Here is a 144,179-nt window from a genome sequence, read left to right on the forward strand (position 1 = left end):
TCGAATGCAAAGCTGCAGTACTGGGGGGGGGGGGGGGGCGGGGGATGGGGCCCAGTAAAGTAAATGATTTTGCAATACAACACTGTAAGGGAAGAAGCCAGGTAAAGAATACAACACTTTAGGGGTTCTGTCTCAGGACATTACTAACTTAGATTAATATAAGGCAGGTTACTGGAAGCTGGGCTAGGAGGGGTAAAGTTACAGCACATTTCTCTTAGAAACAGCTTGCTCAAGTGAAATTTTTCTTGTCAGCAGTTACCTAGGAGACCTAGATAAGAGTCAGCAACAAAGTCTTCTTCTTGAGACATTGTTTCAGAAAGGGTCTTGATAACGCCCCTGAAATAATTTGTATATATTAAAAGAAAGGCAAGATGGAGTAGGGCTCCAAACTCTAAAGCAGCCATTTTACTTCAGTCAAGTGCCTCAGTTTACTTGCTCACTCAACACTTACTACCTATGGCTTCGGCCAGGACACTTCTTTGAACCTGTTTCCTCATCAGCAAGACGGATACAATTCGGGTTTGATGTGAGGATTTGAGAGGAAAGTATGTTTGGCACACAGCCCAATACTCAAATATTTGATGAATAAATGAAAAACACAACCGATACTCAATAAACGGTGATCATACATGACTTAGCGTTCCAAACTCCTAGTGAGCTACTGAACTGAAGACTCTTTCGCCTCCCTCCGCCCTCGGAGGCCTGATGCTCAGTCTGGAGTACGGCTCATATTTTCTCAGCCTCAACCAGTGCCAGGCCCATGGCCTGGAGAGAACGCTCTCGGTCTCTTCCTCTTGTCCGCCAGGAGTACATTGGTTTTGGAGCTATGCTTCGCCTCCTCTCTCTCCCTTTCCTCTTCTTAATGACACCACTCTACTATAGGGGAAGCTTCTCCTGCTGTTAGCGACCAGCGGAGATTCAGCACTTCGCTTTTCTCATCCTTTTTCTCTCTCAGTTTTCCGATTCTAATCTCTCATTTTTCCGGTTCTAGGCCTTGTTCAGCCGCCCCAGGACACTACCCTCCCGGTGGAGCCAACGCCACGTCTCTGAAATGACGCCAGGTCGGACCGCTACAGTTTTGACAATGGCTCGTTGCCTAAGAAACAGGGGAGGGGCTTGGGAAAGCGACGGACCTGCGCCGAGTTTGCGCAGGCGCTTGGGCCGTCACCTTCTACTATCGCGAGAATCGCCTCCCGGAAGTTCCACGTCAGTCAGCCTGCGGGTCCTCAGGTCGGTGGTTCTTTCTGAGCCTGAGTCGGCGGTAGCAAGCGAGGGCCTTCGGACCTGGACGGACCGAGCCATGGTAGGTCCAGGCCCCGCAACTGGAAGCGGGGCCCCGCCGGGTATAGCTGGCTCCTGGGACTCCGTGGCTGGGGCCCGCAGTAAGCAGCGGCCTGGGCTCCTGGTGCGGCCTTGCCAGGTCTCGATCAGGCGTGAGCCCTGAGAAGTTTGAGAAGGCTGTGGGGCCCAGGAATCCAAGGTGGTTTCTCGAGGCACTGCCTGTAAGTGAGGGATCTTTGACTTCCCTGGTGCTTGTCAGAGCCCCTTCGCTCTGCAGTGAGGTCCGTAGTCCAGGGACTCTAAGAGGCAGAAAATGTTGAACTGCGTAAGAAGGTGTGGTAAAGTTATTTCATTTTGCCCTTAAAACGATGACTGCTAACTTAGCGGAGAAGCTAAAAAAAGTAAAATGTTATGTGGAGTCAAAAGGGGAATTTTAAGCGCTTTAGGATCCCAGCTCTTAAATTTCTGGTGGGAAAAGAGTTGGGGAGGGGAGTTCATAAAACTGGCTAGTGTGCTTTTCTGCATTTGCAAATATAGTGGCTGGTAAGAATGGCAGTCACAACTACACTTTCTTTTTATCACCCTCACCCTAGAAAATGCCCTAAAATACCGGAAGACAAATGTCTTTTCAGAAAAATGTAAGAGTCAGTGTTTTATATTTAAACATTTTCCTGTCTTTGTACTTGTTAGAAAGCATAAGATCAATGATTTTAAGCCTGAAGACCTTAAGGATTAATTAATCCAAGTCCCTCATCTTGCATTAAACAAAAATCCCGTAAGTTTGCACAGCTAATTGCGGCGGAATTGGTACTAAAACGGGAGTTCTCGTCATCTTTTATGGATCATTAATCTCTTGGAGAAACTGATAAAAGTGATGGGTACTCCCAGAAAGGTGCATGGAAGAACATACACAGCTTTACATAGAATTGCATTGGGTACACGCTCTAGGAAACCCTATGGGGCAGTTCTACCCTGTCATTAAAAAAAAAAAAAAAAAAAAAAACCCATTGCTGTCGAGTCCAACCCTGTCATATAGGGGCGGAATTCACTTGATGGCACATAACGACAGCAACACACAGACCTACTTCCCATCCCCAGCCTCCTCTGTGGCCTTTCTTGTATCTCCAGGTTAAGAGGCCCTGAATGAGACCTCAGATCTCTTAATTATACGAACTCAAATCACTACAGCCTCTGGTTTGAGCTCTGCTATGCTTGCTGTAACATTTTCAGAAAAGGACCTTGGATCTGCCTAATTCCTTTTTTTTTTTTTTTTGCAATCTTTTAATTAAGAAAATGTATTTCTGTAATGAATTATCACCTCCTTTCATTTAACGAATTTATAATTTTTTGTATAAGTTGAAAAGTATAAATTCATTCATTTACCAGAGAGCATTTATTATGTGCTGTGTATTTCAGTAAAACTTGCCAGTTGTGAGATAGAGCTATAATGTTATATTGAGTGCTTACTATAAACTAGCCACTGTTCTAAGGGCTTGACTTTGAATTTAACTCACATAACACTAAGCAGGAGACAATAGAACTCTTTTTGTTATATATATGTTGAACCTGAGAGAGGTTAAGTAAACTTGCCCACTCTTGCACATGTAAAATGAGTTGTGGAACTAGAGTTTGAGTACAGGCAGCATGACTTTCTAGACTTGAGTTATACTACCTATCGTCAACCCCTCATATCCAAATATATGTGGTGCTATGGAGATTAAAAAAAAAAAATTTTTTTTTTTTTATGGAGATAAAGACACATATAAGAAGTGACCCTGTCCTCAAGGAGTACCTCCTGTAGTAAGCAAGAGACATGTACACAAATGTACTGTGAATGCTTGAAATCCTATAGGAAAAGAAAGGATACTTCTGGCTCAGGTCATCAGAAAGGTCTTATTAAGCTGAGTCCTAAATGCGTGCAGCTTTGGGAAGATGGAAATGGAGGGAGACATTTAGAGTCGAGGGTACAGTATAAGCAAGACCAGGATCCTTATCTAACGAACTGCTCAGCACTCTCCCCAAATACAATAGGCTACTTCCCTCCATACCCTGTAGAGATGTCTGTCCTTGCACCTCAGGTACTTTGTGACAGATTTTGTTTGTAGAAGTAATACAGTTAATAAAGTTGTAGAAGAAATGAATGGCCCAGCATATTCAGGGAACAGGAATATTGAGTAGTTAATTTGATTAGTGTAAAGTTCATTCAAGGGCATTGTGGGAGATAAGTCTTAAAAGGTAATTAAGAAAAAAAAGGTAGTTGGGAAATAGATTTTCAAGAGCCTTGTTTTTAGGTGCTGTCTAGTTGGTTCCAACTCATAGCCACCCTGTGTACAACAGAATGAAACATGGCCCTATCCTGTGCCATCCTCACCATCTTTGTTATGCTTGAGTCCATTGATGGAGCCGCTGTGTCAATCCATCTCATTGAGGATCTTTCTCTTTTTACTGACCCCCTACTAAGCATGATGTCCTTCTCCAGGGACAGGTCCCACATGTCCAAAGTGTATAAGACGAAATCTTGCCATCCTTGTTTCTAAAGAGCATTCTGGCTGTACTTCTTCCAAGACAGATTTGTTCGTTCTTTTGGCAGTCCACAGTATATTCAGTATTCTTCACCAGCACCATATTTCAAAGGTGTCAGTTCTTTGGTCTTCTTTATTCATTGTCCAGTTTTCACATGTGTATGAGACTTTTGAAAACACCCTGGTTTGGGGGCAGGGTGCATCTTAGTCCTTAAAGTGACATCTTTGCTTTTTAACACTTTAAAGAGATCTTTTGCAGGAGATTTGCCCAGTGCAATATGTCATTTGATTTCTTGACTGTTGCTTCCATGGGCATTGATTGTGGATCCAAGTAAAATGAAATCCTTGACTTCAATTTTTTCTCCATTTATCATAGCGTTGTTTATTGGTCCAGTTGTGAGGATTTTTGTTTTCTTTATGTTGAGATATAATCCATACTAAAGCCTGTGGTCTTTGATCTTCATCAGTAAGTACTTCAAGTCCTCTTTGCTTTCACCAGTCAAGCTTGTGTCATCTGCATATAGCAGGTTGTTAATGAGTCTTCGTCCAGTCCTGATGCCATGTTCTTCATATAGTCCAGCTTCTCAGATTATTTGCTCAGCATACAGATTGAATAAGTACGGTGAAAGGATACAAACTTGACTCGTACCTTTCCTGACTTTAAACCATGCGATATCCCCCAGTTCTATTGGAACGACTGCCTCTTGATCTATGTACAGGTTCCTCATGAGCACAGTTAAATGTTCTGGAATTCCCATTCCTTGCAGTGTTATCCATAATTTGTTGAATGCCTTAGCATAGTCAATAAAACAGGCGTAAACATCTTTCTGGTATTCTCTGCTTTCAGCCATGATCCAGCTGACATCAGCGGTGATATCACTTGTTCCATGCCTTTGTTTCTGTCAGTTCCCTGCCAGTGTACTGCTGCAACTGCTTTTGAATGATCTTCAGTAAAATTTTACTTGTGTGTGATACTAATGATATTGCTTGACAGTTTCCACATTCTGTTGAATCACCTTTCTTTGGAGTGGGCACAAATATAGGTCTCTTTCAGTTGTTTGGCCTGTCTTCCAAATTTCCTGGCATAGACAAGTGAGAACTTCCAGTGCTGCATCCATTTGTTGAAACATCTTAATTGATATTCGTCAATTCTTGGAGCCTTGTTTTTTGCTAGTGGTTTCAGTGCAGCCTGGACCTCTTCTTTCAGTACCAGTGGTTTTTGATCATATGCTCTCCTCTGCTCTGCTCTCCTCTCCTGAAATGGTACAGTGACTCTGATCATTCTTTTGATGCTTCCTGCATCGTTGAGTATTTTCCCCATAGAATCCTTCAGTATTGCAGCTCGAGGCTTGAATCTTTTCCTCAGTTCTTTCAGCTTGAGAAATGCTGAGCTTTCTTCCCTTTTGGTTTTCTATCTCCAGGTCTTTGCAAGTACCATTATAATATTTTACTTTCTCTCATCGAGCCACCCTTTGAAATCTTCTGTTCAGATCTTTTACTTCATCATTTCTTCCTTTTGCTTTAGCTACTCGATATTCAGGAGCAACTTTCAGAGTTTCTTCGGACATTCATTTTGATCTTTTCTTTCATTCCTGTCTCTTTAATGACCTTTTGCTTTCTTCATGTATGACGTCCTTGATGTCATTCTGCAACTTGTCTGATCTTTGGTCATTAGCGTTCAATGCATCAAATCTATTTTTTTTTTATAATTTTTATTGTGCTTTAAGTGAAAGTTTACAAATCAAGTCAGTCTCTCACACAAAAACCCATGTACACCTTGCTACACGCTCCCAGTTACTCTCCGCCTAATGAGACAGCCTACGCTCTCCCTCCACTCTCTCTGTGTCCATTTTGCCGCCTTCTAACCTCCTCCACCTTCCCATCTCCCCACCAGGCAGGAGATGCCAACATAGTCTCAAGTGTCCACCTGATCCAAGAAGCTCACTCCTCACCAGCATCCCTCCCCAACCCATTGTCCAGTCCAATCCATGTCCAAAGAGTTGGCTTCAGGAATGGTTTTTGTCCTGGGCCAACAGAAGGTCTGGGGGCCATGACCACCAGGGTCCTTCTAGTCTCTGTCAGACCATTAAGTCTGGTCTTATGAGAATTTGGGGTCTACATCCCACTGCTCTCCTTCTCCCTCAGGGCTTCTCCATTATGTTCCCTGTCAGGACAGTCATCGGTTGTAGCCAGGCACCATCTAGTTCTTCTGGTCTCAGGATGGTGTAGTCTCTGGTTCATGTGGTCCTTTCTGTCTCTTGGGCTCGTAATGGGCTTTTGCTTTGGTGTTGTTCATTCTCCTTTGATCCAGGTGGGTTGAGACCAATTGATGCATCTTAGATGGCTGCTTGCTAGCGTTTAAGACCCCAGATGCCATTCTTCAAAGTGGGATGCAGAATGTTTTCTTAATAGATTTTATTATGCCAATTGACTTAGATGTCCCCTGAAACCATGGTTCCCAAACCACTGCCCCTGCTACGCAGGCCTTCAAAGCATTCAGTTTATTCAGGAAACTTTTTTGCTTTTGGTTTAGTCCAATTGTGCTGACCTCCCCTGTATTGTGTGCTGTCTTCCCCTTCACCTAAAGTAGTTCTTATCTACTATCTAATTAGTGGATGCCCCTCTCCCACCCTCCCTCCCTCCCCCCTCTCGTAACCACAAAAGAATGTTTTCTTTTCAGTTTAAACTGTTTCTCAAGTTCTTATAATAGTGGTCTTATACAATATTTGTCCTTTTGCAACTGACTAATTTCACTCAGGATAATGCCTTCCAGGTTCCTCCATGTTATGAAATGTTTCACAGATTGCTCACTGTTCTTTATTGATGCGTAGTATTCCACTGTGTGAATATACCATAATTTATTTATCCATTCATCCGTTGACGGGCACCTTGGTTGCTTCCAAGTTTTTGCTATTGTAAACAGGGCTGCAATAAACATGGGTGTGCATAAATCTGTTTGTGTAAAGGCTCTTATTTCTCCAGGATATGTTCCAAGGAGTGGGATTGCTGGATTGTATGGTAGTTCTATTTCTAGGTTTGAAGGAAGTGCCAAATTGATTTGCAAAGTGGTTGTACCATTTGTCATTCCCACCAGCAGAGTAGAAGTGTTCCAATCTCTCCACAGCCTCTCCAATATTTATTACTTTGTGTTTTTTGGATTAATGGCAGCCTTGTTGGAGTGAGATGAAATCTCATTGTAGTTTTGATCTGCATTTCTCTAATGGCTACTGATGGTGAACATTTCCTCACATATGTGTTAAAACCCAATGCCCTCAAGTCGATTCCAACTCATATCTGTTAGCTACCCGAATGTCTTCTTTAGTGAAGTGTCTATTCATATCTTTTGCCCATTTTTTAATTGGGTTATTTGTCTTTTTGCAGTTGAGTTTTTACAGTATCATGTAGATTTTAGAGATTAGGCGCTGATCAGAAATATCATAGCTAAAAACTTTTTTCCAGTCTGTAGGTAGTCTTTTTACTCTTTTGGTGACGTCTTTGGATGAGCATAGGTGTTTGAATTTTAGGAGCTCCCAGTTATCTAGTTTTTCTTCTACATTCTTTATAATGTTTTGTATACTGTTTATGCCATGTATTAGGACTCCTATCATTGTCCCTATTTTTTCCTCCATGATCTTTATCGTTTTAGATTTTATATTTAGGTCTTTGATCCATTTTGAGCTTGTCTTTGGGCATGGAGTGAGGTATGTGTCTTGTTTCATTTTTTTGCAGATGGATATCCAGTTATGCCAGCATCATTTGTTAAAAAGACTGTCTTTTCCCCATTTAACTGTTTTGGAGCCTTTGTCAAATATCAACTGCTCATATGTGGATGGATTTATGTCTGGATTCTCAATTCTTTTCCATTGGTCCATGTATCTGTTGTTGTACCAGTACCAGGCTGTTTTGACTACTGTGGCGGTATAATAGGTTCTAAAATCAGGTAAAGTAAGGCCTCCTGCTTTGTTCCTTTTCAGTAATGCCTTATTTATCCAGGGCCTCTTTCCCTTCCATATGAAGTTGGTGATTTGTTTCTCCATCTCATTAAAAAATGTCGTTGGGATTTGGATCCGAATTTCATTAAACGTATGAATTGCTTTTGGTAGAATAGACAATTTTATAATGTTAAGTCTCCCTATCCACGAGCAAGGTGTGTTCTTCCACTTATGTAAGTCTCTTTTGGTTTCTTGGCAGAAGTGTAGTGTAGTTTTCCTTGTATAAGTCTTTTACATCTCTGGTAAGATTTATTCCTAAGTAGTTTATTCAGTTCGGGGGCTACTGTAAATGGCATTGATTTGGTGATTTCCTCTTTGATGTTCTTTTTGTTGGTGTAGAGGAATCCAACTGATTTTTGTATATTCATCTTGTATCCTGATACTCTGCTGAACTCTTCTATCAGTTTCAGTAGTTTTCTTGAGGATTCCTTAGGGTTTTCTGTGTATACCATCATGTCATCTGGAAATAGAGGTACTTTTACTTCTTCCTTGCCATTCTGGATGTCCTTTATTTCTTTATCTAGCCTAATTGCTCTGGCTAGGACTTCCAGCACAATGTTGAATAAGAGTGGTGATCAAGGGCATCCTTGTCTACTTCCCAGTCTCAGTGGGAATATTTTCAGGCTCTCGCCATTTAGGGTGATGTTGGCTGTTGGCTTTGTATAAATGCCCTTTATTATGTTGAGGAATTTTCCTTCTATTCCTATTTTGCTGAGAGTTTTTATCATGAATGAGTGTTGAACTTAGTCAAATGCCTTTTCTGCATCAATTCATAAAATCATGTGATTCTTGTCTTTTGTTTTATTTATGTGGTAGATTACATTAATTGTTTTTCTAATGTTGAACATCCCTGCATCCCACTTGGTCATGGTGAATTATTTTTTTGATATGTTGTTGAATTCTATTGGCTAGAATTTTGTTGAGGTTTTTGCATCTACATTCATGAGGGACATAGGTGTATAATTTTCTTTTCTTGTGGTGTCTGTACCTGGTTTTGGTATCAGAGATATGGTGGCTTCATAGAATGAGTTTGATAGTAGTCTGCCCTTTTCTATGCACTAAAATACCTTTAGTAGTAGTGGTGTTAACTCTGCTCTGTAAGTTTGGTAGAACTCTGCAGTGAAGCCATCCGGACCAGGGCTTTTTTTGTTGGCAGTTTTTTGTTTACCTTTTCAATCTCTTCTTTTGTTATATGTCTATTTAGTTGTTCTACTTCTGTTTGTGTTAGCTTAGGGTAGTGTATTTCTAGGAATTCATCCATTTCTTCTAGGTTTTCAAATTTGCTTGAGTATAGCTTTTTATAGGAATCTGATATGATTCTTTTAATTTCAGTTGGGTCTGTTGTAATATCGCCCCTCTCATTTCTTCATTTCTTATTCGGGTTATTTGCTTCCTCTCCTGTTTTTCTTTTGTCAGTTTGGCCAGTGGTTTATCAATTTTGTTGATTTTTTTTAAAAAAAAACAGCTTTTGGTCTTGTTAATTCTTTCAGTTGTTTTTCTGTTTTCTATTTCATTTAGTTCAGCTGTAATTTTTATTATTTGTTTTCTTCTGCTGCCTTGTGGGTTTCTTTTGTTGCTCTCTATTTGTTCAAGTTGTAGGGATAATTCTTTGATTTTGGCCCTTTCGTCTTTTTGGATGTGTGCATTTATTGATATAAATTGGCTTCTGAGCACCGCTTTTGCTGTGTCCCAAAGGTTCTGATAGGAAGTGTTTTCATTCTCAATGGATTCTCTGAATTTTGGTATTCCATCCTTACTGTCTTCTGTAATCCAGTCTTTTTTGAGCAGGGTATTGTTCAGTTTCCTAGTGTTTGGTTTCTTTTCCGTTATTGATTTCCACTTTTATGGCCTTATGGTCAGAGAAGATTCTTTGTAATATTTCAGTGTTTTGTATTCTGCTAAGACTTGCTTTATGACCTAATATGTGGTCTATTCTAGGGAATGTTCCATGTGCACTAGAAAAGAAAGTATGGTTGGTTGCTGTTGGGTGGAGTTTTCTGTATATGTCTACAAGATCAAGTTGGTTGATTGTGGCATTTAGACCTTCGTGTCTTTATTGAGGTTCTTTCTGGATGCCTTGTCATTCACCAAAAGTGGTGTGTGGAAGTCTCCTACTATTATTGTGGAGCTGTCTATCTCACTTTTCAATGCTGATAGAGTTTGTTTTATGTACCTTGCAGCCCTGTCATTGGGGGCATAAATATTTAATATGGTTATATCTTCTTGGTGTACGTTCCCTTTAATCATTGTATAGTGTCCTTCCTTATCCTTTCTGATGGATATAACTTTAAAGTCTATTTTGTCAGAAATTAATATTGCCACTCCTGCTCTTTTTTGATTGTTGTTTGCTTGATGTATTTTTTTCCATCCTTTGGGTTTTAGTTTGTTTGTGTCTCTAAGTCTAAGGTGTGTCTCTTGTAGGCAGCATATAGACGGATCATGTTTTTTAATCCATTCCGCCAGTTTCTGACTCTTTATTGGTGCATTTAGTCCATTTACATTCAGGTAATTATGGATAGGTATGAATTTAGTACCATGAATTTGATGTCTTTTTGTGTGTGTTGACAGTTTCTTTTTCCCACTTGATTTTATGTGCTGAGTAGATTTCTTTATATATTGACCTTTCCTCATATTTGTGGTTGTTGATTTTGTTTCTGCTGAGTCTGTACTTTTCCTTTGTATTTTATTTTGATGTGTAGGATAGTGTGTCTGCTTTGTGGTTACCTTATTATTTACCCCTATTTTTCTAAATTTAAAACTAACTTTTATTTCTTTTTATCACTGTATCTTCCTCTCCATATGGAAGGTGTATGATTACATTTTTTAGTCCCTCTTTATTATTTTAACATGGTCTTCTTTCATGTAATAACATCGCTGTTACCCTGTTTTGGGCTTTTTTTTTTTATAATCTTGCTTTGTTTTTTTTGGATTTCCCTGTCTGGGTTGACTTCTGGTTGCTCTGCCCAGTGTTCTAGTCTTGGATTGATACCTGATATTATTGATTTTCTAACCATAGAATTCCTTTTAGTATTTCTTATAGTTTTGTTTGGTTTTTACAAATTCCCTAAATTTGTGTTTATCTGGAAATGTCTTAATTTCACCTTCATATTTAAGAGACGGTTTTGCTGCATATATGATTTTTGGCAGGCAATTTTTTTCTTCGACTTTTTAAATATGTCATCCCATTGCCTTCTTGCCTGCATGCTTTCTGCCAAGTAGTCTGAGCTTATTCTTATTGGCTCTCCTTTGTAGGTGACTTTTCATTTATTCCTCGCTGCTCTTATAATTGTCTCTTTATCTTTGGTTTTGGCAAGTTTGATTATAATATGTCTTGGTGACTTTCTTTCAACATCTACCTTATGTGGAGTTCCATGAGCTTCTTGGATAGATATCTTCTCATCTTTCACAATATCAGGGAAGTTTTCTGCCAACAAATCTTCAGCAATTCTCTCTGTATTTTCTGTTGTCCCTCCCTGTTTTGGTACTCCAGTCACTCATAGGTTTTTTCTCTTGATAGAGTCCCACAGGATTCTTAAGGTTTCTTCATTTTTTAAAATTCTCTTATCTGATTTTTCTTCAAATATATTAATGCCAAGTGATTTATCTTTGAATTCAGAAATTTTAGCTTCTACTTGCTCAATTCTGCTCCTCTGACTTTCTATTGAGTTGTCTCATTCTTTAATTTTGTTGTTAATCTTTTGAATTTCTGATTGCCATCTGTCTATGGATTTTTCCAGCTTATTCAACTTTTCATTATGTTCCTGAATAATCTTTCTAATTTCTTCAGTTGCTTTACTTGTGTGTTCCTTGGCTTATTCTGCGTATTCCCTCATTTCCTTCTTGATGTCTTGAAGGGCTCTGTATATTAAACTTTTGTGTTCTACATCTGGTAATTCCAGGAATGTGCTTTCATCTAGAAGATCCCTGGATTCTTTGTTTTGAGAGCCTGTTGAGGGGATCATGGTCTGTTTCTTTATGTGACTTGATATTGACTGTTGTCTCCGAGCCATCCATAAGTTATTGTATTAGTTTATGCTTGCTTACTGTGTCGTAGCTTCTTGCTTTGTTTTGTTTTGGTATACCCCTATGGGTTGCTTGAGTGAGGTAGCTTAATTATTTTCGCCTTTGCGGCTTGGTGTCCTGTCCCCAGCTGGCTAGAGCTGCTATCAGGTATATCAGTTTAGGAGTCCATTCAGTTTTCTTGTATGAATTCAGCTTAGGTTTCCAGGTAGCTGATCATCAAGTGTGTGGTACAGGCTCTGTCCTACAGTCTTAGAGGGGCAGGGGTGGTTCGCTTATATACTGGTATCTGATTGCAGCAGGGGGTCACGCTCTGAACAAGGCAGGGGGCTGAGAACTGACCCCCAAGTGTCTTTGTGGAAAATGTATGTCTGTTCCCTAGAGCGTGCTAGTGGGTGGGTTCTGCAGAGGGACCATGGGCACCCAAAGTTTTTGGTTGTAAGGACAGGGAGATACCAGTTGTCTTTGGACTCCTGTCACGGGTGGCTGGGTGACCTGAGTGGAGCTACGTCCTTAAGGCTGTGGTGTGGGTAGGTGATGACCTTGTTTAATAGGGAAAGCAATGTCAAACATGAAACACCCACCTCTCCACCGCACAGCTGAAATAATTGGAGTTTGCCAACAAGGGCCTATTCTCCCAAAATAGGCCCACACAGGTCCATGCAGAAGGAAAAGGTGCTCAAGGTCCACAGATGGTTTATGCCTGGACAGGAGCCGCTTCTGTCATGAGCTCCCCCGGTTAAATGGAGATAGCAAATTATCTTTTCCCGCCAATTGCAAATTTTTTCCTTCCCCAAGTCCAGGAGGATGGCTCTAGGTGCTCATCAGGGTCTATCTCAGGCCCAGGGATTCAGCCGCTGAAGCCAGCTTGGGGTTTGGGGGGGTGGGAGGTGCGGTAAAATATATGCAAGTTCTTAGCATTTGTCGAGAGCGCTGTTCCCGTCAGGTTCCAGAGGTGAGAGTGGGCTGTGTGGCTGGCTGCTTCTCCCTGAGGAAACTGCGACCAAACGCTAGTACTAGCCCACCGCCGCTGCTCCAGGAATGGTGCCTGAGGGCTCCGCGCATTTCAGGTCAGGTAACTCCGCTCCACTTCTGAATGGTCTCTTCCTCCCCTGCCCCTCAGTTTGTTGTCTAAGCTTGCCTTTGATGCTCCAGGCTCCCAGCTTGTCATAAATATACTCGTTTTAATTGTTTTTTCAGGTCTTTGTTGTAAAGAGGGCTCTCCAGAAGTATCTGTCTATTCCACCTTCTTGGCTCCCGCGTCAAATCTAATCTTGAGATGGTCTCTGAATTCAGGTGGGATATACTCAAGGTTGTACTTTGCCTCTCGTGGACTTGTTCTAATTTTCTTCAACTTCAGCCTGAGCTTGCATATGAGGAATTGATGGTCTGTTCCACAGTCGGCCCTTGGCCTTGTTCTGACTAGTGATATTGATATGGAGCTTTTCCATCTTCTCTTTCCACATATGTAGTCTGTTTGATTCCTGTGTCTTCTGTCTGGCGAGGTCCTCATATATAGTCACCATTTATGTCATTGACAAAAGGTATTTGCAATGAAGAAGCCCTTGGTTTTGCAAAATTGTATCATGCACTCCCCAGCAGTGTTTCTATCACCAAGGTCATCTTTTCCAGCTACCGATTCTTCTTCTCTGTTTCCAACTTTTTCATTCCAATTGCCAGTAATTATGAATGCATCATGAGTGCGAGTTTGATCAATTTCAGACTGTGGAAGTTGGTGAAAATCTTCAATTTCTTCATCTTTGGCCTTAGCGGTTGGTGCGTAGATTTGAATAATATTGTATTAACTGTTCTTCCTTGTAGGCATATGGATATTATCCTGTCACTGACAATGTTTTACCTAGGATAGATCTTGAAAGGTTCCAGAGCCTTGCATATTAGGGAAAAGGGTTTGATTATTATTTGATTAATAGCAAAAAACCTTTGGGGGCTTTTGATCAAAGGGGCGTTAAAGTGTTTTTGGAAGGGCCGTCTGGTTTATGAGAAAGGTTGGTTAAATTGGTGGGAGATAAGAAATGGAGGGGGGATATTTAGAAGCTATTACAAATAGTTTGTCATCACAGGATAGAGATGTTAATTACTGAGAGTCCTATTAGTGTAGTGGCAGAATAATTGAGAAATGAAAGATAGTAGTAATTGTGAAAAAGGACCTGAAAACTGATTGATGGGTGCAAGGAAGAAGCAGGCATCAAATGTAATTTTTATCTCTAAGACCCAGTTGAAATGGACTATTCATGCCTGTAGCATGCCCTGACCTTTTCCACCCCAGAGTGGAAAACTGGAAGTCATCCTAAATTCAATGTTGGTAGTTTTTTGAGAATTAAGTTCAATGTTAAGCCCTTAGAACAGTGCCTGGCCTATAGTAAGCACTCACCTCTGACTGGAAGACACGCCCACCCCACCAAAAACAAAACTGATTCTTGCCCTCATAGAGCTTAGATGCTAGGCTGGGAAACAGACAATCGTTAGGGTGTTAATGACCCCCCCACTTGACTCAAATCTTACTGGAATACTACTTCCAGCCTGACTGATTTACTAATGTTACCAACTAAATTTCCTTTTGTTCCCTTTTGAACCATTATGACACTTTTTATCTCTTTTGGCTCTTTTCGCATTCTGCATTGTGTTGAAGTAACTTACATACTTTTCTCACCAGATTGTAAGCTCCTTAAGGACATACAATATTCGCTCACCTTTTATTCCCTAGAGCACCAAATATATTTGCTTTGCCTATTTTCAACATTTAATTTATGCCTATCCTTCAAGACCTGATTGAAATGCCTCCTCCGTGCATACATCCCTGTTTTCTCTTGGCCAGAAGTGATCCTTACCCACTTCGAACGCCTTTGTCACTTTTGTTTCGCTTAACTTGTGGTACTGACACATTTATTTTGTATTACATGCCTAATTTATACCTCCTTTTGGACAAATCTGCATTTTACTCATCTTTGTATTCCTCAGAGTGCCTGACAATGTCTTATACAAAGTAATCACTTAAATGTTGGGAGAAATACGATAGCAAGAGCCCATACCTGTGCCTTTAAAACTGGGATTTGTGCAATGGGAGTATGTAAAGTTTACGTATCTCTGGCCCACTTTCCTGGAGCATCACTTTTACTCAATAATAAGTCATTTAAAACGTTTTTATGGCAAAACATACACAGTATGTAAGTATTGGGTTTCCTCAGTTAGTTATTGCAGGAAAAGTGTTAAGATGTGCAGGCCTATGTGATAGACCCCACCATGGTTCTTGATACATAGTAGACACTTTGTTGACTATGAAGGAACCAGAAAAAAGGAGTTGGATTATAACTAATGGGGCAAAATTTAGAAATGGATGAAATAAAAGGTCCCATTTCCTTGGGAAGATGGTTTAAGGTAGAAAGTTTGAGAGGGAGAGGAAGGTACAGTAGTGGAAACATTTTTGAGGTGATTGAAAAGAAGAGACAGAACTCTGATCTTTCAAAGTAAGCAAAACCCCGTTGCCGTCGGGCCAATTCTGACTCATAGTGACCCCTACAGCACAGAGTAGAACTGCCCCATAGGGTTTCAAGGAGCACCTGGTGGATTTGTGCTGCTGTCCTTTTGGTTAGCAGCCGTAGCTATTAACCACTACGCCACCAGGGGTTCCTTTTAAAGTAAGGTAAGGGCTAAAAGCTATGAGTCGGAATCGACTCGACGGCATTGGATTTTTTTTTTTAAAGGGCTAAAAATAGTTACTGAAAGTGAGAGAGATGTGTATAGAAGTAACGACAAGGTTTGAAATAGTCAGAGACCCACACTTAATAGAGATCCAAAAAGATACGAACAAAGGACTTGTGAGGTGTTTGTTTTGTCTCCAGAAATTTTCTCTGCTAGCTTTTTGTTTTATGTTGAAAAAAACCTTAAATTTATGTAACCATTCATGGTCATCATGGAAGCTCACAAAACTAAAGAGTTGATAGAAATTCAACTTGCCAAATAAACTTGTAGATTGGGTTTAAGACCTCTTGAAATAGAAATATATTTTAAGTCAGCCTTTCACAACATACTTTCAAGAGAGAATTAAGTTCTGCTGCCCCAAAGCGTCATTGTATATAATGAATTAATTTTTCTGCTAAAACGGCCCCCATGGGAGAATTGAGAAAATAGTCACTAAAGTTATATTCTGTATTCTCTGGTTTCAATGAGGAATCTGGGTGATACAGGCTGTTTTAAACTATTACTGTTTTCTGACTCAGGAGAATATTTTAGTTTTGATTAAAATTGTTCCTAATTTTCATTAAGTTTGTTTCTGTAGCTTAATCTATTAAAATATTGCAAAAGTTCCTACATGACTTCAAAGGCTTTTATGATTGTAATCCTATTAATCATGTGCTTAATTGCCTTGCATTTACTAATATTTTGTCAAAATCAACCCACTTTTCTCTGAAGAACTTAATATTATGGCTTAGGGATACTAGTACTTCATGAGTAACACTTCTTAAGATTTTTTCTGATATAACATGATTGGCATAGGTACAAAATTGTGATGTATTAAATATTTTACATTTATTTGTTAGGTATATTATAAACCAGAGGTTTCCTAAAGTGTGGTCCCCAGGGTCCTTTCAGCTGATCCAGAAATTTATGACTATTTTTTTTTTGTTTTGGTACCTTTTTTTTTTTTTTTGTACTTTAGATGAAGGTTTATAGAACAAACTAGCTTCTCATTAAACAGTCCACGTATTGTTTTATGACATTGGTTAACAACCCCATGACATGTCAACGCTGTTCTTTCTCAACCTTGGGTTCCCTATTACCAGCTTTCCTGTCCCCTTCTGCCTTCTAGTCCTTGCCCCTGGGCTGGTGTGCCCCTTTAGTCTCATTTTGTTTTATGGGCCTGTCTAATCTTTGGCAGAAGGGTGAACCTTAGGAGTGACTTCAGTACTGAGCTAAAAGGGTGTCCAGGTGCCCTACTCTCTGGGTGTCTCCAGTCTCTGTCAGGCCAGTAAGTCTGGTCTTTTTTGTGAGTTAGAATTTTGTTCCACATTTTCCTCCAGCTCTGTCCAGGACCCTCTGTTGTGATGCCTGTCAGCAGTCAGTGGTGGTAGCCAGGCACCATCTAGTTATACTGGACTCAGTCTGGTGAAGGTTGTGATCTGGTGAAGGTTGTGATAGTCGTGATCTATTAGTCCTTTAGACTAATCTTTCCTTGGTATCTTTAGTTTTCTTCATTCTCCCTTGCACCTGAAGGGGTGAGACCAGTGGAGTATCTTAGATGGCTGCTTACAGTTTTTTAAGACCCTAGAAACTACTCACCAGAGTAGAATGTAGAACATTTTCTTTATAAAACTGTTATGCCTGTTGAGCTAAATGTTCCCCAAGGCTGTGGTTCCCACAGCCCTCAGCCCAGCAATTAGTCCCTCAGGGAGTTTGGATGTGTCTATGGAGCTTTCATGACTTTGCCTTGTACAAGTTGTGCTGGCTTCCCCAGTATTTTATACTGTCTTATTCTTCACCAAAGTTACCACTTATCTATTGTCTAGTCACTATTTTTCCATCCCCATCCCTTTTCCCTCATAACCATCAAAAATTGTTTCTTTTTGTGTGTAAACCTTTTCATGAGTTTTTATAATGGTGGTCTCATCTCATACAGTATTTGTCCTTTTGTGATTTTTTTTAATTGTGCTTTTAGCAAAAGCTTACAATTCAATTTCTCATACAAAAACTTACACATACATTGTTGTGTGACCCTAGTTGCTCTCCCTACAATATGACAGCCCACTCCTTTCCACCCTGTATTTCCTGTGTCCATTCAATCAGCTCCTGTCCCCCTCTGCTTTCTCATCTCGCCTCCAGACAGGAGCTGCCCACATAGTCTCGTGTCTACTAGAGCTAAGAAGCACGCTTCTCACTAGTATCATTTTACCAGTCTAATCTTTGTCTGAAGAGTTGGCTTTGAGAATGGCTTCAGTTTTGGGCTAACAGAGAGTCCAGGGACCATGACCGCTGGGGTCCATCCAGTCTCGGTCGGACCATTAAGTCTGGTCTGTTTACTAGAGTTTGAGGTCTGCATCCCACTGTTCTCCTGGTCCATCGGGGATTCTCTGTTGTGTTCCCTGTCAGGGCAGTCATCGGAGGTAGCCAGGCACCGTCTAGTTCTTCCCGTCTCAGACTAATGGAGTCTCTGGTTTATGTGGCCCTTTCTTTCTCTTGGGTTCATATTTTCCTTGTGTCTTTGGTGTTCTTTGTTCTCCTTTGCTCCAGGAGGATTGAGACCAATTGATGCATCTGAGATGGCCGCTTGCAAGCTTTTAAGACCTGTCCGTTTGTGATTGACATTTCACTCAGCATAATGCCCTCCATATTCATCCATGTTGTGAGATGCTTTGCGGATTCGTCATTGTTCTCTGTCGTTGCATAGTACTCCATTGTGTGTATGTACCATAGTTTGTTTATCCACTCATCTGTTGATGGGCATCTAGGTTGTTTCCATCTTTTTGCTATTGTGAACAATGCTGCAGTGAACATGGGTGTGCATATGCCTATTTGTGTGACGACTCTTATTTCTCTACAATATATTCCTAGGAGCAGGATTGCTGGATCGTAGTGTATTTCTATTTCCAGCTTTCTAAGGAAACGTCATATCGTTTTACAAAATGGTTGTATCATTGTGCATTTCCACCAGCAGTGCATAAGTGTTCCAATCTCCCCTCAGCCTCTCTAGCATTCATTATTTTCTGATTTTTTGATTTGTGCCAGTAATGCTGGGATGAGGTGGTATCTCATTGTGGTTTTGATTTGCATTTCTCTAATATCTAGTGATTGCAAGCATTTCCTCATGTGTCTGTTGGCTGCTTGAATGTCTTTGGTGAATTGTCTGTTCACTTCCGTTGCCCATTTATCAATTGGATTATTTGTCTTCTTGCTGTAGAGGTGTTGGATTTTCTGGTACATTTTAGAGATTAGACCTTTGTCGAATTTGTAATAGCCAAAAATTTTTTCACAGTCTGCAGGTACTCCTTTTAATCTTTCGGTGAAATCTTTTGATGAGCGTAAGAGTTTGATTTTTAGAAGATCCCAGTTACCTAGCTTATCTTCTGGTGTTTGTATGTTGTTAGTTATGGTTTGTGTCTGTTAATGCTGTGTATTAGGGCCTCTAGTGTTGATTCCATTTGTTCTTCTATGATCTTTATAATTTTGGGCTTTATATTTAGGTCTTTGATCCGTTTTGAATTAGTTTTTGTGTATGGTGTGAGGTATGGGTCCTGTTTCATTTTTTGCAGATGGACATTGAGTTTTGCCAGCACCATTTTTTAAAAAGACTGTCTTTTCCCCATTTGTTGGACTTTGGGCCCTTGCTGAAGGGTGGATGGATTTACATCTGGGTTCTCCGTTCTGTCAATGAATCTGTTGTTGTACCAGTACCAGGCTGTTTTGACTACCATTGACCTATGGCGGGTTCTGAGGTCAGACAGTGCGAGTCCTCCTACTTTATTTTTCTTCAGTAGTGCTTTATTTTCTGGGGCTTCTTCCTTTTCCATATAAAGTTAGTGATTAGTTTTTCCATCTCTCTAAAGAATGTTGTTGATGTTTAGATCAGGATTGCATTGTATTTGTTAATTGCTTTGGGTAGATTTGTCATTTTCACAGTGTTGTGTCTACCTGCCCACAAGCATGGTATGTTTTTCCATTTATGTGTGTCTCTTTTGGTTTCTTGAAGCAGTGTTTTGTAGTTTTCTTTGTATAGGTCTTTTACATCCCTGGTTAGATTTATTCCTAAGTATTATATTTTTTTAGGGGCTCTTATAAATGGTATTTTTTTTCCCCTGATTTCCTTTTCATTGTTCTCTTTATTGATGTATAGGAATCCAACTGAGTTGTGTACGTTTGTCTTGTATCCTGCTACTCTGCTGAATCTATTAATTCCAGTAGTTTACTTGTGGAGTCTTTTAGGTTTTCTGGGTATAATATCATCTCATCCACAAATAGGGAGAGTTTAACATCTTCATTACCAATTTGGATGCCCTTTATTTCTTTTTCTTGCCTTATTGTTCTAGCTAGAACTTCCAGCGCAATGTTAAATAGGAGTGGTGATAAAGGGCATCTTTGTCTTGTTCTTTTTCTCCAGGGAAATATTTTCAACTTCTCTGCGTATGTTGGCTGTTGGTTTTGTATAAATCCATTGCTGTCAAGTTGATTCCGATTCATAGCATCCCTATAGGACAGAATAAAACGGCCCCATAGAGTTTCCAAGGAGCACCTGGTAGATTCAAACTGCTTACCTTTTGGTTAGCAGCCGTAACTCTTAACCACTAGGCTGCCAGGGCTTCCTTGATTTTGTATAGATACCCTTTATTATGTTGAGGAATTTCCCTTCTATACCGATTTTATTGAGAATTTTTATCAGGAATGGGTGTTGGACTTTGTCAGATGCCTTTTCTGTGTTGATTGAGATGATCATGTGATTCTTATATTTATGTGGTGGGTTACATTGATTGATTTTCTAATGTTGAACCATCTTTGCATACCTGGCATGAATCCTACTTGCTCATGGTGTATTATTATTATTTTTTAATACAATGCTGAATTCTATTGGCTAGAATTTTGTTGAGAATTTTTGCATCTGTGTTCATGAGAGATATTGTTCTTTAACTTTCTTTTTTTTAGTGGTGTCTTTGCCTGGTTTTGGTACCAGGGTTATGCTGGCTTTGTAGAATGAATTTGGAAGTATCACTTCCTTTTCTACGTTCCGAAATAGTCTGAGTAGTACTGGTGTAAGCTCTTCTGTGAATGTTTGGTAGAATTCTCCATTGAAGCCATCTGCGCCAGGGCTTTTTTTGTTGGAAATTTTTTAAATTACCCTTTCAATCTCTTCTCTTCTTATGGGTCTGTTTAGATTTTGTAGCATGTTTCTAGAAATTTGTCCATTTCCTCTAGGTTTTCAAATTTATTGGAGTAAAGTTTTTCATAATACTCTGTTATAATCCTTTTTATTTCAGTTGGGTCTGTTGTAATGTCCCCCATTTCATTTCTTATTTGGATTATTTGTGTCCTCTTCTGTTTTTCTTTTGTCAGTTTAGCCAGAGGTTTGCTGAGTTTGTTGATCCTATCAAAGAACAACTTTTGGTTTTTTGATTCTTTCTATTGTTTTTCTATTCTCTATTTCATTTATTTCTGCTCTGATTTTTATTATTGCCTTTCTTCGAGTGGCTGTGGGCTTCTTTTGCTTTCTATTAATTTGAGTTGTGTAACTAATGTTTTGATTTTGTCCCTTTTTTGATGGGTGCATCTATTGCTATAAATTGACCTCTGAGCACCGCCTTTGCTGTGTCTCTAAGGTTTTGGTATGATGTGTTTTCATTCTCATTTGATTCTAGGAATTTTTTGATTCCATCTTTGATTTCTTCTATTACCCAGTAGTTTTTAAGCAGAGTGTCCTTCAGTTTCCATGTAATTGATTTTTTTTTCCCTTCTCTTCCTGTTGTTAATTTCTACTTTGATGGTGTTGTGGTAAAAAAAAAAAAAAAAAGAGAGAGAGAGAGAGAAGATACTTTGTAATTATTTGAGTGTTTTTGATTTTGTTCTGTGGCCTAAGATGTGGTCTCTTCTGGAGAATGTTCCATGTGTGTTGGAAAAGAATGTGTACTTTGCATCTGTTGGGTGGAGTATTCTGTGTGTATCCTTGAGGTCAAGTTGGCTGATTGTGTCCCTTAGATTTTCTGTATCTTTGTTGAATTTCTTTCTAGATGCTCTGTCCTTTACTGAGAGTGGTGTGTTGAAGTCTCCTACTGTCATCATGGAACTGTCCATTTCTTTTTTCAGTGCTGCTAGAGTTTGTTTTATGTATTTTGCAGCCCTGTCATTGGGTGCATAGATGTTTATTATGGTTATGTCTTCATGGTGGATTTTCCCTTTAATCATTACATAATGTCCTTCTTTGTCTTTTATGGTGGATTTTGTTTTAAAGTCTATTTTATCTGAGATTAGTATTGCCCCTCCTGCTCTTTTTTGGTAGCTGCTTGGTGTATTTTTTCCATCATTTGATTTTTAATAAATGTATTTCTTTATTTCTAAGGTGAGTCTCTTGTAGAGAGTATATCGACCGATCCTGGTTTTTTATCCATTCTGACACTCCCTCTCTCTTTATGGGTGCATTTAGGCTGTTTACGTTCAGTTTAATTATGGATAGGTGTGAGTTTAATTGCTGTCATTTTGTAGTGCTTTTTTTTCTGTGGTGGTGACGTTTTCTTTGTTCGTCTTACTCTCCTGTGCTGAATTCCTTTTGTTTGTGGATTTTTTTCCCTTTAACTGAGACTTTGTGTTTTTCTTCTTCATTTGAAGAGTAGGTTTGTTAACTTTCTTTGTGGTTATCTAAAAATTTACCCGTATCTTCCTGTGTTTGAACTGGTCTATTACTATTTGGTGTTGCCTTGTCTTCCTTTGCCTTAGAAAGTTCTGTACCTACACTGTTTATTCTCTTTTATTGTTCTGACGTTGTTGTCTTTTACAAATTAATCTCTCTGGTTCCCTGTTGTAAATTTTTTGGTTTTGAATGGTACTTGAGAGTTCATTTCCTAGGTTGGTATCTGGCTGGTGCCATCTTGAGTCCTAGATTCAGGCTGTGGTCTGATGTTGTTTGTCCTCAATCCAAAGACTCCCTTTAATAATTTTTGTAAGTTTGGTTTGGTTTTTACGTACTTCCTTAACTTCTGTTTATCTGGAAGTATCCTAATTTCACCATTATTTTTGAACAAGAGTTTTGCTGGATATATTATTCTTGGTTGACAATTCTTTTCTTTCAAGGTTTTATATACATGATCCCATTGCCTTCTTGCCTGCATGGCAAGGGAGCTTGCTGTTTGAGTGGAGAACCAAGGAACCAAGAAATAAAGAAAAACAAAAAGCAAAAAAGAAAAAGAGAACAAAATAGATAAATCAAAATCAAAAAAAAAAAAAATGCCTCCAGGGAGTCCACCAGTGACAAGGAAGTGGCTCCCAGGCCTCAGGGCACAGCCCACCTAGAAGGGGCAGAGATGGCAGACAGGACAGATATTCAGGAGACAGGAAAAAAGGAAGGCTGAGAGAGATAAGGAACTGGGAAATGATGAAAAACAAAAAGAAAAAAGGAAAGAAAAGAAGAAATAAAAAAAGGAAAGGCCCCTAAGGATCCCACTGGCATGGCTGTGCAGTCTGGGGAAATGCCTCCCAAGCTGTGCATTACAGCCCAGGTTTAAGGGGCAGAGATGGCACACAGCACCAGATAATCAGGAAACAGGAAGAGAAGGTAAGTAGAGATGAGGAAATGAAGAATGACAAAAAGGAGGAAAAAAAAAAAAAAAAAGCCCCCGGGAACCCACCGGTGTGGCTGCTCAGGCTGGGGAAATGGCTCCCAAGCTGCAGAGTATAGCCTGGCAAGAGATAGCACACAGCACCAGGTATTTAGTAGTCAGGAAAAGAAGTAAGTAGAGAGCGATGAAAAACTGAGAAATGAAGAAAGACAAAGAATAATGCCCCCAGGGATCCCACGTGCACGGCTGTATAGCCTGGGGAAGTGGCTACCAAGCCTTGTAGTACAGCCTGGCTAGAAGGGGCTCCCAAGCTGCGAAAAGAAAAAGAAAACAAAATAAAAAAGACCCTGGGGATCCCACCAGCATGGCGGCGCAGACTGGGGAAGCAGTTCCCTAGCTGAGTGGTGCTTCACAGCCTGTTAAGAAGAAGCAAAGATGGCACATGGAGCCAGATGTTCAAGAGAAAGGAAGGGGGGGAGGAGGTGAGAGGTAGGGAAGAAACCAAAAGAAGCTGAAAAAAGCAACACCGCCAACAAAGCAATAGCACTGAAGGAGCCGGCTGGTGTGGGCAGGGCAAATCCGAGTGGCATAGAGCCGGTGCCTCCCAGGCCTTGGTCACTCAGCCTGCTGGGAAGTGACAGAGGCTGAGCAGGGGGAGGAAGGGCGGGTGGTGGAAAAGCATATATCACTGGTTACTGGGTGCTCTGTCTCCTGCTGGGAGCTCCATGAAGCTGCTTTTTCAGTACTCCCAGCCCACCGGTCTCCAGAGGGTAATCAAAGATGACAAATCCGTGCTATGGTACCTGATAGGGGAACTCCTCTTGCATCTCTCTTCACTCTCTAGTCTCTGTCAGTTTCTTACTCCATTCGGTGCTTGGTTGAGTTCTTTATCTCTTCATTTGATGCTTAGGGTTCCAGGATTGACGTTTGTCTCTGTTTTACTTAGGTTTTCAGATCTTTGCTGTGGTGGGGCAGGATGGTGCTTCTGTGTATAGCACCATCGTTGTGCATGTTCTAAGACTATTAATAGTGGTATGCTTTTGGCCCTTTTCACTGTCTTGATATTTGCACCAGTGGTATAAAAGTAATGGACGGTAACACTGCTGGTGCCTTAGCCACAAGTTAAGGCTGTGGCACCAAATTGTGCTGAAAGTTATTATATTCTTCACTCTCACATAGTCAGTTAAAAGGTAAAAAAAAAAAAAAAGCCTGTTTTACTTAAGAATGTTCTTGAAGTAAAAAATTAATTTTTTTTTTATTGTGGTTTAGATGAAATTTTACAGAGCAAATTAGTTTCTTATTGAACAATAAATACACATATTGTTTTGTGACATTGGTTGCCAACCCCACAGCGTGTCAACACTCTCCCCTTCATGAGGCTGGGTTCCCCATTATCATCTTTCCTGTCCCCTCCTGCCTTCTTGTCCTGTCCCCTGTACTGGTGTGCCCATTTAGTCTCATTTTGTTTTATGGGCCTGTCTAATCTTTGGCTGAAGGGTGAACCTCAGGAGTGACTTCAGCACTGAGTTAAAAGGCTGTACTCTCCAGGTTTCTCTAGTCTCTGTGAGACCAGTAAGTCTGGTCCTTTTTTGTGAGTTAGAATTTCATTCTACATTTTTCTCCAGCTCTGTCCAGGCCCCTCTATTGTGATCCCTGTCAGAGCAGTCAGTGGTGGTAGCCAAGCACCAGCTAGTTGTGCTGGACTCAGTCCTTTGGATAATCTTTCCATTGTGTCTTTGGTTTTCATCATTCTCCCTTATTCCAGATGGTGGTGGAACCAGTGGAGTATCTTAGGTGGCCACTCACAAGCTTTTAAGACCCCTACTCATCAAAGTAGGATGTAGAACATTTTCTTTATAAAGTGTATTATGCCAGTTGGGAAACCCTGGTGACATAGTGGTTAAGAGCTACGGCTGCTAACCAAAAGGTCGGCAGTTCGAATCTACCAGGAGCTCCTTGGAAACCCTATGGGGTGGTTCTGCTCTGTCGTTTAGGGTCGCTACGAGTCGGAATCAACGCGATGGCAGTGGGTTTGGGTTTGGTAGAGCTAGATGTTCCCCAAAACCGTGGTTGCCAGCCCTCAACCCAGTAATTCAGTCCCACAGGGAGTTTGGTTCTGTCTATGAAGCTTCCATGACCTTGCCTTGGTCAAGTTGTGCTGGTTTCCCCGGTATTGTGTACTGTCTGACCCTTCACAAAAGTTACTACTTATCTATCATCTATTTAGTGTTTTTACCTCCCCATTCCCTTCCCTCTCTCATGGCCATCAAAAGATTGTTTCTTCTTGTGTATAAACCTTTTCATGAGTTTTTATAATAGTGGTCTCATACAGTATTTGTCCTTTTGTGATTGACTTATTTCACTAAGCATAATACCCTCCAAATTCATCCATGTTGTTAGATGTTTTGAAGATTGATCATTGTTCTTTATTGTTGCATGGTAAATTTTTTTTTTTTAATCTTTGATTTTTATTGTGGTAAAATATACATAACAAAACATTTACCAGTTCAACCATTTTTACATGTGTAATTCAGTGACATTGATTATGTTCTTCATGTTGTATAACCATTATTGCTACCCTTCTCCCCCCTCCCTCTCACCTCTGGTAACCACTAATATTCTTTGGTTTCTGTTTTTGTTTTTGTTTTTTTAGCTTCAAACAACAGAAATTTATTCTCTCGCAGCTTTGGAGGCCAGAAGACTTAAATAAGGGTGTTGGCAGGGCCGTACTCCCTCTGGAGGATCTTGTGGAGAATCCTTCCTTGCTTCCTCCTAGCTTTTCGTGCCATTCCTTCTCAGTACCCCATTCCAATCTTTGCTCTGCCTTTACATGGCCTTCACCTCTGTGTTTTCTCTTCTTTTTTTTTTTTTTTAATTTTTATTTTGAAAGTTTACAAACCAAGTCAGTCTCTCATACTAAAACTTATATACACCTTGCTTTGTACTCCTGGTTGCTCTTGCTCTAAATAGACAGCACACTTCTTCCCGCTACTCTGTATTTTCATGTCCATTTGGCCAGCTTCTGACCCTCTCTGCTCTCTCATCTGTTCTCCAGACTGGAGCTGCCCACGTAGTCTCACACGTCTACTTGATCCAAGAAGCTCACTCTTCACGAGTATCATTTTCTATCCCATAGCCCAGTCCAATCCCTGTGTGAAGAGTTGGCTTTAGGAATGGATCCTGTCTTGGGGTAACAGAAGGTATGGGGACCATGACCTCTGGGGTCCTTCTAGTCTCAGTCAGACCATTAAGTCTGGTCTTTTTAAGAGATAAAATTATTAATATAATTTAATTTCAACACTTAAGTTCATGTCCATTTAATATTCTGTCTACTTAAATGGGAAGTATGCATAAAGCACTTCTGAATACCAAATTATGATGATTGTCTCAGGGAGAAGCATTTGTACAATTTTGTAAGTTAAGAGCTTTATTTAAATGGACAACTGACAGATAAACTGTGGTAATTCAGACGTGGTTATTTGGCAAATATTTCCTCAAAGTGAAAAAATTTAGCTGGCCACTGACAGATTTGTTGCCAGTGATAAAATTGGAGCTTTCAAGTGAAATTTCTGTGGCTGTGAACCTGACACATTGCTAAAACTTAAAGACTTATCAATCGAGATCTCTGGTGATGTTAATGAATGTGACTTTCTAATGCAGTACAATGAAATATGTCAGTATTTGGAAGATCTGTATAACTTAGTGAACTAACATTTTCCATGTAATAGAAATATGCACAGGTAATGCATCATGTTTCAAAATGCATCATGTTATAAAAATCATGAAAGAGTGAAAGGTCCATATAAAGTACAGGATAGACCAATGGATTTTAATGCAACAAAGTATGAAAAGTTCATTGATACGGTTTCATATTGCACGTTATGCCATAACTTAGACTACCACTTTTTGAGTTTTGGTGTCGTATCAAAGAATTATCACAGTTACTCAAAAAGATTGTTAAAATATTCCTCTCTTTTCCAGCAAATTCTGTGTGAGGCCAGGTTTTCTTACCAAACCAAAACAATACATTACAGCAGTTTGAAGGCAGAAACAGATATGAGAAACCAACTGTCCTCTATTTAAAAACAAAAAAATACTAACTAGACAATAGATAAGTGGTAACTTTGGTGAAGGATAAGACAGTTTACAATACTGTGGCAGTCAGTACAGCTTAACCAAGGGAAAATCACAGAAGGGTAATAGACACATCCAAACTCCCCAAGGGACTGAATTACTGGGCTGCGGGCTGGGGATTATGGTCTCGGGATATCTGGCTCTGTTGGCATGACGTAGTTTATAAAGAAAATATTATACATCCTACTTTGGTAAGTACTGTTTGGGTTCTTAAAAGCCTGTGAGTGGCCATCTAAGACATGTCTCTGGTCCCACCCTATCTGGAGCAAGAGAGAATGAAGAAAATTAAAGACACAAGGGAAAGATTAGTTCAAAGGACTAAGGGACCACAAGTACCACAGCCTCCACCAGATTGAGTCCACAATAGATGGTGTCCCGCTACCACCACTGACTGCCATGACAGGCATCACAATAGGAGTCCCAGACAGAGCTGGAGAAAAATGTAAAACAAGATTCTAACTCACAGAAAAGGACCAGATTTACTGGTCTGGCAGAGACTGGAGAAACCCAGAGTGTATGGCCCCTGGATGTCTTTTTAAGTCAGTACTGAAGTAACTCTTGTGGTTCACTCTTCAGTCGCTGTGGTGGCACAGTGGTTAAGAGTTCAGCTGCTAACCAAAATGTCAGCAGTTTGAATCCACCAGCCGCACCTTGGAAACCCTATGGAGCAGTTCTACCCTGTCCTATAGGGTTGCTATGAGCTGAAATGGACTCGATGGCAATGGATTTATTTATTTATTTTTGGTATAAAACAAACAATAACACACATATTTCAACGATGTGTTATATACTAGACTAATGGGGCACACCAGTATGGGGCAAGGATGAGAAGGCAGGAGAGGACAGGAAAACTGCAGGAGTGAAAATGGGGAACCCAAGTAAAGAAGGGGAGAATGTTGACGTGTCGCAGGGTTGGCAGCCAGTGTCACAAAACAATATGTGTATTAATTGTTTAATGAGAAACTAATTTGCTTTTTAAACGTTCACCTAAAGAACGCTAAAAGTAAGTAAATGGCTTGAATATAAGAACATAGGAAGCAGTGGTTAAAGCACTCGGCTGCCAACTGAGGGATTGGCAGTTCGAACCTACCAGCCACTCTGCGGGAAAAGGATGTGGCAGTCTGTTTTCCTAAAGATTTACAGCCTTGGGAACTCTATGGGTCAGTTCCATTCTGTCCCGTAGGGTTGTTATGAAGTAGGATGGACTTGATGGCAGTGGGTTTTGATTTTTGAAATACTGTTCACTAAGTTCTACTGGAAATATGTTTTAAGGAAATTAATACTTCAGAAGATACGGATCTGCACTGATGCTTGGCTGGAAAAGTGTCTTCCTCTCCAATAAAACCTTGCAATAAATTAAACATCAACTTCATTGGGAACATCGTAATGTTGCTGGTTAGCAAAAAAAAATCACTATTTTTAACTAAATTTCTTTTGGAAATAGTTATTTTTCATAAATATGTTACTTAAGGTAACCTGTCATGGCTTTATTTTTTGTTATTTTCAAATGAATTTATAAATATTTTGAACTTTTCTCAGTTTATTTTTTAATATGGTCAGCATCAAAAAATATAACCCCTGTAAACAAAAGCTCTTTGGGATCCTTAAAATTTTTAAGAATGTAAGGGGACCCTGAGACCAAGAAGTTTGAGAGCTGCTGCTATAAGCCTTTGACGTTTTAATTATTCTCATTTTTTAAAATATATGCGTGAAGAAGTAATTGATTTAGACTTGAAACTGTGTCTACAACTTAGCAAAATTGAATTATTTTTGTAGACCTGTTAATGCACTTTTTACTGAGCATCTCAAACTTATTTATTTGGCTTAGCAATTTAATGTTCTGTTTGTTTCTCCTTAGCCTCTACGACTTGACATCAAGAGAAAGCTAACTGCTCGATCTGATCGAGTCAAGAGCGTGGATTTGCATCCTACAGAGCCATGGATGTTGGCAAGTCTTTACAATGGCAGTGTGTGTGTTTGGAATCATGAAACACAGGTGGGAACTTCTAAGAACTGTTAGAAATAAAATATTGTGTTAGATTGTTTACAGTAAAAGAAAAATAGTCAGAGTCCAGTAGCTGTACACAAGCTGCTTTCTCAAATTGGTGTAAGATATTTTAAATAAAGATGAATTCTAACAGAAACTGTTCTGAGCACTTTATATGTAATTAAATCATAGCAACTCTAATGTAGGTAGGTAGTATTAGCTCTTTTTGAAATTGAAACTGAGGCTGATAGAGGATCATTTGCTCTAGATAAAATATTTAATAATTAATTTTCTGTTTAGTGAATATTCTGATAATTTCAAAAGGAGATCTTTATATATTTTTCCCAAATGCTCTGCATATTGTTATGTAGATAAGTTTTATTCAGCCATATCAATCGAATTATATCAAATATTTGTGGTCAGCTTTTGATTATGTATATTGGAGTATCTGTCTTATAAATTATCTGCCTTATATCTTACCTCATTCTCTTTCACCTGAGTAAATAGTGTATCCTCAAATTAGTTTAATTCCTGTTTTCCATAGTCTTTATTGGCCATCTTTAATCTTTTTCTTTCAAAGTACAGAACATAGAAATAAGCACTCTACCATACAGTTAGGCAACACTTACACAATAATTATCCTCAAGTTGACTCTGACCCCTGTAGCCTCACTATGGGTCAGAGTCGACTTGGCGGCAATAGGTTTTTTAATCCTGAACATCCAGGGTTACATGCTTTAAGTCTAGCTAAAATTCACATTTGAGAAATTTAAGACGGGCAAATAGGATTAGAAACTAAGGTCAGGAGTAAACCTAAAAGCACCCTTAGATTTGTATACTCACTATAATGGAACAGTAAGGACTACACACTAAATCAAGACCTCAGCAGTGACATTTTACACACATTACCATTTTGTTCACCAGTAGATCACCAGTGTCTATAAGTACGTGCTCAATAATTATTCATTGAACTGATGAATAATAAGCATTCTATTTATCATCACTAGAAAGCTTTCAAGATTTGTCTTCCTCAATTTCAGATTTATAACTTGTGAATTCTTTTTGCCTTGATGCAGATAATATGCATACTGATGGACATTTTTTTGGTCTTAGTTCTCCATCCAAGTGTTAGATCCTTTCCGATTTTATACTTTCAGATATGTTGAGTGCCCTTCCCCCTTCTGCCCATTCTTCCAGGGTCTCCATCCACTCCATTTACTCATCTCTCAGCTCTTATCATTTCACTATTAAAAAAAAAAAACCAAAAAACCGTTGCCATGTAGTCGACTCTAACTCATACAACCTTATAGGACAGAGTAGAACTGCCCCACAGAGTTTCCAAGGAGGGCCTGGTGGATTCGAGCTGCTGACCTTTTGGTTAGCAACAATAGCACTTAACCACTATGCCACCACGGTTTCCTCATTTTACTATAGTATGTTCTAAAGCCTAGGTGTACTTCCCACGAGATTTCCCTAGGCTTCATCATACTTTTTATGGATTAAATTGTGTCCCCCAAAAATGTTTTTCAACTTGGATAGGCCATGATCCCCAGTATTGTGCGGTTGTCCACCATTTTGTGATTTTCCTATGTGTTTTAAATTCTAATCTCTGCCTGTGGTTAATGAGGCAAGATTAGGTTTTGTTAAAGAGAATTAGGGTAGGATGCAACACCCTTAATCAGGTCACAGGGGAATTTCCCTGGGGTGTGGCCTGCATCACCTTTTATCTTATAAGAGATAAAAGAATGAAGAACCAGGAGGGGAGCATGTCCTTTGGTCCTGGGGTCCCCATGCTGAGAATCTTCTAGATCAGGGGAAAATTGATGACAGGGACCTTCCCGCAGAGCTGACAGAAACAGAAAGCCTTCCCCTGGAGCTAGCACCCTGAATTCGGACTTCTAGCCTCCTAGACTGAGGGAAACCCTCTGCGGCAGTTCTCTTCTGTCCTGTCAGGTCGCTATGAGTCGGAATCGACTGGACAGCAACAGGTTTTGTTTTTGGTTTAGACTGAGATTCTTGTTAAAGCCATCCACTTGTGACATTTCTGTTGTAGCAACACTAGATAATTAAGATAATACTATACCTCTACTTTATCTGGGTCACCCTCTTTGCTTGCCTCCCTTTTTTCTTTTGCACTGTCTTTGCCCTCCCACTTGCCATCTGCTTCCCCTTTCATAAATCATCTTATTTGGTTTTTTAATTTTCTTCTTTCTTTCAAAACTGAAGGTTCTTTGAGGGCCGAAATTACACTAGTCTTATTCTCTGTTGTTCCTCCAGAGCGTGGCACACTACCTGGCACAGTGTCTGACTTACAGTAGATTCTCAATGTCTTTTTTGAATGATTGATTTGTCTTTGGTTCCCTCTGTTTTTTTTTTTTTCTTTAATTACCCCCAGTAGGAGTTACTTGCATTCACATATATTGAGAGCAAAATTCTTGAGTGAGTCCAAAAAAGGATGGTGGCGGGGGGCGGGGCGGGAGGGGGTGGTTTGGAAGTAAATTCAAAATACTTGAATTTCAAATAGAGAGATATTCGACTGTGTGGATCATAACAAACTGTGAGCATTGTGAAAAATGTGAATTCCACAACACTTAATTGTGCTCATAAGGAACCTGTGCATAGACCAAGAAGCAGTTGTTTGAACAGAACAGGGGTTACTGCATGATTTAAAGTCAGGAAAGTTGGCATTTCTCAAGCCGAAAAAACTGAAGAAAAAGTTAAAGCTTCAAGTAGCAATACTGAAAGATTCTATGGGGAAATATTGAATGATGCTGAAAGCATCAAAAGAAGATGGAAGGAATATACAGAATCACTGTACCAAAAAGAATTGGTCAATGTTTAGCCATTTCAGGAGGTAGCGTATGATCAAGAACTGATAGCACCGAAGGAACAAGTCCAAGGTGCGCTGAAGGCATTGGTGAAAAACAAGTCTCCAGGAACTGAGAGAACACCAATTGAGATGTTTCAACAAATGAATGCAGAGCTGAAGGTACTCACTTGTCTATGCCAGGAAGCTTAGAAGACAGCTACCTGGCCAACTGACTGGAAGAGATCCATGTTTATGCCTTTTCCAAAGAAAGGTGATCCAACAGAATGTGGAAATTATTGAACAATATCATTAATATCACACACAAGTAAAATTTTGCTGAAGATAATTAAAAAATGGTTGCAGTAGTAAATCGACAGGGAACTGACAGAAATTCAAGCCCGATTGGGACGCAGAACAAGGGATATCATTGCTGATGTCAAATGGACCTTGGCTAAAAGCAGAGAATACCAGAAAGATGTTTACCTGTGTTTTATTGACTATGCCAACGCATTCAACTGTGTGGGTCTGTGCTGCAATTAATTACTTTTATGTGGGGCCTTTCTAGAAATGGCCTTATAACTTCCACCCAGGTGATTGGATGGGACTGTATGATAGGGTAATTGTGCCTACCAAGGGGATTGGTTAGTTTTGCCTTAAAAGACAGCCAATTCCATAGCAGAGAGGAGGATCCTACCACCGCCAAGGAAGAACGGCCAGGATCCAGCATGTCCTTTGGGCCTGGGATACCTGTGCTGAGAAGCTCCTGGGAGCAGGAGACAGAGAGAGAGAGCTGAAACCCCAAAGATGGTAAAAAGTGAGTGGCAGGAGAGACCTGGCAGCTGGAGATGGTATGGTGGGCTTCCTGGCCCACAGAGAGAGACCTAGCACCAAGGAGAGGTGTGCCTGTGAGGACGGCTGGGAAGAGGCTGTCCTGATAGAAAAACTGTATCCTTGAGTGTTCCTGAGCCTAAATTGTAACCTGTTACTTCCCTAATAAACCCCATAATCATGAGTATGGTCTGTGAGTTCTCCGTGGCCATTACAATGAGTTATCGAACCCAGTAGAGAGTGCTGTGGTAGGAACGGTTAGGGTCAGAGTTGGTAAAGATGGTGGAGAGAGGAGGCATATCCGACCTCCGCCTCATAGGAACCCGCCTTGGGTTGTTGATCTTGGTTCTCCTTCCACCTTGTGAGGTTGTAGGAGATCAGACACTGCCCCAAGCCATTTTTACAGATTCATAACAAACCGTGAGTAACATTGTGAAGAATGTGAGTACCAGAATGCTTAATTGTGCTCATGTACATAGACCAAGAGGCAGTTGTTTGAACAGAACAAGGGGATACCACATGCGTTAAAGTCAGGAGAAGTGTGTGTTGCATCCTTTCACCATACTTACTCAGTCTATGTGCTGAGCAAATAATTTGAGAAGCTGGACTATATGAAGGAGAATGTGGCAACAGGACTGGAGGAGGACTCATTAACAACCTGTGGTATGCAGATGACAGAACCTTGCTTGCTGAAAGCAAAGAAGACTTGAAGCACTTACTGATGAAGATCAAAGACCATAGCCTTCAGTATGGATTATACTTCAACATAAAGAAAACAAATCCTCACTACTGGACCAATAGGCAACATCATGATAAACAGAAAATATTGAAGTTGTCAAGGATTTCATTTTACTTGGATCCACAATCAACAACCATAAAAGCAGCAGTCAAATCAAATGACATATTGCATTGGGCAAATCTGCAAAAGATCTCTTTAAAGTGTTAAAAAGCAAAGGTGTCACTTTAAGTACTAAGGTGCACCCTACCCAAGCCATTCTGTTTTCAGTAGCCTCATATGCATGTGAAAGCTGGACAATGAATAAGGAAGACCGAAGAAGAATTGGTGCTGGAGAAGAATATTGTATGTACCAGGGACTGCCAGAAGAATGTACAGATCTGTCTTGGAAGAAATACAGCCAGAATGCTCCTTAGAAGCAAAGATGATGAGACTTCATCAGGGTCATTGAGAAAGAGGAAGACCTTCACTGAGATGGGTTGACACAGTCTGCGACAACAGGCTCAAACATAGCAACAGTTGTGAGGATAGCACAGGACCTGGCATAGGGTCGTTCTGTTGTACATAGGGTCGCCATGAGTTCCAACTGACTGGACAGCACCTAACCAGGTGTTGAACCATGACTGCTTGTTCTACACCTGCCTTATTTTCACTGCCCAGCAGATCCCAGGGTTTGTTGGTTCTGCATGAGCTTTTGTGCATTTTTCTGCCATGTAGATTGCATGTTCTTTCTGGTACTTTCTGCCTTCAGTGTCTATGTCGTATTCATCTGGTTACAGTAATATAGCATGGACTAACATCCGCATTCATTCAGTCCTTATCTGAAGAAACTGAAGTCAGACTTGGGAAGCAAGAATAAGCTCAACAATTCTTGTGAACCAGTCCCTGTTCTTCCTTTTTTTTTTTTTTTTTTTAAGGCAAAAATGCACATGGTCATTTAAACAGTAAGATTGTGCTGTGTTCCCTTGCTATTTCATCATTGCTGTCTGGTACAAAAAGAAGGATTGTAAAATGATAGTTTGATTTCAGAATTTTATTTCATTTATTCGCTTATTTTCTTTTTATTGAACTTTTTTAGACAAAGGTTTACAGAACAAACTGGTTTTTCATCAAACAATTAGTATACACATTGTTGTATGACATTGGTTAACAACCCCACCACATGTCAAGGCTCCCTTCTCAACCCTGGGTTTCCTATTACCAGCTTTCCTTTTCCCTCCTGCCATCCAGTCCCTACCCCAGGACTGGTGCGCCCCTTTAGTCTCGTTTTGTTCCATGGCCCTGTTCAGTCTTTGGCTGAAGGGTGAACCTCAGGAGTGGCCTCATTACTGAGCTGAAAGGATGTCCGGGGACCGTACTCTCAGGGTTTCTCTAGCCTCTGTCAGGCCAGCAAGTCTGGTCTTTCTTTTTGAGTTAGAATTTTGTTCTATACTTTTCTCCAGCTCTGCCTAGGACCCTCTATTTTGATCCCTGTCAAAGCACTCAGTGGTGGTAGCCAGGCACCATCTCACTGTACTGGACTCAGTCTTGTGGAGGCCATGGTAGATGTGGTCCATTATTTCTTTGGTCTAATCTTCCCCTTGTGTCTTTAGTTTTCTTTATTATTCCTTGCTCCCGAAGAGATGAGACCAGTGGGGTATCTTAGATGGCTGCTTACAGGCTTTTAAGACCCTAGAGGCTACTCACCAAAGTAGAATGTAGAACATTTTCTTTATAAACTCTTTTATGTCAATTGAGCTACATGTTCCCTGAGACCATGATCCCCACCACCCCCAGCTCAACAATTCAGTCCCTCAGCAAGTTTTGATGTGTCTATGGAGCTACCATGGACTTGGCTGGTACAGGTTGGGCTGACTTCCCCAGTATTGTGTATTGTTTTCCCCTTCACCAAAGTTACCACTTACCTTTTATCTGTTAAGTGTTTTTCCATCTCCACCCCTCCCCTCCCTCCTAACCATCAAAGATTGTTTCTTTTTGTATGTAAACCTTTTCATGAGTTTTTACAGTAGTGGTCTCATACAGTGTTTGTTCTTTTGTGTTTGACTTATTTCACTCAGCATAATGTCCTGTGCTGAGTTCCTTTTGTTTGTGGATTTCTTTTTCATTTCTTTTGTTTTTGTAGATTTTGGTTTTATTCAGACTTTACGTTTTTCTTCTTTATTTTGATGAGTAGGTTTGTTAACTTTCTTTGTGGTTACCTTCAAATTTACCCTTATCTTCCTAGGTTTAAACCATTTATTATTACTTGGTATCACCTTGGCTTCCTCTCTGTCATAGATTGAATTGTGTCCCCCCCCCCAAAATATGTGTAAAGTTTCTTAGGCCATGATTTCCAGTATTTTGTGGTTGTCCTCCATTTTGTGACTGTAATTTTATGTTGAGAGGATTAGGGTTGGATTTTAACACCAGCGTTACTCAGGTCACCTCCCAATCCAAGGTAAAGGGAGTTTCCCTGTGGTATAGCCTGCACCACCTTTTATCTCAAGAGATGAAGGGGAAGCAAGCAGAGATTTGGCGACCTCATACCACCAAGAAAGCAGCACCAGGAACAGAGCACGTCCTTTGGGCCCGGGGTCCCTGTGCCTGAGAAGCTCCTAAAACGGGGGAAGTTTGAGGACAAGGAATCTTCCTTCAGAGCCGACAGAGAATGCTGTCCCTTGGAGCTGACACCCTGAATTTGGACTTTTAGCCTACTTTACTGTGAGGAAATACATTTCTCTTTGTTAAAGCCATCCACTTGTGGTATTTCTGTTATGGCAGCACTAGATAACTAAGACATACTCCATTACAGAGTTCTATACCTATACTGTTTAGTCCCTCTTTCATTGTTCTGACATTGTTGTCATTTACTGATTAACTTCTCTGGTTCCCTGTTGCAATTGTTTTGGTTTTGGGTAGTCCTTGAGAGTTCATTTCCTAGGTTGATATCTGGCTGGTACAATCTTGCGTCCTAGATTCAGGCTGTAGTCTGATGTTGGTTGCCTTCAGACTGAGGGACTCCCTTTAATAATTCTTGTAAGTTTTGTTTGGTTTTTACGTATTCCCTTAATTTCTGTTTATCTGAAAGTGTCCTAATTTCACCATCATATTTAAATGAAAAGTTTTGCAGGATATATTATTCCTGGTTGGCAATTGTTTTCTTTCAAGGTTTTATATATGTCATTCCATTGTCTTCTTGCCTGCATGGTTTCTGCCAAATAATCAGAGCTTAGTCTTATTGTTTCTCCCCTGTATGTGACTTTTGTTTTTTCTGAGCTGCTCACAGAATTGTCTTTGGTTTTAGCAAGTGTGATTATGCTGTGCCTTGGTGTTTTTCTTGTGGGGTCTATCCTGCATGGGGTTTGTTGAGCTTCTTGGATGGTCAGCTTTTTACCATTCATGATATTAGGGAAGTTTTCTGTCAGCAATTTTTCAATGATCCTCTCTGTGTTTTCTGTTTTCTTTCCCTGTACTGGAACTCTGATCACTCGAAAATTTTTGGTTCTGATTGTATCCCACATTATTCTCAGGGTTTCTTCATTTTTCTTCATTCTTTTTTCCAGTTTTTCTTCAAACAGAGTTGTAGCCAAGTGTTTGTCTTCAATTTTGCTGATTCTGTCTTTCATCATTTCAAACCTGCTCCTCAGCTCTTCTATGATGCTGTCTATTTTTGAAATCTTCTTTAACCTTTGGGTTTCTAATTTTTGTTTTTGTATGACTTCTGGTTGTGAATTTATTTTGGCATTTTTTTCCTGTGTTATTTTCCTGAATTGTTCCATTTCTTTGTATCTTCCATGAATTTATCTGCCTTTTCCATAAATTTGTCTATTTTTTCCTCATTTTTGTCTGCTTTTTGCTTCAACTCTTGGATTGCTCTGAATAATAGAGATTTGAATTCCCTGTCAGGTAGTTCTAGCGCCTTTTCTTCTAGTGGAAAGTCATCTGGTGTTTTATTTTGGACGCCCACTGGACCTATCCTGTCCTTTTTTTTATATGCTTTGATATTATCTGCTGTTTTCAGGACATTTGGTAGTTATTTTCTTTGTTTCTTGATTCTAGATTTGTTTGAGTTGTCCTGTTTTTTTGTTTTATTTGGTTATGTCTGAGCAGGTGGGCTATGTGTTCTTTGTTGTGTGCTCGTCTGTAGTCACGATACTTTTCACCTCCTTGTCCAAGGGCAGGGCCAGGCATTCAGCTGTGGTACAGCAGGGCAGGTCTAGCTGAAGGGGAGGGTCTGGGATGGGTTGTTTGTGGCACGTACTAGGGCCAAAAGGGTCAGCCAGGAATCAGTGCTGGGCAGGTACCAGTAGGCTGTGCCTGTGCTGTTCGGGGGTATGATGTTCAGTGCATGGTGCAGGTAGGCAGGAAAGAGGGGGGTGGTTGTGATATGTGGAGCTAATGGGGGTATGGGAAAGAAGAGAGGAGAGAAAAACAGGAGCCAAAAAGAAAGAAGCAAGCAAAGAAAGAGAAAAAAAGAGCGCTAAGGAAGCTTGCCATTGGAGTGGAGAGATGCGAAACTGAGAAATGGAGAAAAGTAAAAAGGAAAAAGAAAGAAAAAAATAACTAGATAAAAATTTGGAAAAGAGAAAAAGAAAAGAAAAGTCCCCAGGAGTCCCGGAGTTCCACCAATGGGCCTGCTAAGACTGGGAAAGTGGCTCCCAGGCCGTGCAGTATAGCTTGGCTAGAGGGGGAATAAATGTCACACAGCACCAGGTATTCAGGAGGCAGGAAAAGAAGATAATTGTAGAGAACTGAGAAATGAAGACAGACAGAAAGGGAAAAAGAGAAAAGAAAAAATGAAATACCCCCAGGGGTCCCACCTGCACAGCTGCAGAGATTGGCGGAGTGGCTCCAAAGCTGTGCAGTGCAGCCCAGCTAGAAGGGGCTCCCAAGCTACAAAAAGAAAAACAAACAGAACAAAGGAAAACAAGGGGAAAAAAGCCCAAGGGATCCCACCAGAATGGTGTTGCAGGCCGGGGGAGTGGTTCCCCAGTTGAGCGTGGCTTCACAGCCTTTCAGGAGAAAGGAAAGATGGCTACACGGAGCCAGGTGTTCTAGAGAAAGGAGGGGGAGGTGGTAGGAGGCACAGAAGAAACCAAAAGAAACGGAAAGAACCAACACCACCTCAGGGACCTGGCCAGTGTGGGCAGGGTGAATTCAAGCAGCCTGAGGCCAAAGCAGTTGCCTCCTGGCCAAGATACTGGAGCTGGCGGGAAGCAGAGAAGGTCGAAAGTGGGGGAAAAGGTGGCGGGGGGGGGCGGCGGCTAGGAAAGCGTATCGCTTGTTACTGGGTGGTCTGTTGTTTGCTGGGAACTTCGTGAAGCTGATTTCCTGTACTCCCTGTCCGCTAATCTCCAGCGTGGGTGGGGTGAATCCAAGCAGCACAAACACTGCACTTCCCAGGCGGCTGAGCCACCGCAGCCAGCAGGAAGCTCGGAGGTAGAGCAGTGGGGAGAGAATTGGGGGTGGGAAAGCATGTATCGCTGGTTACCGGTGCTCTGTCTCCTGTTAGGAGTTTCCCGAAGCTGCTTTCCCATGTTTCCTGTCTGCTGATCCCCGACTGGAGTCCAAGATGGTGGATCTGTGCTGCATTAGCCAATGGGGCCCTCCACACACATCTCTGCTTGCTCTTTGTCCTGTATCAATTTCTTATTCTATTCAGTGGTTGGCTGAGATCTCCATCTCTTCATTTGGGACTTCAGGTTCCAGGAATGGCATTTGTCTCTGTTTTACTTAGCTTTTCGTGTCTTTGTTATGGAGGGATGGTGTGGTGCGTCTGTCTATTGCACCATGTTGGCCGGAAGTCCTCTGATTTCAGAATTTTAAAGAAGAGTCATCAAAGAGGGAAGTCAAAAAGGTGCATTCATTTCTACTATTTCCAGGAGGTTCTCCTATGTTTCTATCTTTATGTATTATACATAGATGTATATATGTATATAGTTTCACTGTGGGCAGAATCACTTTGTCATACCTCACTAAAAAGGAGTAAATAACATGGAGGCATATTGCTGAAGTGTACAAAGGAATTATATCTTGTTTTGAGTCACTTTTATGGGTTTAATTTAAAGTAGAAGAAACTAAATTAATTCACCAAATACTCTGCTTCTTTTAAAAGTATCTCAATTTTGAACCTGTTAAAGAAAAGATTATTTCCTTATTTTTTGTTTGAATATTGAGCTTTCATATTTTAGCCAGAGAATATTTTTAAAGTGATCTAAATAATTGAGTGTTTAAATACAGTAGAATAGATTTTTCAGTTATTTTCTCATAACTCAAAGTGTATATTGTTAAATTTTAAGACACTGGTGAAGACGTTTGAAGTGTGTGACCTTCCCGTTCGAGCTGCAAAGTTTGTTGCAAGGAAGAATTGGGTTGTCACAGGAGCGGTAAGTAATTCCATGTCTCTGTAATCCATTTTCTGAATTGGTCAATGATTGTATAAATGAGTTGCAGAATTTTAATTCCTAATTTTTTATTTTTGCCACAATATTTTAAAACATGGACTTCATTCCTTGAGTCTGTAATAGTTTTTCTTGCCATTTACTTCATAATAGCGATGATGGCTTTAAAACTTTCATTTTCAGGATGACATGCAGATTAGAGTGTTCAATTACAATACTCTGGAGAGAGTTCATATGTTTGAAGCACACTCAGACTACATTCGATGTATTGCTGTTCACCCAACCCAACCTTTCATTCTAACTAGCAGCGGTAAGAGATGACCCCTTTTTGTCATGTACATCTCTTCTGGTAATTCATTTTCATTTGGTGAGACATGCTCTTCTTTTACAGCTGTTACAAGTAGAGTTCTAATTACAGCAGTCTTTAAGCTATTTAAATCTATTAACATGCTGTGTTAGTGCTGCTTGCTTTTGTATTTTAATGAAATATCAACAGTACCAAGGATTTGTATAGCAATTGCTCAGATCCCTGTCAGGGAAGACCTGAAGATCTAGGTGCCTAAACATCTGATGAACAGGAAGGTCATTTACATACTGATGAGTGAGTTTTTGGCAGATTGCCATACCCTGGTCAGCTTTATCTTTACATTCAGACTAGTTTGCTCCTTCCTATTATGTATAAAACAGTGAATCTTTTGAAGGACAATTAAGACAAGTAGTACTGAATTGGTAATAGCTCTGTGAAGCATTTTTAAATTAAGAATTGAGAAGTAATTCTCAACTTCTGCTTTAACTAATCTTGTATCAGAAGAGCAAATGATTTTTTTCTAGTCATTATCATCATTATTCAGACATACCTTGACTCTAATCAAACCTGTGTTGATCTTTTGTCACTCTTTAAATCTTACCACTGTTTTTCTTAAATTTTGTCACAAGATTTTTATATTTGCTGTTAGTTTGTAATTTCTCTTTTATTTATTTTCACTCATCTATAAAGAGTTAAATTTATTTTAAGATAAATATTTTGAAAAATCTATTCAGTTCTCATTCTATTTCTTAAGTCTTGGAATGTATGATTTGTGTTGTTAGGTTTCCTACCCTAAAAGGCACAAAAACGCTGTGTCTTAGTGCTGAAATGAAAGAAATAGAAATTCCAACTAACTTGAGACTTTTTTTTTGGCCCAGATGACATGCTTATTAAGCTATGGGACTGGGATAAAAAATGGTGTTGCTCCCAAGTGTTTGAGGGACACACCCATTATGTTATGCAGATTGTGATCAACCCCAAAGATAACAACCAGTTTGCCAGTGCTTCTTTGGACAGGACCATCAAGGTAAGATGTCAACTGTTTGGGTCAGTTATGATATTGTAGGCGAAATGTAGTTGTTTTAGTGTTTTACTGCTGGCTGTGCAGAAAGTTATTCCTATCTTAGAAGAATGTCCCAGAAACTCACTTTGAAATAAAAATAGAGCTTCTCATTTTGATCCAAAAGGGCATGTTCTGTTTGGAAAAACAATGTGGGCAACTTGTGGCCCTTAATAAAGGAGTGTTTTTCCATGTGAAGGCAGTATGTTGTCAGACTTTTTTAAGCCTCTGGAAACCCAGAATAAGAAAAATACTGATATCTTTTTTAGATTACTACTTTCATTTCCTTTTAGTATATTCATCGTTGACCTCTGCTGATTACTAATCTATTTTATATTTAAATTCTATCTGCCACCGTTTTCTCTCTCTTACTCCATTCCCTCATACTGCTTTCAGTAATCTTTCTGAGGATAAAGTCCAAATGACTTAGTGTGGAATGTAAGGATTTTCCAAGACTAGCCTCAGCTAGTAAAAAAAATTTTTTTTCCACTTTTAGCCTCAGCTATTTTTTTTTTTTAAATGTTATGAGATATCTCCTGTGACTGGTCTACTTACCATCTTCTAGAGGTGGCATGAATGTTCACAGAACCATACATTATTCCACTGTTCCTTCTGCCTGCATCCTCTTATTTTTCCCTTTTTGATTCATTTTCCTCTGGGCAGCTACTCACTTATCAAGGCTTATTAGCACAAGGCTTTACTCTAAGAAACTCTCTTCGGACATTCTCTTCACCTCTAGCCAGAGTCAGCCATGCCCATCCCATTCCTTCTACTGTTTTTTTGCCTCTATTACAGCCATTTTCACACTCCTTCATAATTAATGTATCTCTGGAAATGTGTCTTTTTCTCCCCTGACATGTCAGATGTCTGGTGTAGGAACTGCGTGTCACCCCCTGCCCCTGCAAACAGACACTCACTGGCAGGCAGAATACTGCCTTGCCTGAGATAGATGCTTAGTACATGTTGCAGTGAGTGCAGCCATATTCCTTTTTCTATTATAATATTTAAAATACATCTGTGTATTGTATTAACTTTTGCTTACGCATGTATGCTTATGTGGTTAAAGCGATCGGCTGCTACCCAGAAGTTTGGTGGTTTGAAACCACTAGCAGCTCCGCGGGAGCAAAGATGTGGCAGTCTGCTTCCATAGAGATTTACAGCCTTGGAAACCCTGTGGGGTCACTATGAGTCGGGATTGACTCTACGGCAGTGGGTTTGGTTTTTGGTATTGTTATCTCAGGGTTGTGACCTCACATTTTTCATTGTCCTTGCTTTTGACATAGATTGGAAACTTTGAAGTTAGACTTCCCTCACTACATGAGGCTTATCTTGAGAACAAGTGTCTTATCTTTGGCTCCAGTAAAGTTTGTTATATATAGTAAGTGATAAATGTTTCATTTCACATCTCTGTACTTCACACAGAAACCCTGGTTGCGTAGTGGTTAAGAGCTACTGCTGCTAACCAAAAGATGGGCAGTTCGAATCCATAAGGCGCTCCTTGGAAACCCTGTGGGGCAGTTCTACTGTGTCCTATAAGGTTGCTATAGGGTTGCTATGAGTCGGAATTGAATGAAATCAATTTTTTTTGGTTTGTACTCCACACAGGGCCTCCCACATAGTAGGCACTCAATTAATATTTGTAAAGATAAAGCTCAATAATAAATAAATAAAACTTTAGTAATTTTTTTACTACATTTCCATACTTTTAATTTTTTAATTAAGCTGTAATTTTCACCTAACACGTTTTACTAATAAAAAATTTTTATTTTTTTTTACTTTTAATTTTTTAATTAAGCTGTAATTTTCACCTAACACGTTTTACTAGAGCCACTTTCATTAGCTTTATGTTCACTCTCTTAAAAACAATCTCCTACCCTTAAGGTAGTGTTTCTCAAAGTGTAGCCTGCAGATTACCTAGGGTGTCTGTTTAAAATCTAGATTCCTGGGCTTTGCTGTAGATCAACTGAATCATAATCTCTAAGGGTGAAGCCTGGAAATTGGCATTTTCAGTGAACACTATAGCAACTCTGCAAATTCTGTTCCCTGAAAATTCAAGTAAAGTGAGGAAAACAGACAAGTGAAAAAAATGAATGCGCCTCAGCTTCTCTCTCTCTTTCTTGGGCTTTGGTGTTTTACGTAATAGTCAGAAGAATGGTGGTGCCACCTTTTGAAAGGTGAGTCCCCGTATTGACTAGCTGATGCTCTTGCACTCTGAAGGTTTGGCAGCTGGGCTCTTCATCACCAAACTTCACTCTGGAGGGACACGAGAAAGGTGTGAATTGCATTGATTACTACAGTGGTGGCGACAAACCGTACCTCATTTCAGGTGCAGATGACCGTCTTGTTAAAATATGGGACTATCAGGTACAGTTTTTTTTATAACCTCACTTGCCATATGTTAGATACGGTTCTTACCATTGTTTACAAGAGAGTTAAAACTTAGGATGTTGATTTCTAATGATAGCATAGTAACTTAAAGCCTCAGTATTTGCACCTAAATTGCAGTTCCAAAACTGTTCACAAAAATGAAAACAAATACATATCATGATTTTAAAATAAAATGCCAATGTGTTTAGTTTTCATTTATAAGCAGAAATTAGAAGTTTTAACATTGTAATTTAAATTCTGACTTCCTCCAGTATTCTCATTTGCAAAATATCATTTATATTTGAAAAGTATAGCAAATGAATGATTGACGTCATGACATATCCGTGGTACAAATCATTTTGCCATGTACATCTCTTGTAACCTTGCTGTGAACTCTTGTTACTGTGCTTTTTATCTCAGGATTTTCTTAAATTTTTATTTTTTGGTTGTCATTTGGGAAAGTTTCTGTAAGCAGTCAATTAAATGAGGTCTAGAAAACTTTAGTTTTAATTTGAAACTTACTAAAATTTGTATTTAAATCCAGAATACAAATATTAAAGTCTAAAGCAACATTGTTCTACTTAGTCCACAGATAGTAGTTGTTGGAGTTAAGGGGAAAATTTGTTATCCTAGGAATTTGGGGAATAATATTTAGACAAAAACCAAAATCTTCCAGTATTTTTTTTTTTTTTTTTAACATGATGGTTATTTTACGTTTGCTTCTGTGTTGTCTGGAATAACTGGAGAAAATATTCATGTGCATAACAAGAAAATTCTGTTTCAGATATTTCCATACTGAATACTATTTAGATTGTCATTACTATTGTCATTTATGATATAACTGTACATTAGGATGATTAAGGATGGGTTACTTGTTTTTTACTGATAAAAAAGTTTTTCTGTATCTTGATTACAGAATAAAACATGTGTGCAGACACTCGAGGGGCATGCCCAAAATGTGTCTTGTGCCAGTTTTCATCCAGAGTTGCCAATCATCATCACAGGTTCAGAGGATGGTAAGTTAGAGTGTATTTTTTTTCCGGTGCTTGTAAATATTAAGTAGATTTTTAAGCCAGGTAGTGTCCCTGCCTTGTAATTAATTGGAGGCTTCCACGAATTTTGTTATTTTTACTAGAGTAGTGGACTTCAGCTATAAAAAGTAAAGGAGCATTATTGTCATCATCATCATTCTAATGTGTTTTGACTCTATCACCTAAATAAGAGGATACCCAGATGTTCTAGAGAAAAACTAAAAAAGAATGTGCTTTGGAGTCAAATTTAGCCTGTGCTGTTTATTGGATATGTGGTTTGGGCAAATTATGAAATGGAACAAACCTCCTTCTCATAGGATTATAGTGACAGTGAAAAGAGATCACATGTATAAAGCACCTAGTGCATAGTAGGCCCTTTGCCCAGGAAATCCTGTTATTCACATTTAAAATCACATTTCTTAATTTTTGTTTCTTGTAATTTTTTTTTTTAGGGTTATTTATGTTGCTTTATAAAATCACTTATAGACTACATATCAAAAAATTGGTCATTAAACTGCAGGCATTATTTCCTGTTTGACTGGAAAGACTTCCTTGTGACTGTTTGACCTGACAGTTCATTTCTGAATATTCAAATAAAAAGGGAATATTCACATTGTTCTTTTTAGGAACAGTGCGTATTTGGCATTCAAGCACCTACCGTCTTGAGAGCACGTTGAATTATGGAATGGAAAGGGTGTGGTGTGTGGCCAGTCTAAGAGGGTCCAACAATGTTGCTTTGGGGTATGATGAAGGGAGCATCATTGTGAAGGTAATGCCTAGAGTTACACTACCTATCTAAATAGATGGACATAGGAGAAGCAGTTTTTCTAGTGTTTTAGTACCACCTTTTCCGAGTCACCAGTTTTGTTAAATTGGTACTTCTTTCTTTAAGCACTGAAGATTTAAAATGGGAGAAAGGAAGTAGAGCTGTCTGTTAAATGAAATAAGAATGTCTATTTTGTTTTTCCTTTTCATTGCTAGGAAACCCTGTTGGCATAGCGGTTAAGAGCTATGGCTGCTGACCAAAAGGTCAACAGTTCAAATCTGCCAGGCGCTCCTTGGAAACACTATGGGGCAGTTCTACCCTGTCCTTTAGGGTTGCTATGAGTCGGAATTGATTTGACAGCAGTGGGTTTGGTTTTTGGTTTTCATTGCTAAGAGCCATTTGTCATTCTTCTAGCTTGGTCGGGAGGAACCTGCCATGTCCATGGATGCCAATGGAAAGATAATTTGGGCCAAGCATTCAGAAGTCCAGCAGGCCAACCTGAAAGCAATGGGAGATGCTGAAATTAAAGATGGAGAAAGACTGCCGCTGGCAGTAAAGGATATGGGCAGTTGTGAAATATACCCTCAGACTATTCAGCACAATCCTAATGGACGGTAAGCTATCATAGAAATCTCTGAGTGCCTGTGTATGTTAGAGCAGAGATTCCCTCTCCAGTACATATGCCACCCTACCCTATGGCAGCCATCTCTAATTTTTCTCATTGAGTTTTGTCCTGGCCTTAGAATCCTTAACACAGCTGTAGGCAGCCATGCCAGTTGATGGAGTTGGCATGTGAAGTGACATGCATCTGCCCTCTGGCCTTTCCTATACCACACAGTTCTGAGCAGTTAAATAATTTGGTGATTACTCTTATTTCAAATGTGTTGAGTTTGTGTCCTTGAGCTTCTTTGAGGATGATGACCATGTCTTATCCTAAGACTTAGTAGGTGTTCTCTACATGCTGGCTGACTCATTGCTCTTAAGGGAGATGGCTCTTCAGAAAGTTCTGGGATTGGTATTAACTCTGCTTCTTATTTGGAATTTAAATTCTAAGTTCTGTTTTATCACTAAGGTTTATGAAGCACTGAACATCTTATAAGAAAGGAGTTTCTAACATACTGGGTTTAAACTGTGAAGCTATAAATTATTTTACAGTAGGTCTGGGCATCTTATAATGCTGCCCAAGTATATAAACCAAGTATGATACCTAGTGCAGTAAATGGTATCCATAATTATTTGTAATATGAGTATCTTATGAAGCTTAGGAAAGCATTACCATATTTTTATGCAAATAACATGCGCCTTCTACATTTGTTTGTCACCTGTGCCCTTTCCCTGTGAGATATTTTCATAGGTGCTGCTGTGCCAATTTATTTTTACATGTTGCTCTAAAAAATTAGCATAGCAGGCTTATGAAAGTACCTCACGGCAGAGGAGGGCTGGGGAGGATGCAGTTGGCAAACAAATGTATAGGCTTGCATTATTTGCATTAAAAATATGGTATATATTTTTCTCTCAATATCAGGAAACATTCTTTGCCATAAATTTTGCATTTTACCTTTGGCAATCCTTTGGTAACAGCCATTACATTATTCTAAACAGTAACTAAAGAGAGCTGTTTTGTGTTTTTTGAGGAAATTTTATTTGAATATACAACATTCTGTTTTTGCTCATTATTTAAATATTAAGATATCTTGTTTATTTTGATAAACTTAGAAATTGGGATATTTTTATTTATTTGAGTGATCAGCTTTAAAATGAAGATAGTCTGTAAAAAGATAGTGCCTTCTCATACTGTGAAGGTAATGAGCAAACTGGTAGGCAATACTGATGCTCAACAAATACTAGCTAAGTAATCAGAATCCTTTCCCTGTACATCTGCAGCCATTCTCATCTTCTCCCCAGGCTTCTTCGTTTGTAAGAGAAGGCCATTGCAATAGCAATAACCCCACCTCCATAATTTGCTTTTGGATTTATTGGCTATAATGTTTATCTAGCTCTGTATTCAAAGAGGAGCCCTAGTGGCTTATCAGCTGCTAACCAAAAAAAGGCCAGCAGTTTGAATACACCAGCCACTCCTTGGAAACACTATGGGGCAGTTCTCCTCTGCCCTGTATGGTCACTATGAATCTGAATCGACTCAACAGCAACAGGTTTGGTTTTGGTATTCAAAGAAATGCATAATTTTAAAGATATTAGATTAAATTATATCAATCAACTGAAATAACATTTGTTATTAGAATTATTTTACCATAAATAGAGAATCGTTGTTTCTTAACTTCTATATCGTTAGTTCTTGTATTCCCCTCTCTGGCTTAATTTCTAGGTTTGTTGTGGTTTGTGGCGATGGTGAGTATATCATCTACACAGCGATGGCATTGAGAAACAAGAGCTTTGGGTCTGCCCAGGAGTTTGCTTGGGCCCACGATTCTTCAGAGTAAGTTTGCCCATGTGATATCCAGCTTACCCTCTTGCAGATGGGTGTTATGTATGCAAGTCTATTAAAGAGGGTCTTGTTGCCCAGCGTGGGCTGTGCTTCTCCAGGTTAAAGAACTGTTCTCACTTGAGCTGCCCATTGGAAGATTACAGTCAGAGGCAGCTGTGCAGTGTGAGCTGTCTTTGCCCTTTCTGTATTCAGTATTGAGCTGGCTTACTTGAGCTGATCTGATAATTCCGTTAAACTGGGGGCCCAGTACCCATTTCCTTGATGGTGCCCATGGCCTGGTGCTTATGGGCTTAAGGTAAAGTAGGCCCTCAAATGAAGTCTTTGGCAGGCCCTCCCTATAACTTTTTGCCCCTGGACACAGAACCTGAAGGTGCTGCTGCCCCTGTATGAACTAGCTGGGAGAGATGCTGTGGTCTGATGTCATCTTGATGAGAACTTATTGAATCTTTGTTAGAACTAGTTTTCTGTTGGTTTTGCCTCCCCATCCCTCACCCCCACTTTATTTTCGCAACAAAACGAGCTTGTCTAAATTACAATGTCCCTAAAATGTTCTCACTAAAAACAAAATCATTTAACTATGAATTATTGTATTAGAAAGTCACTGCCTCTGGTTGCTTTTTGATTCCTGTTTGGTGCATCTAATAAACATGAGAACTTTGGTGTTTTCAGACCACACAACTAAATTATACCTTCGTAGTTCTTTTCTTAGTTTTGTTTTCCCCATGTTTTGTGCTTCCCTAGCCTCCAACAGTGGGGTAACTTGAGGCTCAGCACTGCACAATAAAACGCATGTTTTTAAATTTTTCAACAGTAAGATTGGCTGAGTAGTAAGGAATTGTTTTAATATTTTCATACATACACAGTATTTAGGCAGAATTTGAGTTCATAAATTGGTTTCCCACTTTCCTTCTGTTTTGATAATCCCTACTTTCAGTTTTATCCACCAGGACCCTGTACAACATTGTCGCTGCCCCACACAAAGCACTCGTCAGATCACTTCTTCACACACTCATTATCCAGCATAGCTGCAGCCCCCCTCTCCCAGGCAGAAGCCTGAAAGAAGCAGTTTCCTGAGCTGCTGCCAAACACAGCTGACTAGTGAGCCACTTGTGAAAGTTTTTCTTTCCCTTTTTAAAATCACCTCGATTGAGGTATAATTTATACACAAGATGCACCATTTAAGTATACATTTAAATAAATTTGGACAGATGTATACAATATGTACCCACCAACACAATCAAGATACAGAACAGTTCTATCATCTCCAAAAATCCTTTTGTTTCCCTAATCCCTGGGATCAGGCAACCACTGTTTTTTGTCACTAGATAGATTAGTCTTGTTTAGAGTTTTATATAAATTGAGTCGTACACTATACACTCTTTTGTATCTGGCTTCCTTTGCTCAACATAATGTTTTTGAGATCTGTCCATGTTGCTGTGTGGATCAGTAATCAGTTCCTTTTTTTTTTAAACTGAGTAGAAGTTCCCATGAGTCACAATCAACTTGATGGCACTGGGTTTGTTTGTTTGTCTGTTCCACTGTATATATAGCCCAGTTTGTTTACTCACTCACTTATTGATGGCCATTTGGGATGTTTCCAGTATCTAAAACGGTTTGTAAGCCCTAGCAATTTGTATAATAGACACTGTGAAATCTGTTTATTTTTTGTCTACCTATAAGGAGTTCACGGATCTCCCAGGGAAAAAATACATCAGTGAATCTTCTAATCTTTATTTTTATGTTTTTGTATAATTCATTATTCAAAAATATTTTAAAATATTTCTAACATTTGGTAGAAGTATGATTTACTATGTAATATGCTGTGTTTGCCCCCACTCTCCACCCCTAGATATGCAATAAGAGAAAGCAACAGTGTTGTAAAGATATTTAAGAACTTTAAAGAAAAGAAATCATTTAAACCAGATTTTGGAGCTGAAAGTGAGTACTATTTACATATGATAACGTTTTTTGGAGCTTTGTAATAGCTCAAAAACACACCTAAACTTTTTTTTTCTTTTTTTTTTTAAAGGTATCTATGGAGGCTTCTTACTGGGAGTCAGATCCGTAAACGGTTTAGCCTTCTATGACTGGGACAATACAGAACTCATACGCAGAATTGAAATTCAGCCCAAACACGTTTGTTTTCCCTCCTTTGTTCTTTTTGTAGCATGCTTCTTTGTGCCTAGCTCTGAGTCCCTCATGCCAAGGAATGTCCTTATACTCTGCTGTCCCTGTTCCTTTGTGTTGGACACGCTGATCTTTACCTCGGGATGCTTAGAAAAACAGGATTGTGTTATTTGAACAAGCATAGACGTTGCAGTATTTTTGAAAAGTATAAAAAGTTATACAAATGCTAGGTGCTATTCATATCTTCAATGGTCTTTGACAGAGTAAAACATGCTTTGAAGACAAGAAATGAGGGATTCTTAACTTGGAAAGGTCCAGGTAGCTCACAAACAGTTCAGAAAGCCTTTTCATTTTAATGATGGCTGTTTAAACATTTAGGTGAACGTTTCCAGTGTCAGAAAGCTTCCTACTTTTCAGAGTTGTCCGCTTTTTTGTTTGACAGCTTTATCCTCAGGAAATTCTTTGGAGACAAACCCAGCCTCCTTAAAGCACATACCTCTTGGTCCTGGTTCTGTCTTCTAGAGCATGTATTCTCGACAGGGTTCTATCGTCCCCAAGGAGGCAAAAATTGGTTCTTAGGGAAAAGGGTGAAAAATTTTTACTTTTTATGTATAAAGTACAGATACAAGTTTTTAGGAAAATTTGTCTTTAATGTCATGTTTAGGTTTTTTTTTTTTCCTCTCATGTATCCTGTTTGAGATTCTAAGAGTCCTTTCTCTTTGTGGCCTTCTTTCTTTGCTTTAATTTTATCCCTGAGAAATTCTAAGTAATAACTTCTTCAGATATTTCCTATCCTTCCTTTATATTTTGATCTCTTTCTGAGACTCTTACTAATTTTTTTGTTTTCTGGGAGAGTTTACAGTGGTCAAGAGCTTGGCTGCTAATCAAAGGGTCAGCAGTTCCAATCTATCAGCCACTCCTTGGAAACCCTATGGGGCAGTTCTACTCTGTCCTCTAGGGTTGCTGTGACTCAGACTTGGCTCGACAACAGTGGTTTTGCTTTTTTTATATCTAGTTTAGCATATTTAATATGATTATTTTGAATTCTCCCATTTGGTGCAGATAAGTTAAACGTCTCAGGTATTTTATCTGGTTATGGTTATGATTATGAGCTATCCTGGGTAGTCTTGTATGCCTAGAGAGAAGCACTAAAATCTAGGCCCCAGCTTGTGCTGCTCCCTCAAATAATTAGTGTTACCCTCACTCCCTCAGGGAATCTCTACATCCTTCTCCTTGTCTTTCTCTTAAGCATTGTGTCCCCAGGTCACAAAGAGGTATGTGGAAGTGGAAAAAGCTCACATGCAGACATTTCCTGTTATTTGCTCTTCATCTTAGTAGGGTCAAGCTTCTCTCTGATGTTACTACTATACATATGTATATACATGTTATATGGTTGTGTGTATATACTTTTTTATATATATATACACATATATATATACACACACATTATATGTGTATATCTGTGGTATTTAAATTTCACAAGGGGAGGCAGTTGGGGAAAAAATGTCTAAAAAGGCTCCTTAGGGAAGTAATAATAAAAAAAAAATTGAGAAACAGTATTCTAGAGCGGGAGATACGCTGCTGCTCCACTGAATTACAGCACATCCAGTGTTTAAACCACAGCTGTCCTGTTTTCCTTTGGTTTTTCCATCGTTAGGCTAAATACAACAGCTCTCCCCCTCCCCCCGATATGTGTGTGTATATCCAGTACATAAAATTATCAAGTGCATACTTAACTGTCTTACTCTAAGAAGGTAGATCTTGTAAGAAAAAATTTTTCTATCTCCATTCAGAAATCCCAAATCAGTTGCCTGTGGTTTTGTTTGTTGTGTTGCAGATTTTCTGGTCTGACTCTGGAGAGCTAGTTTGTATTGCCACTGAGGAATCATTTTTTATCCTTAAGTATCTATCAGACAAAGTCCTGGCTGCACAGGAAACCCATGAAGGAGTTACTGAAGATGGCATCGAGGATGCCTTTGAGGTAATTGCATCAGGACAGTTTTAGCTATTTTTAAATGATTATATTCTTATAACAGAACTTCACTGATTATAACATTTAATTATAAATTAAGTCTGAGGAAACTAAGCATTTAAGGAGTGTTGGTAAAATGTAAAAATTAGAATCTTGACTCAGAGATCAGAGTCAAAAACATATATGTTTAAAAGAAATTTATGCTTTGACTTTAGGAAATCTGTATGAGCACTGATATCTTTCATTAAGGAAATCAGAAGTTGTTTTGGTCTTAAGACTGTTTAGCCAGAGTGATTTAAATGAGCTCCCAGATGATAAAGAGAAATCCTCCATTGTGGAAATGCCTTGGAAGATTTTATGAAACTTTATTGCTCCAGTTTCATGTATGTCAGGGGTTTAGATCCATACTTCAATAATGAGATTTCCCATTATACATAACTTATCCAGCAGTCTGTTCTTAAGTGAAGAAATGAGCTAGAAATTCCAAGGAAAGATTTTTTTCTTGAAGTAGGATTTTACTCTGCATTCTTATTCTCCCTTATCACCCCCAATTATATTCATCTTTTGTTTGACAGGTTTTATAATGTGGATGTTATTTTTTTTTTACCCTTTCTGCAGGTTCTTGGTGAGATTCAGGAAATTGTGAAAACAGGGCTGTGGGTAGGCGATTGTTTCATTTATACAAGTTCTGTCAACAGATTAAATTATTATGTCGGAGGAGAAATAGTCACCATTGCTCACCTGGACAGGTAGCTGAGTATCTTTTTGCCTTTGTGTTAAGCATCATGAATTTAAAAGCATGCTCTTTAAACAAAACCTGTTGCCGGCTTATAGCAATGATAGGCCTAATTTTTCAGTGTTGTAGTTTTAGTAGGTTGGCTATTGTTAATAATATTGCATCAATCAAATGGAAAGATTCTGGGCAAGAGGCACACATTTACGTATAAATATAATACAGCAGGTGTTTTTTGTGTGTGAGTGCGTGCGCTTAATCTGGGCTTATTTCTGAATTAGTTTTTGTTTTTACTGTAGGACAATGTATCTCCTGGGCTATATTCCTAAAGACAACAGGCTTTATCTGGGGGATAAAGAACTGAACATCGTTAGCTACTCCCTGCTCGTTTCAGTGCTGGAATACCAGACTGCTGTCATGAGAAGGGACTTTAGCATGGCTGATAAGGTCCTCCCTACCATTCCAAAAGAACAGAGGACAAGAGTTGCACACTTTTTGGAAAAGCAAGTAAGAAAAATTTTTATTTGTTTTTTAAAACCAGTTGATTTGAAAAAATATTAGTATGGATTTGGAAAAATTTTATTTTTCAATTGACACTGATTTCCTTATGTAAATTGAATTTCTCCTGTAAGTTTAAACCACGTTAGAGCATATCGTTCACTCTCCCTATATTCTTCCCTCTCCTTTCTCAGTGTCCTTAGTACCCCTTTTAAATGTTGAAGGTGATTAGTAGTAGTCTTTTTCTATAGACTTCTTTTCCATGCTATTAATATTTTCATTTCTAATTTTCCCTATCCCATTTGCCTTCTTCCTAATGAAGTATTTTTAAATGAGTTATATCTGTACTTTTGAAAAAGCATAAAATAAGTTCTGCAAGGGTTAAGAATCTTTATCTAGTCATTTAATGAGTTCATTTAACACATAAAAAAAAAAAAAAATTTTTTTTTTTTTTTTTGAAAAAGCATAAAATAAGTTCTGCAAGGGTTAAGAATCTTTATCTAGTCATTTAATGAGTTCATTTAACACATACATTCACTTAATTGCATGAGCACTTAACACTGAACCACTGTTCTAGCGGGGCATGGAGTTGACATTTTAGTATTTTCAAGTCTTTGTCCTTGGGCTAGTTGTACAGAGAAGCTCCTTAATCACTCTAGGAGCCAAGTAGGAGAAAAGAAGGCTTAGAGTCTCAACATTTAGTATTTCACTTAGACTCCGTATCCATTCCCATAATCTCCTGTTTTCCACTTGATATTTCTTTCTCCAAGTGTGTTGGGTATCCCCTAGACCTTCTAGTGTACCCACTTGCCCTCTCCAAAGAATAAACCTGCCTTATACTGCTTCTTCTTTGGATAGTTTCTATATTCCTGGTTTAGGATTTGTTTTCTCTAGTGTTCTAAGTGTGTGTGTACTTGTCCACCATCTTTCCAACCTCCAAAATTTTGTTGCAAATATTTCCTTTCCCTTCCTGTGTGTTCTTCGGAGTTTATGCCTTTAAAAAAAAAAAAAATCACTTTAGTGTCATTTTAGTGGAGATTGGGGGGGAAATAAAAGTGCGTGTATTTATTTAGTCCACCTCATCTCATCTGTTTTACCCTTGCCTTATCTGACCAGTTCCATAAATCTTCTGTCTTCCACTCTTGTATTTTATGTTTACCTCAATGCTGGTAAAGAAAAAAAAGTAATTCAAATTATTCAGAATGCCTTATTTATATTGTACTCATGAATGAATGGGAGGCAGGGAGCTTGTTTTAGCTGGGAAGTTAAAACATTTCAGATCCAATGATAAAGCCATGTCTGAAGTCAGACAGAACTCAGAAAGCTGTTCATGTTTTTCGTCTTGACTACCCCTCAGTCTGATGAAACATTAAACTAGCCCTGAGCTCTTTGTCTAACATGACACATCCCTAGAGCTGAAGTACTAGCCCATAGGGTAGACCCCATCAGTACTCTTTGTCTTGGGGGAGAAGCTAATTTAGTGATGATAATGAACCAGAAAACCAGTTGTTGTGGAGTCCATTCTGACTCATGGCAAGCCCACGTGTGTTAGAGTAGAACTGTGCTCCATAGGGTTTTGAATGGCTGATTTTTTAGAAGTAGAGGCCCCTGGGTGGTACAAACAGTTAACACACTGGGCTGCTAACCAAAAGGTTGGAGGTTCAGGTCCACCCAGAGGTGCCTTGGAAGAAAGGCCAGATGACATTTCCTTTTGTGTTACATTTCTAATTTTGGTTGTTGTTTTATCCATCTAGCATTGGCCAGCTTCAGTTATCTTAGAAAACAGGCATTGTATGACAGACTGTTAGTCTGCGGGGTTTGTTCTCATATCAGTTATATCTCATATCGGTTTAATGACTCCTTAATTTTTCTCTGGAGCCCCTGTGGCACAGTGGTTAAGAACTCGGCTGCTAACCAAAAGGTCGGCAGTTCGAATCCACTAGCTACCCCTTGGAAACTCAATGGGCAGTTCCACTCTGTCCTGTAGGGTTGCAATGAGTCAGAAATCGACTTGATGGCAACAGAGTTTTAAAAAATTTTTTGACTTCTCATTAAAGAGAAGTTAAGGAGTGGAGTTTCTATGTCAGCAGGGTATTTTTTGTTTGTGAGGGAAATGAGTGATGAGCTCTGTGCGTGCATGCTTGTGTATGTATGCTATGTATTTGCACCACACACATTTTTGTATACATAAATACATACACATTTTTTAAATGTATTTAGGGCTTCAAGCAGCAAGCTCTTACAGTATCCACAGATCCTGAGCATCGCTTTGAGCTTGCTCTTCAGCTGGGAGAGTTAAAAATTGCATACCAATTGGCAGTGGAAGCAGAGGTACGTATTAATTCATGATTTTTCATAAGTGATGGAAAAGGTCAGTAGGTATTTCTCTGCATGTGGTTTATTGTTTTGTTATTAAAGTTTTCTGACATGCAAATTAGTGACCCATTTTGGTGAGGTTATTGTCTCTGGTCTTCTTTAAATATGCATGCTAATCTTTGGATAAATTAAATGGATTATATTGTAGATGATCTTAGCACTCTAATTTGTTTAAGTGTTTTTAATATCTTACATGAGATCTACTTTGGAATAGATGGAAAGATGTAAGACTAGTGAAGAAACTAGTCTGGAAACTCTAGAGTGCAGACATAGCAGTAATATGTCAATATCTCAAACTAAACAGAAAGATGTCAGTTTTAAAAAAGGGTTCTGACATTTTGAAACTTTAATGTCATTTTTCTGATCTTTGTATATTGAGAGTTCCCAATTGTGGTTTAAGTCTGGTGTTTACTGGTAAATTCATTTCAGATGTGCATAATTAATTTAAGCTATGTTAAAATCCAATGTACAGCATTTTAGTTGATTTCTGAGAGGCTACAAGTGACAGTATTTTTTACTGTTAAATATTTAAGGACATAAACAATTTCCTACTTTTTTTAAAAAAAAATAGTACAAATTACCCATTAAAATATTTAAAAGAAAAAAAAATTTTTTTTAATTACCGTAACGAGCCCTGGTAGTGCAGTGGTGAAGAGCTCAGGCTGTTCGAAAGGTTGGCTGTTTGAATCCACCAGCCTCTCCTTGGAAACACTAGAGGGCCGTTCTACTGTCCTGCAGTGTCACTATGAGTCAGAATCGACTCGACGGCAATGGGTTTTTTTTTTTTTAATTACCTTAAAACTCCAGCTAGATAGTTCTACTGTTTTACTGTATAATTTCAAATAAAAATACAATGGGTTGATAATGATTATTCATGCATCATTAAAATGGATTTTTGTGTTTGAATTAATGTTCAGATTAACAGAATTACATTAATATTGGCAATTTAAATATACCCAACGGTACTTGGTAACTCTTTCTTACAGTCAGAACAGAAGTGGAAACAACTTGCTGAGCTTGCCATTAGTAAATGTCAGTTTGGCCTAGCCCAGGAGTGCCTGCACCATGCACAGGATTACGGGGGTCTTTTGCTTTTGGCCACCGCCTCTGGAAATGCTAGTATGGTGAACAAGCTAGCAGAGGGTGCAGAGCGAGATGGCAAGAATAATGTGGCATTCATGAGCTACTTCTTACAGGGCAAGTAAGTATTAACCCAAAGTCTAAAAGCGGTATGCATATAGTAATTAAAAGCAATTTCTACTTTGAGGATGGATTTTGGAATGTGTGGAATGAACCCTGAGAGAGAATGGATAGATGGTTAAGTGGTGCTGAGTAGTGGGAGCAGAGGGCAGTGCTACTTTGTTGGTGCTCATCTTCAGCAAGGGATGCTTTTAGCATGTTTGATCTAAACTTTGACGCAAACTGGCTCTTCAAGGAGGCTCAAGTGGAAGAAATGGTAAACCTCTTTCTCAACAGCCCTGTCACTTAAAAGCTGAGACAGCTATTATTTTATGAAGGCAGAAAGCTACTGTGCTGCCCCAGTTGGTACCTGAATGACAGGTGATCTTACGCAAGATAATTTGATACATAGTTCAGTGTATGTATGTGAATGTATTTATAAATTTATATGTGTGTACAAATGGGTCTATTATTCCTTATTCATAATTTAAAAATCCAGAAATATTCTGATAAATTTTTTGTTAACTCTGATGGTAAAAACTGACCTGAATTCTGAGGTACTGTTATTAGATGTTTTTATCCCATTTGATGTCTTATCCTATTTAGTATCCATGTGTTATTGCAGAAATATTAATGTGATTTCTGTATGATGCTGGGGCTGTTAGGCATTGTTTTACCTTTCTAAAATATAAAACATTCTGAATTCAGAAACACATGGCTGTATTTTTATTATTATCCACATTATAAAACAAAGAAAAAGCAAATTAAAAAGCTATAGGAAAAAAGGATACTTGTGATATTTTCCTTCTGGATTGTCTGGCTTACTCCATGCTGGAGACACTGTCCTAGATATTTCTACTTGTGAAACTGTTTCAGGGTGCATTACATCCTGAAGCTTAAAATTTGCTAATTTAACCTGCCTTAACTTGCCTTGAAAAGCCCCTTTAGATTATTTTTAGGAGTTGTGAAAACAAAGTAGACTGAAAATGGTCACAAAAGATACCTTATCCCTTAAAACCTCATTGATAATGTAACACATCGTGATAAGTTGATGCTCAGTGACAGAAATGGGGTCGGGGTGTGGGGGGGAGGGGGTATTGACTTTGCAGTACTAAACCCACATTTCTTAAATGTGTTAAGTGCCATTATTAGTGTTTCTTCTTGGTAATAGTAGCTCTCATTTTTAATCTGTAGGCTTGATGCTTGCCTAGAACTCCTGATTAGAACTGGACGACTGCCAGAAGCTGCCTTCCTGGCCCGAACCTACCTACCGAGTCAGGTTTCAAGGTACAGCTTTTAATTTTAAGGAGAGATGTTTCAATTAAAAACAGCACAGACTTATTTAGTCTCTCTTTGGTTCCATGATACCTATAGGGTAGTGAAACTCTGGAGGGAGAATCTCTCAAAAGTCAATCAGAAAGCTGCAGAATCCCTTGCTGATCCAACAGAGTATGAAAACCTTTTCCCTGGATTAAAAGAAGCCTTTGTGGTTGAAGAATGGGTGAAGGAAACCCATGCTGATCTGTGGCCAGCCAAACAGTACCCACTAGTCACGGTGAGTGGTTGGAGTGCCAGGCTTCATTTAGTGTGACTCCAAGTGCATTCACATCATCAGGTTTTGAACAAGGTTAAATGCATTCTTGTTGGGTTAAGAGCCAATATCTGGGATTCAGGGAAAATTCACAGATTAACTGTGATTTCAGAATATTTCATTTCATCATTGCCTTACTCTCTGATAGCCAAATGAAGAAAGAAATGTTATGGAAGAGGCAAAAGGCTTTCAGCCCTCAAGAGCTGTAGCCCAACAGGTCAGTAGAATACTACATGTGAACTTAATATAACTTCAAATGTGTTGGTTTTAATTACCATCCCCCACTTTCTAATCCTGACTATTCTTCCCTTGGGGAGAAATTTCAAATTCCTGAAAAAATTTGTTTGTCTTCATATGTATGTCCACTTGGGCCTTCAGGAACTTGATGGGAAGCCTGCCTCTCCTTCAGTGATACTGGCCTCCCACACAGCCAACAAAGAAGAAAAGGTAGGTCAGATACCATACCCAAACCTCCTGTTGAACCACATCCCACCCATTCTCTTCACACATTCACATGGATGTCTGAAGGGTGTGCAGGTCTCCGGCTAGTCAAATGATGAGATCAGTTCCAGAGCAGAGGCTTTGAAATGGGAAGATGCCCTTTTGACTGAATATTGAATTTTCAGTTCTCATTTTGGATTCATGAACCACAGATAAATTTTCTTTGATATAGTACTATGTAATTGCCCTCTTTTCTTTGCAGAGTTTACTTGAACTGGAAGTAGATTTGGATAATTTGGAATTAGAAGATATTGACACAACAGATATTAATCTGGATGAAGATATTTTAGATGACTGAACTTAATGTTTTCCATTTACCTGACTAAACAGATTGATGTTGATCTTCACCCTGACCACAGTGCTTTGGACTATGAAAAACTCCTTAGATTTTTATATTTAGAAGCTGTGGACCACTGACTGGGAACAGAATACCTTCCTTGTCTAAAGCAGTTTTATGTGTAGCATTTAAATCACCATGTTTTCCTTGTTAACCAAAACGGACATGGGCTTTGATTTTTTTCACTGTCAGACTGTATCTCATAAAATCTTTTCAATCAATGAAGATGCTTCAGAGTTTCGTTTCTAAATGATGAAAATAGGCTTCTGGTTTTGGCCTGTAACACTGGTTGAGGCTGCTAAGCCAAAATTATACCTCACATAGGGATCACCCTACATTCTCTTTTCTTTAAACAGCTAAATTTGCATTTTCAAATATTATCAATCACATCTTTCTTAGGACTGAATATCCATGTTGTAATTCTCTAAACCCCTTTTCTTGATCTCCTCACATCATTCCCTCAGCCTACACAGCTTGGCTGGCATGGGTTCTTATGCCTTGCCCTGATTTTGTCTAGTAGCTGCTGTCTCTATAATCATGGTCTGAAACTCCATCTCCTGAGGCACTGTCTAAACTACCTATTGGCCTATTTGCTAACACAGAAAGGCACAGTACTTGGTTTTTTTACTGTATGCTCATCTAACATGATTAGAGAGAAATTCCTACCTAGGCACTCAAATGTATTTCTCAATTATTCCCTTGTAGCCTAGGAAAGTGAGTAGGGTTACACATTTTTCTCTGTAGTTCTGTTAAAGGCGCCATCCAGAACTTAAAACAACTCTGGAAAAATACAAATCAGTACCTTTTAATCCAGACATTTTGAAACATTTGGTCAATATTAACAAAGAAATCTTGTTACTAATTAGTAAAATGAAATTTACTTAAAGATACTTTCAGGAAGCTGCAGAATGGTTAATGAATGCATCTTGATAAGTCTGCAGTATTAATTCTATATATGCTCCCATCTGTGCTTCAGTTTTTGCAAAGACCTGTTTAAATTAAAAAAAAAAAAAAAAAATTCTCAGGTAATAGAACATACACTATTTATAAAGTTTTCAGTTCTGAAACATTTCTATAATAACAAAAGTCCCAGTTTTAAAAAGTCTTCTAGGTTTCACAGTAATTATCAAATAATAAACATACTACCATAGAAAAACAGCATCCAACCAATACAGTTCAATACTCATTTGAAATCCCAGAACTGTCCTAATATGGCTCTTTTAGACTGTTTTCAGAAAAAAATCAAGAAAACATTAGGTTTGAGAAAAATCAGGATTAGAACTAGAAAACCAATTTTTTACTTTAATGAGTTTTCTCCAAAAGCACTTTGCTTCATCTGGCTTATTACAGAAAATCAGAATTAGTACTATAGTTTCTGTCTACTACTCCTAGGGTATCATCAGTGTCACTTATTCATTAGAAAGCCTTAGAACTGCTGTTGCAATACACAAAAAAAATATTACTGGGATAGAAGCCAGTTCCACAAAACCATGCCTATTCTGAGCATTAAGAGAGATGAAGTTTTACAGTGAAATCCTCTCCCTAAAAAAAAAAATCTCAATTCTCAACGTTTACAGAGAGATCTGTGTGAGCCCATGGTTTTGGGAAGTATGCAATTTCAAAATGACAGCACAACTAAGGCTTGGAATACACAAGCACCACCCTTTCTGACACCTGCTCGTTTCCCCCATAAGAATGTGACCACTACTGAGCCAGGCTTTACACAGGAAGAACAGGAAACTTGACCACCTCTGATGCTGCTCGGACCTGCCAGCGCTCCAGGAATGAGGGTGCTGCTGCCCCCACCACCCTATCAGAACTTCTCTGGACTCCAGCTGCAGAAGCACTACCTGCTTCACTGTACACTTTCCCCACCCCACCCCGTCTATTTCTGTTGTCCAGGCTGAAGAAAGATGGAGGTGCATGTTTTTAAGACCATAAATGTTCTGTATTCACAAATTCTGTATAAACCAAACCCATTGCCATCGAGTTGATTCCAGCTGATAGTGATCCTATAGGACAGAATACAACTGCCCCATAGGTTTCTAAGGAGCAGCTGGTAGATTTTAATTGCTGACCTTTGGTTAGCTGCCAGGATCTTAGCCACTATGCTAAATAGGACTGGCTTCTGAATTCTGCCTAATTACCACCCAACAGCCAATATGAAAAAAAGACCCTTTACCTTAATTAAGTTTAATCCCTCAGCAGCCTGCTCTTTGGCCTCTTGAGCTGACTGGCCTTCTGGATGAACCATGTGATACAGCTGGACCAGGCTGGTGGCGTCATCAACTCTGAGAAAGGCCAGGTTAAAAAAAAAAAAAAAAAAAACTTTCTGCTTTATATTTTCAAAAGCATTTTCAGAGAAACTGGTTAGTCTAGGACTCACACCAACTCAGTGATGCAGGTACGGCAGGCCTCACTGTAGACAGTGCCCAACTTATGAAAGGGAATACATTACAAATGTGACTTTTTTTTTGGAGATGGGGCATCATTTTCTCATAGAAACAGTATTCTGAATGGTAGATGATTTCTAGATCAGCCTACTTCTCCAGCATGTGTAGAATAATCCTACTCAGAGGGCAGAAATATACCTTTACCCCACATAAGCAAGAGGTTGGGGGATGCTCAAAGTGACTTGCCTTTAGGCGCATTAGCAGTGACATCTCCAGCAAAAAAAAAAAAAAAAATCAATATTCTGACTTGGTGGATAAATACCTCAGATGCCTCTACAAGAAGCCGCCTAGGACTCCAAGGAAAGACTCCCAGGCCACTGAAATATTCACAGGAACCCATTAGTTAAATATCAGCATCTCAGTGAAGCAAATTTGAAATTATCCTCATTCAAGGAAGGAACCCTTGTGGCGCAGTGGTTAAGAACTCAGCTGCTAACCAAAAGGTCAGCAGTTCAAATCTACCAGCTGCTCCTTGGAAACCCTAAGGGGCAGTTCTACTCTGTCTCATAGGGTAGCTGTAAGTCAGAATCGGCTTGACAACAGGTCTGGTTTTAGTTTTTTAGACAGAAGGAAACTCCAATTCCACTTCAGCAGTTCGTCTAAATTTAGTGTCACACAACTACCTATAATGAACAAAAATTCAATTTTTAAGGTATGTACCTTCCTACCATTTGCTACTTCAAAGCCTGGGAATATACAAAAGTAATCCTTCCAAAATGCTTCTGCTTTTGAGGCTCTGCTATATATCCTTATTTAGTAAGCTACCATAGGAGTGACAGTTGAAGAGAGGCTAGTTCAGTGCTCCCCCAGCTGTCACTCTTTGGCCTTCCCCGCTTTCCTGTTCCTTGAGCTGGGGGATAAAGAGTGGGACGGCAAAGGGAGTAGATGAAGAATTGCTTAAGCCATATTGACCTTAGAGAAATGCTCTGGGCTCAGCGCAAGGTCTGTCTACCTGAAATGCCATGTCCTGGGAGAGGTGAGACACCAGAGCTGCTTGCATGTAAACCCTTGTGGGGGGAGGGGGGGAGACATCCTAAAATATTCATGACAAATCTGTTGTTATAATCTAACAAAGCCCAATAAACATGGAAACAAAATATCCCCCAAATAAAAGCTAAAAATAATCCTCTTCAGAGTTAAGGCACATGGCCCTGTAAATAATTTAACGGGGTTTCTACATGTTAGAATCTTGTTCAGGGCTTCATTAGGTTCATTTTAAAGTATATGGCTACACTGCAGTGAACAATTTAGCCTCACACCAAAACCCATATTTGAAATTGAGAGCAAATTACATTTTCAAAAAGATTTTTAAAGGATCTCAATTCAAAACCAACAGTGGGACATGAGTCTAGCCTGGGCTCCATGCAGCACGGAAATGCACCCCCTACTCAAGCCTATGATTTGCAGCAAGCTCAGCGTCTAGTTCATACTACCACAGGAAAGGCTGTGTGTTTATTCAAACCTCCCCCTCAGTATGCAAATGAACCACTTCAAATGTAACCCTTATATGTGATGAGTAATCCTAGTATCACATATTAATAAAAAAAAATTAATAATATATCTCGATAAAGACCTTTAATTTTCAAAAATAACACATTTCTGTGCTCTTCTAATTTGTTACAAAAATCTTTTTACAATAAAATAATTTCAGAATGATTACATTTGGGAAACTTTCTAAGTAGAAAGTTTGTTCACAGAAGATGTCATTGCTAATGCACACAAAAGCAAGTCACAGTGAGCATCCTCAGGCCCACCAGCTCCCTGCTTATTGTGGGCTGAAGGTTTTACCCTCTGGACTGGATTACACTGCATGTGCCGGTGAAGTGGGCTGGTCTGGAAATCATTTCTATGAAAAGTAATGCCCCATCTCCAAATGTGGGCTGCATTTCTTGAACAATGTCTGTAGGACCTTCTAGTTCTGAAACGCCTTACCTTTATGGATATGGCTCAGATTACCATAGGGTACTCTGTGAGTCCGTTATTCTCCTAACTGTGAAGGCAGCAATAATCACTTAACCCTGTTTCTGTATTTCACTTTGGAGTCAAGAGTCCTTATAAAGCTGACTTTCTTACTACAGCCATGCTGGTTTTTTCCCTGTCACTGGCCTTCCTAGCCCCACTGATAGGAAGATGCTCAAAACAATTTTCTCTTCAGTTTTATTACAAGATGTAAAAGTGCAGTATTATTTCAGCTAGACGCCTGAGAGCACACCAACTTGCATACTAAAAGTACAACAGACATCTCTGTTTCATACTATGTTGGGGAAAAAAAAAACTCAATGCCTTAAAAATTTTGCAAAAGCAAGAGATATCAAAAGCAAAAGGGTATTCATAAATTAAATGATGACTTTTACCTAAAAGTTCTAGAAACAATTCTACCAAAAAACAAAGTTGTCTGTCTACTTCCTTACATTTCCTATTTAATCCCACTCTGAGTACTTGGTAAGTTCTGCGTGCATTGGTGAGCCCAGGGATAAATATCCAGGGTGTATAGTACGGAACTAAAGTCACTCCTTCAAGGAATCTAGCCCTGTTACGGTAACACAAAATTAAAGACTGAGAAACTAGATTATGCTTGAAGAAAACACCTACGTACAAACTGAAGTAAGTGAAAACTTTTAAGCTATCACTAGATAATCCACTGTTTTCACAGGAAAAATAACGTAGCTTACATATGGGTTTACTGTTATGGCAATAAGAATTATTCCTTTACTTACTAGGATCATACTTACAAATCTCTCTGAATCTGGTCAATCAGCAAGCCATCGATCTTTTTCTCATTTATGAAATACCAAGCCATTCCACCGAAGTGTCTTGTTGAACGTAAGAGGTCATATTTTCCATGTTTATCTATATCTTCATAGGTCTGATGATGAACCTAAGCACATAAAATGCAATTCTTCAGAAACATGAAAATTAAAAAAATTGAGCATCATTCATTACTCGATGTGATGGTTAAGACTGTGTGTCAACTTGGCTGAGCCACAATTCTCAGTGTTTTTATGTGATCACGCCCATGACTGAATCTGCTGTGAGTAGCAATCAGTTGAAAGGGAGTTTCCTTGGGGGTGTGGGCTGGATCCAAATATAAACAGATGTGACTTTTTTGCACACTCTGGATCCTGTGCTGTCTGCTGTTCGTCTGACCTCTGCAAATTTAGGAATTCATCGATCTTCACAGGCGGAGAGCGGGAGCCCTGCTCTCTTGCCTGCCAATCTTGGGTTTGCCAGCCCCTGCGGCTACGTGAATTGAGAGAAGCCTCTATCCTGATACCCGGACTTGGGATATTTCAGCCTCTTCAATTGCATGAGCTGTTTATTTGATATAAATCTCTCTCTATATATATTTATATGCTTTACTGGTTTTGCTTCTCTAGAGAACGCAACTTAAGACACTCAATATACACTTGCTAGCATAAGTGCTGCCCAAGAAAGTACCAGTAAAACCTGATCTACTTAAAGCCTCCTCCACTACCGTTAATCAATAGCTATGATTTAGACCAATCCTTGTACAACTCACCGTATGTGGGAAGGAGGATTCTACTACGAATGAAGAGTTTGTCTAAATGATAGCACATCTGTGCTTTTCCACTGTAGAAGTGTATAGTGGCCTAGAGCAAGTTATGACATTTATTGACATATCAATTATTTTTCTGCCACCAAGCACTATTTATTAAGCACATATCACATACCTATAACCCATTGCCATGGAGTTGATTCTGGCTCATAGGAACTCTCTGTTATCTAGTGCTGCTATAACAGAAATCCCCCACGTGTCTGTCAGTTTGTTGTATCGTGGGGGTTTGCGTGTTGCTGTGATGCTGGAAGCTATGCCACTGGTATTCAGATACCAGCAGGGTCACCCATGGAGGACAGGTTTCAGCTGAGCTTCCAGACTAAGACTAGGAAGAAGGACCCAGCAGTCTACTTCTGAAAAGCGTTAGCCAGTGAAAACCGTATGGATAGCAGCGGAACACTGTCCGACACAGTGCTGGAAGATGAACCCCCCAGGTTGGAAGGCACGCAAAAGATGACTGGAGAAGAGCTGCCTCCTCAAAGTAGAGTCAACCTTAATGACGTGGATGGAGTAAAGCTTTCGGGACCTTCGTTTGCTGACACAGTACAATTCAAAATGAGACGAAACAGCTGCAAACATCCATTAATAATCGGAACCTGGAATGTACAAAGTATGAATCTAGGAAAATTGGAAATCGTCAAAATTGAAATGGAATGCATAAACATCAATATCCTAGACATTAGTGAGCTGAAATGGACTGGTATTGGCATTTTGAATCAGACAATCATATAGTCTATACTATGATGGGAATGACAACTTGAAGAGGAATGGTGTTGCATTCATCAACAAAAAGAATGTTTGAAGATCTATCCTGAGGTACAACGCTGTCCGTGATAGGATAATATCCATATGCCTACAAGGAAGACTAGTTGATACAACTATTATTCAAATCTACGCACCAACCACTAGGGCCAAGATGAAGAAATAGAAGATTTCTATCAGCTGCTGCAGTCTGAAATTGATTGAACATGCAATCAAGATGCATTGATAATTACTGGCAACTGGAATGTGAAAGTTGGAAATGAAGGATTAGTAGTTGGAAAATATGGCCTTGGTGATAGAAACAATGCCGGAGATCAAATGATAGAATTTTGCAAGATCAACGACTTCTTCATTGCAAATACCTTCTTTCACCAACATAAACAGCGACTGTATACATGGACTTCGCCAGATGGAACACACAGAAATCAAATTGACTACATCTGTGGAAAGAGACGATGGAAAAGCTCGATATCATCAGTCAGAACAAGGCCAGGGGCAGACTGTGGAACAGACCATCAATTGCTTATATGCAAGTAAAAGCTCAAACTGAAGAAAATCAGCGCAAGTCCACAAGAGCCAAAATATGACCTTGAGTATATCCCACCTGAATTTAGAGACCATCTCAAGAATGGATTTGACGCATTGAGCACTAATGACCAAAGACCAGACGAGTTGTGGAATGACATCAAGGTCATCATCCATGAAGAAAGTAAGAGGTCACTGAAAAGACAGGAAAGAAAGAAAAGACCAACATGAATGTCAGAGGAGACTCTGAAACTTGATTTTGAACATCGAGTACCTAAACAAAAAGGAAGAATTGATGAAGTAGAAGAACTGAATGGAAGATTTCAAAGGGCAGCTTGAGAAGACAAAGTATTATAAAGACACGTGCAAAGAGATGGAAAACCAAATGGGGAGAACATGCTTGGCGTTTCTCAAGCTGAAAGAACCGAAGAAAAAATTCAAGCCTCGAGTTGCAATAGTGAAGGATTCTATGGGGAAAATATTAAATGATGCAGGAAGCATCAAAAGAAGATGGAGAAATACACAGAGTCATTGCAACAAAAAGAATTAGTCAATGTTCAACCATTTCAAGAGGTGACACATGATCAGGAACCCATGGTACTGAAGGAAGAAGTCCAAGCTGCTCTGAAGGCACTGGCAAAAAACAAGGCTCCAGGAATTGATGGAATATCAATTGAGATGTTTCGACAAACAGGTGCAGTGCTGGTGGTGCTCACTCATCTATGCCAAGAAATATGGGAGACAGCTTCTTGGCCAACTGACTGGAAGAGATCCGTAGTTATGCCTATTCCCAAGAAAGATGATCCAACCAAATGTGGAAATTATAGAATGATATCAATATCACACGTAAGCAAAATTTTGCTGAAGATCATTCAAAAACAGCTGCAGCAGCATATCAACAGGGAACTGCCAGGAATTCAGGCCAGTTTTAGAAGAGGATGTGGAGCCAAGGGGTATCATTGCTGACGTCAGATGGATCCTGGCTGAAAGCAGAGAATACCGGAAGGATGTTTACCTGTGTTTTATTGACTATGCAAAGGCACGCAACTGTGTGGATCATAACAAACTATGGATAACATTGCAAAGAATGGGAATTCCAGAACACTTAATCATGCTCCTGAGGAACCTTTACATAGATCAAAAGGCAGTTATTCGGACAGAACAAGCGGATACTGATTGGTTTAAAGTCAGGAAAGGTGTGCGCCAGGGTTGTATTCTTTCACCATACCTATTCAATCTGTATGCTGAGCAAATAATCCAAGAAGCTGGACTATATGAAGAAGAACGGGGCATCAGGATTGGAGGAACTCATTAGCAACCTGCGTTATATAGATGATACAGCCCTGCTTGCTTTAAGTGAAGAGGACTTGAAGCACTTACTAATGAAGCTCAAAGACCACAGCCTTCAGTATGGATTGCACCTCAACATAAAGAAAACAAAAAAATCCTCACAACTGGACCAACGAGCCGCATCATGATAAACAGAAAAGACTGAAGTTGTCGAGGATTTCTTTTTACCTGGATCCACCATCAACAGCCATGGAAGCAGCAGTCAAGAAATCAAAAGACACATTGCATTGGGTAAATCTGCTGCAAAGAACCTCTTCAAAGTGTTGAAGAGCAAAGATATCACCTTGAAGACTAAGGTGCGCCTGACCCAAGCCATGGTATTTTTCAATCGCATCATATGCATGTGAAAGCTGGACAACGAATAAGGAAGACTGAAGAAGAACTGACGCCTTTGAATTGTGGTGTTGGCGAAGAATATTGAATATACCATGGACTGCCAAAAGAACGAACAAATCTGTCTTGGAAGAAGTACAACCAGAATGCTGCTTAGAAGCAAGGATGGTGAGACTGCATCTTACGTACTTTGGGCATGTTGTCAGGAGGGATCAGTCCCTGGAGAAGGACATCATGCTTGGCAAAGTACAGGGTCAGTGGAAAAGAGGAAGACCCTCAAGAAGGTGGACTGACAAAGAGGCTGCAACAATGAGCTCAAGCATAACAACGATTGTAAAGATGGCTCAGGACCAGGCATTGTTTCGTTCTGTTGTGCACAGAGTCGCTAGGAGTCAGAACCGACTTGATGGCACCTGACAACAACATAACCGAAATACCACAAGCGGATGACTTTAACAAAGAGAAATTTATTCTCTCACAGTCTAGGAGGCTGGAAGTCCAAATTCAGGGTGCCAGCTCCAGGTGAAGGCTTTCTGTTGGCTCTGAAGGAAGGTCCTTATCATCAGTCTTCCCCTGGTCTAGAAGCTTCTCAGGCACAGGGACCTCAGATCCAAAGGAGGCACTCTGTTCCTGGCACTACTTTCCTGGTGGTAGGAAGTCCCCCTCTCTCTCTGCTCCCTTCTCTCTTTTATATCTCTAAAGAGACTGACTTAAAACACAACCTAATCTTGTAGATTCAGTCCTGCCTCATTAACATAACTGCTGATAATCCCACTGTCTTAGTCACCTAGTGTTGCTGTAACAGAAATACCAAAAGCAGATGGCTTTAACAAAGAGAAATTTATTCTCTCACAGTCTAGGAGGGCAGAAGTTCCAAATCAGGGTGCCAGCTTCATGAAAGACTTCCTCTGTTGGCTCTGAGGGAAGGTCCTTGTCAATCTTTCCCTGGTCTAGGAGCTTCTCAGGTACAGGGACTTCAGATCCAAAGGAGGCACTCTGCTCCTGGCACTACTTTCCTGGTGGTATGAGGTCCCCATGTCTCTCTGTTTACTTCTTTTATATCTCAAAAGTAATTGGCTTAAAACACAATCTAATCTTGTAGATTGAGTCCTGCCTCATTAATATAACTGCCTTGAATCTCACCTCATTAACATCATAGAGGTAGGATTTACAACACATAAGAAAATCACAGCAGATAACAAAATGGTGGACAATCACACAATACTGGGAATCATGGCCTAGCCATGCTGACACTTTGCGGGGACACAATTCAATCCTTGACACCACCTCATTAACATCCTAAAGCTAGGATTTACAACACATAGGTAAATCACATTAGATGACAAAATGGTGGACAATCACACAATACTGGGAATCATGGACTAGCGAAGTTGATGCACATTTTTGGGGAGACACAATTCATAACATTCTACCCTTCGGCCCCCCAAAATTCATGTCTTTGCCACATGTAAAACACATTCACCCCATCATATCATCCCAAAGTCTTAAGTCAACTCCAAATCTAAAATCTCATCTGCAAAATTCCTCTTCATCTATGAAATAAAGAATACAAGTTATCTACTTCCAAAGTGCAATGGTGGAACAGACACGAAGTAGACATTTCCATTACAAATGGAAGAAACTGGAGGGAAAGAAGGGATAACTGGCACTAAGTCAGCCGAACACATTACATTAGCTCTGTTTTTTTTTATCTGAGACCAAATGGCAATGCCTTGCCCTCCAGATTCTGGGTGTTGGCCACACTCTCAGGATTCTGGGTGGAGGTTCCTTGGCCCAGGGCTTCTGTGCTGTCTTCTAGGCCCAACAGAATGGCAACTCTGCTCTCTCACATTTGAGTGGCCCCGTTCTCCTAGACAATCTGAGTGATGACTCCGTCCTTTGAGACCCTAGAGGTCGTGGACCTACCCTCTGAGGAAGGTAGCTCTGCTTCCTGTGTTCCTTGTCTCTTCAGCTTCTGCTTCCTGGTCCCTTGGCCTCTCGGCCCTTGGGCTTCACCACCTGTGCCTGCCCTGTTGGGGCAAGTATTCCAAAGCTCTTTAGCTCCACCAATAAGTGCCTAGAGGCACCACACTCCACCAGTAAACTTGGGTTGGAAGGCTCTCAACTCTCTTGCTCCATAGGCTGGCAAGCCTTCCTCCACCAATAAGTGCTCAGAGGTATCCCGCTCTGCCAGGAAGTCTCCTGCCAAAGGCACTAGGCTCTCTTGCTCCGTGAGTCCGCTCCAGTACTGTCTTGTGCTGGTCTCCTGGTTCTGCTGCTGCCCTTTCTCTGCTGCTGCTTCTTGCTGTCTGTGCTATCTCCAGTGTTAACAGCCCTCCTCACTTCCTTCTGAGTCCTCACCAGAATTGTCTTTGATGTCAATAATTCCACTCTCTTCAAGGCAATCTAAAAAAACCCATCGCTGTCAGGTTAAATGCAACTGATAGCGACCCTAATGGACAGTGTAGAACTGCCCCACAGGGTTTCCAAGGAGTGCCTGGTAGATTTGAATTGCCAGCCTTTTGGTTAGCTGCCATAGCTCTTAACCGCTATGCCACCAGGGTTTCCCAAGGCAATCTAGGCTTTTACCATTAGGCACTTTAAAGCTCTTCCAGCCTCTATCCATTCACAGTTTCAAAACTGCTTCCACATTTTAGGTATCTGTTAGAGCAGCACCCCACTATTCTGGTACCAAATTCTGTCTTAGCTATCTAGTGCTGCTATAACAGAAATACCACAAGTAGATGGCTTTGACAAAGAGAAATTTATTCTCTCATAGCTCAGGAGGCTAGAAATCCAAAATCAGGGTGTCAGCTCCAGGGGAAGACTTTCTCTCTCTGTCAGCTCTGAAGGAAGGTCCTTGTCATCAATCTTCCCCAGTCTAGGAGCTTCTCAGGCATGGGGACCTTGGATCCAAAGGGCACGCTCTGCTCCTGGCACTACTTTCCTGGTGGTAGGAGGGCCCTCTGTTTCTCTGCTCCCTTTTTTCTTTTATATCTTTAAAGAGATTGACTTAGGACACAACTTAATTTTGTAGATTAAGTCCTGCCTCATTAACATAACTGCCGCTAATCCTAACTCATTAACACATAGAGGTATGATTTATAACACATAGGAAAATCACATCAGATAACAAAATGATGAACAATCACACAATACTGGGAATCATGGACTAGCCAAGTTGACACATATTTTTTGGGGGGACATAATTCAATCCGTAACAGTGACCCTATAGGACAGAGTAGAACTACCCCACAAGGTTTCCAAGGCTGTACTCTTTATGGAAGCACACTGCCCCATCTTTCTCTTGAAGAGTGGCTGGTGAGTTTGAACTGCTGTCCTTTTGGTTAGTGACTGAGTGCTTAACCACTGTGCCACCAGAGCTCCTTTCACATACATATAGACCACTGGAAATAATGGACTACCATTATTAGGCCACTCCTCCTCCCCTCCTCCATTCCATCGACTATCCCCATTCCATCTTATTAACTGGTATGTTCCTTCAATTCTCCCTCCAGATTGATCTTCCTAAAGGAGGGTTCTGATCAGGGCATTCCTCTGTTAAAAAGCTCTCAAAGGTCTGATGTATAAAGTCCAGATTTCTTAGCCTAACATCTGAGGTTACCTGTGACGTGGTCCCACACACCCTTCCAGTTTAACCTTAAACTACTCCTCTACATGTGCACTGCATGTACAAGCATATAGAATAACTGGCCATTTCTCAAACATACTATGTTATTTCCTGCCTGCTGCTCACACTGTTCCCTCTACTTGGAATCCTCTCCTCACTGAACTCCATCTGCCATGATGTTCTCTGCCCTTCTAGAACCCTCTCAAGGCCCCTATGAAGACTTTCCTAAGAGCACTTTATAACCTTTTCTCAGCACCTAACATTTTAGGCCTAAGGTTATAATAAGCTTGACGGCAACAGGTAAACTTTTCTCCCACCCTTCCCCACAATCTTTTCTGGACTGCAAGCTTTTACATACAGAACAGCCTATCCTACTCCTCTTCATAGCATCACCTATACTACCCAGGATAATACCTTATACATAAACAAAAAACCAAACCCAGCGCCGTCGAGTCAATTCCGACTCATAGCGACCCTATAGGACAAAGCGGAACTGCCCCATAGAGTTTCCAAGGGGCGCCTGGCAGATTCGAACTGCCAACCCTTTGGTTAGCAGCTGTAGCACTTAAGGACTACGCCACCAGGTTATACATACAAACTACTAAATGAGTACTTATTGAACTGATTTACAAAATACACACACTGCACTTTGACAAATTTTAGTAAACATGTTCGTTACTACATGGTAAGTAAAAAGAGAATGGACTTTGCCATTAAGTCTGGGACCTAACGCTACCACTTACTAGCTGTGCAAATGTCAGCAAGCTACTTAACTCTCTAAGTTTAACTTCCTTCATCTAAAGATGAACAACAACTCAAAGGTTGTTGTGAGGGTCAAATACGTATCAGATACATAAACCAAAAAACCCACTGCCGTCGAGTCGATTCTGACTCACAGCAACCCTATAGGGCAGAGTAGAACTGCCCCATAGAGTTTCCAAGGAGCACCTGACGGATTCAAACCGCCGCCTCTTGGTTAGCAGCTGTAGCACTTAACCAGTACGCCACCAGGGTTTCCATCAGATACATATCAGATACATATCAGGTACTAGATAGGTGTTCAAGTATTTCCCTTCACTTTCCCATGTATCAATGGTTATAACCAAGTTCACTGTGCTAGATTAAAAAATCTTACTCATATCCATACTTAAGCTAATGCTTTAGAAAAAACTGTAAAATATACTCACCTTAATATACTCAGCAGAATCTGGCTCAAACTGGGCAATGCAGAGATTGAGGACGTCAGCATGCCGGTCCTGACTGTACATGGTCTAAAATCAGATAGCAGTGTTGCAATTAGATGAGAAGAACACGGACGTGCAGTACCTGCCCTGATGCCACAACAGGCTCACCCACCCACATACACACCACATCTACGCCCATCTACAAGTGTACGGGAAAACCATGGATGGACTTTGTAATTGTCACACGTGGATTCAAATCCCAGCTAAGCCAATTACAACAGATATAGCTCTAGTCAGGTTACTCATTAGAAACGTCCATCTGTATTTATCAACAGAAAATGCCCAACAGCGCCAGAGTCAACAGGTTCAACAAAGAAACCATCGCCACTGACTCTGATATAGGAAACCGAAGTCACCTTACCTTAACATTTTCTTCCTTGAAAATTATTGGTGTCAAAATTCTACGACCTTCTTTTGGGAAATAAATTTGAATCATCCGATCCCGTTCTTCCCAAGAGGCTTTGCGTAGTGTGCCACTTGGTTCTCTGACAACAATAAAACGCTCCTGAAATATGAAACATAATCAAGGATGAATTTGTGAGGACTTATTTTTAGTTCTGGTGCCCCACTAAGCACCATTATAAGAATAATGTCAACAACTGGGAAATGTAAAATGCAATCATGCACAGATGATGTCAATGGCACTTTTAAAAACCTCAAAGACTGGGCAAGGTTTGATAGTTCCTTCACTAATCACTTTGTGTGTCTAACAATCAGAAATCTAGAATGAAAGTATTAAGTACTGACTATGATGCTAATGTGGGCTCAATACATAAAATTATTCAACTAAAAAAACCTTATCTGAGGCTCATCTAAATCCATTTTAGAGGAAAGAAGTACAGTGAGAGCTTTTCAAATTGTTCCACTTCCTCATCCCAAAGTCTCATCTAAATAGATTTTTATTACTCTATGATCTGCTTTTAGTCTTTGGGATAAAACAGACAAAATTAAATGTGTAGTCTTAATTCTATACACCTCTATGATTTTTCATACTGGCATTAGACATAGATGTGTCAGAGAGACTACTGGTCCACATGCTTCTGACCTCTTCACTCTTCTAACTGTCAACTCCCAGGCCACGTCTGTACCAGTCAACTGGCAATTAACCACGTGCGACATTCCTGACACCTCTCAGCTGTTGTTATGTAACTGGAAAATGGCAGAAACTGTGGATTACAATTCTTCTTCCAATGCCCAGAGTGACTTACCTAGAGCCTTGCACATAACACATAACTGATACACATCTGATTAATGTTTAAATTAACCAGATGGCAGGACTCTCAACTTTTCAGAGATGTAAGTGCCTCTAAATATATTCTGAGGATGTTAAAATTAAAACTTTTATTAAGTACTGTAAATTGAATACAAGGAAAAAAAAAAGTAGATGCCAAAATAACACAATTATTTCTCAAAAGAATTCTGGTAATTTGAGAAATCTGAATTCCAAGTTCTTTTCTCCCTTTAAGGTTATGAAATGCTACCATAACCAGCCTTCATAGCACTGCAAACATTTATTAAAGCACATAAATTCTAATTTAGATGACAACTCTTATGAACTCTGCTCACTGTCATGTATGCAAATGGCTGGTGTACAGACATGAACACAGTTTGAATCATGTCTTCCAACCACATGTTAAAAGACTTATTAATATGGGGGTGGTCCTTCTCCCAAGCCCAACAATATGTAGTATTCCATCACATGTTATGGGGCTGAATTATAAACTACTTCTACTCTTTTTACTTTTTAAAGGCTGAAGTAGCAAACCAGTATCATATTTCTAAAACGCTGGAGTGTTATTTTTGAGTTGGCAATCAAGGTAAGTGGAGCTAGAAAATAAAAACTACAAAAGCAGCAGCAGTGCTGTCTGAAAATTATTTGGGAGAACATATGCCATTCTTACTGCAAATTCTGGAAAGTAAAAGTCCTTTGCGAAGTCTGGGATTTTTTGGCATCAAGAATGAATTCACAGGAAAGAAACACTCCAGCTCTCAAAAAGATACAACTAAGAAAGTCGCTAAACGCTTAGGTAGGAATCTCCCTTATCGCAATGCCCTGAAGATTCTTTCTACTTATGGTTTTAGGGTGTGTGCGCCTGTTTGTCTGTATAGCCCTTGTTCTGTCTCAGCACACCTATCTCTTCCTTTGTAGTCAATTTGTAATATACTGTGTCCACAGTCTGTAGGGAATGGTAACAGGACAATATGGGTAGGGCTGGCCTGCGTTCTTCTGCCTACTTATATTAAAAGATCTCATTCAGTCACGGGAATTCTGGTTTGGAAGCATCGGAGAAAGCCAAGTAACAGGATGTTAACCCTCAATCCTCAGACCCATCTCCACAAGGTATTTCAAACAAAGATCAATTTGCTACTAGACATACTCACCCGGTGTGGTATGTTATACGATATATCAGTAAACACGTATTTGGCTGTTACTGTTCCTTCCAAAATCTTATCTTCAGCTAACACATCATTTATTGGTGCTCGCTCTTCCAGAACGGGTGGCATTTTTAATTGTACTTTAGCTGCCTCAACTGCCTGTCTTGTAGCCTAATGAAATAAAATATTTCTTAAAGAAAGCCACAACGTTACAGAACCAAAAGGATCATACGACAAAAGGAGATATTAATCAAACATGCTAAACTCTGCAAAGAGAAAACACTGCAGTCACAAATCACTGGGTGAAAAGCCAGACTTGGACTCCTGGTCCCTGGCCTTTGCCTCTGTGGTGTAGCTGAGAGCACCTGTGCAGGAGCAACTGTGAACAAACCAGCAAAAGCATGCACCTGAGACAGAGCCAGGCTCCAAAAGTTGCTTGAAATAAAAAAAGGATTGCATTTACCAGGTGCTTACTGTGCCAGATGTTCCAAATATTCTGAATGTATTTGCTCATTTAATGCCCATACTACCCTATAAAATAAGTGCTAAAAACAGAAGCACATAGATGTTAAGTAAATTACTATGAAGTCGCAGTACTAGGACTTGACTAGGCAGCTCAACCCCGGAGCTCATGCTCTTAACCACTGACTACAGCGCTTCCCATCCTCTTAACAGTGGTTACCACTTGGGGGGTGAAAAGGGGACTTTCACTCTTCATGTGATGTTGCTGTTGTGTGTTGTACAGTTGATTCCAACTCATAGTGACCCTACAGGACAGAGCAGAACTGCCCCATAGGATTTCCAAGGCAGAATGTCACATCTTAACTGCTGACCTTTCAGTTAGCAGCCAAGCACTTAAGACCTGTGCCACTAGGGCTCCTTTTTCCTGTGATATACTATTGAACATTTCGATTTTCTGCTATGACTCTAAATTACTTTTGAATTAGAAAATAAGGGCAATAATGCTTCATATATTCTTACAGCAAAGCATTTCCCACAACACACTCAGTAATTATGGCTACAGGAGGTCTCTGGTGTCTGCTTAGCAGGATCTCATGATTGCACCAAACTCTTCAGCCCCAAAGAAGCTCACAGCAATGTTTCTCTGGGAACGAAGCTGGAGAAGGCAAGGGCAAGAATGCTCAAGCTAGTTTTGGAGCAAAGAGGAGGCTCTGCTTGGATACCCTGACCTGACCTTTGTGCCCCAGTCTGCCTAATTATGGCATGTTCCCTGCTCTTCTCTGCCTTCCTACTCTCAAATTTCTTTTCAGTTCTGTGCCTAGTACTTCCCCTCACTAGTGCCTATGGAAGAGCAGTTATGGCCATCTGAAGAGCCTGTGGAAATCTTGTTTAAAATTTCAAGAAAGGTATTCTACCAACATTCCTACATTCACGTACCTCTTCCAACTGTGCCTGGGTCATCAGCTTATAGGTTGGGGGCTTCAGTTTTTGCAGAGCTGGCTTAAAAATCTTCTGCAAATTCAAACCTGTCATCTTGATGAGTATGCTTTGGACTTCCTCATCCATAAATGTACGTTTCTTGATCTCTGAGTTACCACATGCTGCTAAAATGGATTTTAGTAAATAAGAAGCTGTCACAAACGACAAGCCAACAAGACCTCTAAATAGAAAAGTAAGTTAATAATAAAGACTACTGTCCAAATGTCTACCTCAGCATTGCATCTATGATTCACTCATTCATTTAAAATTTACTGAGCATCCACTGTGATGAGAAGAAACATAAACCACCAAAACCCACTGCTGTCTAGTCAATTCCGACTCATAGCGACTCTACAGGACAGAGTAGAACTGCCCTGTAGAGTTTCCAAGGAGCGCCTGGCGGATTCAAACTGCCGACCTCTTGGTTAACAGCCATAGCACTTAACCACTACGCCACCACGGTTTCCAGAAGAAACATAGTTTCTGCCAAAAAGGCACTTCAAGTCCAGTGAGGGAAGTAACAGAAAAATTGCTATAAGAAGAAGCTACTATTTACAGTGTCTCCTATGTGCCAGGTATCACTATACATCTTCAGGAACGCTAACAACCCACAAATTAGGTATGACTATCCCAATTTTATAAATGAGGGTTCTGAGGCCTGTCCAAGGACAACTAGTACATTAATTCTGCCTTCAAAATGAGTTTCCAAACTACCTGTGTTCAGTTTCACTTCTGGGCCTTTGCCCATGCTGTTCCCTCTGCTTGCAATGTTTCTTGCTTCCTCCCTAATATGGTTAACCAGGTCACGATTTTGGTCATGTTTTCTAGGAAGTCTCCCTAAGCCTTCCAAGCTAGGCTGGGTGCCCCTCCTATGTGCGTCCCATAAAGCTCAGGTCACGCTGTACTGCCACCTCCGCACTGGGCCAAAAACTCTCTCTAGGAAAAGCCATGCCAGTCTTAGTTTGCTTATCTTCTAATTCTAGCATGGTGGTTTGCAAAGAGCGGAGCTCAGGAACTGTTGGCTGAGTGAGTGAATGAACGAACGAACAACGAACGCGGACGCAGTACAGAAGAGAACCGGCTGAGTTTGAGGACGCGCTGCGGAAAGAGCCGCGGGAGCCGCAGCGCGATTCTTGTCAGTAGAAGATTGTAGGTCTCCTAAGAGGCCATCCCAGTGGGTACGGGGGCGGGGGGGGGGTCACTTACCAGCCTCAGAAGCGAGCCGGCGGCATGGCGACCCCGCCCCGCAGGGCCCGGGTAGCGGCTGGAGCAGGGTGCTGGGCCGCGTTCGGGCACAGAAAAAGAACCGCTCCGCGCCCCGAGAACAGGTCAGGTGCCTCCACGACGCTGGTGTTCTGAGCGCTGCCATGATCATCCGGGGCCGGAAACGCCTGAGAGCAACTTCCGGGTTGTTAGCGGGTTCTATGGCCTTCTGGGAAATGTAGTCTGAGGGAGGAGAAGGAAGGAAGGGATGTGGCTCCTGGGTCTTTTATATAAAAAAAAAAAAAAATTTTTTTTTTTTTTTGGTCTTTTATAGTTTCTTCGAAATAGCTTGTTCACGTGTAGAGGTATTTGTGCCCTTCCTTAAACATGAAGCTAGAATTAAGATTGCATCCTTTTCTTTATATACTTTTTTTTTCCTGGGCTATTTCATTCGTTCCCAAGGTTCTAAATAAATTTCGGCCTCCTACCCAAATCTTTCCTCTCAGTTCCAGGCACAGATGCCCTCTCCCTGCCCAGCCTGTCTCCTGATTCTGAGCCCTGAACACCAGCACCATCCTCATCCTGTATCAACCCACACATCTTATTCCCTGTCTCAGCACCTTACTCCTTTCCTTCATAGCCCCTTTCACAGTTTGTGATTATTTTGATTACTATATATTTGCGGCTTATTTTTCTCACCCCATGAGCGCAGTAAGTTTTTCTGCCTATTTTATTAGAATATCACCTACCCTGGTACATCTACGTGCACAGAAAACGTTCACTGAATAAATGTTGATTGAATGATTAGATCTGTTACATTCTTTCCTAGCTGTCCCAAGTGTGCATGTGTTATCCTTTTCTAGACTAGAGTGATAGATGGCCACGTGGCTTTCTGAAGATGATCTTCAGAAGAGCTTTTACAGAATTATAAGCTGTGTCAGTTAAAGTTCTCTGGTTGCAAGCGACAGAAATCATCCCTGACTAAAACAGAGGTGGAAGTTATTGGAAGGCTGTTGAGTAGCTCACAGAGTTAAAGGAAAAGCTAAATAGCCAAGCTTCAGGAAGGACTTGAAGGAAGTAACTCCAGGGCCCCAGAGGGAGAAACTCATGAGAAATCTCTCCAAGAGGCTGTGTCAGAATTACTTGGTTTCCACTAACTACATGCTTCCCATAAAATTCAAGTCACTGGTCAGAGGCTGATTGGCTTCCCTGTGGGGTCCATTTCACCCCTGGGGCATGGGGCAGATGGCCTTTGATTGACAGTCCCTGGACAACCTGGCTGTGGCTAGTGAAAGGACTTACCAGATCATATCTAGGAGAAAAATCACCAGCTCTGTGGAGCAACAATGGTTTTCTACTGTTTGTTAAACAAAAGTATACCAAACCAAACCAAACCCTGACTCATAGCGACCCTATAGGACAGGGTAGAACTGCCCCATAGGATTCGAAGGGTGTAAATCTTTACAGAAGGAGACTGCTATATCTTTCTCTGACAGACCAGCTGGTGGGTTCCAACTACTGACCTTTAGGTTAGCAACCAAGCACTTAACCACTGCGCCACCAGGGTCTTAATTACCCAGCTGTCAATAACTTTACAGGACCTGGTCTTTCATTACCCTAAAGGGATTGGAATTTTGACCTGGGCTTTTAGAATTCTTCAAGATGGGGAGAAGGTACAAGTCAGAGAGAGGAATGAAGAAAGGAAGGGCAGGGTCTGTGGGAGAAGTATAATAGTCTGGACAACCCTTGCAATTTCCAGCAACATCATTGTAACTTCTGTGTATTCAAAACGCTTCCCCAAGGTCCTTGAAGCCTTCCCCATGGTCCACATCTGCCCCATTTTCTCCTCACCCAGAATGTTTTTCCCTACAGATGTTCCTACAGAGACCCAAATTCCATGGCCAAAGCCCCTTCATGTGCTGAAAAGGGGCCAGTAGCAAGGGAAAGAGTATAGATCCAGCCATGAGGGCAGATAGGAATGATAGGAGTTTCTGAAGGAAGCTGCAAGGGATGGGCCTTAGGCAGAGAAATTGATCATCGATAGGTGGGGACTTTTTCAAGGCAGGAAGGAGTTAAAAATGGGTAGAGTGTGGATGAATTTGGGGGAAGAAACCTGAGAGTCTTCCTGCCTCTTTTTTCTCTGAGTAACAGAAGGCAAAGTCATTGGATGAGAAGAAGTGCTGGGAGCTGCAGAAGGGAGAGATGTTTGAAGTGGCTGCTAGGTACTGGGCATGTGGCTGAGATACTAGACTTTAAACCACACCAGCCCATCAGGTGTGTGTGGGGGTGAGGGGAGACTGTCTGCAGTAGTGGGGAGGCGAGGAGCCCAGGATCTGGTAGTCAGGAAATTATTTCTGGTGCTTCTAGCAGAAAACATTTGGAGACATGCCTGGAAACCTGTGCAAGGCCGTACTACGCAGGAAAACATCAAGCAAATAGTGGGGATGGTGAAAGATGTGATAAAGCACAGCCACCTTCCCTTCCCCTTGAAGTACCCTGTCTACTCATTAGCCCTGTTGGTCTTCATGGCAAATTGGTGATGTATATAGGGTAGGCACCAATATATCCAGCTTCTACGTGTAAACTGAGGCTCAGAAGTTAGTGCCACCCAACTTATTCAATGCAGAGATACAGCTAAACTGTTGTTCCAGCAGCTACTATGGTGGAAAAGCTCTGTTTCAAATATGTTTCCGGGTGTGAGGAAAAACACTGAGACTTCCAAAAATGATATAGACTGCCTTCCGAGCCCAGAACGTGGCCCAAAAGAGCAGGAGGGGGATGTGTCCACCCCAAGATGGTGGGAGTAGATGAGTTAGTTCTTCCAACCCTGGAGTTATCGGTTTATCTCCAGTTTTCGTCATGACACTCTGTCTCTTTTCTTCTGACAGCATTCACTGAAATGCAATTCTATCCCAAACCTAACACTCATAATAAAAAGTGGTTGCCAGAGACCAGGGTTACATTTGTCTGTGATGACAGGCAGACCCCCTGTCCTATAGCATAGGGACGTAAATGTCAAAGGCATTCATGCCAGCTCCTTTCCTGCCACTCCAGCTGCTCTCCCACCCCCCCACCCCCCAGTGACACGGGCCCAGAGCATCTGTGCCATGTCACAGCCATCACGGGTTTGATCTGTTACAGCAAACACTTGGCTCCCCTGCTCCTGAGAGCTGGCTGCTGTCGGGTTTGGTATGTGGAGCATTTTGTCTGAGGGACATGCTGGCCCAGGTTGAAAGTAATTCCCATCAGCTCAGAACCGGGTGGTCTGTCAGAAGGTTGTTTTTCAGTTCAATCTGGGTTCAGGAAGGCCTTGGAATGAGAGCTGATATTTTCAAAGGCTAATAAGCCCATCAGAAATTTCTTTCATGAGAAAATGTGATGCATCTGATTGCCCCGATTTGCAAGTGGTTCCCAGATCGTGGGCCTGAGCATAATTTCACTTTAGGCTCAGGACTGCAGTGTCCTGGCGATTCCTGGGGCCTGGGTTGGGAGACATTGGCAGTGGGAAACCAGAAGTGGAAGAGCAGAATGTAGGCTCTGAGGGTGCCCTAAGTGTGTATGCACGCATGCAAGTGTGTGTACATTTGACTGTGTACATTGTATAAATCTGTGTGCATTGTGTGTGTGTGTGTGTGTCTTGTGGGGCATGTATGTGCAAGTTGGTGTGCATGCATACACGTGTACATATGGGTGAGTATGTGTATATATGGGTATGTGTTTGTGTATGTGTGTGTACAGGTGGGCATGCTTGAGTTCACACATGTATATCAGCCTGGGAATGGAGACATTTTAATGACAAGAGCAGAGGCTTTGGAATCAGACAGACATGAGTTCAAATTCTAGCTCCACAGCTTCTTAGCTGTGTGTGCCCTTGTTACTCACCTTTTGATTTCCACCTCCCTAAGATGGCATGATGACACCTTCCATACAGAGCTGGGTGAGGGTTACCAGACACAAAACAGATAGCCTACACATAGTATGCCTCAACTGGTAGATAGTATTATTATGATTATTACTGTCATCATCATCATTTTTGCCTCTTCTCATCTTGTTCCTTGGCTAGGTGACATTAGTTGTGTCTCTTTTAAAACTCTCCAAGGGCTGCAAACATTGCAGGTTGAATACCAGTGAATTTGAACTGGCATTCCAGAGAGACGAGTGACCAGATCAACAATCCCTTGCCCTTTGTGACTTTGACTACATCAGTAAATCACAATGTCCTCATCAGTTAGTGGCACCAAGAAACATCTTGCTCCTTGAGTTTTCTTCTATACTGGTACATCTTGTAGGGATGAAAGTAATCTAACCTTTATTGGATGCCTTCGGCATACTCAGACCTGGGACAGACTACATAAGTAATATGAGAAAGGAATAGACATATCCTTGACTTCAATGAGGAAACCCTGGTGGTGTAGTGGTTAAGTGCTATGGATGCAAACCAAAGGGTCGGCAGTTTGAATCGACTCGATGGCACTCGGTTTGGGTTTTTTTGGTTTTGACTTCAATGAGGAAGCCCTGGTGGTGCAGTGGTTAAGAGCTCAGGCTGCTAATCAACACGTTGGCAGTTTGAATCCACCAGCTTTTTGGAAACCCTATGGGGCAGTTCTACTCTGTTTTATAGGTTCGCTGTGAGTCAGAATTGACTTGACGGCAATGGGTTTGGGTTTTGGTTGACTTCAATGATTTCCCAGTGGAGTTTTTTTTTTATTTTTAGATAAGTAAATAAATGAGTAAGTAAATTTTAACAGGCATATTCAGGTATAAAGGGCACACAATAAACTACACATATTTAAGGTATACAATTTGATAAGTTTTGACATTTGTATACACCTGTGAAACCATAACAGTTATCAAGATAATGAACATATCCATCACTCCAAAAGTTTTCTCATGCCGCTTTGTACCCCATCCACCTGCTTCTCCCTGCAAAAGCCCTTCCCCCCAGGCAATAACTGTTTTCTTTCACTGTAGATTAGTTTGCATTTTCTGGAGTTTTATTTTTTTAAAAATTGTGAGTATGTACTCTTATTTTGTATGACTTTTTTGCACTTAGCATAATTATTTTAAGATTCATCTATGCTGTCATGTTTATCAATAGTTCACTCCTTTTTATTATACTTTTCCATTGTATGAATTTACTACAATTTGTTTATTCACTTACCTGTTGAGGGACTTTTAGGTGGTTCCTAGTTTTTGGCTCTTTCAAAGGAAGTTGCTTTGAACAGTTTTGCACAAGTTTTTAGACATATACTTTCATTTCTCTTGAGTAAATACCTAGGAACAGAATGGCTAAATCATATGGTATGTATCTGTTTAACTTTTTAAGAAACTTTCAAACATTTTTCCAAAGTGGTTGTATCATTTTACATTTCCACCAGCAGTGTGTGAGAGTTCCATTTACTTAACATCCTTAACCAACACAAAATTATCCATTCTAATAGGTGTACAGTGGTATCTCATTGTAGTTTAATTTGCATTTCTCTAATTACTGATGATGTTGAGCATCTTTTCATGTGACATCTGTCATCCATATATCTTCTTTGGTGATGTGTCTATTCAAATATTTTATCCATTTTTCAAATTGGGATGTTGTCTTATTACTGAATTTCAAAGTTCTTACATATTTTGGAAACAAGTGAAACATGTTTGCAAGTATATATTTAGTTTATGGCTTGCCTTAACAATACCTTTTAAAGAACAGAAAATTTTATTCTTGATGAAGTCCAATCTATCAATGTGTTCTTCTATGAATTGTGCTTCTCATATAATATCTAAGAAATCTTTACCTAACCTAAGGTCACTAAAACTTTCTATGTCTTCTTCTAGAAGTTTCATAGTTTTATGCTTTACATTTACATGGGAGCAGTGGTTAAAGCAATTGACTGCTAACTGAAAGGTAGGTGGCTTGAAACCACCAGCCACTCCTCAGGAGAAAGATGTGACAGCCTGCTTCCAGAGATTTACAGCCTTGGAAACCCTATGGGGTCACTAAGAGTTGGAATCGACTTGATAGCAGTGGGTTTTTTTTTTTTTTCTTTCTTAACTTAGAGTAATGTTTTTCAATGTTCATCCATGTTGTAGCATATATCAATAGTCCATTCCTTTCTATGGATACTACATTTTGTTTATTCATTCATCAATTGATAGACATTTGTGTTTTTTTCACCTTTAGGCTGTTATTAAGAACTATGCTACGAGCATTCATGTACAGGTTTTTGTGTAGGCATAAGTTTTCAATTCTCTTGGGTATATAGCTGGAGTAGATTTCCTGGATCATATGGTAATTGTATGTTTAAGATTTCAAGATTTATTATAAAGCCACAGTAATCAAAAGTGTGGTATTGGCATAAAGATAGACAAATGGATGGGAATAGAGTCCAGTTCCTTTTTGAAGAACTGCCAGACTGTTTTCCAAAGTGGCTGCACCATTTTATATTCCCACGAACAGTGTATGAGGGTTCCGTTTCTCCACATCCTCACTATCTACTGTCCATATTTTTTGATCATAGCCATTCTAGTGGGTATAAAGTGATGTCTCATGGTGGTTTTGATTTGCATTATCCTGATGACTGATGATATTGAGCATCATATCCTGTAATTATTGGTCATTGTATATATCTTCTGGAGAATTATTTCTTCAAATCCTTTTCCCATGTTTTAATTTGTAAGTTAATTTTTTATGTAGTGTGAGGTTTGGATTGAAATTCATTTTTTTGCACATATTTACCAATTGTTCTAGAATCATTTATTGAAAAGACTATCTTTTCTGCACTGAATTGCCTTTGCACCTTTGTCAAAATCAGTTGTCCATATATGTGTGGATCTATTTCTGGACTCTGTTCTCTTCCTTTGATCTACTGTTTATCTTTGTGCCAATACCACACTTTTGATTACTGTGGCTTTATAATAAATCTTGAAATCAGGTATTGTTAGTCCTCCAACTTTGTTCTTTTTTTTTTTTTTTTCTTTCCAGAGTTGTTTTGGCTATTCTCATTCTCTGCATCTCCACATAGATTTTAGAATCATGTTTTCATTATCTTCAAAAACTTTCTGGGATTTTTATTCGGATTATGTAAAATCTATAAATCAGCTTGGAGAGAATTGAGTCTTCCAACCCATGAACAAAGTTTATTTCTCCATTTATTTAGGTCTTCTTAATTTCTCTCAGCAACGTTTTGTAGTTTTCAGTGTACAAGTCATGCTGTTTTTCAGATGTACCTATAAGCATTTCATAATTTTTGATGCTATTATAAATATTATTGTTATTTTCACTTCAATTTATTATTGCTTATTGCTAGCCTATAGCAATATAGTCAATTTTGTATATTGATATGGTATCCTGTAAACTTGCTAAACTCACTCATTAGTTTTAGTAAATTTTTGTAGATTCCATGCGATTTTATCTTTACATAGACAATTATGTCATCTGCAAATAATGACAATTTCACTTCTTTTTCGGTCTGGATGCAGGGAGGGCACTTCTGAAGAGGGAGTGCAAGATAGGGCTCTCCACGTGACCTGCCCAGGCCCAAAGAGCTGCTGAGCAGTAGTGTCAGCTTTGAACCCCATCTGTATGACTGATGGGAGGGATGTGTTCTTCCACTGCAGCAGAGGTGGCTCTAAAGATGACAATGATGATCATGCAATAGTTCCTCTCAGGGGAGCCAGGGAACCCAGGGCTTTGGGATTTGTGTGAATTCCAGTTCTGTCTTCTATAGTGGTGTGACTTTGGACAAGCAACTCCACTTCTCTGAGACTCAGTTTTTCATCCATAAAATGAGTTTGGCAACCCCACCTCTCAGTGTTATTGGGCTTAGTGATAATACTCATCAAATGATTAGCAGCATCAGGCACAGAGTAGGTACTCAGTGAGTGGCACTTGCTACTTTTGTAAGGCATTTTACTGTTTTACATTGTGGTCTTTTCATTTGCCTCCCAAAATGACTTGGAGTGAGAGGAAAGGCAAGGATGTCATCCAAGGTGCAAATAAAGACCCAGATGGCACCAGCACTGGCATGATAACTTGGTTGGCCCAGGGCAGCATGGACACAAGTGAGTGTGGGCCAAGAGGCACATAAGGTAGAGCTACTGCTGAAAGAAGCTCTGATCTGTCCCTGTGAGGAGGTGAATTTTTCTAAGGTCATTTACCCTCTCTGAGTCCAATTCCTTTCTTCTGCCAGGCGAGGTGGTGGGGAACTAAACAAGGGAATTCAGCCACTTAATGTGTGAAAGCACCTGTCCTAGGCTCCTGCACTTTTGTAAGTGCATGGGTTCCTGTCCACCCATCCTCAGCAGGGAATTGGGCCCGTGTTCTCCTAGAGAGACACTAGATGGTGCTGTGGGACCGTTGTCGGGACCCAGATCCTGGCATACTGGATCCTCCAGGGCGGAGCTGGCAACCTCCCTCATGATTCATAACTCTGAATTGACAGAGACCGGCACATTCTCTCTTTTTGAGCAGACTCTTGGTTCCTTTTCCAAGACCCCGGCCTCCTCGGGGGCAGTAGGGAGCAGACAAGAGCGCTGGTTATAGCAGGGAGGGTGACCTTGGTGCAAAGACCTCTTCTACCTCCTAAAAGCCCAAAGCCCACACCTGGGCATGCAAGTCCCTCTTGCTAAATTTGGAGACTTTGCTGATAAATCTGCAACACTGTGTTTTCCTAAAAGACAGCTTATTATTCTAAAATGGTCTGGTTGTACTGACCAGTGGTAGAGGGCCACCCCTCCCTCCCACCTGGCACTTTGGAGCCCCCTGTGCTCACAATCATTTGCTGTACATCTTGCAACGTGGGATAGAGGAGGGAGCATGCATGGTCAGGAGACCATCAGACCTGGAATGTTGGGCTCAGGCTCCACTAATTGGGGGATTTAAAATCAGACTCATAACTTCTCTGAACCTCATCTGCAAAGTGGGGAGAATAATTTCTACTTTGCAGGCTTGCAGTGAGAAGTAAGTAAGCATGCATGCACTGTGGAAGTGCTTTGTCAGTTGGAAAGCTCTAGACACCTGTGAGAGTGGCTATCACAAGAAGATAACACACTTGGACAGCCTCGGGATGCCCACGGAATGGCTGGCGTGGGAAGCAAGTGCCAGGGAGATCAGAGCAGGGTGGAAAGGGGAGATGGGCCATGAGTCCAACATTTAGGGTGGGAGAGGGAGTGGGACTTACAGTAATAGAAAGTGTGGGGTGACTGGGAATGGTCTGCATGGCTGGGAGGAGAGGACAGAGCCAGATCAGGGGGTGCCTAGAGTGCCTGGCTGCCGAATCTGAACCCCATACTGCAGCCATTGGAGAACCCTTATGGATTCTCAATCTCAACCCAGGAAGGGACAGCCAGTTCTTAGAAAGATCTTTCTGGCAGCAATGAGAATGAGAGGGATGGGAAACCAGCCTGGAGGCTATAGTGTGTATTCTACTCTGTTCTTAATTGTGATTTTGAAAACCCTGTTCCTTGTCCAGCTTTTCCTGACCATTGAAATGGGCTCCAGGATTGAAGTTCTCTCATCCTTTCTTTGCCTCTTATGGGAAGACTGGCCAGGCTGAGGTAGGCAGCACAAGATGGATGATGCCTTGCTATTCACCCGGGGGCAGATGACCCAGTAAGCAAACCAAGCATGGGCTTTGTTGTGCTTACTTACTAATCTGTAGTGAACAATTTCACATTTGTAAAGAGGCTTTGATTCTGTAGGAAGGTGCTGTGGGGTTGGAAGAGAGACAGATGCCAGCCATACCTAGAAGCAGAATCTTTGATGTTGTGAAAAAATGTGAATTGTTCAGTACAGATGATCTTATTGGATAATCTGCCCCTGTTGCTGTGTGATCCCACCTGCATTGACCCTACCAACAGCATCCCTGAGGCTTTCCCTCCTCACCCTCCCCAGCGAGGCAGGAGGCCCCAGCGAAGCCTGTGGAAGCTGTCTTAAAGAGAGAAGCTGGGTTATGTAACCTAAGCTTCTTCCCCCCCACTCCCAACACACAATATTCAAAAATGGTCTGACTTTATATCCCAAGTATATACCAATGGCTATATCCCAGATATATCCGTTGTAATATTTGGGACATACTTATACGAAAAATTGCACACTTAGAGATGGATATGTGTGGTGGACAGGGCCCTCTCTGCTCCATAAGGAAAGCCATAAGGGCCACATGGGATGCTGAAGGCCAATTTTATCTCCTCGGCCCACACATGTGAAGGAGACATGCCCCAGTTCCTTCCCTGGTGGGGTCATGAGACCATCTTATTTAGTATCTTGCTCATCAGCAACTTCAGCCAGAAAGCCTTGGTTTGCCAGAGGCTCTTCTGATGGGGGAATGAGGGAGGCACCTGGGATTGCTGTCCTTTCTCTGCCTATGGCTGATAATCTTTTTGAAATGCCAGCATTCACAGTTTCCATTGTTGGTGGCTTTGGATGGAATGTCCCTTGAATGTTAACTTTGAACCCCAGCAGCAGAGAAGGGCAAGACATCAGGAAGTGCTTTCTGGCCTGGAGATATATGCAAGGGCTAAGTCCCTGGGTGGTGCAAATGGTTTGCACTTGACTACTCACCTAAAGACTGGTAGTTTGAACCCACCCAGCGGCATCACAAAAGAAAGGCCTGGCAATCAGCTTGCACAAGATTGCAGTCAAGAAAATTCTATGGAGCAGTTGTATCCTCTAACACTTCGGGTTTAGTGTTTTGTTTATTTGTTTCTCTTTGGACAAAACTTCCAATCTCAGTTTATTTCCACATGTTATTTCCCTTCCTCCAACACAGACAAGGCAGAGGAAGTGAGGAATTGGGACAATGAGTGACTTGGTTTGTTGGGTCCTGGCTTAGCAAGACTTATGTCCTGAGACCCGGAAACAGCTTCACATGTCACATGATTTTTCCCTCCCTGTGGTAGCCTGGCAAGACCCTGGACCAGTAAAGAGGCCGAGGTGTCACCCCATTCTGTGCCCCCTGGGCAGTCCCAAAACTCTCATGCTTCCATTTTTCCATCATCAATATGGGGATAATAGTACACAGAGGTATTTTCACAATGCTGCCGTGAGGATGCATCGGTAGATGTAAAAGGATTTGGAAAAGGGCAAGGCATCATTTAGTAAACATGGTATTTTCCACCCAGTGGGGCGGGGAGGGGGGAAGCAATGTCATCCTGATATACACAAGTAAAACCTCAGTCCCTAAAGCCAATTGAGTCTGAGAAATGAAGCCAAAAGCAAACCTGGAGGGCTATAGCTGGAATTCTCCACAGCGAGGCCTTTGAAGTGAGGGCTCGCCCTCCCTCCCAGGGCTCCGGCAGCTCCCCCATCTGCTTGATGAAAGGGAAGATGGGCTCTGTTGTGGTTTGACACATGCCCCAGATGTCAGGTTGCAACTCTGCTCGGCAATTAGCTCTCAAAGGTGGCTGCTGGGGTGGAGTGGAAAGAACCCAAGCTGGAAATTGGGGGGACCTGATGTCAATGCCAGCCATGCTTCACACTAGCTGAGCACCGTTGCACGAGCCACTTAGATTCTGCCTGGCTCTATTTCTTTGTGAATAAAATAGGGGTGATAACAGCACAGGCCTCCCTTGTAGGATTGCCAGATTTAGCTAAGAAAAATGCATGTTGTCCTATTAAATTTAAATTTCAGAAAACAAAAAAAATTTTAGTGTAAGTATATCCCATGCAATATACGGGACATATTTACGCTAAAAAATTACCTGATGTTTATCTGAACTTCAAATTTAACTGTGCATCTTGTGTTTTATCTGGCACCTCTACTCCTTCAGGAGTCATTGCAAGGGATATCCTGGGTGAGAGGGCTTCAAAAATGTAAATGCTTTCAAAGTGTGGGGAGGTATTCTGGAAAGATGGTGGACAGCAACTAAAGCAACCAAAATGATCTTTCACTTCAAGCCTCCCCCCCACCACTTGCTTCTATTCCTACTCCTACCGCAGTGGAATCTCTTCATTTCTAAAGGGCCTTCCTGCTTTTCCAACCTCCATTCCCCTCTGGCTGTCAGGCCTTCCTGCCCTCTGCCCACCCCCAGGGTCTGGAGAGGCTCAGTAGGGTTCTTAGAAGCTGCTGAATTCATTCTCTGCTCTGGGCATCCTCTGCTGCCATCAGTACAGCCTGGACTTGTGGTACTGGTGGTGCAGTGGAAAGTGTGCAGGGCCCTTCAACCATACTGGCTGGAGCTTGTGCTCTGCAGTAGAAGCAGAGGATCTCGAGCAAGCTGCTTATTGTCTCTGAGCCTCAAATGCCTCATCTGTACGATGAAAATGACATTAGCCCTATTTTAAAAGGTTTTTTTAAAATTTAATTTTTGTTGTGGTTGAGAATATACACGGCAGAACATACATCAATTCAACAATTTCTACATGTGTAATTCAGTGACATTGATTACATTCTTTGTGTTGTGCAACCATTCTCACCCTCCTTTTCCCAATTGTTCCTCTCTCACTAACATAAACTATCCCCTAAGTTTCCTTTGATAGGAATTTTATCCCATATAGATAGATCTTAAAAGAGCAAAATGCTCAAGGTAGACATTCTTTAAGAGTTAAGCTAAATTATTGTTTGGTTTTAAGGAGACTTCAGGGGATATTTTTGGTTTAAGGTTTAAACAATATCTCAGGGCAATAGTTTTGGGGGTTCATCCATCCTCCAAGTCTGGATATCATGGAAATTTTAAATTCTGTGCCACATTTCCCCCCTTTTGATCAGAATTCTTCTAAAGAATCTTGGATCAAAATGTTGAGTAATAGACTTCTGGCCAACATGGTGCCATAGACAGAAGCACCACATCATCCCTTCACAACAAAGACCCAAAAAACTAAGTAAAACAGAGACAAATGTCATTCCTGGAACCTGAAGTGTCAAATGAAGAGATAAAGAACCCAGCCAAGCACCGAATGGAATAAGAAACTGACAGAGGACAGAGAGCAAGGAGAGATACGTGCAGAAGGCCCCATCAGCTAACGCAGCACGGATCCACCACCTTGGACTCCTATTGGGGATCGGCAGACAGGGAGCACGGGAAAGCAGCTTTGTGGAACTCCTAGCAGGAGATAGGACGCCCAGTAACCAGCGATACATCCTTTCTCACTCCCTAATTCTCTCTCCGCTGCTGTACCTCCTAGCCTCCTGGCTGGCCACAGTGGCTCGGCCTGCCAGGAAGTGCAGTGTCCATGCTGCTTGGATTTGCCCCGCCCACGTTAGAGATTGGTGACAGGGAGTATGGGAAAGCAGCTTCACAAAGTTCCCAGCAGGAGACAGAGCACCCAGTAACAAGCGATATACCTTTCCTAACCCCTCTTCCCCTGGCCTCCTCTGCTTCCTGCCAGCTGTAGCCTCTTGGCTGGGAGGCAGCTGCTTTAGCCTCAGGCTGCGTGGATTAGCCCTGCCCACACTGGCTGGGCCCTGAGCTGGTGTTGGTTCTTTCCGTCTCTTTCGGTTTCTTCTGAGACTCCTACCACCTCCCCTTCCTTTCTCTGGAACACCTGGATGCCATCTTTGCTTCTTCTTGGAAGGCTGTGAAGCCACGCTCAACTGGGGAACCACTCCCCCAGCCCAGGACACCACGCTGGTGGGAACACTGGGGCTTTTTTCCTTGTTTTGCTTTGTTCTGTTTTGTTTTGCTTTGTTTGTTTTCTTTTTCTTTTCATAGCTTGGGTGCCCCTTCTACCCGGGTGCACTGCACAGCTTAGGTGGGATCCCTGGGGGCACTTTTTTCTCCTCTTTCTTTCTTTTTTTTTTTCCTTTTCTCTCTCTTTTTCTCTTTCTGTCTTTCTCCATTTCTCAGTTCTCATCTCTCTACCCTTCTTTTCCAGTCTCCTGAATACCTGGTGCTGTGTGACATCTATAACCCCTCTGGCCAGGCTATACTGCACAGCCTGGGAGCCACTTCCCCAGTCTTAGCAGCCCCACTGGTGGGACTCTGGGACTTCTGGGGGGTTTTCTCTCCTTTTCCAAATTTTTATCTAGTTATTTTTTCTTTCTTTTTCCCTTTTTCTTTCTTTTTTTTCTTTTCCTTTTTGCATTTCTGCATTTCTCGGTTTCTCATCTATCCGTTCCAACGGAAGCTCCCTTAGCACTCTTTTTTTTTTTTTTTTCTGTATTTCTTTCTTGTTTGTTTTTGGCTCCTGTTTCTCTCTCCTCTCTCTTGTCTTTCCCGTACCTCTATTAGCTCCACACATCACAACCTCGCCCCTCTTTCCTGCCTACCTGCACCATGCACTGAGCATCAAACCCCCGAGCAGCACAGACACAGCCTACTGGAACCTGCCTGGCACTGATTCCTGGCCCGCCCTGTTGGCCCTAGTACCTGCCACAAACAACCCACCCCAACCCCTCCCCTTCAGCTGGATCTGCTCTGCTACACCATAGCTGAATGACTGGCCCTGTCCATTGGACAAGGAGGTGAAAAGTACCATGACTACAGATGAGCAAATAAGAAAGAACAAACAGCCTGCCTCCTCAGACATAACCAAGTTAAACAAAAAAGCAGGATGAAACAAACAAATCTACAATCAAGAAATGAAGAAAATAACTACTGAATGTCCCAAAGACAGCAGACAATATCAAAACATATAAAAAAAAAAAGGCAGGATGGTTCCAGTACGCATCCAAAATAAAACACCAGATGACTTTGCAGTAGAAGAAAAAGCACTAGAACTACCTGATAGGGAATTCAAATCTCTGATATTCAGAGAAATCCAAGGGTTGAAACAAAAAGCAGACAAAAATGAGGAAAAAACAGACAAATTTATGGAAAAGGTAGACAAATTTATGGAAAAGGTAGACAAATTCATGGAAAATGCAGACAAAAAAAAAGAAACAATTCAGGAAAATAATACAGGAACAAAATGCCAAAATAAATTCACAACTAGAAATCATTCAAAAAGAACAATTAGAAATCCAGAAGATAAGCAGCAAGATTTCAGAAATGGACAGTGCCAGAGAACGGCTGAGGAGCAGGTTTGAAATGATGGAAGACGGAATCAGCGAAATTGAAGACAAACACTTGGATACAACTCTGTTTGAAGAAAAATCAGAAAAAAGAATGAAAAACAATGAAGAAACACTGAGAATAATGTGGGATACAATCAAAAGCAAAAATTTGTAAGTGATCGGAGTTCCAGAACAGAGAGAGAAAATGGAAAACACAGGAGCATTGAAGAATTGCTGACAGAAAACTTCCCTAACATCATAAAAAAAAAAAAATTTTTTTTTTTTTTTTTTTTTTACATCATGGATGATGAAAAAGCTGGCCATCCAAGAAGCTCAACTCCATATAGGATGGGCATCAAAAGAAAAAACACCAAAGCATATCATAATCACACTTGCTAAAACCAAAAACAAAGAAAAAATCCTGCAAGCAGCTCGAGAAAAACAAAAAGTCACATACAGAGGAGAAACAGTAAGACTAAGCTCTGATTATTCAGCAAAAACCATGCAAACAAGAAGGCAATGGGATGACATACATAAAACCTGAAAGAAAAGAATTGTCAACCAAAAATCATATATCCTGCAAAACTTTCGTTCAAATATGATGGTGAAATTAGGACATTTCCAGATAAACAGAAATTAAGGGAATATGTAGAAACCAAACCAAATTTACAAGAATTATTAAAGGGAGTCTTTCAGTCTGAGAACAAACAACATCAGACCACAGCCTGAATCTAGGATGCAAGATTGTATCAGCCAGATACCAACCTAGGAAATGAACCCTCAAGGACTATCCAAAACCAAAACAATTGCAACAGGGAGCCAGACAGGTTAATCTGTAAATGACAACAACATTAGAACAATGAAAGAGGGAATAAACGGTATAGGTATAGAAGTTTCTAATGGAGAGGAAGGAGAGGAAGGCAAGGCAATACCAAGTAATAATAGACTGGTTCAAACCTAGGAAGATAAGGGTAAATTTCAAGGTTACCACGAAGAAAGTTAACAAAAAGTGTTCAGTAATAGTAGCCAGGTACCATGCAGTTCTTCTGGTCTCATGGCAAAGGAGGCAATTGTTTATGGAGGCAATTAGGCATGCGTTCCATTTCCTCCTCTTATTCCTGATTCTCCTTCTTCCTCTGTTGTTACTAGGCAAATGGAGACCAATTGTTGTACCTTGGATGGCCGCTTAAAAGGTTTTTGAGAGGAAAGTGAGATGATGCAGTAAAGCATCTAATAAGGTGCTGGGCACTCAGTGGGCACTGAATTGGGGTGCCTGCTGGTGACCACCATCACCCTGCTCACCCTGCCCTTTGCCATGGCAGGCTGGTCCAGAAGCCCCCCAAGAGGGCAAGGGCTGTCCTTCACTGTTGCCTTCTCCCACCTGTTTCCATTTCTCCTGGGATTCCAAGCCACTGACTTTGCCATCTTCTAGCTTCCGATGCTCACTCGTCTGCCCGTCACCAGACCTCACTGGATATGCTCACTCATGATGGGGGTTTTGTCACTATCATTTTTCCCAAAATTCAGCAGAGAAACAGACCAGTTCTGCATGCACTGCAGGTGAGCCTTACTCACCCAAGAAGCCCATTCCAAACCTGCGTTCCTTTCCCCTACCCACAATCAAGGTGTTCCAGACATCCAGCCACCAGCCTTGGGTAAACAGGGCCTTGCCCAAGGTGGGTTCTCTGCTGCTTCCCCACTAGGGCCCAAGTGGCTTTCATGATGAAGTGTACTTGGGAATGGGGTGGGTGGGAAACCACGAGGAGGAAGAGTGCTCTATGGTCTTGCTTTTGTTCTCTTAGCCCAATGAACAGTTGGGGTTCTTCTGTGAAGAACCATCGAGAAGGACAAGGGTTAAAAGTCAGGAGCCCCTGTCCTCCCCCTCCTTAACCCCCACCCCATAAAGCCCTGGGCCCATCTCTTTACTGGGCTGCGGTTTCTTCTCTGGTCAGAAGGAGGACTAATGATGTGTGAACAATTCCCACCCCCCACACCCCCCACTGTGCCAGGATTATTCATTCATTCATCCAACACTCTGCTGGGGTTGGGGGACACCGAGGTGAAGGACACATCCTTCCTTTTCTGGGGCTCCCAGGGCAGGGGGAGAGACAGATGAAGCAGCCATAGTGCAGAGGAGAGCTAGGACCAAGGGAAGCTCGGCATTCTGGGCATAGCACACGGGACAGACTCCCAAATGTGTGCGGGAAAAACAGGCTATTTTATGTCTGGTTTCTTTTGCTCAACATAATTTTGAGATTCGTCCATGCTATTGTGTGTATGTACCATAGTTTGTTTATCCATTCATCTGTTGATGGGCACTTAGGTTGTTTCTATCTTTTTGCTATTGTGAATAATGCTGCAATGAACATGAGTGTGCAATGCCTATTCATGTGACGGCTCTTATTTTTCTAGGATATATTCCTAGGAGTGAGATTGCTGAATCCTATGGCACTTTTTATTTCTAGCTTTTTAAGGAAGCATCATATCATTCTCAGCTGTGCATCAGAGCTCTATTCTCTCCACAGCCTCTCCAACATTTGTCATTTTCTGGTTTTTTTTTTTATTTGTGCCAGTAATGTCAGGGTGAGATGGTATCTCATTGCAGTTTTGATTTGCATTTCTCTAATGGCTTTTTTTTTTTTTTTTAATGGCTAGTGATCCTGAGCATTTCCTCATGTGTACGTTACTTGCCTAAATGTCTTCTTCGGTGAATTGTCTGTTCATAGCCTTTGCTCATTTTTAAAATTGGATTATTTGTCTATTTGTTGTAGAGGTGTTGGATTTTCCTATAGATTTTAGAGATTACACCTTTGTTGGATTTCTCATAGCCAAATATTTTTTCCCAATCTGTAGGTTCTTTTTTTACACTTTTGTTTAAGTCGTTTGATGAGTGTTTAATTTTTAGAAGACCCCAGTTATCTGGCTTATCTTCTGGTGTCTGTGTATTGTTAGTTATGGTTTGTATGCTATTTATGCCATGTTTTTTTTTTTTTTTTTTTTTTATTAGGGCCTCTAGTGTTGATCCTATTTTTAATTCTATGATCTTTATAGTTTTTGGTTTTATATTTAGGTCTTTGATCCATTTTGAATTCGTTTTTGTGTATGGTGTAAGGTATGGGTCCTGTTTCATATTTTTACAGATGGAGTCCAGTTTTGCCAGCACCATTTGTTAAACAGACTGTCTCTTCCCCATTTAAAATGGACTTTGGGCCTTTGTCGAAGATCAGGTGACCATAGGTGAATGGATTTACATCTGAGTTCTCAATTTTGTCTGTTGGTCAATGTATCTGTCGTTGTACCAGTACCTGGCTCTTTGTACTAGTGCAGCTGTGTAGTAGGTTCTGAGGTTAGGTAGTGTGAGTCCTCCTACTTTATTCTTTTTTTTCAATAGTGCTTTACTTATCTGGGGCCTCTTTCCTTTCCATATAAAGTTAATGATTTGTTTTTCCATCTTGTTAAAGAATGCTGTTGGTATTTGGGTTGGGATTGCATTGTATTTGTAGATTGCTTTGGGTAGCATTGACATTTTCACAATGTTGAGTCTACCTATCAATGAGCATGGTTTGTTTTTCCATTTATGTAGGTCTCATTTGGTTTCTTGCAGTAGTGTTTTGTAGGTTTCTTTACACAGGTCTTTATTTTTTTTAGTGGCTATTATAAATAGTATTGCTTTCCTGATTTCGTTTTCATAGTTCTCTTTATTAGTGTACAGGAATCCAACTGATTTTTGTATTTATCTTGTATCCTGCTACTCTGCTGAATCATTCTATTAGTTCCAGTAGTTTTCTTGTGGGGTCCACTGGGTTCTCTATGTATAGTATCATATCATCTGCCAATAGGGGATAGTTTTACTTCTTCCTTACCAATTTCCTTTTCTTGCCTTATTGCTCTAACTTGGACTTCCAGCACAATGTTAGGGCATTTTTGTCTTGTTCCTGTTCTCAGGGGAAATGTTTTCAGCCTCTCTCTGTTCAGTGATGTTAGCTGTCGGTTTTCTATAGACGCCCTTTATTATGTTGAGGAATTTCCCTTCTATATCTTTTATTGAGGGTTTTTGTCAGGAATGAGTGTTGGACTTTATTGAATGCCTTTTCTGTAACAATTGAGATGATCATGTGATTCTTTTGTTTTATTTATGTGGTGGATTCCATGGATTCATTTTCTAATGTTGAATCATCTTTGCATACCTGGTATGAATCCTACTCGGTTGTGGTATATTATTTTATTGGCTTGAATTTTGTTGAGAATTTTTGCCTCTATATTCTTGAGAGATATTGGTCTATAATTTTTTTTTTTTTTTTTTGTGGTGTTTTTGCCTGGTTTTCGTATCGGGGTTATGCTGGCTTCATAGAATGAATTTAGAAGTATCCTTTCCTTTTGTATGTTCTGTAATAGTTTGAGTAGTACTGATGCAAGCTCTGCTCTGAATGTTTGGCAGAATACTCCAGTGAAGCCATCTGGACCAGGATTTTTTGGGGGGGGAGTTTCATTTATTTTCTTTTCAAAATCTTCCCTTGTTATGGATCTGTTCAGATTTTTAACCTCAGTTTGTGTTTTTTTTGTGTTAGTTTAGGTAGGTATCATGCTTCTAGAAATTTACCTATTTCCTCTAGGTTTTCAAATTTGTTAGCGTATAGTTTTTCATAGCAACCCGTTATGATCCTTTTTATTTCAGTTGGGTCTGTTGTAATGTCCCCTATTTCTTTTCTTATTTGGGTTGTTTGCATCCTCTCCTGTTTTTCTTTTGACATTTTGGTCAATGTTTTGTCAATATTGTTGATCCTTTCAAAGAACCAACTTTTGTTTTTTTTTATTGTTTCTATTGTTTTTCTGTTCTCTATTTCATTTATTTCTGCTCTGATCTTTACTATTTCCTTTTATCTGGTGGCTGAAGGCTACTTTTGCTGTTCTCTTTCTATTTGTTTCAGTTGCATATCTAATGTTTTGATTTTGCCCCTTTCTTCTTTTTTGATGTGTGAATCTACTGCTATAAAGTGACCTCTGAGCATTGCCTTTGCTCTGTCCCACGGGTTTTTGTATGATATGCTTTCATTCTCACTTGATTCTAGGAATTTTTTTTATTCCATCTTTGATTTCTTCTGTTACCCAGTGGTTTTTAAGCAAGATGTTATTCAGTTTCCATGTATTTGATTTTGTTTCCTTGCTTTTCCTGTTATTAATTTCTACTTTTATGGCGTTGTGATCAGAGAGGATCCTTTGTATTGTTTCAGTGTTTCGGATTTTGTTGAGGGTTGCTTTGTGGCCTAAGATATGGTCTATTCCTGAGAAAGTTCCACGTATGTTGGAAAAGAATGTATACTTTGCAGCTGTTGGGTGGAGTGTTCTCTATTTGTCTATGAGGTCAAGTTTGTTGATTGTGGCCTTTAGATCTTCTGTATCTCTGTTGAGTTTCTTTTTAGATGTTCTGTCCTTTACTGAGAATGGTGTGTTGAAGTCTCCTACTATTATTGTGGAACTGTCAATTTCTCTTTTCAGTGCTATTAGAGTTTGTTTTATGTATTTGGAGCCCTATTGTTGAGTACATAGATATTTATTATGATTATGTCCTCATGGTAGATTGTCCTATTAATCATTATATAATGTTCTTCTTTGTCTTTTATGGTGGATTTTGTTTTAAAATCTATTTTACCTGAGATTAGTTTTGCCACTCCTGCTCTTTTTTGGTTGCTGATTACTTGATATAATTTTTTCCATCCTTTGATTTTTAATATATCTAGGTCTTTCTTTCTAAGGTGTGCTTATTGTAGACAGTATATTAATGGGTCCTGTTTTTTTAATCCACTTTCTCACTCTCTGTCCCTTTATGGATGCATTTAAGACATTTACATTCCATGTGATTATTGATAGTTGTGAATTTATTGCTGTCATTTTGTAGTGCCTTTTTGTGGTGCTGTCATTTTCTTTGTTCCTCTTATTCTTCTGTGCTGAATACATTTTTTTGTGTTTTTTTATTTCTTTCATTTTTGTAGATTTTGTGTTTACTGAGACTATCTGTTTTTCTTCTTTATTTTGATGACTAGGTTTGTTAACTTTCTTTGTGGCTACCTTGAAATTTACCCCTATCTTCCTATGTTTTAACCAGTCTTTTATTACTTGATATCACCTTGACTTCCTAGCCATTTGAAAGTTCTATACCTACACTGTTTGCGCCCTCTTTTATTGTTCTGATGTTGTTGTCATTTACACATTGACCTCTCTGGTTCCCTGCTGTAAATTTTTAGTTTTGTTTTATCCTTGAGAGTTCATTATCTAGGTCTGTATCTGGCTGATACTGTCTTATGTCCTAGATTCATTTTGTTGCCTGATGCTGTTGGTTCTCTAACTGAAGGGCTCCCTTTAATAATTCTTGTAAGTTTGGTTTGGTTTTTACATATTCTCTTAATTTCTGTTTGTCTGGAAATGTCCTAATTTTGCCATCGTATTTGAATGAGAGTTTTGCAGGTATATTATTCCAATTGGCTTTTATTCCTTTCAAGGTTTATACATGTCATTCCATTTCATTCTTGCCTGCATGGTTTTTGCCAAGTAATCAGAGCTTAGTCTTATTGTTTCCCCTTTGTATGTAACTTTTGTTTTTCTCAAGCTGCTCTCAGGATTCTTTCTTTTCCTTTGGTTTTAGCGAGTGTGCTTATGATATGTGTTGTTGATTTTCTTTTGACGTCTATCCTATACGGCGTTTGTTTAGCTTCTTGGATGGTTGGCTTTTTGTCTTTCATGGTTTTAGGGAAGTTTTCTGTCAACAAATCTTCAGTAATCCTCTCTGTGTTTTCTGTTTTCTCCCCCTGTTCTGGAAGTCTGATCACAAGAAAATTTTTGCTTTTGAGTGTATCCTACATCGTTCTCAGAGTTTCTTCATTTTGCTTCATTCTTTTCTCTCATTTTTCCTTAAACAAAGTGTTATTGAAGGATTTGTCTTCAAGTTCATTGATCCTGTCTTCCATTGTTTCAGATTTGCACCTTCTGTGGCACTGTCCATTTCTGAAATCTTGTTGTGTATCCTTTGAATTTGTAATTGCTGTTTTTTTGTGATTTATAGTTGTTTATTTATTTTGACATTTTGTTCCTGTGTTATTTTCCTGAATTCTTTCATTGCTTCATCTGTGCGTCCCTGATTTTGTGAGTATTTTCCATGATTTTGTTTATTTTTTCCCTTATTTTTGTCTGCATTTTCCTTCTGTTGGAGAATCCTGAATATTAGAGGTTTGAATTCCTTGTCAGGTAGTTCCAGTGTCTTTTCTGCTACCAGAAGGTCATCTGGCATTTTATTTTGGTCACTTTCAGGAGCCATTCTTTCCTGGGTTTTTTTTTTTTTTTTAATATGTGTTTTGTACTTGCTGTCTCTGGGACATTCAGGAATTATTTTCTTTGTTTATTGATTGTAGAATTGATTGTTTCATCTTCCTTTTTTAATTTTGTTATGTCTTAGCAGGTGGCTGGCCATGTTTTGTTGCTTGCTTGCCTGTGGGTATGATGCTTCTCACCACTTTGTCCAGGTGGGCAGAGCTGGTCACTCAGTTATGGTGCAGCAGGGCATGTCCAGCGTGGGTGGAGGAGTGGATATATGTACATTGCAGCACAAACTGGGGCCAACGGGGTGGGTCCAGGGGGCAGTGCAGAGTGGGGCCTGGGAGACTGCATTGGTGCCACTCCAGGGCACAGCACTTGGTGCACATTGCAGATAAGCAGGAGGGAAAGGAGAAGACGTGATGTGTCCAGCTAGGCATGTGGGTGAAGGAAGAGAAGGAATAGAGAGAAACAAAAGCAAAAATAAAATAAAATGATGAAGGAAAAAAAAAGTAAATAAAATAGCAGTGCAGTAGGATTTGGTGGGTGGGGTGGGGCAGACCCAATGAGGCTGTGTGCTTGTGGCTCTCTGCCCATGCAATGTGACCTGTTGAGAAGGGGATTGGGTACTGCATGGGGCTAGTTGGGTAAGCAAAAACAAAGGAAAGAGGGGAAAGAGAGAAAAGAAACCAACCAGCCAACCAACAAATAAATATGTAAGAAAGTAAAAAACAAAACAAAACAAATATATATAGAGAGAGAGAGAGGAGGGACAGCCAGCTATTGGGGGCAGGGCAGAATTGGGATGGCAGTGAACTGATGTCTCTCTTGCCAGGTGGCACAGCATGGCCTGCCAGGAAGGGGTGGAGGCAGTGCAGGGCCTAGGTAGGAGGGAGAAGGGGATATAAAGAAATATAAGAAATATGACTCTGAGGGAGCTAGCCTGTGGGGCAGCACAGAGCTGGAGAGGCCATGTGCTAGAGGCTTTCCAGCTGAGAAGTACAGCACAGCCTGCCAAAAAGGGGTGGGGGGTTGGCACACAGGGCTTGGTGGGTAGGAGAAAGGAAAGGAAGGAAGGGAGAGAGAGAGAAGAAACAACAAAAAAAAAACCAAAAAGTAAATAAATAGATAAATAATATGGTGTGGAGAGAGCTGGTTGGTGATTGCAGCACCGTCTTGGGGTGGTCACATGGAATGACTCTTCAGCCGAGCAGTGCAGAACAGTCCCTTGAGAAGGGGTGGGGGTGATGCACAGGGCTGGGTGGGCAGGAGAAAGGAAAGGAGAGAGAGAAGAAATGGGAGGAAAAAAAGAACAACGCAAATAACCAAAAAATCACAGCTGGTTAGGAAGTGGAGGGGTTGGCACAGAGGGCTAGCTGGGCAGGAGAAAGGAAAGGAAGGGAAAGAAGTAACAATGCTCCCCCCCAAACAAACAAAATAGTGCTGAAGAGGTCGGCTGGTGGGGGCTGGAGGGACCAGCTGAGAGACTGTGGCTCTTTGGAAATCGGCAGAGGTCACATAGAGGGAAGAAGTCTAGGAGGTGGGAAAGCATGTTCCCTGGTTACAAGGTGCTCTGTCTCCTGTTGGGAGCTCCATAAACTTGCCTCCCTGTACTCCCTGTCTGAACTCCTTGATGACTGAGGTCCAAGATGGTGAATATTGGTGGCAGTGAGCTAGTGTCTCTCTGGCTGAGTGGCTGTGGCCTGTTGGAAAAGGGAGGAGGCTTTGTACAGGGAATAAGGGTAGGGGGTGGGAAAGTGGGTATCCCTGGTTACTGGGTGCTCTGTCTCCTGTTGGGAGCTCTGTGAAGTTGCATTCCTGTACTCCCTGTCTGCCTTCCTTGGTGGCTGTAGTCCAAGATGGCGAATCTGTGCCACTTTAGCTGGTAGTATACTTCGTTCTCTTTCTCTGACAGTTTCTTATTCCATTTGGTGCTTGATTGAGTTCTTTATTCCTTCATTTGATGCTTAGGGTTCCAGGATTGATGTTTGTGTCTGTTTCACTTAGTTTTTCAGCTCTTTCCTGCAGAGGAATGGCATGGTGCTTCTGTCCATAGTGCCTTGTTGGCTCTGCCTCACTTTTTTGTTTTCTTAACAGTGCATTTCAAAGAGCAGATGTTTTCAATTTCTCATTAAGGTCCTATTTAAATGTGATTATTAGGCTGTTGTCTTAGCTATCTAGTGCTACTATAACAGAAATACAAGTGAATGGCTTTAACAAACAGAAGTTTATTCTCTCACAGTCCAGTAGGCTAGAAGTCCAAATTCAGGTGCTAGTTCCTGGTGGTGTAGTGGTTGAGTGCTATGGCTGCTAACCGAAAGGTTTGCAGTTCGAATCCACCAGGTGCTCCTTGGGAACTCTATGGGGCAGTTCTACTCTGTCCTATAGGGTCTCTATGAGTCAGAATTGACTTGACAGTAATGGTTTGGTTTTTTGGTTTTGGTTTAGCTCCAGGAGAAGGCTTTCTCTGTTTGTAGGCTGTGGGAGAATGCCCTTGTCATCAATCTTCCCCTGGTCTAGGAGTTTCTCAGGGCAGGACACCAGATCCAAAGGACACCTGGCATTTCTTTCTTGGTGGTATGAGATCCCTTTCCCCTCTGCTGGATTCTCTCTTTTATATGTCAGAAGAGATTGGCTCAAGATACAACCTAAGCCTGTAGATTGCTGCCTCGTTGATATAACTACTTCTAGTCCTGCCTCATTAACATCATAGAGGTTAGGATTTACCACACATAGGATAAGCACATCAGATCACATCAGATCACAAAATGGTGGGCAACCACACAATACTGGGAATCATGGCCTAGCCAATTTGACACACACTTTGGGGGGACACAATTCAAACCATAACAGCTGTGTAAGAAGTGCTGATTTTCCTTAACTCTGCCCACCTCCAAGACAAAGGGACATGCAGACACAGACCTTTCTTTCATCCTACCTGTTCACACAGGAGGTCTGGCTGGGAAAACTGCCTCCAGGTCAGATGAGAGGGGTCCAAAGAGAGCATTCTGCTTTTTCCGTCAGCTTAAAACAGACATAAGGAGATACGTCTGAGGAGCTCATGGCTTGAACCCTGTTGTAGCTGCCCAGTCTTCCCCTACCCTTACCAAGCTCTCATTCTGTGCCAGGCCTGGGCCATTACACTATCCACAGGTACTTCCTCTTTGAATCCTCATGACCACCTTTGAGGTTGGAGCCGTTGTTCCCAATGGGGAGTCTGAGGCACAGACAGGAGTATCTTGTCTGTGAAACTGTCTTCTCGATGGGACGAATTTCATAACATAATGATGAATTGCAGAACTGAAAAGGCACAAAGGGAATAGTGTGACATCACAGAGGTAGTAACCAAACCCATTGCTGTTGAGTTGATTCTGATTCATAATGATTCTATAGGACAGGGTAGAACTGCCCCATCGGGTTTCTAAGGAGTGGCTGGATTTGAACTTCCGACTTTTTGGTTAGCAGCCAAGCTCTTAACCACTGTGCTACCAGGGCTCCAAGGTAGTAACAACAGGAATAAATAAAGAATTCTTCTTTGTTGTTCTTATTAGCTGCCACTGAGTCAGCCCACAACTCATGACAATGCTATGCACAGTGGAACAAAATGCTGCCCAGTTCTGCGCCATCCCTTTCATTGGTTGCAAATAAATTCCACTGCCATCCATAGGGGTTTCATTGGCTGATTTTTGGAAGTAGATCTCCAGGCCTTTCTTCTGAGCCCATCTTAATGTGGAAGCTCCATCGAAATTTGTTCAGCATCATAGCAACAGGCAAGCCTTCTCAGACAGACAGGTAGTGGCTGTGCATGAGGTGCATTGGCAGGAACAAACCCGGGTCTCCCACATGGAAGGCAAGAGTTCTACTAATGAATGACCAATGCCTCTAGAGAACTCTTACAACTTAATATTAGAGAAAGCAATCTGATTAAAAAAAAAATAGGTAAACAATTTGAGCATAAAATACATGAGTGTCACATAAGCACATGAAAAGACTCTCAACATAAGTAATAGCCCCTGGGGCTGGGGGAACAAAGGTAAGAGGGTGAGATTACTAAAATTTAGATACTGGGGTGAGGCCCTGCAAAGCTGGGATCCAATTCTCCCAGGTGGGTGCTGGTGTCTCTGAGGGGATGCAATGGGGCTGGTTCAGGGAGTGTGAAGAAAACTGACAATGGAAACTAACAGCTGCTGCCCAAGTAGAGGAACGTTGCTGTAGTGACACTGATAGGAACAGGAATCAGACAGGAGGAACAAGGTTGGCTCCCCTCTCTAGACTTGCCAGCTCCTCCAGCCCTTCCTGGCAGAGACTAACAGGGAGCCACTCTCAAAGAAGAAGCGTGGTTTGCCGAGTCCACGAGCATCATAGAGCAGAAAAGGGTGGGTTTAGAGATGGTTATTCCAGCATAACAGATGAAGTCACTTGCCCAAGTTGCACAGCTAGTGAGTGAGAGGATTTTGAACGAGGAGTGTCCAATGCCAGCTGAGGGTTGGGAGGACACACTTGGCAGGTGCCTGCCCTGGGGGCCAGGAAGAGCCTCACATACAGTGTATTGGCTCCTGTGCCAGGCTCCCAAGTTGGCAGGGCAGAGGGCTGGCCAGGCAGCACCCAGCTCCCAGTGGGTCCCAGGAGCCAGCTGTGGGTCTTAAATACAGAGCCAGGGCTGCTGGTGAAGCTGACCAGGGACTCAGTTACAGGCCTGTGGAGTACACAGGGTCTGCACTCCTGGACCTTGTGATGCCCCTGCCTGAGAGTCCTGGCTGCCTGAGTCAGCAGCCCCTGCCACAGGGGCCAGCAAAGCAGGATTCAGCAGAGCAGACAATCATGCCACTTTCCTCCCTTCCAGACACAGCCAAAGTCTTCCCAGGGCAAGGTCATCATGATCCCAGAGGGAACACCTGCCAGATTTATTTGCAGTTGTCTTTTTTTTTTTTTTTCTTAAGTTGGCTGTTTTTGTTGTGCTGACCACCAGGTGGCCATCACTTGCTTCACCTTTGTGAGTCCCTTTTTCTCACCTGTTCCCAGGGAATGGTGACACCCCAGACTTGAAGGGTATTGGGAGGAGCTATTAGGATGGGGAGTGTGAGTTGTTCTTCCCTGAATCCTGCTAAAGCTGCCCTCTACAGGTGCACCCAGCCTGGGCAGGAGGCCACCACCTGTTTGCTCTGTTCTTCCCTTTCAACCTTCTCCCAGGTGCATGGCTGTTGAGCCAGTCTTTCCCTAGGCCCACATCCACATATGAAATTCTTCTGAGCCAGTCTCCCACTGAGGAGCCCTGGCCCCAAGCTTTCAGGCCCCCTGACTACCACCTTTCCTCTCTGTGATAGGGCCACCCCGGCCTGATCTCTGAGCAGCAGTATAGCCATGGATTAGGGATACAGACTTCGGGCTCAAACAGCTATGGACTGAAATCCTAACTCTGCCATAAACTACCTGTGTGAATCTGGGCAAAAGTACTCAATCTTTCTAAGTCCCTGGGTGGCCCAAATGGTTAAGTGCTCAACTACTAGCTGACAGCTTGGAAGTTCAAAGCCACCTGGAGGTGCCTTGGAAGACAGATCTGGCAATCTGCTTCTGAAAGGTCACAGTCCTGAAAATCCTATGGAGCACAGTTTTGCTCTGACACGCATGGGGTCACTACGAGTCAGAAATGACTCAACAGCAACTAACAACTCAATCTCTCTAGCATCATTTTGTTGTTGTTAAAGTGGACTTCAGATTTGGGGCTTCTAGGGTCTGCTTTGGTCTTCCTCTTGTCTCCAGGGTGTGAGCGCCATCTGTGCTCTCCAGCCTCCCACACTAGCCCTGCAGGGACCTGTGCCCCCATGTCCATGGTCCCACCCCATCGAGCCCTGACAGTCAAGGTGCCTGGCTGATTCTCTCACACATGTGTGATCTGGCATTGGCCAGAAGGAGCTGTGAACCCCACCTACAGGTGCCTGACTGGTCATCAGCAGGTGGACAGGCCCCCTGGCCTGTGGCGGGTGGGGTGACGGCCTTGGAATCCCCACTGGTTCTTTTTACGTTCCGTTCCAGCATCCCTGGGCACTGGGACGCCTGTGTCCTCCACTTTGATCAGGACAGGGGCTGCTCAGTGGTTGGTTTGGGACCATCTGTGATGCATTTTGACAGCCTTTGCCAGGCATATGCTTTAAATCCTCATGAGACAGGATTTTTGTAAGTGGAAAGGGGCTCCACAGCAGCCTTCAAAGGACTCTCTGGACAAATTACAGGGGATGCAGAAGACCCCTGACCCCATCATCACTGCTGCTCAGTGTGCAAGTTCAATACAGCCCAAGAGAGAGGACTTGTGGTCTGTCCTCAATTCAAGTGGGTGGCAGAGGTGTTAAGTCACGGCCTAACTCATTCTTAACTCCACAGGGCTCAGCCTCCAGAAACCTTTTCTGAGGTTCTTGGTGCCCAACTCCATGGCCCCTCTGAACTGACCCGACTTGGTTGTGCATCCTAAATAACCTTACACAGAACCTGCATCCCTTCTAGTAGCTTCAGAAGGATTTGTAATTTGTAGCGGACTCAACTGTACAAACTTAATGCAATTTTAATTCCATACTTATGAAAAATAAATGATAAACAGACATGAGGCCTAGAGAATAGTCAGAATATTCAAAACAAAATTATTTCACTCTTTTACTCTTCTTTTGTTACTAGTCTCCCTGCTCCAGTTGATATGGACATAACATCTAGATGTAACTGCCACCTCTAGGTCACAGGCCTCTGGCTGACACCAGGGTCAGCCTCTCTCCCTGAAAATGCTCAGAGCCAACCTGGGCCTCCAGGGAGGCAGGGAAGGAGCCTTTGCTGGGGCTGGTATGTCCTTCTGTGTTTAATTTTCCCATAAGTTGGCTCTGATTATGGGGGGGTGGCCTCATGTTTCATGTACTGCAGAGCTGAGTTCTGCAGAGCACCTTGCAGGGGCGGGGAGGCCACTGGCTGGCAGGTGGGTGCAGAGGTTTAGCTGCTCGCCGGGTCACCCCCAGCGCACACATCTGCTACCAGCCAGACCTCATTGGAGGAGTGGTCCACTGGACAATGAAATCATCTGACACCCTTCTTCTAATGAGACCCAGAGCTACTTGTGTGGGAGGCTGGATGGAGAGAACCCCCCACCCACCTGGAGAAACATCTCCAAGGGAACAAAGATGTTCTCTTCAGAGTTGGCTTTCTTGTGTGACATGGTTAACCCCAGGCACCCAAAGAGACAGATGCCTTCATGTTCTTCTTCCTACCAGGAACGTTGTTTCTCAGCTCCTTCAGGTAAAGAAGGAGTTATGGGGGCTTTCTATATTTAAGTATGATGATTGTCATCTAGATCCTTCACTGCCTCCCTGCTGACAGCTTCAGGTGGGTGCAAAAGGGGGAAAGCTTAGTTTTCACCTCCAGAAGCCTGCAGCCCTCCTGGGGAGACAGGACAGATGACAGTGAAAAAGGAACATCAGTGCACACCATGGAAAAGGGAGAGCACTGTGCACAGGGAGTACGTGTCTAAAAACACAAATTGGATTGTACATTGCCCTGCTGAACATGCTACACTGCATCACATCTCACATGGGAAGAAACCCAGACTCCTTGCCAAGATACTCCAGGCTCTGCACAATCGGGCTCCAGCCCAATTTGTTCTTCAGATACTGTCTACCACCCCAGAGCCTGAGCCTTTGTTGTTCCTTTGCCTGAAATTCCTTTCCCCCAGATATTCACACAGCTGCTCCATCTTCCCAGTAAAAACAAGGCTCTGCTCTAGATCCTCCTAATGGCACCAACTTGTCACAATTTCCTACTTCACCCTTACTGTGATCTGAGATTTTTCTCATTTATTGACTATCTCCCATGCTCCCTCCTAGAATGTAAGCTTCCTGAGGGCGGGGACATTGTCTACCTTGTTCACCACTGACTCTTCAGTGCTAGAATGTCTGATGAGTCTACATAGAAGATCATTAAATGTGTGTTGACTATGTGATGGAAGAGAAAAAAATGCACTCTTCTGAACAGAAACCACTTTGAAATGCTTCCAGCAGCCCACATCTGCCAGGGTGGTACGATAATGACCTTAGCTCCACCATCTGCCAGCATATGTGGATGAGTCTCAGTCCCGTCATAAGGAAAATAATAGGATTGTTGTGAGGATTAGGTGTGAAATGCTTAGTGAAGATCAAGTGTGACACATAATAAGTAAATACTCCATAACTTGCAGCTTCATCGCTACTACCACCACTACCATCATCATTACTACCACCATCACTATCACCACCATCGCCACCATTATCACCATCGCCATTGCCATCATTATCTACACTGCAGCTCAAGGATGGCCCATGTTAAACCCTCTTCTTTGTTGACTCCTCTTAGTCTCTGCTATATGAGGCTTCTTGACGTCACCCCCTCTCCTTGCCTGGTCTCACTTGAACCGTGCAGCAGCACTGTTGGTTTCCTGTCCCTGAGTCATCACAATCTTTCTGCCTGCTAATAGAACCCTAATTACCTGATTATCAAGGATGAACACACATTGATCTTAGGAAAGGTGGACCCAGAGCCTGATCTGGGGGGGGTAGGCACATGAACCAGCCCTGAAAAAGCTTCGGGGGTAAAATCTCCTCCCATAAATGAAAAGCACATAAGCCTGACTTGAATACAGCTATATAAGAATGTGAAGTCTGGAGTTTGGACAGTCTTCTTGTGACCGTGAGGCAATATGACATGCTGGGGAGAGGGAAGTAGACAGCTGAGAAGAGTCTTAGTCCTTGATGACATCCTTGAGTTACTGAACTGACTTTGGATTCAGCTTTACTTCAGTCTTTCTGTTCAGTATCTATATTGTCTAAGTCACAATTAAGTTGTTACTTGCAACCAAAAGACTTCCTAAGGGAGTCAGACTGCAAACATTGTTTCAGGTTGTCTACAAAGCTCTGATCTGCCCCTCTTTGCACAAATCTGTACTCTAGCCAGCCATGCACACTCTTTATGAGACACCAGCTAAACTGGGTCTCCTGGAGAATCTGCCTCTGTCCTTTCTTTGCCCTCCCCCACAGAAGAAGGAAAGCACATTGAGGTGCCCCTGGAGGGTGGATAGGTGTTAGACTGGAGGAATAGTGTGGTACAGTAAGAACCTTCCCACTTGGGTGAAGGAAGGAGTGGGGTATAACTGTAACTTCAAAGGCTTCCTATATCTACCCCCCCCCAAAAAAATCCTATATCTAGGTATTTTAAAATGATAATCCTGAGAGAGAAAAGTAGAATGTCAGAGATACTGTGCCCTCAGCATAGATTTATGGCCAAACTTGGGGTTAATATTGTTTCAGGGCCAGTAATTTAACACATTACACACTGGTCTAAGGAGCTCTGGTGGCACAATGGTTAAGTGCTCAGCTGCTAACTGAAAGATTGGCAGTTCAAACCCACCCAATGGCTCCATGGGAGAAAGACTTGGAGATATGCTCCCATGAAGATTACAGCCTAGAAAACCCTATTTGGGGCAGTTCTACTCTGTCACATGGGGTCACTATGAGTTAGAATTGACTCGACAGCACCTAACCACACACTGAACTATGCCCCAAAGAGAGGCTTTATTTTATTTTTTGTAATTTATCTTATCTGCAAAGAGAGTGGAAGGAAGTGATAAGCCATTAAATTTAACAACAAAAGGAATCCCGGACTCTTTCAGGTAAATGCTCAGTCTTTCTCTGTTCCCCTTTACTTCCTAAGATGGCTTCTAGGAAAAGGGGGAAGCTTATGTGTCATCTCAGGAAAGTGAGACAGAAACCCTGGGGTTGTTCTGTCGACTCCCTCCTGGTCTCCACTGATGCAGCTCAGGGCTGAGAGCTTGTGATTTTTCTTTCAACATAGTCAATGCTCTGTGGACTCCCCCACTGGGCACACCACGGTGATGCTGCAGACCCTGTGTCTCAGGCACACATACTACCTGGCCCTCGTTTAGCCTGCCCCATCCTGGTCTCTCCTATGGGGTCACCTCAATTCTCACCTTGCAAGCCCCATGGCAGCTCAACTTTCCTCTCCTACACCCCACATCTCCCAATGGCAGCTTGTGGATACCTCTGGATTCCTCTCTAGGAACCACGGGAGACTGTCCACCATCTGTATAGTTTCCTTGTTCAGCCAATGCTGAGACTCTATCTTCTGGGCAGTGGCTGGGATGCAGTACTTCTTTATGAGGGCTCTAAATTTCCTCAGTCTACATCCATGGAGTTGATAAAGAAGCCCTGAAATCCAAAATAGTCCCAAATTTATCGGTATTTTCTTACACTGCATCCCTCTTGGGTTTCATGGGGACAGAGTTTGTAGGGGAAGCTGGAAGACCCACCCCAATCACTGCATCTCCTGCCCTCCTCCTTGCTCCTCTCCCTCCCAATACTGGAACAGGTTTCCTTCCCTTTGCAGCGTGTTGGGAATTTCTTCTAGTCATTTCCTCCTTTCCTGCCCTAGCTGTATCTGTCTTCTAGACTATACCTGCTGTCTTCTTCCCTGGAGCACTAATTTCATGGCTTTGCCACAGTGGGTAGTTGGGATTTCTGAGAGAAAAGCTAGCTTATCCATGTTGGATAGCAATATTTCAAAAGTACTATCCCAGTTACTTTCATATCCCCCCCCCCACACTTTGAGAATCTGCTTAGATGCTGCAGAGGCAACTTCTGCTATTTGCAATGGTCTTCTAGCCCTTTGCCTAGATTTATTTCCAAATGAGAAGCCAGAGAGGGCTCCCTCCTACTAGCTCGTTCAGCAGATGTCAATGGCTCTTTCACACCCTTCGTTCTCCATTTCAGCCAACCACTCTTTTCTGACTGGGCCTCCAGACTGTGGTGCTTCCACAGGGCAGAGCAGCCTAGCTCAGGTCACATCAGCCTATACCCAGGCCAGGGCAAGGCCACCCTGAGGTGTGATCAATGGGGCTGGGCTAGACAAGGAAGGCTTCGTGGATGAGATAGGATGGGACAACTTGCTCAATGACTCAAAGGAAGGAGTGAGTTTAGTGAGGATGTGCACTTGCCCCATAGTCTTCCTGGTCAACCCCTACTTGGCCTTCAAGACTCAGCTTCCAAAGGTCTCTGAAGTTCCATCAACATTGTTGGCGCATACTCTATACCAGATAGTGAGAAAGACATAGTCCCTTCCCAGTCAAGTTTGCTAGTTACCCCTATCAGCTGGGACCCTGGCAGCCCCCTCAAGTCCACTCTGCAGTTGCCCTAATGCCCTAGAATTCTGGCCTGCTCCCTTGGCCCTGAGTAAGGAAGACCCCTCTGTGGCCCTCTAAAAACTTATCCTCTGGGCTCCAAATTAGCTGATCTTGCACCTCCACCCACCAGCCTCCAATCACCCATCCTTGTCCTGATACATGTTTCCAAATTCATCAGTTGGCTGTGTGGACTTGGCAAGTTTCTTACCCTCTCTGGCCCAGTTTCCTCTTTCATAATATGAGGACTATAATCTATGCCTTGCAAAAGTCTGAGAATTATCTATGTTCATGCACGTAATGCACATAAATACTCAATTTTTTTTTTTATTACTGTATTTTTTCAACCCTCATCTGTTAAGGCAGGTCCTCCCTTGACAAGAAGCTTGTCTTTTCCCCCGTGAATCCACACAAGACTACACAGAGACTTCTTGGCAGCCATTACCAGGTGTGCCACAGGAGGAAAGTGTCTACCTCGCAGAGGCTTTGCCCACCCCAAGGCCTGCAGTATGATTTTCTATTTCAGAGTTTGAACCCCTTTTAGGACTCCCCATGCTTGCTCTTCCCTTATCCCTTGTGGACACAGCAGAGAGTCCTGGGAATACTCATCCACTCTCACCTCCCTGAGACCTGTTTTGTCTACTGCCCTAAGTTCCTTCCAACTCACCTCCCTGCTCTTGTCTTTCACTTCTCCCCACCAGCACACTTGCATACACACACATGCACACACACATGCACACATACAAATACATTCATTCATGCTGTCACACATGCACACACATGCATATAACCACAGGATCATTCATACACAGAATGACCTTCCAGAAAGTGCACACTGAGTTCTGCCTGTACTAAAATGCCTTAAACACACAGTGACAAAACAGCTTTCAATGGCTCTAGAGAATGAAGAGGCCAGTCCCCTCACACCTGGGAATTCAGGATTAACTAGATGGGACAGAGACCGTGCAAACAGGAGAAAAAAAGTGAACCTATGTGATGTGGCCTGCAGATAGAAGAGCACAGTGCTCTCTGGGCAGACAGTTAAGGGGTTCAAATTGCTGCTTGATGATTTCCTATCTGTGTGACCTTTGGCAAGTTACTTAACCTTTCTGAGTCTTCACTGCCTCCTCTGAAAAATGAATACAATAGAACCTACCTCTGAGCAGGGTTGTGAGGGTCAATCAAGCTAGTGTATGTTAAACCCTGAGCACTGACTGGCTGGTAGTAGCACTCAATAAATACGACAGCTTTGTATTATCATTATTAGGTGCTTCAAGACAGGGAAGTAAATAAAGGGCAGAGGAAACAAGGAGGGTTTCGTGGAGGGGGTAGAGGGACATTGAACTGGGCCCAATGGAGAAGCCAGGGGGCAGGAGACAATGTGGGCACAGAGAATGGAATTTGCACATTTTTTTAGGTCTAGTTGGCAGAGGGCTTATCCTGCGGGTCAGAGAGAGTTCAGAGGAAACATTAAGCCTGGACAGAATCCTATGAAAAAATCCTCACACCTTAAACTCTTTTGGAAGTAGTTTGAGAAAGCCTTGGTATCAATAGCATCCTTGGGCATGTTACACTGAGCATCAGTCTGTATGGTAAGACAGCATAGGCCCAGGTCCGGGCCCAGGTCAGAGTCCCATGAAAGGCCCAGTACTGTCCCAAATCACAGGAATCTGGAAAATCAGGGCCTTTGGAGCTGACTCACCCAGCTTTAATTCCAGCTCCCCACTTATTGGTCACATGACCCCAGACAAGGCAATTTACCTCCCTAAGCTTCCTTTATACAATGGGCCTAGTACAGGGCCTGGCAAACAGCAGGTGTTCATAATGGTTGTCAGCAACCACAACTCCGTGCCAGGTTGCCTCGCAGTTCTGTTTCCTGCCTGAGCATTTAACTTCCCTTTCTGAGTATGTGGGCCCATTTTGTCACTGTCTGTGATGTTCCTCCCTTCAGCGTGTATAGTAACATCCTTCTCCTCTCCAGAAGAATTCAAAGGCCCTGCAAAGGAAAAGCTGTGGGAGTCTGTCCTGCTCGGTAGAGGTGCTGACCTCTCCCATCCTTCCCTGCATATTTCTCCCAGTGACATTTTTTTGTGTTCCCTGGCTCATTTGGGTAAATCAGAGATCTGTAAATCTTGACCACAGAAAGCTTCGCAAAGTGTGTTAGGTGTTGATTGGAAGAGGAAGGAGGCAAATGATAAAAACATTGGCCATCGCTCGAGTGTCTAGAACTTGCAAGAGCAAATTTTAAAATCTATGTTTGAAGCATCTAAATAGATTCACAGAGCACTACTTTTTAAACCACAGTCACAGTAAGATTGTATAATGTTCCTCAGTTGGAGTCAGATCTTTGGGCTGCCTTTATATGGTGCCAGATACCAGAATGAAAACTAAGAAATGCAATTCATTTTTCAGTTTTCCCATTGACAGAGAGCATAATTTAGACATAGGCCTTCTGACACACACACACAGCCTCTCTGAATACCCCCATGGAGATTCATGCCTGCCCCATGCCTTTGCACATGCTGTTTCCTTTACCTGTAATTCTGTTCCACTCATTTCAGAAAGCATTTGTTGTTCCTCTGTGGCAGGCCCTGGGCACTGGGGACACAGATTAATCAGATACAGTGCCTGACCTCAAGGAATTAGTGAAAAAGAGAGGTCAACAGAATGCACTTCTCTTCTATGTCCATTCAGAGAAGTTCTACTCATCCTTCAAGATCCAGCTTATACGTGGGGACCATGGTCTCGGGGAATATCTAGTTCAATTGGCATAACATAGTTCATAAAGAAAATGTTCTACATTCTACTTTGGAGAGTAGTGTCTGGGGATCTTAAAAGCTTGCAAAAGGCCATCTAAGGTACTCCACTGGTCTCACCCTGTTGGGAGCAAGGGAGAATGAAGAAAACCAAAGACACAAGGGAAAGACTAGTCCAAAGGACTAATGGACCACAACTACCACGGCCTCCACCAGACTAAGTCTAGTACAACTAGATGGTGCCTGGCTACCACCTGAGTGCTCTGACAGGAATCACAATAGAAGGTCCCAGACAGAGCTGGAGAAAAATGTAGAACAAAATTCTAACTCACAAAAAAAGACCAGGCTTACTGGCCTGATGGAGACTAGAGAAACCCTGAGAGGATGGCCTTTGGACACCTTTTTAGCTCAGTAATCAAGCCTCTCAGCCAAAGATTAGACAGGCCCAAAAAACAAAATGAGACTAAAGGCGAACACCAGCCCAGTGGCAAGGACTAGAAGGCAGGAGGGAACACGGAAGCTAGTAATAGGGAACACAAGGTAGAGAAGGGAGAGTGTTGACATGTCGTAGGGTTGGTAACCAATGTCACAAAACAATATGTGTACTAATTGTTTAATGAGAAGCTAGTTTGCTTTGTAAACCTTCACCTAAAGTACAATAATAATAATAAAAAAATAGATTCAGCTTGTTTCCTCCTCTGAGAAGTATCCCATCTTGTTGAGTTGGTTACTTCCTCTCTGTGTGCATGCTGTACCTTGTACACTCCTAATAGACACCCCCAAGTCAAATCCTATTTCCTGGGTCATTTATCTGCCTAGTGGTCTACGTTGGGGGTTTTAGAGAGTTGGCATTATTTCTTCTCCTCTGTATCTTCATTGCCGAGCTCTCTCTCGACCTGCTGTTCGGCAGGTTCATTAGGCATTTGGTGGTATTTTTAAGCTGAGCATCACTATCACCTACAGGCAAAAGCTGAAGCAGCCACGTGGCATCACGAGAACACTGACTGCCATTTTGCCAGAGAGTGTCACACCTGAACCCAACTCACTGAGTCCCTGTTGCTTCAAGCATCTGAGCCATGAAGGGGTCTGGGTGGGATTAACCCCTGGATCCCAGCCTCATTCCAGCATTCGTGGTTTGGTGGTGATGGGGAAGGGCGGGCAGGAGAGGAGGTTTCAATCAAGGAAGAAATATGCTTTGATATGAAAACGCTTCCTTTCCTGATCTGTCTGGCTCCTGTGCTCCCTGCCTTCTTTAGTATGCATGTATTCAGCCTTCATTTCAAGACTTACCCTCAGCATAGCCACCACCCTAAAGGGGCTGGAGCTGGGCTCCCTCCACTTCCCCCCTCCCCACCAAAGACAAATTGCTTACATCTGTCAAGGCTTTTCTGATTAATAGAGAAATATGCCAAGGGATGTCATCAGGGGTTCAGCGGCTTTTGATCAAAGGGGGAGGGGAGCCAGGCCACACAGTCCTGGTTGTTCCGTGATCAGGTCAGTTTGGCATCTTTCCTTCCTGTGGCACAGGTTCACCCAGCAGCCCACCATCAGCTCACACTGTCCCTGAGGGAGGGGATAGGAAAGGAAACAGTGTTCCTGCAAGGGGACAGTGGGGAGCAAGTTCCAGGGGCCACGGCCTGACCATTAACTTTGGCACAGCATCTTTAATTTCCAGGCAGCCACTGGAATGAGCATCCACCAGGCAATTCTCCAAAGCATGGAATAAAATGAAAGAAGGAGGGAAGAAGGGGCCAAGGAATGGATGAACAAATCAGAGAGAGAAAGAGGGAGTGAAGGATCTAAGAAAAGAAGGAATAAAGGAGGAGGATGACTGAATTAATGAGTAACTAAATGTTGAAGGGGAAAATGAGTTAATGATTCACTGTAGTCCTTAGAAAATTTGGACTTTATATATAGCACAGATGCATCTCTCATTCTTTCCTCCATTTAACCATTGTTTGGTGTCAACAAGATATTCCTTGAAGGAGCAACACAAAGGCAACATTGGAGGAATTCAGGTCTCACCTGCACCCAGCTTCTCATATCTGAGGGACACTTTCCTTTCCTTTTACCCATCTGATTTTTCTCAGAGCCTTTGTGGGATAGGCAAGAACAGATGAGACCTGGACCCCTTGGGACAGCACAAGATCTGGGGCCTGACTCTCAGCTCAGGCTTCCTACTGCAGAGCCCAGTTCCTAAGAGTTGGCTGGACCCCTCCTCAGGCTGAGATGCCACTACCGATCGTGTCCCCTGATGCTCACCATTGCTTGGAAATTTGTAGTAGCAACTCCTGAGAGCCACATAGGGTAAGACTTCAGTTTGCCTTGGAGTCTGATAAATTATGCTCTGTCAGTTTAGATTAGCCTAACTTAATGACAGAAATTCTGGTGGCTACTGGTTAACTGCTACAGCTGCTAACTGAAAGGTCAGCAGTTCAAATCCACCAGGCTCTCCCCTATGGGGCAGTTCTACTCTGTCCTATAGGGTCACTATGAGTTGGAATCAACTCGACAGCAACAGGAATTTAAAGACATGGATGGCTGGCTGGATTGAACTTCCTTGCTACAATTTTTTTCTTTCAACTTGCTCTGCAAGTATTTCGCCCAAGTTAGCTGCAGATGCAGCTTGCCCAAGAATTATAATCCATTCCTTACTGAGCAGCATGGGGACCCAGGAGATGCTGGCACTGACCACATGTGCAGGAGGGCCAGAGGGTGGGCAGTGCCAGGAACTGCATCTGGGCCACAACTTGGAACTTGCAAGAGAGGGTGCCAAGAGTCCTGCTGTCCTTGCTGAGCTGGCTGTTTTGGGAACCTGGCAGGCAAGTCATCCCATGGAGACATGCTTGGGAGCTCCTGACTGGGCAGTGAGTGTCTCCAACCCCTGCTGTCACAGAGACATGAAACACATCTAGGCATGCACAGTCCCAAAAGTCACATATGGACACTTCAGGATGCGATCACACAGACACTCAGCCCCAGACACACAAACCTAGCTATAACACACAGACTGAAACCACACAGATATAGAGAGACTCACACATGCACAGACACAAGCCTACCTCCCCTAACATCCCACTGTCCTAAGTCCAGAATCAGATTCAAATTGATCGAACAGCCACTTACTGGGTGCTGTCTGAATGCACAAACTGAATGATCAGACCCAGAAATACCCACTGCCCTAGGCCTGAGCATCACAGGTACATACAGTCCATTTGGTCAGTGCCTAATAGATGGCTCCTAGGTGGAGGGCCCTGCAGTGGGCACAAGAGGGTACATGAATCAGAACTGTCCTCACAGATCTAATGAGGGTGGCAAAGGAGGTACATTATCCTGATTCTTTCACCTGGAAACAAGATTCCAAAGAAGGCCTGCTCTGTGCTGGGCCCTGGAATACAAGACAGATCAGATATGGCCTATACCTTCTGGGAACTCCCATCTAGTCAGGGAGGTACACAGGTAAGCCGGGAGTTGCATCACAACATGCCAGGACTATGGTGGAGGGGGCTGTGGAGGCCTGAAGAACACAGGGGTTCTAGGAAGTCTTTTCAGAGGATGGAATGCCCGAGGTGAGGGATTAGGGGAAATGACAGATAAGGACATTCTGGGCATAAAGACCCAAGGACACCAGGGAGAAGTTATGTTCAGAGAAGGGCAGGTCATATACTATGGCCAGGCCATGAGGTGCTGCCAGGGAAACATCTGGAGGGGGTCAGATCCCAGTCATGCTGCCTCAGCATAGCTTACATGTCAACTTGATCTACATGTATATTAAAACACATGAAACAATCATATTAAAAACACATTTCCCCTCTGTGTAGGTTGCTATTTGGGGGACTCCACAATGCTGGTTGGCTACCTTGGCTGTAGCTGCTGCCCCTCCCCCCACTGCTAGTATCTATCCAGTCCTTCAGAACCTGACCAGGAGTACTGCCGGCCTGGCCTGAGGAGGAAGAGTGGGCTCTGGGAGAGGAGTCACTGCAGTCCATGGGGCCACACGGTGGCCAAAAACTGCCTCACTCAACACAGCCTGGCTGGGAACAGGTTTCAGAGCCTTCAATCCTGATTTCATTTGCACTGGGCAGGCGCAAAGGGCTTTGCCAACTGTGAGGCCCTGTAGGAAGGTCAGTTCGTGGAGAGACTTATTGTTCACGTGCTGAGGAAAGCCAGGTAACTCCCTGCACAGCCATTTCCCAGGGATTTAGCCCCCAGTCCAGGTTCTCCCTGAATATCCCCTCTCCCCAAACTTTTTCCCACTTTCCATCCTCCCTTTTACCTGGCTAACACTTATTTGCCCTTATAGACCAAATCTTTGTGAGCCCCACTCCCACGGTCCTCAAGAGAGTTATATACAATTCCTAGTGCGTCCCTCAATCACAATCTTGTTAAACAACATTTCCTGTTTACTTAGAGATCTCCCCAGAGACCCTGAGAGAAATTTTTCTTTGTGGGCCCAGCTTTCCTACAGGGCCTATGCATTAATTATCTATTGCTGCATAACAAATTATCCCAAAACTTAGTGACTTGAGACAATAGGTATTTATTATCTCTAAGATTTCAAGAGGTCAGGAATTCAGCACAGCAAGGACATCTTGTCTCTGCTCCACGATGTCTGGGGCTTCAGGCTAGCGTCCGGAATCATGTGAAGGATCATTCACAATGTCTTGTGGTTGATGCTGCCTATTGACTGAGGGACTAGCTGGACCTCTCTACGTGGCCTGGGCTTCCTCCCAACATGGTAGCTGCATTCCAAGAGCAAGCATCCCAAAACAGAAAAAGAGAGAGAGAGAGAGAAAATCTGTATCATTTTTATGACATAATCTTGGAAGTTTAGCATCAATTCTGCCACACTCTGTTGGTCAAAGTAGTTACATGTGCCCATCAAGATACAAGGGGAGTAACTGTAGGACCCCCCTGCTCAGTGGGAGAAGTGTCAAAGGCATGTGAGTAGAGTAAATTTAGAAGAGTGGCCATCTTTGAAAAGTACATTCTGCTACAGTGTGCTACAAGCAGGTGCTCAGCGAAGGTCTGGTGAATGAATGAATGAACGGCTCTTATGCCGTACTGTTCTCTCCATTCTGTGCTCCCATGATTCTTCTCTGTTATGACTCCAACCAACTCCAACAAGCCCAAGTGGCAAGTTACAGCCCTTCCTTCTGTTATGAAGGTCAAGAGGCCGTGAAATTCTTTCCAGTTCAGAGTTCTCAGAACTGTCCCCAAAGAGTTTCAGTGGCGCTCACTGTGGTTTTGGGGGATAAGAACATGGTAACAGGAACTGCAAATGCTGCCAGAGCAGGCTCAGGCAAGCAGTCTCCTTTGCTGATCCAAAGACATGATTTCAAGAAGCAGATCTCTGGAACTAAAACATTAGGGGCACGTTTCTTTTGAAAGGTTTTCAAGCTTTAAATAACTGCCTTCAGTTATTTAATAATTTTAGAAGACAAAGTGCTATTTGTGCTATCCAATAATTTTTTTTGAGCTCCAATTTTTCAACAATTACTATGTGCTTTCACAGAGTTTCTCTTACTAATAACAGAATGTATTGAGATCTTACTACATGCCAAGCTCTGTTCTAAGTGCTTTACATACTTATTTCTGTAACAGGGCATTATTAATGTATGAGCATCCAGAGGCTTCTTCCACTTGACATATTATGATGCAAATCAGCTATTCAGAGGGGAGAGAACAGAACAGCCCTTTGGTGAGTGAGGATTTTTGGAACAGTGCAGGATATGAAGAAATGAGGTGGAGAGAAGAGCGACTTTGAGACTCATTATGGTGAGTTTTGGAATAGATCTCCTGTGGTGTCTTTCAAGAGGTGCAATAAAGATTGAAATAGTTTTGGCTCTTGGATTGGGCTTCTTTGAATGTGACTGAGTGCAGAGTTTGAGCCACTGGGACACTGGAGTTTATAAGGGTTATGTCTTACTGGATTTGATGAATCAACAGCAATTTGATGAAACTCTTGTCATCTCCTTTAAAGAGTTGAGAAAAAAAAGATGCAGAGAGCCTACCTGTGGGTAACTAATGTTAACAATTAGTTAACATTCTTTTCTGAATTTTTCAGAGTTTCTATAATGGTTTTGTAATGTACTATAGTCAAAAAAACTGGAAACCCTGGTGGCATAGTGGTTAAGAGCTACAACTGCTAACCAAATGGTTGGCAGTTTAAGTCCACCAGCTGCTCCTTGGAAACCCTATGGGGCAGTTCTACCCTGTCCTATAGGGTCAACTCAATGGCAACAGATTTGGGTTTTTTTTTTTTTTATCCTCAAAAAAGTTCTTTTAAAAAGTTGATAGCCTACAGGAAGAAGGAGAGTTAGGAATAGGAGGAGGATATGGATATGGATATGGATATGGAATGTGGCCAACTGCCTCCTCTGCCATGAGACCAGAAGAACTGGATGGTGCCCGGCTACCATTACTGAACATTTTAATCAAAGATTCCATAGAAGAATCCTGATCAAAAGGGGTAAAATGCAGAACAGAATTTCAAATTCTCATGGACGCCACACTTCCTGGAGCCATAAAGGTTGGATGAACCCTTGAAACTATTGGCTTGAGATAATCTTTATAAACCTTAAACCAAAAATATCCCCTAAAGTCTTCTTAAAACCAAACAATGGTTTAGCTTAACTAGTAAAAAAAAGTCTGCCTTGAGCATTATGCTCTTTAAGAACTATTTATATGGGATCAAATTGTCAACAGCAACTCAAAACATTAGATAGGAACCTTAGGGGGCAGTGAATTTATGTTAATGGAGGAGGAACAACTCAGAGAAGGAGGTGAGAATGGTTGCACAACTCAAAGAATATAATCAATGTCATTAAATGGTACATGTAGAAACAGTCGAATTGGTGTGCGTTTTGCTGTGTGTATTCTCAACAATAATGAAATAAATGAAATCGTATATGTTAAAAAAAAAAAAAAAAAGGTGCAGAGAGCCTAAACAACTTGTCTAAGGTCACAGAGCTGAGAAGTGGCTGAGCCAGGACTGGAACCCAAGTTTTTCTGACTCTGGAGACTGAGCTCTTAGCTATCTCTCATCTTAAAATTTCTATCTAATTGAAAGAGCAGAGGCATTTACCAGAAAGAGATTTCAATGCTTATTACTGTTGTTGTGTGTTGTTGAGTTGATTTTGACTCATAGTGACCCTATCGGGCAAAGTAGAACTGCCCCATAGGGCTTCCTAGGCTGTAACCTTTATGGGAGCAGATAGCCAGGTCTTTTCTCCAGTAGAACGGCTGGTCAGTTTGAACCACCAGTCTTTTGGTTAGTAGCCAAGCACTTAATCATTACACCAATTGTCATTGTCGTTGTTAGGCGCCGTTGAGTCGGTTCTGACTCATAGTGACCCTACATGACAGAGTAGAAATGCCCCATAGGGTTTCCAAGGAGCGGCTGGTGGATTTGAACTGCCAATCTTTTGATTAGCAGCTGAGTTCTTAGCTACTATGCCACCAGGGCTCCACTATGCCACTAGGGCTCCTTATGCTTATTACTTGCCCCTTCCATTAGTCATGCTGTGCCTTCTACTGGGAAGTCCTTTCCCCTGTATCACCACTAATTCAGCTCCTGCCCTTCTGTTAAGGCCCGACTTGGATGCCACCTCCTCCAAGGAGTTGTCTGTGAGCACTGTAGCCTGCAGTGCATGGACATGGGTGTTGGTCTTGTCACCTCACTTGGACTGATTGAGTATAACTCCCCATGGGCAGGGACCACACCTGCCCCTGCTTTCTCTCCCTGGGGAAGCCAGCCCAGGACCAAGCACATGGTATGTGTGCACTAAAAACATTTTGGACTGAACTGGGGGAAAAAAGTAATCTGAGTCTTACAAGGAGCTTTTTAAGAAAGTCAAATCCAATAAGACCAATTTAATGATTCCATATTTGGAGTCTCCATTGTTACTATATTCTCAGCATTGCCTTTTATGTTTGCTCTGTTGAATGAAAGTCAGGGTTCTCTCCAGCAGATCCCCAACTCATTAACATTGCTTCTGTTTTTTCACCCCCAATTTCCCCCTCAACAGCCTCCTCTCCACACATGTGTCATCTTCTCTAAACAGTGCTCCAGAGGGTCCCATTCTCAGTAGCAGTCCCCAAACTCCTTGGTCTGACACATACACCCTACCACCAGATCGGGACCCACTTCTGCCAGTCCAGCCTCACCTCTTATCACTCACTGCCTTGACTTCTTAGGCAAGTTAGCTAACCTCCCTGAGCCTCAGTTACTGCAACTTAGCATAGGAGCGATAATAAGGCCTGGCATATGGAGACAACTCATTAAAGATCTGTGGAATGAGTGCTTGAAAAAAACAGCACCTTCTTCATAGGGTGGCTTTGAGGATTAGTGGAGATACGATGAGGAAGGAGCTTAGTACATAGCAAGTAGTCAGTAAATAGTAGCTAATAGAAGCCCTGGTGGCACAGTGGTTAAGAGCTTGGCTGCTAACCAAAAGGTTGGCAGTTCAACCTTGGAAACCCTATGGGGCAGTTCTACTCTGCCCTATAGGGTTGCTATGAGTCAGAATCAACTCCATGGCAGCTGGGTTTTTTTTTTGTTGTTGTTGTTATTAAATAGGTGGAAAAATTGAAACATGGCATTGTGAGTTTTCTTAGTCACAGCCAACATTTCTTACTTTTTTTGCACAACTACATCTCTATCTGATCTAAGCATTATTTAAAAACAGTAACCAAAAAAAAAAAAACAAAAACAACAACCCCTAAAATACAGCAAACAAAAAAACCAGCAAGAAAGAACTCTGTAACTGTTCCCTGTGACCACCCACAGATATCAAGTATAGCTTAGATGGGGTAGTACAGCCACCACAGAGAGAGGTGTCCTGATCAGACCCAGCAAAGAAAACCCACAGCTGCTCCTGTGGGCTAAGACTCTGCACTGTGGAGACAAGGCGGCAAGGGTGAGTAGGGGGTGCTACGTACCCCCAGTAATGACTGGGACTTGGCAGGCTAGTATAAGGCCTATGTGCATGTCTCTGGTGCTGAAAGCACAGCTTTGGTTCATGAGGATCAGGAGTGACTCAAATCCTTGCTCCAGAACACAAGACATCAAACAAACAGAGCAAGACCACGGTGAGCTCAGGTTTCCACATGGTGGAATTTCATTGTCAACTATGCCGCATGGAAGCAGTTGCTTTGCTTGCTCAGGCAATTGCTTTGCCTAATTGCTCAGGGAACATTTCTCCGGACCCTGTGGCTCTCCATGGGAGTCAGCTCCCTGCCCCCTCCCCCCACCACCACAACAGACCCACTGCTTGTTCTCTGTAAATCCCCCAAGGTGGTAGGCGAAGGAGTGGGGCTGGCCCCAGGTTGCTCTAACTCTTCAACCTACTGGCTACTGTGTGGACATCTGAGTAGTTCCTTGCGGCAGGGCCCCCATGGCAGGGCTTGAGGAGCTGGGCCTTTCTGGAGCCTATTCAGTTGGGGGCCACAATATCCCCTGTTCGGGCTCTGTCTACTCACTACCCAAGCCAATTGTTGACTGCCTGGGGTGCAAGCCATTTGGGCCTTTGGCTTCACAGCAGAACCTCGGGCTTTTTCCTACTCACTCAACACACCAGCACCTTTAAAAGGCAATACAGACTTTGTTTACAGAGGGGATGAAAGGAAGCCTGACTAAGTAACAACTCTTGGCTAGTTGGGTTGCCCTCTTGGTGAGCCTATTCCTTCTTCTGGAGGTCATCTGGGAGCTTCGAGGGACTGTGCTCTCCCTGAGCAACAGGCAAAAGATGCTGAGCTGGCTATGTGGAGGAGAAGGACCTCGGCCAGAAAAGCAGGACCTATCCCTCCTCCCCTCCCCCCCATACTCATATTTCCCCCTTGAATGACCAAAGACAAAATAATTGCCTCCCCAAAAAAGGGCATCCCCAAGTCAGTTCAGTGCATTGGTGTCACTGATGCCCCCTGAGCCCTTCTCTCCCTCCAGCCAGTCTCTGAGGGAGCATATACAATGCCCTGCTCACACAGTCTGGGAGACACCAATACTAGGAATGTATCACTTTTATTTACTGTTCTAGCTGGTTGGGTTGGGCTGGCTGTTTTTTCCAATTACACAAGTAGTGCTAAACCTGAAGAAAATTTTACAAACACAGAAAATTGCAGAGAAGGGCAATCAACATTGTGCTGTTTTTCCTTCCGGTCTCCCCTCTACCCTGATGCCCGCTCATTTTCCTTACATCATAGAGATAATAAGATATTTGTCATTTTACCATTTTCTACCCAAGTTTTTCCCATCTTTGGCTTAACATTATATCAGCAGGTTTTTTTTCATTCCATTATTTTGTTTGTAAATACCACCATTTTCAAAGGCTACATAGTCTTCTTTTACTCACCCAGCCAGGGTTTATATTGAATCCCCCCAGTGTATATTTTACTTGTTTGTTTTGTGGTATTACAAAAGGAACAGCATGAATAGCTTTGCTTGCATTTCAAAATATTTTCTTGGGATAGATTCCTAGAAGCAGCATGATCAGGTAAAGTGCAGAAATATTTTTAGGGTCCTTGGTTCTGATTACCCAATTGGCCCTGGGAGGACTGAACCAGCTGACACTCGGCAAACAGAAAATTCAATATACTGTGCTCAGTGCCAGTGATAGAGAGCCCCTCAACCACAGACCTTGCTGCTTTGACTCTGGTTATCTTGCACTACTATCAACTCAGTATTTCTAAGCACCAAACAGTTCCCCATCTCTCCTGCCCCCAAAGGCCACATTCCCCACAAAATAAAAAACTTTAAACATCTTTGGAAAGGACTCTGAGCCCAGGAGATAAGACAACCAGGCTCTAGAATATCTCTGTGACCAGCCACCTGGGTGAACTCAGGCCTTAGGGTCTCCGTCAATCAAGAAGAATGCTTGGCCTGGATGGACCCTAAGGCCCCCAGCCTGTGACACAATTGGGCAGAATAGGAGTTGGGGGTCTGGATTGTGGTAGCAAATTGCTTTTGTTCAAGTCCTGGCTTTGCACTTGCCAGCCACATGATATTGGGCAAGTTATTTACATGGCCTAAGCCAATTGGGCCCCCAAGTGTCTGTAAGTTTGTTGTACTGTGGGGGCTTGTGTGTTGCTATAATGCTGGAAGCTATGCCACCGGTATTTAGATACCAGCAGGGTCACCCATGGAGGACAGGTTTCAGCCGAGCTTCCAGACTAAGACAGACTAGGAAAAAGGACCCGGCAGTCTACTTTTGAAAAGCATTAGCCAGTGAAAACCTTATGAATAGCAGTGGAATGTTGTCTGATATAGTGCTGGAAGATGAGCCCCCCAGGTTGGAAGGCACTCAAAAGATGACTGGAGAAAAGCTGCCTCCTCAAAGTAGAGTGGACCTTAATGACGTGGATGGAGTAAAGCTTTCAGGACGTTCGTTAGCTGGTGTGGCATGACTCAAAATGAGAAGAAACAACTGCAAACATCCATTAATAATCGGAACCTGGAATGTATGAAGTATGAATCTAGGAAAATTGGAAATCATCAAAAATGAAGTGGAACACATAAACATCGATATCCTAGGCATTAGTGAGCTGAAATGGACTGGTATTGGCCATTTTGAATCAGACAATCATATAGTCTACTATGCTGGGAATGACAACTTGAAGAGGAATGGTGTTGCATTCATCGTCAAAAAGAATGTTTCAAGATCTATCCTGGAGTACAACACTGTCCGTGATAGGATAATATACATATGCCTACAAGGAAGACCAGTTAATATGACTATTATTCAAATTTATGCACCAGCCACTAGGGCCAAAGATGAAGAAATAGAAGATTTTTATCAGCTGCTGCAGTCTGAAATTGATTGAACGTGCAATCAAGATGCATTGATAATTACTGGCGATTGGAATGTGAAAGTTGGAAACAAAGAAGAAGGAGCAGTAGTTGGAAAATATGGCCTTGGTGATAGAAACAATGCCGGAGATTGAATGATAGAATTTTGCAAGACCAATGACTTCTTCATTGCAAATACCTTCCTTCACCAACATAAACGACGACTATACACATTGACTTCGCCAGATGGAACACACAGAAATCAAATTGACTACAAACGTGGAAAGAGACGATGGAAAAGCTCAATATCATCAGTCAGAATAAGGCCAGGGGCCGACTGTGGAACAGACCATGAACTGCTCATATGCAAGTTCAAGCTGAAACTGAAAAAAATCAGTGCAAGTCCACAACAGCCAAAACATGACCTTGAGTATATCCCACCTGAATTTAGAGACCATCTGAAGAACAGATTTGATGCATTGAACACTAGTGACCGAAGACCAGAAGAGTTGTGGAATGACATCAAGGTCATCATCCATGGAGAAAGTAAGAGGTCATTGAAAAGAAAGAAAAGACCAAGATGGATGTCAGAGGAGGCTCTGAAATTTGCTCTTGAACATCGAGCAGCTAAAGCAAAAGGAAGAATTGATGAAGTAAAAGAACTGAACAGAAGATTTCAAAGGGCGGCTCAAGAAGACAAAGTAAAGTATTATAATGACATGTGCAAAGAAATGGAAAACCAAAAGGGAAGAACATGCTCGACATTTCTTAAGCTGAAAGAACTGAGGAAAAAAATTCAAGCCTTGAGTTGCAATAGTGAAGGATTCCATGGGGAAAATATTAAACGATGCAGGAAGCATCAAAAGAAGATGGAGAAATACACGGAGTCATTATACCAAAAAGCATTAGTCAATGTTCAACCATTTTAAGAGGTGGCATATGATCAGGAACCTATGGTGCTGAAGGAAAAGTCCAAGCTGCTCTGAAGGCACTGGCGAAAAACAAGGCTCCAGGAATTGATGGAATATCAATTGAGATGTTTCAACAAACAGATACAGCACTGGAGGTGCTCACTCGTCTATGCCAAAAAATATGGAAGACAGCTTCCTGGCCAACCGACTGGAAGAGACCCATATTGATGTCTATTCCCAAGAAAGGTGATCCAACCAAATGTGGAAATTATAGAACAATATCATTAATATCACACGCAAGCAAAATTTTGCTGAAGATCTTTCAAAAATGGCTGCAGCTGCAGGGAACTGCCAGAAATTCAGGCCAGTTTTGGAAGAGGATGTGGAACCAGGGATATCATTGCTTATGTCAGATGGACCCTGGCTGAAAGCAGAGAATACCAGAAGGATGTTTACCTGAGTTTTACTGACTATGCAAAGGCATTTGACTCTGTGGATCATAACAAATTATGGATAACATTTCGAAGAATGGGAACTCCAGAACACTTAATTGTGCTCACTAAGAATCTTTACATAGATCAAGAGGCAGTTGTTCAGGCAGAACAAGGGGATACTGATTGGTTTAAAGTCAGGAAAGGTGTGCGTCAGGGTTGTATTCTTTCACCATACCTATTCAATCTGTATGCTGAGCAAATAATCTGAGAAGCTGGACTATATGAAGAAGAACAGGGCATAAGGATTGGAGGAAGACTCATTAACAACCTGTGTTATGCAGATGACACAACCTTGCTTGCTGAAAGTGAAGAGGACTTGAAGCACTTACTAATGAAGATCAAAGACCACAGCCTTCAGTATGGATTGCACCTCAACATAAAGAAAACAAAAATCCTCACAACTGGACCAATGAGCAACATCATGATAAACAGAGAAAAGGTTGAAGTTGTCAAGGATTTCGTTTTACTTGGATCCACAATCAACAGCCATGGAAGCAGCAGTCAAGAAATCAAAAGATGCATTGTATTGGGTAAATCCGCTGCAAAGAACCTCTTTAAAGTGTTGAAGAGCAAAGATGTCACCTTGAAGACTAAGGTGGGCCTGACCCAAGCCATGGTATTTTCAATAGCATCATATGCATGTGAAAGCTGGACAATGAATAAGGAAGACCGAAGAAGAATTGACGCCTTTGAATTGTGGTGTTGGCGAAGAATATTAAATATACCATGGACTGCCAAAAGAATGAACAAATCTGTCTTAGAAAAAGTCCAACCAGAATGCTCCTCCTTAGAAGCAAGGATGGCGAGACTAACAACAATAAGAACAACAAGCCAATTTGGCAGTGGTGGGTCAGCGGCAGAATTCTTGCCTCCCATGTAGAGACCCAGGTTGAATTCTCGGCCAATGTGCCTTATTGGAAGACACCACCTGTCTGTCAATGGAGGGTTCCATGTTGGTATGTTCCTGAACTGGTTTCACTGGGGCTTCTGGACTAAGACAGGCTAGGAAGAAAGGCCTGGTGATCTACTTCCAAAAGTCAGCCAATGAAAACCCTATGGATCACAATGGTCTGATTCGTAACCAATCATAGGGATGGCACAGGACTGGGCATCGTTTTGTTCCATTGCACTAGCGTCACCATGGGGCCAACTCTGCAGAGGCTAACAACAACAATAAGCCTCAAACTTAAAAATTTGTAAAATGAGAATGAAGGAAATAACATTACCTGTCCTGTCAAGTTACCATGAAGATTAAATGTGATTATATTTTGAAATTTCTTAAAACAGTGCCTCGCACGAAGTGAATACTTGAGAAAAGTTTTGATGTTGTTGTATTTGCTTGCTTTTCACTGCAAAGCTGAATGTGTTGTCTAAGGTTGGTATTAACCGCGCCAGGGAGAGAGGAAATGCACCCTGGCCCACAGTGGCCTTACCCATTCCTGTCTGGCCCAGCATTTGCTTTTTGTTTGAGCAGAGACCTGGCTGTGCAGGTCACTCAGGCAGGGCAGCTCTGAAACATGATGCTTCCATGGGAGGAAAGTTGAAGGCTGCTACACCAGGTGGTTATCAAAGTCCAGCTGCCACAGAGGCTTAGAAACACAGTCTCCAGAAAGAGATTGTCTGCTTTCAAGCTTGTTCGGGAACAAGGGCACTGGACTCTGATAAGCCTGTGCAGTAGCCAAGGAGGAATTGTACCTGGGGGCTTGGGGAGCCCCTTGCTGATTCAGCCTGCAGATATTTCTTTAGGGGCAGCAATGAGCCAGACCCCAGATCAGCATCTATCATGGTAGTGGGTGCGAGCAGATCAGGACAGAAATTAGGCAGCCATGATTCGTTTCTCTCTTGAGCTTTCTGGACTGAAGGTGGAGAGAAAGAGCCTGAGCCTGGCACCCCAGCCACCGGCGCATGCTGGATTTCTGGGCTGGGTGGGCAGCTAGTTCAGGGGGCTACCCAGGCTCTCATGAGGGAGGGATCACAGTTCTGGTCAACAGCTGCCCTTGGCACCCCAGTCAGTTTTGCTCAGTGGCAATACGAAACCCTGATTCTGGGACAGGCTGTCCTCATGGGAGGGAGATAGAGTAGCAGTGACTTTTGCATGTATAGATCTCAACCAGAAACAGGGGTTGAAAGCAGTCAGAAAATGTGCTTAAAGTAACAATAAAGGGAATAAAGTAATGATAAAGGGAATTAGAGGTTCCCAGCATGGGAACATAAGTCTCTTCTATCCCATTTTTCTGGGAAGGGCTCATAGGCTTCACCAGCCTGGCACAAAAGAGGTGAAGAACCCTCGACCTAATTACGGATTATTTGGACAGAACTCATCCTACAGAAATGAAGTGAAATGAGCCCATACAACAGGAACTAAGTTTCTGCAGCAAACTCTCTCCCTGCTTCTTAATTGGGAGTATCAGGAAGCAGGTTGTAGAAGGTATTTCTCCTTTCTTAATGGAAATTCAATGTTCAATCCACAATCACTCATGTCCTCTTCAGTGCATCCTGTTATCTGGTACAGTATCTACTTTCTCTCTTTCCAAACAAAACTCTGATTTTGTTCAGGTATTTATCTCCCTCATGCCCAGCTCCACAGAAGCACAGTAATTCCCCTAAGCTCAGAGGTCCCAAACTGTGCAACAAAGCGCTCTGTGGCACCACAGTAAATTTACAGTGGTACTAACAGGTATTTTTAAATTTTGAGGGAAACACAGTCACATCTGTTGGACGTCATGCAGAACTACTAGACCGGGGTTGTTGCATCCCCTCAAGTTGATTCCAACTCCTAGTGACCCTAAAGGACAGGGTAGAACTGCCCCATAGAGTTTCTAAGACTGTAATCTTTACAGAAGCAGATTGCCATATCTTTCTCAGGTTTAACAAGTTGTACTATGCCAAACAGAAACATAAATCCCATTAGTAAGTAATTGTGGTTAACTAGAAATAAAAATGTTATTTCTTTCAATTTATGTGCATTATTTTTTAAAGCAATTACTAAGTTAGGACATCTATACTTATAAATTTCTGGACCTAACTACTTAATAAACAGAACCGTTAGGTATTTCTTTTGGCCTAGGATGCTAGGGTGCCACACCCAGAGAATGTCTGGGAACTTCTGCCCTAAGTTAATCAGAACATGACATGTCCCTGGCAACTATCCAAGGTCTGGTGTGGGCCCTTGTCTCTATCAGACTGAGGAGAAGGACACTTATGCCACTGTTGATGGAATTGATCCTCTCATGGTGGGAGGGAATGGAGAGGCATGAAGACCCAAATGCCACTGGCTTTAGCATGATACCCATGCTGAGGACAGCAAAGGAGAGAGACAGGGAGACCTGGGACATTGATGCCATCATTGGTCTGCTGGATATGCCTAACCTGCCTCAGGGATTCCTGTAGTGTGAGATAATACATTTCCTTATTGACTAAGATTGTTTGAGTCATGGATTCTGTTATCTGCAGCCCAAAGCATTTTTTTTTATATTAACTTTTATTAAGCTTCAAGTGAACGTTTACAAATCCAATCAGTCTGTCACATATAAGTTTACATACATCTTACTCCGTACTCCCACCTGCTCTTCCCCTATTGAGTCAGCCCTTTCAGTCTCTCCTTTCATGACAATTTTGCCAGCTTCCCTCTCTCTCTATCCTCCCATCCACCCTCCAGACGAGAGCTGCCAACACACTCTCAAGTGTCCACCTGATATAATTAGCTCACTCTTCATCAGCATCTCTCTCCCACCTGCTGACCAGTCCCTTTCATGTCTGATGAGTGGTCTTCGGGGATGGTTCCTGTCCTGTGCCAACAGAAGGTCTGGGGAGCATGGCCGCCGGGATTCCTCCAGTCTTAGTCAGACCATTAAGTATGGCCTTTTTATGAGAATTTGGGGTCTGCATCCCACTGATCTCCTGTTCCCTCAGGAGTTCTCTGTTGTGCTCCCTGTCAGGGCAGTCATCGATTGTGGCTGGGCACCAACTAGTTCTTCTGGTCTCAGGATGATGTAGGTCTCTGGTTCATGTGGCCCTTTCTGTCTCTTGGGCTCTTAGTTGTCGTGTGACCTTGGTGTTCTTCATTTTCCTTTGCTCCAGGTGGGTTGAGACCAATTGATGGAGATGGCCGCTTCTTAGCATTTAAGACCCCAGACGCCACATTTCAAAGTGGGATGCAGAATGTTTTCATAATAGAATTATTTTGCCAATTGACTTAGAAGTCCCCTCAAACCATGTTCCCCAGACCCCCGCCCCTGCTCCGCTGACCTTTGAAGCATTCATTTTATCCCGGAAACTTCTTTGCGTTTGGTTCAGTCCAATTGAGCTAACCTTCCATGTATTGAGTGTTGTCTTTCCCTTCACCCAAAGCAGTTCTTATCTACTGATTAATCAATAAAAAACCCTCTCTCTCCCTCCCTCCCTCCCTCCCCCCTTCGTAACCACAACAGTATGTGTTCTTCTCAGTTTTTACTATTTCTCAAGATCTTATAATAGTGGTCTTATACAATATTTGTCCTTTTGCCTCTGACTCATTTCGCTCAGCATAATGCCTTCCAGGTTCCTCCATGTTATGAAATGTTTCACAGATTCGTCACTGTTCTTTATCGATGCGTAGTATTCCATTGTGTGAATATACCACAATTTATTTACCCACTCATCCGTTGACGGACATGTTGGTTGCTTCCAGCTTTTTGCTATTGTAAATAGAGCTGCAATAAACATGGGTGTGCATATATCTGTTTGTGTGAAGGCTCTTGTATCTCTAGAGTATATTCCGAGGAGTGGGATTTCTGGGTTGTATGGTAGTTCTATTTCTAACTCTTTAAGATAACGCCAGATAGATTTCCAAAGTGGTTGTACCATTTTACATTCCCACCAGCAGTGTATAAGAGTTCCAATCTCTCCGCAGCCTCTCCAACATTTATTATTTTGTGTTTTTTGGATTAATGCCAGCCTTGTTGGTGTGAGATGGAATCTCATCGTAGTTTTAATTTGCATTTCTCTAATGGCTAATGATCGAGAGCATTTTCTCATGTATCTGTTGGCTGCCTGAATATCTTCTTTAGTGAAATGTGTGTTCATATCCTTTGCCCACTTCTTGATTGGGTTGTTTGTCTTTTTGTGGTTGAGTTTTGACAGAATCGTGTAGATTTTGGAGATCAGGCGCTGGTCTGATGTGTCATAGCTGAAAATTCTTTCCCATTCTGTAGGTGGTCTTTTTACTCTTTTGGTGAAGTCTTTAGATGAGCATAGGTGTTTGATTTTTAGGAGCTCCCAGTTATCGGGTTTCTCTTCATCATTTTTGGTAATGTTTTGTATTCTGTTTATGCCTTGTATTAGGGCTCCTAGGGTTGTCCCTATTTTTTCTTCCATGATCTTTATCGTTTTAGTCTTTATGTTTAGGTCTTTGATCCACTTGGAGTTAGTTTTTGTGCATGGTGTGAGGTATGGGTCCTGTTTCATTCTTTTGCAAATGGATATCCAGTTATACCAGCACCATTTGTTGAAAAGACTCTTTTCCCCAATTAACTGACACTGGTCCTTTGTCAAATATCAGCTGCTCATATGTGGATGGATTTATATCTGGGTTCTCAATTCTGTTCCATTGGTCTATGTGCCTGTTGTTGTACCAGTACCAGGCTGTTTTGACTACTGTAGCTGTATAATAGGTTCTGAAATCAGGTAGAGTGAGGTCTCCCACTTTCTTCTTCTTTTTCAGTAATGCTTTGCTTATCCGGGGTTTCTTTCCCTTCCATATGAAATTGGTGATTTGTTTCTCTATCCCCTTAAAATATGACATTGGAATTTGGATCGGAATTGCGTTATATGCATAGATGGCTTTTGGTAGAATAGACATTTTTACTATGTTAAGTCTTCCTATCCATGAGCAGGGTATGTTTTTCCACTTAAGTATGTCCTTTTGAATTTCTTGTAGTAGAGCTTTGTAGTTTTCTTTGTATAGGTCTTTTACATCCTTGGTAAGATTTATTCCTAAGTATTTTATCTTCTTGGGGGCTACTGTGAATGGTATTGATTTGGTTATTTCCTCTTCGGTGTTCTTTTTGTTGATGTAGAGGAATCCAAGTGATTTTTGTATGTTTATTTTATAACCTGAGATTCTGCCAAACTCTTCTATTAGTTTCAGTAGTTTTCTGGAGGATTCCTTAGGGTTTTCTGTGTATAAGATCATGTCATCTGCAAATAGTGATAACTTTACTTCCTCCTTGCCAATCCGGATGCCCTTTATTTCTTTGTCTAGCCTAATTGCCCTGGCTAGGACTTCAAGTACGATGTTGAATAAGAGCGGTGATAAAGGGCATCTTTGTCTGGTTCCCGTTCTCAAGGGAAATGCTTTCAGGTTCTCTCCATTTAGAGTGATATTGGCTGTTGGCTTTGCATAGATGCCCTTTATTATGTTGAGGAATTTTCCTTCAATTCCTATTTTGGTAAGAGTTTTTATCATAAATGGGTGTTGGACTTTGTCAAATGCCTTTTCTGCATCAATTGATAAGATCATGTGGTTTTTATCTTTTGTTTTATTTATGTGATGGATTACATTAATGGTTTTTCTGATATTAAACCAGCCTTGCATACCTGGTATAAATCCCACTTGATCATGGTGAATTATTTTTTTCATGTGTTGTTGGATTCTATTGGCTAGAATATTGTTGAGGATTTTTGCATCTATGTTCATGAGGGATATAGGTCTATAATTTTCTTTTTTTGTAATGTCTTTACCTGGTTTTGGTATCAGGGAGATGGTGGCTTCATAGAACGAGTTGGGTAGTATTCCGTCATTTTCTATGCTTTGAAATACCTTCAGTAGTAGTGGTGTTAACTCTTCTCTGAAAGTTTGGTAGAACTCTGCAGTGAAGCCGTCTGGGCCAGGGCTTTTTTTTGCTGGAAGTTTTTTGATTACCGTTTCAATCTCTTTTTTTGTTATGGGTCTACTTAGTTGTTCTACTTCTGAATGTGTTAGTTTAGGTAGGTAGTGTTTTTCCAAGAATTCATCCATTTCTTCTAGGTTTTCAAATTTGTTAGAGTACAATTTTTCGTAGTAATCTGAAATGATTCTTTTAATTTCATTTGGTTCTGTTGTGATGTGGTCCTTCTCGTTTCTTATTCGGGTTATTTGTTTCCTTTCCTGTATTTCTTTAGTCAGTCTAGCCAATGGTTTATCAATTTTGTTAATTTTTTCAAAGAACCAGCTTTTGGCTTTGTTAATTCTTTCAATTGTTTTTCTGTTCTCTAATTCATTTAGTTCAGCTCTAATTTTTATAATTTGTTTTCTTCTGGTGCCTGATGGGTTCTTTTGTTGCTCCCTTTCTATTTGTTCAAGTTGTAGGGACAGTTCTCTGCTTTTGGCTCTTTCTTCTTTTTGTATGTGTGCATTTATCGATATAAATTGGCCTCTGAGCACTGCTTTTGCTGTGTCCCAGAGGTTTTGATAGGAAGTATTTTCATTCTCGTTGCATTCTATGAATTTCCTTATTCCCTCCTTGATGTCTTCTATAACCCAGTCTTTTTTCAGGAGGGTATTGTTCGTTTTCCAAGTATTTGATTTCTTTTCCTAGTTCTTCTGTTATTGATTTCTAGTTTTATTGCCTTGTGGTCTGAGAAGATGCTTTGTAATATTTCGATGTTTTGGACTCTGCAAAGGTTTGTTTTATGCCCTAATATGTGGTCTATTCTAGAGAATGTTCCATGTGCGCTAGAAAGAAAAGTATACTTTGCAGCAGTTGGGTGGAGAGTTCTATATAAGTCAATGAGGTCAAGTTGGTTGATTGTTGTAAGTAGGTCTTCCGTGTCTCTATTGAGCTTCTTACTGGATGTCCTGTCCTTCTCCGAAAGTGGTGTGTTGAAGTCTCCTACTATAATTGTGGAGGTGTCTATCTCACTTTTCAATTCTGTTAAAATTTGATTTATGTATCTTGCAGCCCTGTCATTGGGTGCATAAATATTTAATATGGTTATGTCTTCCTGCTCAACTGTCCCTTTTATCATTATATAGTGTCCTTCTTTATCCTTTGTGGTGGATTTAAGTCTAAAGTCTATTTTGTCAGAAATTAATATTGCTACTCCTCTTCTTTTTTGCTTATTGTTTGCTTGATATATTTTTTTCCATCCTTTGAGTTTTAGTTTGTTTGTGTCTCTAAGTCTAAGGTGTGTCTCTTGTAGGCAGCATATACATGGATCGTGTTTCTTTATCCAGTCCGTGACTCTCTGTCTCTTTATTGGTGCATTTAGTCCATTTACATTCAGCGTAATTATAGATAAATAAGTTTTTAGTGTTGTCATTTTGATGCCTTTTCATGTGTGTTGTTGGCAATTTCATTTTTCCACATACTTTTTTGTGCTGAGACGTTTTTCTTAGTAAATTGTGAGATCCTCATTTTCATAGTGTTTGACTTTATGTTAGTTGAGTCGTTACGTTTTTCTTGGCTTTTATCTTGAGTTATGGAGTTGTTATACCTTTTTGTGGTTACCTTTTTATTTACCCCTATTTTTCTAAGAAAAACCTAACTTGTATCGTTCTATATCGCCTTGTATCACTCTCCATCTGGCAGTTCAATGCCTCCTGTATTTAGTCCCTCTTTTTGATTACTGTGATCTTTTACCTATTGACTTCCATGATTCCCTGTTATGTGTATTTATTATTATTATTATTATTTAATTAATCTTAATTTGTTTGTTTTTGTGATTTCCCTATTTGAGTTGATATCAGGATGTTCTGTTTTGTGACCTTGTATTGTGCTGGTATCTGATATTATTGGTTTTCTGACCAAACAATCTCCTTTAGTATTTCTTGTAGCTTTGGTTTGGTTTTTGCAAATTCTCTGAACTTGTGTTTATCTGTAAACATCTTAATTTCACCTTCATATTTCAGAGAGAGTTTTGCTGGATATATGATCCTTGGCTGGCAGTTTTTCTCCTTCAGTGCTCTGTATATGTCGTCCCATTCCCTTCTTGCCTGCATGGTTTCTGCTGAGTAGTCTGAACTGATTCTTATTGATTCTCCCTTGAAGGAAACCTTTCTTTTCTCCCTGGCTGCTTTTAAAATTTTCTGTTTATCTTTGGTTTTGGCGAGTTTGATGATAATATGTCTTGGTGTTTTACGTTTTGGATCAATCTTAAATGGGGTTCGATGAGCATCTTGGATAGATATCCTTTCGTCTTTCATGATGTCAGGGAAGTTTTGTGTCAGGAGTTCTTCAATTATTTTCTCTGTGTTTTCTGTCCCCCCTCCCTGTTCTGGGACTCCAGTGACCCGCAAGTAATCCTTCTTGATAGAGTCCCACATGATTCTTAGGGTTTCTTCATTTAATTCTTTTATCTGATTTTTTTTCAGCTATGTTGGTGTTGATTCCCTGGTCCTCCAGATGTCCCAGTCTGCATTCTAATTGCTCGAGTCTGCTCCTCTGACTTCCTATTGCGTTGTCTAATTCTGTAATTTTATTGTTAATCTTTTGGATTTCTACATGCTGTCTCTCTATGGATTCTTGCAACTTATTAATTTTTGCACTATGTTCTTGAATAATCTTTTTGAGTTCTTCAACAGTTTTATCAGTGTGTTACTTGGCTTTTTCTGCAGTTTGTCTTATTTTGTTTGTGATGTCTTGAAGCATTCTGTAAATTAGTTTTTTATATTCTGTATCTGATAATTCCAGGATTGTATCTTCATTTGGGAAAGATTTTGATTCTTTTGTTTGGGGGGTTTAAGAAGCTGTCATGGTCTGCTTCTTTATGTGGTTTGATATGGACTGCTGTCTCCAAGCCATCACTGGGAAACTAGTTTTTCCAGAAAATCTGCTGACTGGTACGCTGGCTCCAGGCTCTGAAAACAATCGCTGCCTCCCTGTATTTGTTCGTTCTCCATCTCTAAATCTGTGTTTGCTGTTCAGGGTTCGTAGATTGTTATGTACGTGATCGATTCACTTGTTTTTCTGAGTCTTTGTTGCAAGAGGGATCCGTGGTAGTGTCCACCTAGTCCACCATCTTGGCCCCGCCTCTCAGCCCAAAGCATTTTAAGGGATAAACAAACTTATCGTGATCCAGGCTGTGTCAGAATGAGCTGAAGATATGGAGAGAAGCAAGACAGGGACTCTGCCCTTGAGGAGTCATGGGATAGGGGAGTCACTAGGACTCCCCTGTGGCTAAGATTTATACAAAATTCTCTTGGGCCAAGGCCAGGAGGGCTGGTTCTTCTTGGAGTGAGGGTGAGGGCAGTCAGTACAGGAGTCTTCCAGGAGACCACTGTTCCCAAACACATCACCCAGGCTGTCATCTTGGCACTTAGCACATTGTACCAAAGCTCACTGTTCCACATGCCTCCTCCAATCACTGTGAGCTCCTTCAGGGAGGACTGAGTTTCATCAGTTTGGTACCCTGAGAACTCATCTAGTCTCATCAACCATGATAAATGACCCAAACTGAAAGGGCTGCATGAATAAGTGGAGAGGGTTGTGAGGGGGAAAAGAGAGGGCTTCCAGGAGGAGGGGAGCAGCATGGGTACAAGCAGGGATATTTACTAACATAAGTATCATTGGCCTGGCCATGGCTGGCACTGGGTTTCAGCAATGAACAAAGGAATGTCCCCCGCTGGGGGAGCTCACAGCTTAGTGGAGGAGGGCAGGCATTAAGCAGGTAGCACGCCCAATTACACATGTGATTACAAATTTTGGGGAAGAGGAGGATGTTCTGAAGCAGAAAAACCAGGAGCCTACTTTACACAGGTAGTCAGGGAGGGCCTCGCTGAGGAGGTAACACCTAAACTGAGACATGAAGGATGAGAAGAGGTGGACAGGTGGAGTGAGGGAAGAGCATTGCAGGCAGAGGGAAAAGCACAGTGAAGACCCTGAGGTGGGAATAAGCTCAGTGATTGGAGGAATAGAAAGAGTCCAGGCTAGGATCGCCAGATTTAACACCAAAAAAAATCAAACCAAACCTATCACCGTCAAGTTGACTCTGACTCATGGTGAACTCATAGGACAGAGTAGAACTGCCCGACAGGGTTTCAAAGGAGGGGCTGGTGGATTCAAACTGCTGCAATTTTGGTTAGCAGCTGAGCTCTTAACCACTGCGCCACCAGGGCACATGCATACAAAACAAAAAGGTTGGCAATTCAAACCCACCAGCTGCTCCTCAAGAGAAAGATGTAGCAGCCTGCTTCTGTAAAGATTACATCCTTAGAAACCCTATGGGGCAGTTCTGCTCTGTCCTACAGGTCGCTATAAGTCAGGATTGACTCCATGGCAGTGGGTTTGATTTTAGGTCTCGATATCCTAAATATTGCATGGGGTATACATATATTAAAAAATTATCAGTTGTCCCTGAGGGACAGAACTGCTAGTCTGAGGGCTGTGGGGACCATGATCTGGGGGAACATCTAGCTCATTTGGCATAACTTGGTTTATAAAAAAAATATTCTACATTCTACTTTGGTGAGTGGCGTCAAGGATCTTAAAAGCCTACGGGTGGCCATCTAAGGTACTCCACTGGTCTCATCCCTTTGGGAGCAAAGGAGAATGAAGAAAACTAAAGATACAAGGGAAGATTAGTCCAAAGGACTAATGGACCACAACTACCACAGCCTCCACCAGACTAAGTCTAGTACAAATAGATGGTGCATGGCTACCACCACTGACTGCTCTGACAGGGATCACAATAGAAGGTCCCAGACAGAGTGGGAGAAAAATATAGAACAAAATTCTAACTCGCAAAAAAAGACCAGACTTACCGGCCTGACGGAGACTAGAGAAACCTCGAGAGTATGGCCCCCAGACACCCTTTTAGCTCACTAATGAAGTCACTCTTGAGGTTCACCCTTCAGCCAAAGATTAGACAGGTCTATAAAACAAAACAAGAGTAAAGGGGCACACCAGCCCAGGGGCAAGGACTAGAAGGCAGGAGGGGCAGGAAAGCTGGTAATAGGAAACCCGATGTTGAGAAGGGAGAGGGTTGACATGTTGTGGGGTTGGTAACCAATGTCATAAAACAGTATGTGTACTAACTGTTTAATGAGAAGCTAGTTTGTTTTGTAAATCTTCATCTAAAGTTCAATAAAAAAAGAAAAAAAATTAGTTGTTCATCTGAAATTCAAATTTAACTGTGTTTGTTGTATGCCTAGAATTCAAATTTAACTGGCCATGCTTTATCTGGCAACTCTAGTCCTGGCTGACCAGAGCAGAGTAAGGGGGAAATGGCCTGAGGGAGGTCAGAGGTAGGGCCAGGAGCAGATCACGCAGGACCTGGCAAAAGCTTGATTTTATTCTAAGTACAAAGGGAAGATGGAAATCAGTTTTAAGCAGGGATGTGGCATCAATAGGGCCCATATAACATGGTAGTCAACTGTATGGACGCTGAACCCAGAGAAGTTGGGCTCTGGTCCTGGCTTTGCCACTGTTGGCTGTGTCATTCCAAGTGAGCATTCTGTGCCTCAGTTACCTGATCTATAAAATGGGCATGATGAGAATGATAATACCTCCTCTACAAGGTTGTTTAATACAAAGCATCTAGAAGAGCACCCACATCAGTCTCTAGTATTGCATTTAAACAGATAACCCTGGCTGCTGTGTGAAAAGGTGGAGAGGAGCAGAGGAGAGGAAGAGAGGAGGCAAGGAGGCCATCGAGGAGGTTGTTGCAGTTTTCCAGGTAAGAGATGATGGTGACTGGGACACGCAGGGAGTGAGCAGACTTCAGATGTATTTGGAGGAATGGCTGCAGGGCTTGGCAGTGTTCAGGGTGTGAATGAGATGGTCAGCATGGATGAGATAGCTAGAGTGGCTGGAGCATGGGTGGAGGTACCTTGTGGCATTACCATATCCCAGGATGCTCCAGAAGATTCCCCAGGATGGTCAAATGGAGCTGCCCTTCCATTCTGAAAGGGTCTGGGTAGCAATGGAGGGGTCCTCACAGAGACCAGAGGCCCTGGTTGGCTGGTGAGTGATCTCTGCTTTCCAGCCAGCTCCACACTTCTCCCTTTCCCGCAGAAGAAGGCATCAGCTCTGGGGATTTGGTGGTCACGTGGAGCTGCCATCTCCATGGATCAAAACTGGCTCTAAATGCAAATCAAGAAGGAAATTACAACAATATGAAGCAAACTGGTCTTCTATTTCTGGCACCTTGATAACTTTAGAAAGTCCTGAAAGATTTAAATGGTTTCTCATTTCAGGAAAATTCCATCCCCCTTCCAGATGAGGTCAAGCTTGTGAAGCTCCTGCCCAAACAGATATCTCAGATGTGTATCACTGCCAAAGAGGGCGCAGATGGGAAACCACAACTTACCACTCATTGCTGAACCTCAGGCCCAGGGGTCCATGTGGCCAGGCCTGCCAGCCCTTAGCCCCTCTCTCTGTGGGCAGGGCTCCATGGCTGGACTCCAGCTGCAGCTCAGCTGTCAGACTCTGATCTGGGATCCAACAGGGGGCACCAGAGACTGCTTGGGTCTGTGAACACAGGGCAGCCAGGATGCTGGTGAGAAGGTTCCAGCCCCTCTGGTCTAGGAAGCAGCAAAGATGAAGGGTTATTGTACATTCATGGTGAGCCTTTCCCCCTCATCTGTCTTAAAATAGAAATTAGGGGGAGTCATGCTCACCCAGGGCACATCCTCATCAACTCATAGTTCCAAATTATCTCCTGGCCACCAGGTTGAGATTCATTAGAATGTCTGCTATGGGCACAGGACAGGGGAATGTGCCAGGTTTTGGACAAATCTTAGAATACAAATTGTGTTATTGTTCACTAGTTCAAAGAGCTACAGTGGTTTATGCTGACTCCAGAAAAACCTAAGCTCAGTATTCAAGATCCTTTACAATCTGTATTCCACCTGCCTAGCCAATCTTATCTCCCACCAGTTATCCATTGAAGCCTCTGCTTCAGCTAGACTGGCCGCCTCACTACCAGCCTCAAATATGCCTTCAATAGTCCTATCTCCATGCCTTTGCTCACTGGGTTCGGCCTGACTGGAATACCCTTTCTAACCCTTTCCAAACTCTATTAGCCCCAACTGAAGGCTGCCTCTTTTAGTAACCCATCCCTGGTCACCCAGTCCATGTGGCCATGTTTTTCATTAGCCACTACTTTCTTAAGACCCAGAGTCACTTGCCTTTTCTGAGTACAAAGCTTGTCTGCCAATCTAGACTGTAAGCTCCTTGAAGGTAGGGATGCCGCCTTGCTCTTCCGGTGAGAAGGGGAAGTGAACTAACACTCATGGAGCACCTACTCTGTGCCAGGAACTGTGCTGGGATGCTCATCCATTCTTTCACTCAAGCCCGATAACAACTCCATGATGTGAGTATGACTGCCTTCACTTTATAAATGGGACCATCAAGGCTCAGAGAGGTTAAGTGTTCTGTCCAAGGTCACACAGCTTATAAATGCCAGGGCTAGGATTTAGACTCAGATCTATCTGAATTCAAATCCACTTCTCTTTTTGCCCTACTCCATCCCATGGAGAGCCACATTTACATACAGGACTCTGGAGAGGACAATGCTGACCCCCAGTGGATGTGCCTGACACTTAGTAGACACTCAATAAAGCTTTGTGGTCTAACTGATATGGCTTGAATGGTGGCATTTGAGACGTGAAGGCAAATGGTGGAGGGACTTAATCAGTGGTGGGATTTGCCTAGCCTCCCACCAATGTCACTTCCCAGGGGACCACTGATTTCTGCTGTGGAAGGCTAGCATGGCCAGTAAGCCCCTCAGACCATGAGCTGTCTGCCTTTTGATTTTATTTCTGCCTCTTCCCCCATACCCAAGCTTTGGTCTACATCCATCCTAGAAGATTCAGCCTTCAATTGCTGGGCCTACCACACCCACTGCTTCAACCCCATGGAGAAGCCAGAATTGTCTGTCATTTGTGCCCTGTGTTTGTCTTTAGAAGAAGAATGACTGAAAGGACCTCCACTGTCCAGGATGATTGTTTTGACAGGTTTTTATTGTGCATAAAATTTCGTCATTGTTTTGTTTAACATTGAGAGGAGTTAAACTGCTATGAACTTCATGCGCCACCCCCAGTAAACATTAGGTCCTTTCTGTGTTCCTGGCTTTAAAAGTCTGTTTCCCTCGGAGGAACATCTGTTGTGTACTTAAATGACCTTAGTTCAAAGGCACGATCAACAAAAAATTCTTAGCTTGGCTAGGAAGCATTGGGGGGATCCGTTTCTCTGCCCTGGTTGCAGACTCAGGGGCTTCTCCATTAGCAGCTGTGCACATCTGCCTGTGTGGACAGGGGCCCCACTCTTTCTGCACGTCATTAAGGATGCTTGGGCCTGTTCTACAGCCTCATTCCCATTCTGACCTGTGCAAGTGAGTCTCGCCAAATCTCCATTTTACAGGCATTGATAGCCAGAGCTCTACTCAAATGTGATTTTCCCCCACATGCGGAGGGAGTGTGATGAAAGACGAGCAAGGAGTGCTCTGCTAATCCTTGGAAAGGACATGAATGGGCATTAGGAATTTTGAGCAACTTGACAAATGTAGAGAAAACAGATTGTTCTTAGCCAAATGCGAGGGAATTTGAGGAGAAAAACGAGCTTGCTGCAGAGAGAGATTACAAGGAGAAACCATCTTTGAGGCCATAAAAATCATACTGGAAACAGAGACATGGCAAGGCCTCGGCTTTCTGGCTTTTGCCTTGATTAGCTCATCCTGACCGTATCCCTATTTTACAGATTAGTCGACAGACTCTGAGAGCTGACAACTTGACCAGAGGAGAGCCCGTGCATCTGCCTCTAGCCATTCCTTTTGAAGTTAGCTCCTGCTTAGGCCACAGTTTGTTGTGATGAAGGCAACAATGGACAACAATGGTGAATGATTTTAAGTGTCTCTGTCACTCCAGCTGCTCTGCTTAGGGTTTGGCTCTCAGAGTTTAGCTGATAGTCTCTCTTTTCTTAGTGTTTGGTCAGATTTTCTAGGGAATGTGATTTTTTGAGGATGCTCTGATGTCAGATCTCCCAACATGGGGAATTGTAAAAAGAATTTCTCTGGGAGTCTGAGGAAAGATGGGTTGTCCCAATTCAGCAAAACTGGGCTTGCTTAGGGGGCTGCATTGTCCAGGCTAGTGGGGCAGCTCTCCTGGAGATGGGGTGCTTTTCCCAGAGTGCAGCTGGGCCCTGCCTCAGGCTCTAGGCCCTGTCTGGGGGCTCCTTCCCTATAAAAGATCACTGCTTTCTCATGCACATGTGAATCTTTATGACTTGTTGAAATTTTTCTGGAAGTTGGTAGGTTTCTGCAAGGCTGGTGCATGGAATTGTGTCTTCTTGCAGTTTGGGAAAATCATTGCTAAAAATAAAGTTGGATTTTGCCTTATTTGGACAGGATTGGCCTGCATTGTCTCCTCCTGTCTATATTATCTTTTAGAGTAAGCTGAAAGGCTTTAATTATGAAAAAAGAGAATGATTCTTTAAAAGTATAGATCAAAATTCCTTTGCCAGGAATTTCAGAGATTGCTAGAATCTCTTTGTTGAACCAAAATATTACAGCATTTATTTTGCACAGGCTGGTAGCATGTGGACCCATGTGGGTCTCAGGAACTTCATTTTTGGTCATTGAAGTATTAGTTGAAATGAGATGTGACCCATAGCCATGCAATTCATTCATTCATTCAGTCAGACCAAGATAAGAGAAGCCCCATCTATATCAGGCTCATGATGGGCTTTGAGGATGCAGAGGTGAATGAG

General features: G+C 41.7%; 2 protein-coding genes across 3 annotated transcripts; one reads left to right on the plus strand and one right to left on the minus strand.

Annotated features, from left to right (window-relative positions):
- Positions 1-1,184: 1,184 nt before the first annotated feature.
- COPB2 (COPI coat complex subunit beta 2) lies at positions 1,185-59,470 on the plus strand. Its single transcript, XM_049870199.1, has 22 exons — positions 1,185-1,303; positions 29,078-29,215; positions 39,857-39,943; positions 40,142-40,268; positions 41,144-41,292; positions 43,543-43,689; positions 44,609-44,708; positions 45,350-45,492; positions 45,904-46,103; positions 47,816-47,926; positions 49,785-49,873; positions 49,965-50,071; positions 51,900-52,043; positions 52,653-52,783; positions 53,067-53,274; positions 55,486-55,596; positions 56,628-56,842; positions 58,015-58,107; positions 58,195-58,375; positions 58,560-58,628; positions 58,790-58,858; positions 59,115-59,470. Exons 1-22 carry the CDS (start codon positions 1,301-1,303, stop codon positions 59,208-59,210), a joined length of 2,718 nt encoding a protein of 905 aa, XP_049726156.1. The 5' UTR covers positions 1,185-1,300; the 3' UTR covers positions 59,211-59,470.
- MRPS22 (mitochondrial ribosomal protein S22) lies at positions 59,468-78,335 on the minus strand. 2 transcript variants are annotated; one of them, XM_049870211.1, is made up of 8 exons: positions 78,147-78,335; positions 76,899-77,062; positions 75,507-75,671; positions 73,486-73,629; positions 73,068-73,151; positions 64,435-64,580; positions 61,432-61,540; positions 59,468-60,238 (listed from the first exon to the last, which is right to left on the minus strand). In XM_049870211.1, exons 1-8 carry the CDS (start codon positions 78,313-78,315, stop codon positions 60,143-60,145), a joined length of 1,077 nt encoding a protein of 358 aa, XP_049726168.1. In that variant the 5' UTR covers positions 78,316-78,335; the 3' UTR covers positions 59,468-60,142. The 2 variants fall into 2 exon arrangements, with proteins under 2 accessions (XP_049726168.1, XP_049726167.1); XM_049870210.1 differs by having other exon boundaries at positions 76,899-77,065.
- Positions 78,336-144,179: the final 65,844 nt, after the last annotated feature.

Source organism: Elephas maximus, chromosome 26, assembly GCF_024166365.1.
Source record: "Elephas maximus indicus isolate mEleMax1 chromosome 26, mEleMax1 primary haplotype, whole genome shotgun sequence".
NCBI classification, from domain to species: domain Eukaryota; kingdom Metazoa; phylum Chordata; class Mammalia; order Proboscidea; family Elephantidae; genus Elephas; species Elephas maximus.

What these genes read in the sequence shown, in the direction of transcription:
- COPB2 (XM_049870199.1), top strand. An exon ending in ACCAGATTTTGGAGCTGAAA is followed by an intron (nt 49,874 to 49,964) that starts GTGAGTACTATT and finishes TTTTTTTTAAAG; the next exon opens with GTATCTATGGAGGCTTCTTA. An exon ending in CTACCGAGTCAGGTTTCAAG is followed by an intron (nt 58,108 to 58,194) that starts GTACAGCTTTTA and finishes TGATACCTATAG; the next exon opens with GGTAGTGAAACTCTGGAGGG.
- MRPS22 (XM_049870210.1), bottom strand. Translation starts at nt 78,315, where the DNA reads ATGATCATGGCAGCGCTCAGAACACCAGCGTCGTGGAGGCACCTGACC. An exon ending in CGTATAACATACCACACCGG is followed by an intron (nt 73,630 to 75,506) that starts GTGAGTATGTCT and finishes TTCATATTTCAG; the next exon opens with GAGCGTTTTATTGTTGTCAG. An exon ending in TCAAGGAAGAAAATGTTAAG is followed by an intron (nt 73,152 to 73,485) that starts GTAAGGTGACTT and finishes ATCTGATTTTAG; the next exon opens with ACCATGTACAGTCAGGACCG.